This window comes from Arachis ipaensis, chromosome B6 (genome assembly GCF_059453495.1).
Source record: "Arachis ipaensis isolate K30076 ecotype BB chromosome B6, ASM5945349v1, whole genome shotgun sequence".
Taxonomy (NCBI): Eukaryota; Viridiplantae; Streptophyta; class Magnoliopsida; order Fabales; family Fabaceae; genus Arachis; species Arachis ipaensis.
Window position 1 is genome coordinate 143,055,389 of NC_142441.1, and position 107,269 is coordinate 143,162,657.

At 33.8% G+C, this 107,269-nt stretch overlaps 5 protein-coding genes across 7 annotated transcripts; 3 read left to right on the forward strand and 2 right to left on the reverse strand.

Moving 5' to 3' along the window:
* Positions 1-17,957: 17,957 nt before the first annotated feature.
* Positions 17,958-26,171, forward strand: LOC107605206 (amino acid permease 6). 2 transcript variants are annotated; one of them, XM_088491392.1, is made up of 7 exons: positions 17,958-18,264; positions 18,851-19,084; positions 19,992-20,085; positions 20,198-20,412; positions 21,132-21,277; positions 24,019-24,246; positions 25,176-26,171. In XM_088491392.1, the coding sequence occupies exons 1-7, from the start codon at positions 18,162-18,164 to the stop codon at positions 25,599-25,601; spliced, it is 1,446 nt and encodes a 481-aa protein (XP_088347518.1). In that variant the 5' UTR covers positions 17,958-18,161; the 3' UTR covers positions 25,602-26,171. The 2 variants fall into 2 exon arrangements, with proteins under 2 accessions (XP_088347518.1, XP_088347517.1); XM_088491391.1 differs by having other exon boundaries at positions 17,959-18,264; positions 20,198-20,416; positions 21,139-21,277.
* Positions 26,172-38,863: 12,692 nt separating this feature from the next.
* On the forward strand, positions 38,864-46,067 carry LOC107605205 (uncharacterized). Its single transcript, XM_021105080.2, has 3 exons — positions 38,864-39,131; positions 40,529-40,589; positions 45,690-46,067. The coding sequence occupies exons 1-3, from the start codon at positions 39,061-39,063 to the stop codon at positions 46,065-46,067; spliced, it is 510 nt and encodes a 169-aa protein (XP_020960739.1). The 5' UTR covers positions 38,864-39,060.
* Positions 46,068-68,972: 22,905 nt separating this feature from the next.
* On the forward strand, positions 68,973-73,012 carry LOC107605204 (early nodulin-93). Its single transcript, XM_016306989.3, has 4 exons — positions 68,973-69,231; positions 69,911-69,972; positions 70,402-70,477; positions 72,613-73,012. Exons 1-4 carry the CDS (start codon positions 69,120-69,122, stop codon positions 72,711-72,713), a joined length of 351 nt encoding a protein of 116 aa, XP_016162475.1. The 5' UTR covers positions 68,973-69,119; the 3' UTR covers positions 72,714-73,012.
* A 385-nt stretch (positions 73,013-73,397) lies between these two features.
* On the reverse strand, positions 73,398-79,866 carry LOC107605203 (haloacid dehalogenase-like hydrolase family protein). Of its 2 annotated transcripts, none has more exons than XM_016306987.3 (12): positions 79,352-79,866; positions 78,444-78,695; positions 78,235-78,330; positions 77,570-77,747; positions 77,350-77,433; positions 77,169-77,269; positions 76,952-77,044; positions 75,392-75,463; positions 75,045-75,164; positions 74,912-74,962; positions 74,547-74,735; positions 73,398-73,973 (listed from the first exon to the last, which is right to left on the reverse strand). In XM_016306987.3, the coding sequence occupies exons 1-12, from the start codon at positions 79,748-79,750 to the stop codon at positions 73,806-73,808; spliced, it is 1,803 nt and encodes a 600-aa protein (XP_016162473.1). In that variant the 5' UTR covers positions 79,751-79,866; the 3' UTR covers positions 73,398-73,805. The 2 variants fall into 2 exon arrangements, with proteins under 2 accessions (XP_016162473.1, XP_016162474.1); XM_016306988.3 differs by having other exon boundaries at positions 77,350-77,418; positions 79,352-79,839.
* A 15,054-nt stretch (positions 79,867-94,920) lies between these two features.
* Positions 94,921-105,102, reverse strand: LOC107647548 (amino acid permease 8-like). The gene is made up of 7 exons (XM_021105690.2): positions 105,024-105,102; positions 102,567-102,800; positions 102,377-102,470; positions 101,360-101,580; positions 100,686-100,816; positions 97,587-97,814; positions 94,921-95,343 (listed from the first exon to the last, which is right to left on the reverse strand). The coding sequence occupies exons 1-7, from the start codon at positions 105,094-105,096 to the stop codon at positions 94,921-94,923; spliced, it is 1,404 nt and encodes a 467-aa protein (XP_020961349.2). The 5' UTR covers positions 105,097-105,102.
* Positions 105,103-107,269: the final 2,167 nt, after the last annotated feature.

Sequence of the window (107,269 nt, forward strand, 5' to 3'; positions counted from 1 at the left end):
CACCACGGATGAATGCGTGGTGGCTAAGGACACATTAGAAAGGCTGGCACGACAAGGTTTGCTGGATAAATACATTGGCAGGCAAGTGCGGAAAGATCCGTCAACTTTGAACGAGGTAGAACACCTGAAGACAAACAATGAAAAGTCTCAATGGCAGAATAGTCAACCACCAAAGAAAGTCATCAATTACATTTTAGGAGGGTTCGCGTGCGGGGGAGAAACAAGCTCGGCCAGAAAAAGAAGTTACAGAACCATGTTAACAGTATAGGACGAAACACCATCTGATACACTCATACCCAGAATCCCTGATATAACGTTCACAAGCAAAGACTTCGAGACCAAGACTCCTAACCTCGACGACCCTGTCGTAATCTTGGTAACAACCAGAGACCTTCTAATCTGGAAAGTCCTGTTAGACTAGGGAAGTAGCGCTGACATCATGTTTCTATCAACCTTCAGGAAGATACAACTGAATGAAAAAGTGTTACAACCATCCTCTGGTGAACTAGTCGCATTCTCAGGGGAGAGAGTCCCCGTAACAGGTTATGTTTGGGTGAGGACGACCTTAGGGGAACTTTCTCACTCAAAAAATTTGGACATACAATATTTAATTTTTGACTACTTTATTCCTTATAATATCATTTTAGGCAGACCATCTTTAAATGCTTTTGGAGCTATAGTCTCCGCTATTCACTTGTGTTTTAAGTTCTGTTCAGAGAAAGGAGCTATAGCAATAATACATTTAGACAGGAAAGAAGCAAGACAATGCTACAACGCAAGTCTCAAAGTCTAGCAGACACCAACAACGAGAATAAACTCAGTATACAACGCTAGTGATATACCAGACCTTGCCAAGCTAGATCCACGGATCAACCATGAACAAAGGCCCACACCTGAAGATGATTTAAACAAGGTAAGATTGATAGAAGATAAGGATCAATACACTAACATCGGTTCTACTTTGCCTGCAGGATACACACAGCAGGTAACAGACCTTTTCCGAGCCAATGCCGACCTATTCACATGGACTCCGGCTGACATGCCAGGGATACACCCGGATGTCATATGTCATAGGCTGGCCTTGGACCCCAAAGCTCGGCTAGTAAAATAGCAGGGAAGACAACTCGGGAAGGAAAGAACCGAAGCAACAACAAAGGAAACATAAAAACTGATAAGTGCATGGTTTATCTGGGAAATACAATTCACATCATGGCTGGCAAACGTAGTGATGGTAAAGAAGAACTCAGAAAAATAGCGAATGTGCGTGGACTTCACCGACTTAAACCGAGCATGCCCAAAAGACTTGTATCCCTTGCCATGTATTGACAAGCTTGTCGACAACACTTCTGACTATCAAATACTAAGCTTCATGGATGCATATTCAGCCTACAATCAGATACTCATGCACCCCGCCGACAAAGAGAAGACAACCTTCATAACTGATCAAGGCAACTTTTGTTACAAGGTCATGTTGTTCGGCCTAAAAAACGCAGGTGCCACCTGCCAGCGTTTAATGGACAAAGTATTCCAAAAGCAAATCGGGAAAAATATGGAGGTGTACGTAGACGACATGGTAGTTAAATCAAACACCGAAAAAGAACACCTGACCGACCTCAAAGAAGTATTTGATCAATTAAGAAAATACAATATGCGGTTCAACTCAGAAAAGTGTGCATTTGGAGTACATGGAGGAAAATTTTTAGGGTTTATGCTCACTCAAAGGGGAATAGAGGCAAACCCCGACAAGTGTGAGGCAATCCTGAACTTGAAGTCGCCATCAACAGTCAAAGAGGTACAACAACTCACAGAAAGGCTAGCCGCTCTATCTGTAACACCCTACCACACACAGAGTCTTATGCTTAAGTCATAAAACAGAGGTGGCGAGGTATTACGACCTCTAAGAACAAAATTTAGTACATATAGTATTGCAAAAATTTTTATAACTAGGAGCCTTTGAAGAAAAAGGGGTAAATCAAAACCGTTAAATAAAAAATGCGCAACACTCCAATCGATAACGTAAACGAATAGATAGAGAGAAAGCTGACGCTAAGAGATATATAAAAGAGTGCCAAAATATATATATCAAGACTCGGGACTCGGCTTGCGAAGATAACTGGTCCGATATATATATATAAGGGAATTACCCAAAAACAACCCCAAAGGACAAAATACAAAACCTGCTTCTCCAAAATAACCTCTAAGAGGAGTTAATACAAAATACATATTCAGTGGAGAATATAGTATCTAAACAAGTATATAGTGATCAAAATAAAATCCCAAGAGTCAAGGATCTCTGCCAAAAGGAAGTCTCCAGCATGTCTCAGCGAGGAGCCTCACGTCCTGCATCTGAAAACCACAAAATCCGCATGGGTGAGAACCGAAGGTTCTCAGCATGGTAACAGTGCCCAAATATCTAACATGTAATGTCCTGGGAAAGCCGAAGGCAATCCTAGAACTTCCAGATTATAATCAAAGCATATAAACATAACTAAACCATAACAAATGTAAATAGGCGACTAACTTAAGGATCTTTAGACTAACTAGATATCCCCTTTCCAAATCCTACAAACCTCCCAACCACCTACAGTAATAGAAATGCAAACATAAGTATATCAAACAAAGAGCGCAAGTAGGAAGCAGGTAAGACAAATAGGCAATTTGCAAGTAATGATGTAGTCAATTAGGCAATCCAGACAAATCACATATAATGCATATGATGCATGCCTGTCCTAGTGGCTAATGAGTCTCATCTGTCGGTTATAAAGCCAACCCGACAAGTCCTGGTAGCTAACCATTGGACTGTCCCTCTATCGTGCATCCCCAACTCGAGTTATACTCAAAATAAATCATAATTCATATATATCCAACACCCTCACTGGTGTATATTTACGGGGGCGAGCTCATCCAGAACTTTCACAGTGTCCGGCCACACTTACGACATAGGGTCAACAAAGTATTGAGTCTCTACCTGGAGAACGTGGTGGCTAACCACTGCTTTCACCAAGGGAAACTCGTATCTCAGATAGGTGGAGTGCAACATTCACAAAAATAAAAAATTCAGCATATATGCATATAAATCACAGCCATATATTAACATTCATCTCAGCCATCCGGCTTACAAATCATAATCCGTAATCAGCCATGATCATCATTACACACCGCCATTCGGCTCATATCATATCCAGCCATTCGGCTCATATCATATACAGCACTCCACCATCCTCCTCAATAACATCCCCTTCTTCCTCCACAAGTCACCCTCTTCCCTAGCTTACTTTCATTCACTAGGCATTTTACATCAATTTAAGATTTAGGGGATAAAATTGGGGGTTTATAAGTGAGAAACAACATCTCGAAAGGTTACAAGCTTGTTGGGAATGTGCAAGACTTAAAAACAGTAGCTTTAAAAAAGAACTGGGTTGCGTGCGTACGCACAGGGGTGTGCGTGTGCACGCCCAGAAGCAGTTTCAGAAAGTGTGCGTGCGCACAGGCTTGTGCATTCGCACAAAAAGTTAAATTTTCAGGGTTGAGTGCGCGTACAAGATGTGCTAGCGCCACCAACAGCATACCATTTCCAACCTGTGCGTGCGCACAGGGCTGTGCGTAGGCACAGCTCGAAATCCTTTGTTGGTTATGTGTGCGCACAGTGCGTGCTAGCGCTCCCATCAGCAGCCCTATCCCCGCGTGTGCGTGCGCACAAGGCTGTGCGTGCACACATATTCAAAATTCCGCGGGGTGTGCATGCGCACAGGCTGTGCATGCGCACACAAATCAGAAATCACAAATTCTGCAGAAGTTGCAGAATTCAGATTTTTGGCCCGAACTTCCAACGATCATATCTCCTTCCACAAAATTCAGATTTCTACCAAATTTAAACCATCTTAAAGCTTATTAAATTATCTTTTAATTGATGTAAAGATCATCAAATTCTAAAAACAATAGCTCGAGATATGATCCGTTGAAATTCGTCAAAATCCCATTTTTACCAAAACTCATAAACTCCCAAATTTCAAAACATACATTCCAAATTCATCCAAAAACCAACCAAACTCAGTCATCCAAAATCAAACACTTCTATTCACTCATTCAAACACCAACCCACCAATTGTTCCTCATTTAACCCAATCTCACATCAACATCAACGTTTCATATATCAACCTCCAAATAAATAATCAATTTATCCATCACCATATACATATACATATCTATTCACAAATCAATTTTATACATCAAATCATGTTCATTAACAAGAGTCTCAACTCTATCATCAATCCAACATATTAATCCATATCTCATACAACATTACATGAATTACCAACCAATACAACCACTCACAATCATTTTCACCATCATTCATATATATATATATATATATATATATATAACTCAATCCAATTTATCTAACAACTACATCAACATTCCAAAGCCCTATTATCCTAGGTTCACTAGCCTACGTTTTCACAATCACATTACATTTTAGATACAGGAAACCGAAACCATACCTTGGTCGATTCCCGTTCCACCCGGAACACTCTCAAATTCAACTTCCAAGATTTCCAAACCCCACCAACAGATTTCCAAGCTTGGTGCTCAACTCCAAAGCTTTTCAAAACCACTAATCAAGCTCCAATACTCATATACACAAGGCCTAAGCCACAATATCACACCAAAACACAACAACTCAATACCCAATACCTTAAATTCAACATTTTACTAGGGTTTTGAGGTCTCTTATCTTACCCAAGGATCAAGGAAGCAAGAGCAACCCTTCCCTTCAAGTTAATTTGAGCCTACAATATCCAAACTCAAAAATCTCAACACTTTACCCACTAAAATTCGAAAATGAGGGCTGAGGATTCGAGAAAGAAAATGTGGCTTACCTCAAGAATAATGATATGGGTTTTGTAGAGCTCGACGTCACGGTTGCATGGCTGCAAACGGTGCGTCAATCGAAGCTCCGAATCAAAAGTTATGATCAATTGAATTTGGGACAAGGGTTTTGGAACTTCTCCCCTTCCCCTTTGCCAATTTTCAGCGTGTGTGTGTTCTTGGAGAAGAGAGTGCTGAGCTCTCTCATTAAATGAGAGCTTGGCTGGGCCCTTGGGCCCAACGTGGGTCCGGTTTGTCCCGTTCGGCTCAATCTTGGGCCGATTTTTTTAAAATTGGTGTCAAAATTCTTGTTTTAATTCGCTCTATCATATTAAACCATAAAAACTTTATTTCTCACTTTCTATAATATATTTTAATTTATGGGTTAATTATCCGTTAATTAACCGGATTTTACACTATCGAAATTTCTACCAACAATGGCAGCAAGATCGGATCACTTCTTCAACACACTATGAAAATCAAAGAAGTTTGAGTGGACAGAGCAATGTGAAAACGCATTTGCCAAGTTCAAACGGATACTATCATCACCTCCCATATTGGCAAAATTAAAACCTGGTAACCCATTATATTTGTATCTTTCGGTATCTGTTAATTGAATTTCATCTGTGCTTGTAACAGAAATAGGTCGACAACAAAACCCAGTATACTATGTTAGCAAAATCCTGCAGAATGTAGAAATGCGATATCCAGCCATCGAAAAACTGGCCTATGCCCTAGTAATCACCGCGAGACGCCTAATGCACTATTTTTAGAGCCACAAGGTCATAGTACGAACAAATCAACCACTGGGACAAGTGCTGACTAGGCCCGACCTTGCAGGAATATTGACCAAATAGTCCATCGAGCTCTCCAAACATGACATAGAATACCAAGCTCGGGGGGCATTAAAATCGCAATCTTTGGCCGACTTTGTAGCAGAGTTCACTTCCACACCCGATGTTTACCCCCAAATGGGAACTATAAGTGGATAGAGCTTCCGATGAGGGCGGGGGAGGAGCTAGAATCGTACTCCGAGATAACAACGGACTGACAACCGAGCAATCAATAAAGTACATGTTCCCTGTCAGCAACAACCAGTCCGAATACGAAGCACTTTTGGCCGGTTTACGTTTGGCAAAAGAATGCGGAATACAAAAGATCAAGGTCTATTGCGACTCCCTGCTGGTGGTCCAACAGGTAAACGACGTTTTCCAGGTATGCGAACCTTCATTAGAACAATATCATACGCGGGTAAAATAGCTAATCACACAATTCCAGAATTTTCAAATAACACATTGACGAATGGATTTTTGATGGTATAGAATTTCACAAATGAATTCTCGTTGCAAGTATAGTTTCTAAACCAATCACTAATCCTTTCATACAAAAAGTTGTTTGTCACTAGTACAAACCCCTAAAATTTATAAACCGAAGTATTGGACCTCGGGTCGTTCTCCCTAGGAATTGTAATGAAGTGTCTTGTTATCGGTTGTGAGTTATATTTGGGGTTTTGATATGAAGCATGAAAGATAAATGGTAAGAAAGTAAACTAATGGCTAAAAAGGTCTTGGCAAGGGTTGGTGGTCAAAGATCTCTATCCTAATCACTAACCACAATATGAGAATTGGCAAGGATTAATCTCATTACATCATCCTCTAACTAGTAGTAAAGGAAAGTCAAATGAGCTATATCAATCCTAGTCCATAAGTCCTAACTCTCCACTAATTCAATTAGTGAGAACTAGAGTCAATGAATCCCAATCATCAATTACTTGGACATTAGTAACTCAAGAGTTCCTAAGTTACCTTTCCAAGCCAAGAACATAAAACTCTACTCTAAAATCCAACCAAGCATTTCATCAAACACTTGGAAGGCACAAAAGAAAAACATAGTAAATCAACAACAAGAATTAATTCTAACTACAATCAAATGTAAAGAATTAACAACAACAATTAAAGGAAACAAGATCTACATGAATTACCTCTTATTGAATTGAAAGAAAATGGAATGAACAATAGTAGATCTACAACAAAACATAAGAACAACATAAAGGAAATTACAACAAAAGAATGGAAGAAGAATGAATGTAACAACAAGAATTGAGAGGTAGAAGGAGATGAAAGCATGAATTAAAATCTAGATCTAAGATTATTGAACTAAACCTAATCCTAATTCTAGAGAGAAGTGAGAGCTTCTCTCTCTAGAAACTAATTCTCACTACTAAACTAAGCTAAAACTAAACTAATGATAACTAACATCTAAAGTATGAAAAGTATGTAAAAGTATGTTGATTCCCCTTCAATCCTTGGCTTAAATAGCATTAGAAATGAGTTGGATTGGGCCCACAAGGCTTCTAAAATCGCTGGCCACGTTTGCATTAAGTGGGTCATGTGCCACCATCGGCGCGTCCGCGTACCATGCGCGTGCGCGCCCCTATGCGCGATGCAACTATGGAAAATCTTATATCGTTTCGAAGCCCCGGATGTTAGCTTTCCAACCCAACTAGAACCGCATCATTTGGACCTCTGTAGCTCAAGTTATGGTCGATTAAGTGCGAAGAGGTCGGCTTGACAGCTTTCCGGTTCTTCCATTTCTTTATGAGTTCTCCAACTTTTCATGCTTTCTTTCTTCATTCCCTTGATCCAATCTTTGCCTCCTAAACCTTAAATCACTTAACAAACATATCAAGGCATCTAATAGAATCAAGGTGAATTAAATTTAGCTATTTTGAGTCCTAAAAAGCATGTTTTCACATTCAAGCACAATTAAAGGAGAATATACAAAACCATGCTATTTCTTGAATAAATATGGGTAAAAGGTGATAAAATCCCCAAAAATCAATACAAGATAAACCCTACAAATGGGGTTTGTCACACATATTAACAGAAACGAAAATCATAGGGCAGACGTCTTATCGAAACTAGCTACAACGAGAAAACCAGAAGATAAGACCACACTGTCACAAATAACACTAGAATATCCCAGTACTTGGAACAACCTCATTTTAAGCTTGTCACAGGCAAAAGACTGGAGGACCCCATACTTCACCTTCTTGAAGCTCGGAGAAGTACCTCAGGAAGAGTCAAACCAAAGACTCTTCAGGAGAAAGGCTAGTTCCTTCACCATTATCGGTGACGACCTATATTGTAGAGGATTTTCACGACCTCTACTCAAATGCCTAGGGGAAGAAGAAGATGACCTTGCCATGGCCGAGGCTCACGAGGGGATCTGTGGCACACATGTAGGAGGCAGAAGTCTCACAGCAAAGATACTAAGAGCTGGGTACTATTGGCCGTCGTTAAAGAAAGATTGCCTAGAGAAAGTACGCAAATGTGACTGCTACCAAAAGTTTGCCCTGATCATACATAATCCGGCCAAGATGTTACACACAACAGAGGTCGGATAGCCATTTCACAGATGGGGGATGGATATACTCGGGCCCTTCCCAATTTCGAAGGGTCAGGTGAAATTCCTTCTAGTAGCAATAGACTACTTTACTAAATGGATAGAGGCTCAACCTTTGGCTAAGATAACAGCGGACAAGGTAAAACATTTCATTTGGATGTTTATTATATGCCGATATGGATTACCTATGGATATTGTTACTGATAATGGTAGGCAGTTCACAGATAGGAAAATAGCCTCTTTCTTATCCAATTTAAACATAAAATACCACTTTTCCTCGGTTGAGCACCCGCAAACTAATGGGCTCACCGAAGAAGCTAACAAGGTCATTTTGTAGGCACTTAAGAAAAAGGTAACATTAGCAAAGGGAGAATGGGCCGAACTGGTACCTGAGATACTTTGGGGATACAACACTACCCCCACAAAGCTCGACCTACGAAACACCTTTCAAGTTGGTCTTCGGATCCGATGCCATGACCCCAGTAGAAATATCTCAATGATAAATAAGGACAAACTACTTCGAGGACGGCGTGAACAACCAAACAAGAAAGGCCGAGTTGGACACGCTAGAAAAAGTAAGAAATGAAGCAAGGATTAGAAGCGAAGCAATGCAACAAATAATACGGAACAAATATAACAAAAAGGTAAGACCACGGACATTACAACAAGGAGACCTAGTCTTCAGACGCTTAGAAGATGTTCGGAAACCACCAGGACAAGGAAAGCTCGCTGCTAACTGGGAGGTCCATTTCCGAATTACCAAAGTACATGGCTGAGGAGCATACTCGCTGCAAACTCTAGAAGGAGTCGATTTACCAAACACATGGAACATTTCTTCATTACGACTTTATTATACCTAGTTGCTTATCAAAGTCTGAAGTTCAGAAGGTACTCTTTTTCCTACCACCGAGGTTTTATCCCTAAGGAGGGTTTTACTCGGGGAGGTTTTAATGAGGCCGACCACTTCAAGCATGTCAAATGTCATTCAACCTTATGAATTACCATTCCAAGTTATCAAAATCATACATTCTATTTCATGCATTCTAAACGACTACGTGCTCAACAACAAAACAGGAGGCAAAAAACGTATCCGCAATAGGCGGCGCAAAGTAAGTTGCATATAATGTCAATTGAAACAAACTCCAAATACATTTCGATCACAGAGTTTTTGAAACACTCAGAATAAAGTCAAAAGTCAATTACAAATCAACAACACAGTCAATCATCTTTAAACAACTGCATCAGCGGTCTCAACCTGGACTTCTCCTTCAGGCTCATCATCTACTTAGTTTCCCGTTGACAACTATCTTTGTAAACACGGAACTGTCCGGCATCAAACATTCGAGGCAAGAAAATATCAATAACAAATATCCATGTCAAATCCTACTTTTCTTAAATTTGCTTGTCAAGCACAAATTAATACAAAATGTCAAACAAGTTTTTCAAAATACCACCAAAATAAACAGTCACAATAACGGATTGAAAAACTACAAATCCCAAAGTCACTATACAATAAATACATAATTAACAAGGCCACCTAGATAAATCACTATTTGCTAGCTTCGGCCGCATTTTCCCCCTTGGCCTCATCAGGGTCATCATCAACAAGTTTCCCTCCGACTACAATCTTTGTCACATCCAATTTTGAAACATCAAATTTTGGAGAGAAAATAGAGACTTGGCTATGAACCGGTCAAAACCCACTGCAAACATCTCCATAACTTCAACCTCGAGCTCACGAACTCGGGCCACCATCTTACCTTTTTCTATATCAGCTTGCGACATCTGACTCTGCAAATCCCAAATTTGCCCACGAAAGGTCTCTACCTCTTCCTCCTGATCCTTCATTTTCTTTGTGTTCTCGGCAATAAGAGTATCTCTCCCAGTAAGCTCTTTCTCTTTCTGAGCAGCAATTTTCTCTAACAAAACAATCTTACCAACATACTCCTTCTCACCAGCACCCAACAGCTTCGTGGTGCAACCTATACACAACATCCTAGTAGCAATGACCTACAAAAAACATTTCATAAAAATGTGACAAACCAATAAGCAATACAAAGAAAAACAACAATACCAAATTATACCTGCATATATTGACCAACAGCCTCCATACTAGCACCATTAAGCAAATCCACGTCACCAGGGAACTGACCAACCTTGTCGGCCAGCTCGGATACAGAAAACTGATCACTCTATACAGACCTTGAATCTGAACCACGAGCAAATCCATGTAGTCGCATCTGTTTAGGCCTTTCAAGCTGAACAATAGCTCCCTGAGCGGCCTCAGCAGATACCACCTCCAAGGACTTATGAGACTCAGTGTTCCTCCTCTTCACAGCATGAGAACTAGATTGAGCAACTTCAGGAGACAAACAAAAAGTGCTACCTATGTATCTCGACAAAGAATCTCTGTTATCCTCAAACTTCAAAAGATCAGGAATAGATAACAGTTTCCCAGAGGCAAAGCACTCAACAAGGTAATCTAAAATTAGGTCCTTCTCGGGAGTCCTTCCAACAGCCTCAAGCACTTGCATAGGCTCTGAACACCAGTATAAAGGAAACCTCAGCCAATTCATCATCCAAGTAAAACGGGTACCCAGTCTCCTTCGAGCAAACTTTCACAAACACCTCTTTAAAATTTTTGAAAGAAGATTTATACAAAACAAACAATGAACATCCAGGGTAACTACTAAGGTTCACCCATAAGCCTTTCTTCACACCTTTCGATTGAAAAAGGGAGAAGAACATGTTTAAAGAAGGTTCAAATTTTAGAAAACTAAACAAATACTGAAACGCGCAAAGAAATGCCCATGAATTAGTGTGTGACTGTGACAGAGCATAGTTAAGCTGTGTCAACACACTACATTCAAAATTTGTAAAAGGGAACTTCACCTGGAGCTCATTCAGAATAGAGCTATAGAAATAGAAATACGACCAGTTACCTCTCCTCTCACAAACTCTTTCCTCGCTATTACAAGGGAGAAAGTCAACACCCACACGGGCACCCTTCTTAACACAATTAACACTGTCTAAAACAGACAAAGACTCGACATTATGAAATAGAGAGGCACAACATTTCACATCTGCATGTACCCAATGCCCAAAGGTACTAATCATCTTTTACTTCCACCACTTTATCTTTTTTCATGATGAACAGGAAAGCAGTAAAAACAAAGGAAAAGAGGGGAAGAGGGTGTACCTCTGGAAGACATCTTCAACAGTAAATAGGAGAAGAGACAAGTTAGTGTTTTTTCGAAATAGTAAGGGAAGGTAATAACTACACACACCCACTACCACACGATCAAATAAGACAAAATGCACAGTCAGAAAGGCTTTTCATCTGCATCAACGGGACAAATGCACCATGGGGAACTTAACAGATAGGAATTATTGCAAACAACAGTTTTCAAGACACGCAATTATTAATGATGCCACATAAGCAAGTTAAGCCTGGGGGCTTAAGAGGCGCAAACCGAGCTATAACATTCATGAAGCTACTTTCCAAAAGCTTAACTCACTTCCGTAACATTCGAAGTAAGTCAAACTTGGGGGCTGTGATCCGTCCCTATAAGTGGTGCGGAATTTATAACCACAAACTAATCGGCAAGTACACTGGGTCGTACCAAGTAGTACCTCAAGTGAATGAGGGTCGATCCCACGAGGATTGATGGACTAAGCAACAATGGTTAAGTGATTTACTTAGTTAGGCAAATAGAAAATGGTGTTTGAAGGTTCAAAAGCATTAACAGTAAATTCAGAATATCAGAAAGCAAACAGTAAACAATTAGTGAGTAATATATGGAGAAACAGTTAAGTCTTCAGAGTTATCTATTTTTCGGATTGATTTTTCTTACTAACTATTTTAATCATGTAAAATTTAATTCATGGCAAACTATATGTGACTAAACCCTAATTCCTTAGACCTTTTTAGTCTCCTCTAAAATTCATCAACCGCCAATTCTTTGGTCACTTAATTCCAATTAGAGGGTGAAGTTCAATTCTAGTTTATATGCCACAGAAATCCTAATTACCCAAATATAAGAGGATTATATGTCACGTATCCCGTTAAGTCCAGATAATTAGAAATTTAGGAGAAATTATTTTCAAGTTGTTGTTCAAGTAAAGAGCTTTTCCAAGTTATACAAGAACTCAATTAGAACAAGGGTCATACTTCCGTTCCACCCAAATTCATAAGATAAAGAACGAAAATAATTCTTGAATTATAAATCAGTATATGAATTAAAATAGAAAAATAATATTATCAATCCATACAATAGACAGAGCTCCTAACCTTAACAGTGGAGGTTTAGTTGCTCATGGTTCAGAGAGAAAACTAGGATTCTCAAAAACTGTAAATTGCGGAATGAGGTAGAAGAGAAGAGAATCCGAAGGGTTTATTCTTTTTCCTTTTATATCTAATCCTAATTAATGTAAAATATATTTCCTAAAACTAAAATAATATCTTTTCCTAATTATAAATAAAATCAAAACTAAATCAAAATTAATTAACTTGAGCGCAGCTTTGTATGAGTGCATAGGGACCATTGGGCTCATTATGGTCCACGCTGAACTTGAGAATTCTCAAGTTCATTGTGGGTGAGAGCAATACGCGTCCTTTGGAGCTTGAATCCAAGCCGAACTTGGATTAACCTAAGTTCAGCGTGGGATGATACGTGATTCTTCCTCTGTGCGTTAGATTCCACGCTGAACTTGAGAAAGCTCAAGTTCAGCGTGGAGGAGGTAGAGTGAAATGGAAGAAAAGGGTATACTATTATATATCGTTGGAAAGTTCTGGAAGTTAGATTTCCAATGCCGCTAAAATCACGTCAATTGGATCTCTATAGCTCAGGTTATTTCTGTTTGAGTGCAAAGAGGTCGGGGTTGACAGCATCATTCGCTTTCTTCCTTTTCTGCTACAAAACTCCGTCAAATCCATCCGAATGCTACCTAAAATAAATAGAAATGCACACAACTCAAAGTAGCATCCACATTGGCTAAAAGATATTTAAATTTTGATTAAACTCAACAATTTGAATGTAAATTCACTAGGAAAAGATAGAGAAGATGCTCACGCATCAATAAGCTCGGAACCTAACGTCATAACTCGGTTTGACCAAATGCATAAAGCAAAGCACAGAATCAGCGAACCAAATCTCGGAATCAACGAACCACTAAGCCAGGATTCTTATGATACAGATTCACAGTGCGGTTACACTACTTCGTTAAATAGAAATCAAGTCCGAGTAACAAAAACACAGTCAGAATTCACTACTCACGATAATCATTGTTAAGATATTATTCTGCGCATAAACTAACTTAAGCATCGGAGTCCTTTTTGCAAGTACTCCTCACTACTCAGACAAGACTCGCATTGGTGTCACGATCTTTGAGCGAGAGCAGCCATGCAAGCATCCTTGTAGCTGCCACCGACCTATACCTTGGCCGGAGCCCTAGGCAGGAACAACTCATATATTTCAATTTTCAAACATTACTAAGATTTACTTTTATGTTAATTTATGTATTTTTTTAGATCATTATTTTGATAGAAATGGATTATATTATACCATATATCTCAATACGTGTATTAATTTGTTTTGAGAAATTTTGATTTATTTTAAAAAAAATCTGTATATTTATCTTACAAATTTCTATGTTTATGTTATTGTCATGTTCATTAATCTAATGCAGGAAGGGACATGGAGTTACTAATTCATCTTCCTCTAAATTGTATAAATTAAACAATTCCTACTCAATAATATGAATTCCAAATACAACATATAAACAAACTTAGCTAAAAGTAATAACATTTATAGGGAAGTCAAAACTCTCTGAGATGCGGAAATTTCTGCGGAGACTGTTCCGAATGGGGATTCGATTGTGGAGAATTTTTTCCATGGAGATGGGGATGGGGACAAAATTCCCCTAAAGCAGGCGCGGAGACTCGAGCGGGGATCCCCGCCCCGTCCCCGCTATTCTCCGAAATGTATGAATTTCTTGAATTATCCTTAATAGTTTATTTCTCATATATGTTTTTTAGTCATTTGTCACACACACATATATATAGAAACCTACAACTCCTAATCTTTATTTACATAACCCTTCTTCAATTTAGAGATCCCTAACGCTGTTCATACTCCATCCAACCTCTCTGCAGCCAGCCGGCCACCCCCTCGCCACCCTTCTCACCGCATCGTTACACCTCACCGTGCCATCACCCTTACCGCGTCGTAATTTCTATTTGCAGTGTTCCTTTTCGTAACTCTGCCGTCGTGTCCATTCTTCTCTCTGTTGTCGCGTCTCCCACCTCGTCCACTATTTTGTCTTTTGCCTCGTCGTTGCGTCCCCCCATTGCGTCATTTCGAAAGAAGTCACCATCGTGTCATTTAGACTTTTTGTATAAAATCTTGCAGTTTTTGTATAAGATAGATACTTGCAACTATATTCATATAGAAACCAATAATTAGTTAGAACTATTATCTAGATGGAGAATTGGGTCCCCGCAAAGAATTGGGCCCCGTAGAAAATAGGGATGGGGAACAATATTCCCCCACGACGGAGAATGAAGATAGAGATGGGGAGCAAATCTGAGGGCGAAAATGGAGAACAGGGAGGCATCCCCTGTCTCCGCCCCCGCCCTGCCCTGTTGACATCGCTAAACATTTCCCTACTAAAACAGGATAACGACAATAGACAAAGTGATTAACTTAGATTAACGAGGACATTTTAGAAATAATAACAACAAAACGCGAGTAGCATTAGCCACATAGCCTCCTCCACAGATAAAAATATAGAAGATAAAAAAAATCTATATTTAGTATATATACTATATATTCAAAGTGTTTGAATATTACAGTATACACATTTTTCTACTTGAGATGTGAAATTAAATTTTTATTTTATAAAAAAATACAATAATATGAATTAAATTACATGTTTTATATTTGATAGTACATAAAAACTTTAAATAGTATATTAGGTCATCATTTCTTTCAAATTTTTAAAATATGGACGGAATACAAAAATTTTAGGCAAAAAAGTACAAGTTAATATGTACGTATAAAAATATATAAAGTAAATGTGATTATTTTCAATTGATAGAGTATATTTTATGTCAAATTTAATATTAAAATAATTTAAATAACTAATCTTAAATTAAAAGATATTTAAACAGCGTAAATAATTAACTTTATCCAAAATGTACATCTAGATCATTTTAGAATAAAAATTAAAAAAAAAAATGAAACTTACTAATTAAAAAAAAAATGTATTCAACCTTATCCAATACATACGACTTACCAACATAGACAATTAGTGAAGAAAAAGATTCTCTTAAAATCCATCTAATTTTGTAGCTAAATGGATAGCAAGAAAACGTTACTTGTTCACATGTTCCATGCATCATTAATGAGCAATATATATATATATATAAACTGTTTAAAATGAGATTAGCCAAAGGGATATTATTGTTGGTTCCTATCCTAAAAATTTGACATGTACTTAATCAGAGACCTATTCCTTGCAATGTGATGGCCAATAATGTGACAACTTGCTTAGTCTCTTGTGACAGTAGAAAACAAAGGTTGTTGGTTTTTGTATGTCAGAAGTTGATTAACACTTGATCATCCAATTTCCTTTCTTACTATCCTAGGTGCTCCTCAAAGGGCTCTCAAGAAAAATACAAAATAGAAAAGTGTTGTAGGCTTGTAGCTAGTAATAAATAGTTTTGCTTTCATTTGGAAGTGATGAGGCATGCTTTGTCATTACTTGAAACTGTTAATGTTAGATACAAATCTTGAGTTCTTGTCAAAGGAAAGAGATGTCATGACATTCTTGGCAGAACAAATCTTAAATGTAATTTAAAATTTATAAAATTTACATGGACTATGCTATATGTCTCTGTGGGGAGACTTATAAATATTCAATACAATTTAAATATCCAACATAGTAATTTATAACTACTATAAATAAGAAAATTTTAATATTTTTTTTTCGGAAATTTCGCAAGAGATGATGGTGAAAAAGAAAATGTTGATGCATGAAAGTGTCGCATGAAAAACAATATAACAATGAAGTTTATTTATTTTTTATTTGAAAGATGAGGCTAAGTTGAGAAATACTAGCGTGTTAATAGAATTTATTATTTTTAACTAGTAGTTAATTAGTAATATTTAAAATGAGTAAACTGTTATTTCTAAAAAATCTTCCTTAACACAGCTACTCTTAGATATTTAAATGAAGTTATTATTCTTTTTATCCAATATAAGGGAATCAAGGTAGAAAGGCAGGGCCATTTGCGTAGTGGATTTCTGGCACTTTGAAAAATAAAACCCATAATCAATCAGTAGCTAAAATAGAATCAATTTTCCAAATGGATGGAGTTAAACCAAAATTCACAAAGAAGTAAGTGTGGGGTCCACACCCACACCAGAATTATTTGCCACCTTCAATGGTTCATAACCATACTAAGAAATCCCACGCCTTCAACCCTCCAATTATCTGAATTTTAGCTCCTAACTCTGCCCATTATCAGCTTTTCAATTTTCTTTTTGTACCCAACTATGGAGCATGTACATTTCGGTGGAAATTTCGGTGCAGTCGACTTTACATAAAGTTGATAACTGAAAATTGTTAGATATAAATTTAGTCAAATTAATTAAATTATCTAATCGTTTTTAGCCATCAACTTCACGTGAAGTCAACTGTGCCTGAGTTTTCATCTTCACTAAAATATATGCATTTTTTACAAGACACTTTTTTTTACTATATTTTTGAAAAAAATAAAAAATACTTTTTGATATATTTAAATAAATTTAAATATTATCATATAACAGTATATTCAACTTTATTTTTAATACGTATTTTTGAAATAAATTTAAAAATAATATGTTATTATTTATTAAAATAAAAAATTATTTTAAATATTTTATATAATTAAAATGATTAAAACTTACCTAATATATATATATATATATGTGTCTTTTAATATGTCCAATTCTGTAGATTAAGATTTTTTAAAATAAAAAAGTTGATAAAATGATAAAATAAAAAATTAATTGATACGTATTTGAAACTAATCCATCCTAGATCAGAATTGTTTGTTACAAGACGAAAATTTAAACCTAAATTAATTAATAGAGTGTAAATTTGTATTTTGTATTTATATTAGGGGTAAGTTTGAAAAGTTTCAAAAAAAATTTTTTTGAGCTTTGAGTTACAAAAAATTATATAATGGTGTTTGGTACCATTTTTAAGATATGTTTTAACTTTTCAAAAATTATCTAAGAGCTTTTGAAAAAAATTAAAAAATTTGACTTTATTCTCTCATTCTCAAAAATTATTTTATCATTTCTATTTATTACACAACTTTAAAATAAATACTTCTATAATAATTTTTTAAACACAAAATAATTTATTTATAAATTATTTTTAATATAAATCCTTATATTTTAATTTTTTTTCAAAAGAATTTAATTAAATTATTTACCCAATCTTACCCTTAGTTTCCATACTTCGCAACTATTGAATATTAGCCATTTATAATCTAATGAAAAATTAATCACATGCAATTTGATAATAAATGTTTGGATTGTGTAAAAAAACTTTTTCAGTAAATTCTGAATTACATGTGCCGCCCAAGCGACGCATCATTTTCCGCCCACTTTGACTGTATATTCTCTTATTCTCTCATTTTTCTCTATTTAAGAAGTGACTCTCTTTTCTACTTCTCAAACTATCATAGTTTTCCTTTTCTCATTTTTACACTATATTTTCAGAATATATCTGTTCCTCCATATACCAAACACCAACAAATACAAAATAGAGTTCTTTCTGCCCCTCATCTTTTCCATTGCGATACTAAGAAACAAGAGAGAGGAAAGGAATTGAAGATGGCAACTGCATCTGAGAAGAACAGCATGTATATAGAAACACCGGAAGCTTTTGGAGATGCAGGCAAAAACTTTGATGACGACGGACGAATTAAAAGATCAGGTAGGTATTTATGGATTATCAATTAATCTTACATAACCTTTGCAATAATTTGACATACAAGAATTAGAGCATATACATGTACTAGATTTCAAAGCGGTAGAATGGTTCATATATACTAAAATAGATTGAATTATTAAAAATAAGTTTTTTATAACATGATATTAAAACTTTTTTGATAAAAAAATTTAGAATTCAATTCTGATTGAATCCAACAAAATGCAAACAAAATAAAAAAGAAGGCCTATAAAAAAAATTCTAACAAACTCAAAAAGAGATACTATTGCTAGAGAAGACATGGCCGAGCTAAGTTAAATTTTAGGGAGGTGTCAAAAATTAATTTTATAATAGAAAGAGAATAAAATTAATGTTTTTAAAAGAGGTTAAACTAAAATTTGTATACCATTTATAAAAGAAACATTAAAGTTTAGGGTCATTATCCCTTTTGTTGCATGAGACTCTGCCCTTTTAAATGTATTTTTTTATTAATTTAAATTTTTAGAAGAACTAATTTCATAATATTATTCAGTTTCGTTTTTTAATTATCCTTTGAAACGATTCAATTTCTATAATTTCTATTTAATTTCAGGGACATGGATAACGGCGAGCGCGCACATAATAACAGCAGTGATTGGATCTGGAGTTCTGTCGCTTGCATGGGCGATAGCGCAGATGGGTTGGATAGCCGGTCCGGCGGTGCTGTTTGCGTTTTCTTTCATAACATATTTTACTTCCACTCTTCTTGCTGATTGCTATCGCACCCCAGACCCTGTTCATGGCAAACGCAACTACACTTACTCTCATGTTGTCAAAGCTTCCTTAGGTATCAACTAACAACCACCACAAGGGAAAAATATAAAAGAAACACATGATACATAATATATATTATTAAATGTAAAAAGTATTATTTCTTTTACTAAAAGTCTTTCCAGTCATCCTGTTAAAGTTAAATATTATTAATAATTTAAAATTTTTAATTTAAGAGAAAGTATAAAAAAGTTAACTTTTAATTAAAAAATGCTGGAATATTGTTAAAATTTATTATTTTTTACTATCATCTTTGGCTATTAACTTAGTTCTTTTAATTTAGTAATCTAATAACATACTTTAACTCATATTTTTTAAATATTAATAATAAAAAATAATAAATTCTGATAATATTTTTTATTTTTAATTAGTCAATATTAATTAATTTTTTAAAATTTAATACATTTTTATTTTTTTAGAGAATTTAAAATAAAAAAAAAACAAATTTAAAAAAATTGACTTATGTTGATCGGAAAAAATTAACTTTCTAGTACTTTTTTAAATTTAAATAGTACTTGCTTCTGCTTAAATATTTTTCTTAGGAGCGAATGAAGATTACAAACAAATTACTAAAGAAAGAATCCAAATAAAATTATTCATGAAATATATTATTTTGTTGTGATCAAAGTTTTTTTTTGTTGTTGGAGGTATTCAACAAAGCAGCTCTTTTGAGTATAGTTGAGAAGTTTTAGAACTTTTTCTCGAATATATGAAATATTATTTTATTTTGATAAAAATATTCATCTTTTCAGAAAATGCTTTAATCACTTTACTTTATTATTTAGTAGAAAAAATGAAAACAAATTTTTTTAATCCAACAATCAATTAATATTTCTCTCTTCTTAATCTGTTGAACAATCAAAATCCTAACTACTAGCTAGTGATGCATCTTTAATTTGTTAAATTATGTGTATCCTTCACAGGAGGAAGGAAATTTCAGTTATGTGGATTGGCTCAATACATAAACCTTGTAGGCGTAACCATTGGCTACACTATAACTGCATCAATTAGTATGGTGTAAGTTTCATCAACAACTTTCTGACTTTATTATTAATTTAAAGAAGAAATTAAGCGCTTAAATTATATACTTTACATGCGTATCATGTGACGTCATACATTATTATTTCAGGGCGGTAAAAAGATCGAATTGCTTTCACAAACATGGACATGAAGACAAGTGCTACATATCAAACAACCCTTTTATGATAATTTTTGCGTGCATACAAATTGTTCTTAGCCAAATACCGAACTTCCATAAGCTCTCATGGCTCTCCATCGTTGCAGCAGTTATGTCCTTCGCTTATTCTTCAATCGGCCTCGGCCTCTCTATAGCCAAAGTCGCAGGCAAGCATAATAATATTGTACTTTTCTTTTGTTATTATATTAGAGATATAATTAATATGTTTTTCTTATCGGCTTAATTTTTTGAAAAAAAAAGTAATTTTCTTATTGAAACGTTTAGATTGTGTTTGGAATAGAGACTGAGGTTGAAAGACAAATATTAGGAGATTGAAACTAAATTAAGTCTCTCTATTATGTTTACTATAAAATATATTAGACTGAATTATGTTTAAGTATTATGTTCGGTTTAAAATAAATATAAAAATTGAGATATAGATTTAAAATGTTAAATGAGAGTATTTTTTTAAAGAAATGCTATTAAAATTTTAATTTCTAATTTCAAAAATTATAGTCTCTTCTATCTCTACTTTTTAAAAGTATTGAAATTAAAGAACTGAAATTTTGTTTCCAGTTTTTAATTACCAAACACAATACTAAGTTATAATAAGCTCCTAATTTCAGTTTTAGTCTTGAAAAACAAATATTACCCTAACGTTGGATCCTTGTTAGATCCCAAAAAAAAAAAAAATTTAGCATACACAAATTTTAAAAAAATCAAATAAACTGAAAAAGACTTTTATTTTTACATAGACATATTAAAAATATAATTATTTATGTATTTTTTTTATTAGTGTAAATTTTGAAAGAAGTAATTTCATGATCTTATAAAAAAAATCATTAAATATGTATTTGGATGAATGTAATTTTGGAATGTGTTTCAGGTGGTAGTAATCATGTACGGACATCGCTAACAGGGGTGGAAGTTGGGGTGGATGTTACAGCAACAGAGAAGGTTTGGAGGATGTTTCAGGCTATCGGTGACATTGCCTTCGCTTATGCTTTTTCCAATGTGCTTATTGAGATACAGGCAAGCAACAATATTTATTTCTTTTATTTATTTATTTATTTATGAGTTTAATTTTAATTCACTGATAACATTTTTAGACCATTCAATTAGATTTATTAGTTTAATTTTTTTTAAGTCATTTTTGAAAATTAATTATTTTTACTAATATCACACTGCAATACACAATTTATTATATATGTACATTAACCTGTATAAAAATTAAATTATTTATTATTATTATTATTATTATTATTATTATTATTATTATTATTATTAGATCACTTTAATAATATGTTAATATTAAAATAAAGTGAAAATATATTGGAAAATTGTCCATGAAGGTCATATATATTTGTTATTATTGGATAAATTTGGAAAAACAATAATAAAATCATTCAATAATTAATTAGTAGTTAACATGAAGTTTAGATATATAATTTATAAATCTTTTGAATATGCAAATTTTCATTGATTAATTATTAATTGATTTTTTATTCGATCGTATGCTTGTTAATGTATAGATTTATATTATCTGTATTGTATTAAAGCGTGTTGGATAGTTGGAAACCTTACGTTACGTGTATTTATGGAAAAAGCTATACCCGAATACTACACATAGCGCTACACTGCTAGTGATAATGAGATTATGTAATTCAATATTTTTTTATAGTATTTTGTAATTCAATATTGTGACAAAGGTGAGAAATTAAAAATGGGCCCAAGTTTTTCTTCAGGAGAATCTAATTCAACGTAACGTGATGCATGCTAGAACTTAAACAAAGGACAAATAATATTATTAGTTAAGACAACATTGATTGAAATTAAATGCATGATGACCTAGTTAATTAAAATTGGATTCAACAAGCAACTAACTACTGATTTTGACCACTGTTCTTTTGTTGTAATATTATTATATTTTATATTTTCTTTTTCTTTTAATATTATTATAGTCTATAGATTCCGTTTTCTCCTGCATGATTATTTCATGAGAAGTGTGAAGTGTGAACTAATGTTGTCCATTGACCCCACGTTGTCCACCCGGTCAAAAATTTGGTCTAATTTATTTTTAAAATAAGACAATAATATTCATTATATATAATATAACATTATTTTAATTTTTTAACTTAAAATAAATCCACTAAAACAAGTCTTATGATCCTATTGCAAGGAGTATATAGAGATAACGTAGAATCTTAGACGTTTCTAATAATAAAGAATTTATCCACCTAAATGAGTAGGAAAACGACATTTCTATATTTTTGTGTTAGAGTTGTTGGAACATTTGAACTGATCATGTAGAGGACAAATAATTGCTTTGTTGGTATTGAGATATATATTTTGTTAAACAAAAATATTAAGTATAAATATATGTATAATTTATTTTATTTAGATATATATTTTATATTAGTAATTAATTTTAATATGTATTTTGCATGATTGTTATTAAATATAATGTCCATATATATATATATATATATATATATACTTTCGTTGATTATAATGAGGCTAGAGTTAAATGAACCTTATCGAAGTAGTGATGATGAAGTGATGATGAACTTCTCCAGTTCTCATCCATCAAAATCAAATAAAGACAATTGGTATATATTCTTATCAGATCAAAACCTAGGATTCTTTGTAATCTTCACTCTTTTATCTATCTCTAGTTTATTTTCCTTGGGTACTGGAAAGATAATAGTTATCTATAGGAAAGATGCCAAAGGCAAATTTTGTCCCAACACAGTGATCCTTATTATAATTAAAAAAATGCTAAAAAAATCATTAAAATTTATTATTTTAACCATTATTTTTAATTATAAATCTAATTTTTAAATTTAATAATTTAATAATATATTTTATTTTACATTTTTAAATATTAATAATTTATTAGTAATAAAAAATAATAAATTTTAATAGTCTTCTAATATTTCTCATAATTATTTACTAGCGATTAACGTGTTTCTTTAGTTGTTTTTTGGTTTTTATTTAACAAATAAACATAAAAAAAAATTATAGTTCAGTGTTAAAAAATTTGAAAAAGAAATATAATTTGAGAGAATTAGGTTCCATTCTCTATAAATCATCATTTTAAAATTAGTTTTATAAAATTGTGTAAGAAAAAAATAAATGTGAGAGTGACAAAAAAAAATTTTCAGAGAATTAGGTTCCATTCTCTATAACTAATAGACCATATAGACCAAGAATTTATTATAAGCCACGATGCTGAAGCGTGGCCTTTCCGTAGAAAGTGTAGCATTTTCTTCAAAAGTCACACTTTTAAGAATAAAATGCCGCATTGTTTATTAATGGTAGCGGAATAACTCATTTATAGTGATTTGACAGTAAACGAAAATTATATAAAGAACTAATTTTTAATAAATTAACATTAGTTAATTTTTTATTATAAAACTATTTTTTAATCTTATAATTTAGAATTTAAAATTTAGAAAAAATAATAATTTTAAAAGATCAATTTATTTGTTGAATTCAAACATTTTATTCATCAATAGTTACATACTTATTACGGTGGAGAGCCTCCAAAAGAAGACGAATCTAATGATTTATTTGATTTGAGAAAATGTCTTTTAATTTTATTTTCAGTACTTTTAATTTTTTTTTTATTTTACAAAAACAATAAAATTTTGTTTTTTATTTTTATTCCTCAATTTTTATTTTATGCAATTTTAAAAATTAAAAATACTAAAAATAAAAACACAAACTAACCAAGTTCTAACAATGATCAATTTAATTAATTACTGTTGCAGGATACCCTGAAATCAAGTCCTCCGGAGAACAGAGTAATGAAGAGAGCAAGTTTGATTGGCATTTTAACAACAACACTATTCTATGTGCTATGTGGGACCTTAGGTTATGCAGCATTTGGAAATGATGCTCCAGGAAATTTCCTCACTGGCTTCGGTTTCTATGAGCCCTTTTGGCTAATTGACTTTGCCAATATCTGCATAGCTATTCATCTAATTGGGGCATACCAGGTAATTTAACAAATCAAAATCATGCTATACTTACTTAATTATATAATGTTAAAAATAATTATTTTTATTATTATATTTATAATTTTTAATAAGATGAAAATATAGTCATTCTTCATTGACCACTTTTAATACCAAAGATAAAGAGATATATAAAATTATAAATTAGGTAGTGTATATATCTTCTTTTGTATCTATATACTTATTATTAATTTAGAAAAATATTTACTTTTATTTATTTTTATGCAAAGTTAATACGTAAATATTATTAACTAATTTAATATATTTGACTAAATTATTATTTAACGATTTTTAATTATTAATTTTATATACAAATAACTACATATAAATTTTTCCATACATGGTATTTAATTATTGATAGTTTGGCACTTATTTTGATAAAAATATCAAAAATATTTTTTCATAAAAATATTTAGGATTTATCTATATTGTACTCTAAAGATACATGTTAATTTTACAAATAAAAAAAGTTTTTGTTAAAAATATAAAAAATTTAAATTTTTAATGCATTTATTTTATATTCATTAAATAAAAATATTTAAATTTTTTTACTAATAATAAGTTTATCATGTATTCTTAGAATATATATTAGTTAAACCCAAATATTTGTTTACTCACAGCAATTTAAAATCGTGACTTATAAAAAAGAAATCGTTTAAAAAGATTAACATGTTTTATATAAATTAATGTGAAAACTCAGGTGTAGTCGGCTTCACGTGAAATTGATAACTGAGAGTGGTTAAATAATTTGATTGATTTGACTAAATTTTCATCTAACGGCTCTCAACTATCAACTTCACCTGAAGTCGACTATACCTGAATTTCGACCATAAATTAATGCTTTTAGCCACATTTTTAAAAGTGACTTATAGAGCGTTGTATCCATGATAATGATTATTTTGCATGGGCAGGTGTTCGTGCAACCCATATTCGGATTCGTAGAGAACTCAAGCAAATCAAGATGGCCAGAAAGCAAAATCATAAACACAGAGCATTCTTTGAACGTTCCCGTTTTGGGAAGCTTAAACGTGAACTTGTTCAGAGTTGTATGGAGAACAACCTACGTCATAATCACAGCAGTGGTAGCTATGATGTTCCCATTCTTCAATGACTTCTTGGGCCTCATTGGATCACTCTCTTTCTGGCCATTAACCGTTTACTTTCCAATTGAGATGTACATTAAGCAGTCAAAGATGGAGAGGTTTTCCTTCACTTGGGTTTGGCTCAAGATCCTGAGTTGGGTTTGCTTGATTGTTTCTATTATCTCCGCTGTTGGTTCCATCCAAGGCCTTGCTCAAGATCTCAAGAAATACCAGCCATTCAAACCACAGCAATAATACTTCTTGCTGCTTCCTCTTTTTATTTTGAGTATATACATAAATAGGTCGATATTTTCGTTCCCAAAAATTTTTTATTACATTAAGATTCTTAAACTTTATAAAAGTAAAATATATAATAAATACTTTCGTCACATTTTAAGAACTTATTTGTTTAAGAAAAAATATGTCTGAATAACGTAAGAATTTATATGTCTTACTTTTTTTTAAGTTCAGAAATCTAAAAGTAATAAAATCTTTTTGAGGACGAAAATTTTTTTAAGAACCTATTTGAGTATATACTCTTTTATTTGAATGTTCTTTTAATCCATGCAAAAGTAATACTTAGTTTCAGGCTAAGTTTTACCCTCCTCCCTTTTCTCAACTTTTTCAATCTATATGAATGTACTGTTATCTAATGAGTGTGGTTTTGGATATAGAGATACAACACCTAAGGGGAGAGTGTATGCCATGAATAATCCCCAAAATGGCCGTAAGAGGAAAGTGTATGCCATGAATAATCCCTCAAAATGGCTGTAAAATTATATACAGATACCCTATGAAATAAGAAAAAGTTGATTGTCGCCGTTATGATTTCTTTTTTTATTTGCAAAAGATAGATATATTCATTTTTTTGAGAGAAAAATATCAAAAGTTTTTTTTTTTTTTATATATGTGATTTGAGAGAAAAATTTAACTTAAGAAAACTTATGAAACGAATATTAAAATATCTTATATCAATATATCTGAGTTTAGAGAGTTTGAGTTTAGGGAGTTTGAAAAAAATATTTTAAATATTTTATAACACGGTTTGATATAGTAACAATTTTAATAGTTATTGACACTAAATGTAGACAAATATAAGCCAAATTGGCATATATTACTGTGTGATTGCTTTTGAAATTTTATCTTTTATTTTTTATATTTATATTTTTTTTAAATTAAAAGTTAACTTTTATATAATCAATAACTAATGTCTATCCGCTCTTACAAATCTAAACTCTAAACACTTGATAAGCTTTCCAAGTTCATTATTATGATGTTAAAAAAAGGTTTTAGGTATGATTCAAATTATTTCTCATGTTTTTAACCATTTCTTTTTCTCCTCTGGATTCTTCCATTTTTTAAGAAATAAAAATCCTCTTTAAAGGTAACGTTTGGTTATTTGAGATTTTTTTTCATTTTGTTTGTTTAACATAAAACAATCTTCTACTTTTGTTATTTGATATTTTTTTCCTTTTGTTCTTCCTTTTTTTTTTAAACATAAAACAAGGTTTTGATTCGTTCAATTCACTAATTTTCGACCAATTTTTTAAATCCAAATCCAATTTTTTAGCTACGACAATTTTATTTGTCTGAATAAGATTAGACTTGTGTTCGATAGTTCGTTGAACCAGTGGAGGAGAAATTGTTAAAAGTGAAGATTAGGACCTGAATGCAGGAGTTGAGGTGAGGAATCAAGCTATAGTATGTCATTGGCTAGTCGGCGGGTGGGGCCACCTGTAAGGACACTCCGATATCAAAGTAAGAATTCGTACGATAAAGCGGTTAATTAGGGTTGTAGTGACATACTTTAGGAGAGAGGTAGGTTCCTCTCCTTTATTCCTATCTTTTCGGGTGGGCCCTCCTCGTGTCAAGGCCCAACTCTTTAAAAGCTTTCGCCAAATAGCAAGATCCGTTGAGAAGATCAGAGTACGTGCAGCGCGTCACACCGTATGGATGAGGAGCGGGTTCGCTCGGTGGACCTTCAGCTGTTGGGTTGAGCCAAAACAGTGCCTCCAATACGCAAGTCGTGAGGTTCACGACTGGCGCATTCGTCTTGCTCCTGTCCTCACAGGGGGTGATCTCAGTCCAATGCGTCTTCGTCGGCAGGGGTTCCCCCTTCAGATGCCTTTCTCGTGCAAGAGGCATTAAATGCACTTTAAGTAATTTGAAAGATTACAAAAAAGTCCATTACACTCCTAACTATTTGCGCTTCTTTTCTCTTAGCAACAATTACCACCTTCATTTCTTGCCACTCCCTCATTTTCTCCCTGTCTTCTTTGCTTTTGCAACCGCTTATTACTTATTCATTTTCCATAACTGTCACCTCCGTTCGTCTTGTTTGTGCCATTATCCTCTGTGTTCTTTCTCGTAGATTCTTCTCTGCACCTACAATCGCCATTCTCTGCTTCTTGCAACCATCTTCATTCATTTTTGCTAGTAAGTGTTTACTTGTTTGCATTATTTTGCTTTACTTCTGCCATTGTCATGCTAGTTTTCTTGTTGTTGTTACCTTTTGGATTAAACTGGTTGGTTTTGTTAGATAGCCTATAGGGGGTACCATAGGTGTGTTTTTCATGATTTAGGCTAGAATGGTTTAGTGTAGGATAATTTAGTTTTGACCTAGGACCTACCTCCGACCTCACGATTTAATCTAAGTGGTGCTCCCACTGTACGTATGGCAATGCGACCTCCTGTGAACCGTTATACATGGTGCACGACCGATGTCACAAGTACCTCCTCTAGGGTAACCGGATAACCGCAGAGGACCTGCAGGAGCTTCACGATTCGGGGGTACTATGTGGAGGAGGTCCGAGGAGGCAAACTTTGAATCTTGGTCTCGGGTCCCCGAGAATGCGTTTGTCAACTTAACCTTGACGCTCCCCGCGTTCCTGACTGGATGTGGGTGTACAAGCCCATGTTTACTACCTTGGGTGTCCGGATCTCCTTCTCCTCCTTTATTATATCCCTTTTGAATAGGTGCGATGTCGCCCCTTCGCAACTCTACTCGAACAGTTGGGCCACCAACCGTTGCTTCGAGATGGTTTGCGAATACTTAGAACTTCCGGCCACTGTAGAGATTTTTCTCTTCTTCTTTTTTCTCACAAATCCCTCTCGAGAGGGTAAACACAAAAAAGGTTACTTCTCCTTCCAGGCCATGCAAAATTGAAGGATATTCGGCCTCTTTAAAGACTCCTTTCACGATTTAAAAAAAACCTTCGTCAAGGTGAGACTAGCTCGAAGTCGCCACCCCTTCTATCTCACACTTGAAGGAGAAAGGTACATTTTGACCTATTAGAGTTTTGGCGCCGGCTCCAATTACATGATTAAGGTGATTTATGAGGGCATAAATCGGCAGAATCAGTAGATTGCCGATGTCCTACTGGCGATATTTAGCTCTAACCCCCTTAATCCTCATCTCTTAATGGGTGACTGAAAAACCGATCAAGATTGTGTAGATAAACACATTCTTTCTATTGTCATTCTCCCGTTTTCCTGGTTTTTCGTATCACTGTTTAATTAGCGACTTCATAACTTGGTTTTATTTTTTATCTGTAGTTGGAATGGCTGCTGGAAACACCTTCCTAAGTCATTTGATGGCTCACTTCTTCCCCTGAGGGGGATGATGACGGCTCCGATTCCCCCAGCCCTCAGGCCAAGATCCCCCAACTCGACGAACCGGAGGTTGAATCTCAGCCTCAATCCAGCCCCGTCCTTGGGCACAGTGCTGTCAACGGGGTTGACCATGGCAAATTAGTGATGGCGGAGCATTCTTCGGGTGCTCGGGTTGAGGAGGAAGAGGTGGTCGTAGTCCCTAACTCCAAGAAAAGGAAATCCAATTCTAGCCCAGGGCATATCCTCACTGTGATAGAGAAAAATTTTGATGCAGGCTTCTTCATCGATTCTCAATTGTTGTCAGGCACGGAGAACTTCTTCCGAGAAGAAGACCTAGCCACCCAAGCGAGGTGGACGTATCAGAGCCTTCTCTAAGCTGCTGCCATTGCGAGAAAGGTGGAGCCGGTCTTAGCCCAGGACTAGGTTCTTGAGGGAAAGTACCGATGGCCTAGTGTGAAGCCAAGAAGAAAAATTTCTTGAGTTCCGAGAAAAGCTTGGAGTTCTTGAGTTCTTTAACAGATGTCTTTCGAGATCTCTTGAATCGTCGTATGTACTTGACTACCCTGGACGACAGCATGGAAGAGTTGAAGAGCATAAGAAAAGCCACAAAGTAAATGACTACATTGGTAAAGTTGTTGTGCACTCTAGCAAGAAAATGGAAAAGAAAACGAGAACAAAAAAAGCAAGTGTTGCTAAGGAAGGTTCCTCTCACTCATCGGACTCAAAAGCTAATAAGGAAGATCGATTATGTTTCTCAAATTCGCTTCTAAAAAGAGCATCAATTACTACAAATAGAAAACTAATGGTAGCTAGAAGGGGAGACAGAAATGTCAAAAGCTGTAAAGGTTTGTCTGTTGTCAAGAAAATGGAGTGATTCTCTGCCAAATTTCAAATTATATAGACGTTAAAATTTCCTTTCTACTTGTTGGGAATAAGACACCATTCCCCCTTGAGAAAACACCTTTGACAGAGAAATAAAATAGACACAATCACAACACAAGAATTTAATGTGGAAACTCCAATTACCGGAGAAAAAACCACGGCCGTTGTCAAATGACAACCAGAGAATATCACTATGTGAAAATTATTACAACACATAGACTTCTTTCTCTCTAACACCGACACCCCAGTACACCCACACTCTCTCAAAGCAAATATCTAACTACACCTCACAACACTCTCTAATCAAAGAGTACAGAGGAAAAGAAAAATCAGATACAAGCTTAAAGTGTTTCTGACTGGTGCAAAAACAAATGGAGAACTTAGCCTCATATTTATAGCCTAGGCCACCCACTCCATTTGCTATCCTAAGCAATGTGGGACTAATTCAACCAAATCCTAACAATCTCCACCTTGATTGAAATAGTCACACATCTACAGCTTCCATAGTCAACACCGACAATTCTTTGCTGCCATTGTCTATACCGACAATCATAGTTCAGAGAACTATCATACTCCACCATGAAAGTATACTCACTTGAAATTAGACCACTCCAAGCATTTCGCCTTGGTACAGATCGAAACATTGCTGAAAATTCATGGTGCAACTTCCAAATTGGCTTTTCCTGGAAGTTCTTCAGCCATCGACCTAACTCCGCCACACACCTTGCATCTCAACGCCAACTAATGCCCGTGTGCAATTGTGGACCTGCTTGCCACAACTTATCCTTATCCATGGCAGTGCGGCAATACCATGAGGATACTTCTTATCTTCTAGAGAACATCATCTTCTCTCATAGAGAGAGCAATATTGCAAGTATCAGATTGAGAGCCTTTTTCTGAAACTACATTACCTGGACAATTTCTCTTTACATGCCTAGGCTTTCCATATTTCCAGCATGTTACACTCCTTCCACGATTTTCTTTTCCATAATTGTCACTTCTAGCTACAAGCGCCAAATCTGATGAAGTGCTACCCTCATTTTTCATTCTTCTTTCTTCAATAATGAGCTTACTGGCAACTTCTTCAAAATTCAGAGTTTCCTTTCCATACATTAAAACAGGTTTGATATACTCATAGGAAGAGGAAAGAGACAATATGAGCCTCAGTGCCTTATCTTCATCATCAATTTTCACTCCAATTGCCTCTAATTCAGAGACAATACCATTGATAGCACTAAGATGGTCGGAGATTTTCACATTGTGATCCATGCGTAGATTATGGAACTGCTCCTTCAATAACAACCGATTTGAGATGCCCTTTGCCTGATACAACCCTTCGAGTTTATCCCAAAGTTCCTTGGCTGTTTTCATTCCTTGCATATTTGCAAGAACATTCTTAGCCAAACACAGGCGAATAGCACTTGCAGCTCTCAAATCTAGTTCCTCCCATTCTTCATCCTTCATACCAGAGATCTTCTCTTTCAACGCCTTGTGCAAACCTGATTGTATCAACACATCCTTGACTTGTATTTGCCACAAGCCAAAATTGATTCTTCCATCAAATTTCTCTATTTCAAGCTTCACAGCACTTGAATATCCTGATGTTGTTGCAACCGTATACTGGAATAGTATAACTCAACCGTGCACTAGGAAGGGTCCCCAGGAAAGAGAGGTGGGTCACAATAGACACACTTAAATACCAAGTCTTTCCTTAGCCAGAATTTTTCCAAACTGCACTCTCACAGTATCACACTGCCTTCCAGCAACAACAACAGCAACCAAAAATCAACCTCAAGCCACAAGACAAAATTCTTTTCTGATGTGGAAGGTCAGACTAGGCTGCAATCACAGAGCATACTAAGAATAAATCCCACCGAACCGAAGCTCTGATACCACTTGTTGGGAATAAAACACCATTCCCCCTTGAGAAAATACCTTTGACAGAGAAATAAAATAGACACAATCACAACACAAGAATTTAACGTGGAAACTCCAATTATCGGAGAAAAAACCACGGCCGTTGTCAAATGACAACCAGAGAATATCACTATGTAAAAATTATTACAACACATAGACTTCTTTCTCTCTAACACCGGCACCCCAGTACACCCACACTCTCTCAAAGCAAATATCTAACTACACCTCACAACACTCTCTAATCAAAGAGTACAGAGGAAAAGAAAAATCAGATACAAGCTTAAAGTGTTTTTGACTGGTGCAAAAACAAATGGAGAACTTAGCCTCATATTTATAGCCTAGGCCACCCACTCCATTTGCTATCCTAAGCAATGTGGGACTAATTCAACCAAATCCTAACACTACTCTAGGTGCTAGCAGAGTTAGAGAGAACTAGAAAAGCAATAGAAAAGGAACAATAATATAAAAACTAGAATAAATTACGTAGATCTTCTCTAAGGATAGGTGACATGTTTATAAAAAGGATAATATTTTACAAACTATCAGGATGTTGAGTTTTATATAACCCATAGCTTAGGGCGTTTAATGTCTATTTTATATATGGAGCCATGGATAATTTACCCTAACAAGTAAATCAACTTGTTCTTGACAGTGGGGAAAGGATATTGTTGGGTTGGTGGTATGAGTTATGGATTATACTTATGCTTGAATTATATTCCAGTATATAAATTACTTGTTGAGTTCAATACATCAATAAATTCTTAAAATTTGATCCTCAATCAAAGTATATAAATTATGCTCTCTTATAATCATTGTATTGTCTATGAAGAATGCATTTTATTTTTCATCACACCATTTTGTTGTCCATGCATGTTACTATATATGTATTCCCTTATTAACTTATGACAGTCTCCATCTACAGTTATACACAATCAATTACATAAATTATAAATTTATAATATGAAAAAATATCTATGAATACCATAACAAGGTCTAAGCTGTTTTATGAAAAAATATCCATGATCATCGGACAAGGTCCCTTGCAGAGGTAGGGAGGCAAGTCAGATTTACCAAAGAATGGATAAGGAAGATAGAAAAGAAAGCGTTAACAAAGTTACAGAACAAAGCAATCGCCACAGATATAAATTATTATTTGCAAATGTAAGTGTGCCATCATTGGTTTCTTGGAAAGCTTCAATGGAACCTTTGTTGGTAAGGGTTGAAGGATGTATCAAAGTTCTTTAATGGCTACCATGATGGTAACTAATGCCGTAATTTATCAATATAATAAACATGAGAGGCCATTATTGGTTTATGTTTCTATTTTTAAGATTTTGTAAAAGCAAACGTGAAATAGTTATCATGCACAGACACGGGACACGTAGGACTGACAATAGATAGAGTAGGATAGGATTTAGACTCTACTCTAATCCTACCAAAAGGTTAAAAATTTTCTTAAAACTTTATCCTACCTTACCCGCGGTTGAAAATCCTAACCCTATCTGCACCCTAAAGTTCTAAACCCTACCCTACCCAACCCTACTCACAGAAACAAAAAAAGAAAATTAAATAAATATAAAATTCAACCATTCCAAATTTCATACATATTAATAAAATAGAAAATAAAAAACTAAGTTCAAATTAAAATTAAAAACAATAAAATCTTAAAGAAATCCAACATAAAATTACAAATAATATGATCATCAACTATCTTAGTGATTATTTCAAGTTTTTGTAAGAAGAAGATTGAGTACAAGACTCACTTTCTTCACTACATATATAAGTTTTACATATATATTATATAATATATTAAGGACGTGAGTAGGATAGGGTAGGATAGGATATACCCTATACCCTAAACCCGTACCCTACCCTACCTTACCATACCCTACCCACAGTGGGTAGGGTAGACAACCCTATCCGAACGGGTTAGTCCGGGTTGGATACCCGCGGGTAGGGTATATATTGCCAGCCCTAGGGATACGCGGACACGCGAATTTAAAATTTTTATAAGATATGGAGACACGATAGATATATATATATATATATATATATATATATATATATATATATATATATATATATTTTGTAATAATATTTTGGTATTTTATTGATATTAAAATATAAATTAATTTTTAATTATTTTTAATATTTTTTTAATTATATAAAGTATTTAAAATATTTTTGTTTTAATAATTAATAATATATACTATCTCTAAACTCATTTCAGGAAAATATATTAAAAATAAGGGTGGACACGCTAATACATGATGATATTTAAGTTGTCTAAGCGTATACGAAAAAAAATTATTTTTTATTAAGATATGATTCGACACAAAAAACAGACGAGTCGGACAAATGTCAAAAATTATCGTATTTAAAATGTATCTGACACGTGAACACGACAAATTAAAGAAGTGTTCGTGCTTCATAGTAAAATAGAAAATAAAAAAGAAAAATAATATGTAATAATCAAAAGAAAGAAAGAAAAAATGAAGAAGAGAGGAGCACGTGGGAGCACATACCCCCACTTAAATCTCTTTTTCTCTCCTTACAACCCCGAGTTCTCTCTACTCTGTCTCTATCCCTCATTTTCTTTTCTTTTTTTCTCATTCTTTCACAAGGAAAAAAACACTCAAACCCTCACCTTTTCTTCCTCTCCTCTTCCAGCCTACTTTATTCCAAAATGTTTACCCAACCACAGTATACTAGATTTCATTTTATCTTTCTATTTTATTTCTAGTTTAATACACCACTTATACCCAAAGAAAAAATTTATTTTCTCACAATCTCAAATCATGGAGTTCATCTTAATGAGTGAACGAAACATTCAAGTTTAGAGTTTCGGTTATTATTGAAGATTCAATATATCTCTTTGACTCAATAATTAACTATATTTCTAATTTTTGTCATCCTTATACTTGTGGGTATAGCAAAATCTAAAATTAAGGTTATTAGGTTAAAAAATTTGGGACTTTTGTCAAAGTGAGTAATATTATGTTAATTGACTATATTAGTAACTCACAAATATCATTATTGTCATATTTCTAGAATTGTAGAGTTATTGGACATCATTTGGTAGCTTGTTGACGCGCTCAGAGTTGTTTCTGATTCCTTGGAATCAAATTGTGAGTGAATATTATATCTGTAATTATTTTTAAATGTATTACCATTGATATTTAACTTGGATTTTGACTTTTTGCATATGAAATTAGTTGATTTCTATCAATTTTGAATTATTAGAATGGATATTTATTTTTAAAAACTCATAACTTTATAAAAATATACACGAGAAGATATTTATATATTTTATAAAGCATAAATATTTTTTTTATTAAACTTTGTTAAATTTTAATTAAATTTTTAGTATGCATTCTTATATATATTGTATTTATTATGAAATTTAGTAATATGTTACGAGTATTAGAGATTTGTTATAAGTGATTTGGCTTGAATTGATTTGGGAGATTCTAACTAGAAAATCGTAGTTAATGGCAGTTATGACATTAACTTAGATATATCTAACTCATACCTCAGCTAGCAGGGGCGTTGCTAGCCTAACATGTAGGCCACACGTTGGATCTGTTATACCGTATAGGCACATTGGAGAAAAGGGCTACCCTTAGAGGTAGAGCCACCCTAAATGTGTAATATTTGATTTAATTTGACTTCTGAAATAAGAATTCCCATTTCAATTCATCCGTTTAATTACTTGTCTAATTATTAGCATAGTTACTTAATATGAATTTCTTAACTCCAAAAAGAAATAGGACTTTTAAGGTAAAGTTTATATCATCTTGTGTGGGTTATAGATATAATGTTTGCTCACTGAGTTGCAAAATTTGCTCTATTATATTTTCATATTTTTCAGATACAAGTGTCATTTCAGATTCTATTCCACCTGCCCTTCAGTAGATCTTAGTCATTTCGGTAAGCCCTTCTTCTTTCCAATGGCTATGTGTTTACGTAATAGAACCTTTGCTCAAAACTCTAGATTATGTCAATGTTCCATATATTGCAGGCAGCGCTCTCGTGTGAGTTATATTATTTTGAATCTCGAACTGTTTAGATAATAATTATAACTTGATTATGTAGAACGTATGAATTTAACTATATACTTTAGTTATCAACTTAATATATATAATGCGACTTTTGACATGTTTTGTTGTGAATATGATTGGAATATGTTGTTGTTGTTGTTGTCTTTGAAAATAGATGCTTATTATTGATATAGAAAAATAATATTTATGTTGGTAAGGTTCTAGGAATAGAGGAGATTTTGTCCATTTTTCTAAAAATTTGGTCGTTTGGCTTGTTGAGGGACTTGTCCCTTGAGCACCAGTCATAACTTGGTTCGGGCCATAACATTATAATTACTCGTGTATGAAAAAAATAGCACTATAAACATATACTCTAAATCCAGAAAAGACGAATCTACATAAAGTTCGATATGAAAAACAAGATACCTCATAGTGGCTAGATAAATTGTATAGTTGAAACTCTCTAGACAATAAAATATTGAAAAGGAAAATTAATTATACAATTAGTATATCAATTTAAGATTCCAAGTAATCCACTAACATACATATGTATATCTCTCAAATGGTATATCTATTTAAACTTATATAATTTGACCAACTTACAAACCTAACTGGAGGTTTTGCATCATAAACCTACTATCTACAAGCACATTTTCTAGAATAGCAGGTTGTACATCTTTAATTGCAAACTATAAACATAATCAACACACAAATTATAATTAAATAAATAAATCAAAGTTTATAAATTGCAACAAACTTAGTAAAATTAACAACAATCAACAGCAAAATTAATTTAGAAAATTAATTAACTTAGACAACAATAAACTTAGAAAATTAACAATAATCAACAATAAATCAATAATTAACTTAAAAAATTAATAAGCTAAAATTAACTCAGAGAATTAACAATAATCAATACTAATTAATATTCAAAAAATAATTAACTCAGAAAATTACCAATCATAAAAAACACCATCAAATCAAAACAAATCCTAAATTACACCTACCTAACTTAACATTATTTAATTTCTAATTACACTAAATTAATATAACAAACCCTGATCACACACTTTATTAAAAAAATTAATCAATAATTTAATAAAATACCTAAAAAAATCCTAAACAAACAAACAAAAATTTTGAAAAAATACGAAATCTATAGAAAAATTTATCTGATGGTGGCTGTAGAATGGTGGAAGCATGATGGTGTCAGGGAGGCAGTAGTAGAACCTACCATGGTGGACTTAGGGTTTAGTAACATAACAAACAACCAAAAGAAAAAATGACAACCACCTTACCTTGGTGCGGTGGACCTCAACTACGGTGATAGCGACAGGGCGACGACCTCCGATCAATAGCAATGAACACCAGTAGCGGTGGCACGGTAGATGCTTTCCACGGAGATTCCAGCAGCAGTGACGATGGCATGCTGATCTACAATGATAATGTGGCTTACCGGCAGCGATGACAGCTCCAAGTGGTGACGGTGCAACCTTTTTTAATGGATCAGAGGGAAAGAGATGAAAGAGAGAAGAGAAGAGAGAGAGAGAGAGAGAGAGAGAGAGAGAGAGAGAGAGAGAGAGAGAGAGAGAGAGTTTGCAGAAGTGAGGGAGAATGGTTTTACGTTTGAATTTTATCCCAAATTTACCGTCGAATTTACTGGCAGAAAAATCTGACAGTAAGGTATCGTCGTTGCCTAAACGACGCATTTCACTAAATCTTGTTACTGTTAGAATTTTTCGATAGTAAATTCGATGGTAAACTCAGCGCTAATAAAATCAATTTTCGCACTTCTATTTACCGTCGGATTTAGCGGCAAAATTTTTAAATCAGACAGTAATTGATTCGAGGGACGAATTTTTACTCGTAACTGTTGGAAAATCTGCCGCTGAATTCATCGGTAATGTCCGTCGCTAAATCCGACAGTAAATTCGATGGTATTCGTTGTATTTCTTGTAGTGACTATTTTTTTAATAGTGACTACAAAGGAGAAAATTTCTATTTATCTATTCAACATATTTTATGAAAGTTTACTTCTATTTTTCACAGGGTTTTAAATATAGTTAGTATCATTTTCATGTCTATTGGTACTTTGGTAGCATTTAGAAGAGCGACAGAGAATAATGAGAGACAGAGATTGAGAGATAGAGATTAAATTGAATTTTTTTTATTGTGTTTGGTGTAAAATGTTAAGACTGAATTATGTTTCAATATCTTATTTGACTTAAGATAAAATAAAAGACTTAAATAAGTGAAATTACTAAAATGTCTTTACTAATTAAAAAAATAAAAACAAAACCCTACCTAACCACCCATCCCCTTTTTCCCTTTTTCCATTTCTGTTCTCTCTCTTTTTCTCTCTCATCTCAATCTCTCCCCTGAGCTTGAAGAAGCCGCAATTTCACTCCAATCCGCGAGCTTTGCCGTTACTGTTAGGCTCGCCTTTCAGTTGCATCCGTTGTTGAATGTTTTCCATAATTTGGCACCCATCTATTGAATGTTTTTCACCTACATAATAAAAATAAATCAAATAAACTCTCAAAAATTAATTTAAAGTGAAAGTAAATTAGTCGATTATTAATTAAAGAAAGAACAAATTTTAACGGTGAGAGAATAGATTACAATATCATCGTTACTTCATAGTGGTAGTAACATTAAAGTGCCAGATTGTGATTTTGTGGGACGCATAGCTTGTGGTAGGCTGAAGAACCCGAAAAAAGGCATTACTGAGGGACGAGAATTGCGGCGTGACTGAGACGAGAGGAGGACACGACGTGACGGTAACGAGAATTCTACAACAGGAACGGAGAATAGCGGCAAAAATTTGGGGGCCTTTCACCTTGCCGCTGCAAAACAAGGCTGCGGAAGAAGGATCCCTTCATGTGCCGCAACATCAGCGGCAATTGCTTAGTGAAACGCCGCTAGGTGAGGATCTACTCATAACTCAATTTCTCTTTTACCCCTTTTTATCTTATAAATTTTAATTGATTCCTCCCCAAATTTGCAGAAAGCCGCGAACAGTCCTTATAAGTGCGCGAACACTGCCGTCGCTGCTCTACTGCGTCATTGCTGCCAATCCATCGTCCTCTAGCCGCCGTCGAGCCTTTGCGTCATCCACAGTTCCTGAAACCCATACTCCCTCGTGCAGGGTATGCGAAATCCCTAAGATCTGCTCCACCCTGCACCTCTGTTTGGGTTGTCAAGTCGCGTAGCTGCCATCCGTGCTTCTCCCTCCGGCGTCGAAGTCTCACATCACCTTGGTTATGCGTGAAACTGTTACACCATCCTCCACCGTGTGCCATTCTGAGCTATCACGGCCTCTCCCTTGTCACTGGTTAGTTCTGACACTTTGATCTTTCCTTTTTATTTTCATTCTTAGTTCAGAATTTTGAAAAAGATTTTGTCTATATCTTCTGTTAAATATGGTTAATTGATGTTGTTTATTCTTTAATTTGTACTACTTTTAAGGTTATCGGCTGTTTCCATGTTTACTTTATTTGTTATCTTTTTCGATGTTTATAATTTCATAAGATTGTAGTATTTGCAGTTCCAACCCTTTAGTCTTATATGATAAATTAGTGTAGAAGTGGATATCTAGAGTTTCAGTGTAACTGGTAAACATGCTTGTATGCACTATGCAATGACCCAAAAGACTCTTATTATAATATTATGGGACCTTCAACTCTGCTTTGTCAATTTCATATAGGAAAATTCTACGGTGTTGACAGTGAAAATCACAATGTGATGCTATCACTAGGTGTCGCACAATAAGGTGGTAATTAATAATGACGAGAATATGAGATTATAATTTGAATGAATAAATCAGCAAAATATTTAATTTGTCAAAACCCATTCTAGCTTATTAGTCTAAGATTTCATGATTGAAATTAATTAAAAAAAATTTGAGTGCACAGAGAAAGTGAAAGTTGAACACTAAAACTAAGTTGGGACTCGGGAGTGTAAGATTTTAATCAACTGAATTAATTTTATTCTTTTAGTGCCGATTCTTTTATAAAACATGTTAGGAATAGCCCCATTGACAAAGAAAAGATCCGCCACCGAGCAATAATTTATCTTGAACCATCAAGCTCGTTTACAGCTATCTTGGGTTGTATGCTTTGCCACTCTCCATGTTGAATGTTTGTGACTTTATTTTGACAACGTAAGACACAAGTCTTATTAATTACATGCCTAGCTTACACATATTACTTTTGAAATATCTAAGTCTAAGGCATTCCTTGTCTTTAATTAATTCTTTATATATCCACACACATTATCATAAAGTATATATTTCATTAAACAAAAGGGACTTAGGACCTATGTTTGGTTGCTACTATGCTTACTGTGACAATGGACTGATTGATCATGATTCTCTTGATGTCATTCATGCTACTTTAGTATGCATTACATGTCAAAAGTAATAAATGTATTTTTAATTAAGCCATTGCTAGCTTCTGGTATGCATCATCATCATCATGTTCATTTTTATCTTGCAATTTATTTCAACTTAATTGTATGGGGTAGTTGCCGAATTATATTATGAATTATATATAGGAATCTGAGCTCAAGCAGACTGAGAGGGAAGATAAATACATCATTCTCATATGTCACCGAACTAGAATACTTCTAAGCAGTGATAATATATGATTGTGGCTAATTAATTATGTGCTATTGTGTTAATAAGTTGAAGTATGTCATTTTTACCAATAAATTTATTCTCACATGTTTCAGGGATTTATCTAATAACGAGTTGGAAGGACCTCTGCCTGAATTTTTGGTAGACTTGTCAAAGGTAAAAGTTCTGTAAGTTCAATTAAAATCTTAATTGCATATTTAACTTTGCCATTTTTATGGTGACTATGCTTTTATATTAACAATCAGTTAATAATACTCGTTTAAATTAAAATCAATGACCATGATGATATCAAGCATTTTGGTTGCCATTTTCTGGTCATTGTGTTAGGGGAATTACTTGCTCATTCTGATGCTAATTGTTGCTATTTTCTGGTCATTGTGCTTATTCTCCTACTGCTTATTTGCTATTGCTATTGGACCACTTTCTCATGATGCTGATTTCTTATCTTTGGTGTTCATTTATTAATTGCACACTTATGTTCCTCACAATGCTGAGTTGTTACTGATGTGTTGCTTACCAATTGTTATGCTGCTACCATTGTGGTGCTATTCTACTCCTAACCAATTTGGTTCATTTTATGCTAAGTACTGTTGTTTGGTTGTTACTATGCTTACTGTGACAATGGACTGATTGGTCATGATTCTCTTGATGTCATTCATGCTACTCTAGTGCTGAATTGCTATTTGCTTTTTTCAGTCCCTTTTTTTGCGTCTCACTCTTCGTGAGCTGCTTTTTTTATTCTTATTTTTTATGTTCTCTTTTGTTGAACCAATTATTTATACCTCTATGATAGAGGACATGACAGGGAAACTACATTCAAATATTTTATATAAGCATATCTAAAATATTATATATATCTATAATTTCAGGATTATATTCTCTATCCATTATGATTATTTAGTTATATTTTTTATTAATTATTTTTTAAATCTAACTTTCACTCCTATTTTCTTTTTCATTTTTTAAAGAATCTTTTTCTTTATCTTTTCATTTTTTGGACTTGGACCCAGCAATTCTTTCTCCTAGTAATTTTTTAGAAAGCACAGAATTCTACAATGAGTAAGCAACCACCCAATACCTTTCATGTGCTACATGTTATCCGGGATGCAAGTAACTTTGTTTATGTTTCTGTTTTAAGTTATTCTGTTGCCCCCTACATGGTTTTGCTTGCAATAAATCGTCGAATATTACTCGTATATTACTCTCCCATCTCATAATTGTGATAAAATGTTATTAGTTCTCCTGACACATAGCCCATTTTTTTTAGTTTTTTTAGGTTTATGTCTTTGTTTACTGTTATTTATTTGTTTGTGCTATTTCATTAAATTAGACATCGATAAGAGCTAGATTACAAAGCTACGAGATAATGCAGAATATAGGGATGGTTTGAATAGATTCCTTGATTTTGCATTTGCCAATGCATCATCCGATGGGATGATACACATGTATGAGGTGTGGGTTCCGATTTTTCCAAACTAGAGAGGATGCATATGATCATCTTTTGATGAAACCCTTTCCCCCTAACTATACTTTTTGGTTACATCACGGTGAGAGGATTGTAGATGAGAGCTCCAGCGGTAGAGAAGAACTAGAACCCACTGGAATCTCAGGATATCAAATGCGTGACATGGTCTACGAGGCATTCAACTTCTCAGGACTGTAGGGTGATGATGAAGACTCAATGAATGAGCATGTCGGAGACGTTGCAGAGGGACTGCCGTACTTATCTGACGAACCTAGCCGCGAGGCTCATGCCTTTCATGACTTGCTTAAGGATGGCGAGTAGGAATTATATCTGGGATGCTCAAGATTCTCGAACCTATCTTTCTTGGGGAGGCTGTACCGTATAAAGTGCATGTGCGGAGTGAGCGACAAGGCTTTCAATTTGATTCTAGAGCTATTGAGGGATGCCTTTGAGCATGCAAAGATTCTGCAGACCTTGCACGATGCCAAGAGAATTATAGGAAAGCTCGGTATTGAGTACAAGAAGATAAATGTATGTCTAAATGACTGCATGCTATACCTGAGTGAGGACCAAGACCTGTCTAGATGCAAATGGTGTGGAGCATCCAGGTGGAAGCAAAAGACCCAGAAGAATTTTTTGGTAATGATCAACATCGTCGTCAAGAAGAATGGGAAACCTCAAGCGGCGAAGGTTCTCCGTTACTTTCCTCTGATTCCACAGTTGCAGCAAATTTTCATGTCTAGCAAGACATCCATGGACATGTTGTGGCACAAAAGATGAACTAACCCTGACGGTCCTTTGAGGCATCCCAGGGATGGCAAGGCCTGGAATCATTTGACAGGAGATATACTGACTTTTCTGGCAATCCGCGCAGTGTTCGCTTAGCCTTGGCCAGTGATTGCTTCAATTCTTTTGGAAACATGAGTTCAAAGTACTCAATATGGCCAGTGATTCTTATTCCATACAACTTACCCCCTGGATTTGCATGAAACAAACCAACTATATTCTCTCCATGATTATTCCCGGTCCTAAAATGCCTGGCAATGACATAGATGTCTACCTACAGCCCCTGATCGATGAGTTGAAACAGTTGTGTGCCGGTGTTGATACATACGATGCTAGTGAGAAGAAAACCTTCAAGATGCATGCTGCGTTGCTGTGGACTATCAGCAATTTTCCTGGCTTGGGCAATTTATCTGGCTGGAATACGTGTGGTGGGAGAGCTTTCCCCACGTGAAATCTAGACGCTGAGACTAAGCGACCCACCTTCAATCAGAAATGGTGTTTCATGGGTCATCGTCGCTTCATGAATCATGATCACAGATATAGATAGGACCGGAGTAGATTTGATGGCCATGTAGAGGATAGACCCCCACTTGTCACATTGACTGGCTGGGATATCTTGAAGCAGTTGGAGGGTGTGCACGTCTCACATGACAAGGTGCAAGCGGTGGGCGGTAAAAGAAAGTGCGGACAGCAGACCGTGGTGCAAGACGAGTCTCCCTGGAAAAGAGGAGTATATTCTTTGATCTCCCATACTGGGAGAACAACGAATTACGTCACAACCTGGACGTAATGCACATTGAGAAGAATGTGTGCGACAACATTGTTTTCACCATGTTGAACGACAGTGGTAAATCTAAAGACCACCTAAAAGCTCGAAAACATCTCTAGTTGATGGGAATCAGGCATGATATGTGGCCACTTGAAGGTGGAAAGTATCCCTCTGCAGTCTTTACCTTGTCCAATCCATAGAAGGATGTCTTTCTGAGGACCATCAATAATGTGGTCTTTTCAGACGGGTACTCTAGCAACATCTCTCACTGTGTTGATTTAAAACAGTGCAAGCTGTTAGGCTTAAACAGTCATGACTGCCACATTCTAATGGAACATCTATTGCCAATTGCTTGAAAACATGTATTGCCCACTCCGGGTCGTTACACAAAAAAGGCAAAATTGGGACCAGGAGTTCAGCAACCTCAAACGGGAGCGAATGCGGCTTTGGCTTCCCACCACGATGACTCTCGAATTCCCCCGGCCACTGGTGATAGTGTACCTGCAACTTCATGCCCGTTCCGTCCACCGCACAGCGAACGAAGGCCTGCTCCACAGATGAGCACAGATAGTACCCAGAACTCGCTGCCAGGCCACGTAAACTTGGGTGCTAATACAAATGAGGTAGATTCTCTTGAGGAAGAAGTTGATGACCTCATTGATGCTTCTGGAGCTCAGAGTCGCAAAGGACGAAAGACTACAGAGTTTTGGACGGTTAAGATCATCGGTGACATATTTAATTATTTTTCTTTGTTCAACATGATTTAGACTCCATTATATATTAATCTTCTAAGTTCCAACTATGAGAAGAGCATCAAACCCATTCTTAATCTGAGTCATGTTTTTTATTTCTTGTTTTCTATTTTTTAATTGGCTAAAGTGTATTCTAAAAAAATCAAAATATTTTAAAAACTTCTGAATTGTTAAATTAATTTAATTTTGTCTCCGACATTTGAAATAAATTTCAGATTTATACTTATTATTTCCTTTACATATTAGAAGTCAGTTCCTTATGTTTTTAATTTTTTTTAAGTATTCCAATTCTATTCCAATATATGCATGTTTTATGCTCGTGTGATCCATCATGCTTCTTTTGTTAAGCGTATTATAAGGTATTCTGTTAATATTATGATGTTATATATTAATTTTCTTGCATGCTGTCCACAACGGATACAAGAATAAGGTAGTATTTTTTTTTTCAGATTCTGACGGCACAATCAAGCCGGCAAAACTAAGCGTGAGGGAGGCGATGGAACGGCCTAACGGTAGAAGGATTCAACAACACAAAGCAAGCAATCAGAGACGAAGCTGGATTGTTGAGTGTCGTGCTTGGTCTGCTGGGATTTGACTATGAAAATTTTCCTATATGTGAGAAAAGTTGACGTAATATTACCACTAAAGGCAATGTTTATAACGAATGTGTCAAGGTAAAAGTATATATCCTTGTTAAACTAAATTTACTTATTTTTTCCATTATTAACAAATTGTATTATCTGTATAGCAAATTTTTCACTTTGATGAAGATAGTGAAGGAACTATCAAGAAAATTCTAAAAAGTATGGGGAAGTCTTGGAAGGAAATAAGGATGAGGTTGTATAGTGATTTTTACGATCCAACATTCACGACTGAACAAAATATTGATTACCGTCCACCAGGAATTGATCGAGAGCATTGGAGATGGTTCCTTGACTATCGCGCCAAAGCTGAGACAAAGGTAATCTAGTATATCATTGGTACACAATAGAAAAAGTGCAGGAAAAACGCGATTAATCGATCAAAACAACCATATACCCATACTGGCGGTTCGAAAAGCTTCGCGCGGTGGATGGAAGAAGAGGTACTTTACTTCTTTAGTCACTCTTTGGACTATATCTGTTTCTTAAGTTTCCTTGATTGTGTGGAATACGGTAATGGCATAAACTTTGTTGTCACAGTCGGAACAACAAGGGAGGAGAGTCGGTAGAGGAGAGTTATGGATCACAGTGCACAAAAAAGACATGGCTCCTATATCAATGATAAAGCAAGAGCAATTGTTGTAAGTACTACTTTTAAAAATTGATCGATAATCTATTTTGGTTGTTTTATATAAATAACTTTTGAGACCAATTTTTTCATTCATATTTGTGTGTTATTTTACTGTGATGAAAGTGATACAGTTAATTATCCTGTTTGGCGTGTTCTTGACATGAGATGGACCCATGATCAAAATGATTGTATTTGCTAATTTGTGTCTGTAGGAAAGAATTGAGGAGATAGGGCAACAGGATGAGTCTTCTAAAGTGTTGTCTCCAAATGATTCCATTGCTCAGGTTTTCGGAAAAGAAAGACCGGGTAGAGTACGTGGTGTGGGTTCCGGGCCGACTCCTAGTCAACTCTTCGGTCTGAATTCACATGTGACGGTCAACGGAGTCCAAGTAGAGGAGACCCAGAGGAAGCTGCTAGAACTGCAGGCAGAGCTGGAAGGCGAGAAGTTGAAGAGGAAGGTGATGGAGGATGAGGCAGCAGTAGAGAAGAAAAAGAGGCAGGCGATGAAGAGTGCTCTGATTTATCTGTATCAACAGCAGGGTGAGGAGCTCCCACCAGAAATCGCTGTAGGGATAAGTTCCGTCGATTGATAGAGTGAAGAATAGTGTATTAGGATTGGAGATATTTTGGTTTGAAGCACACTTTTTTTTTAATTAGACTATGCAACTCTTTGCAAGAGATTTGTTTTCTTCATACTTTCAAGAATATATTATTTTGTTTTGTAGATAATTTTTTTGGTTTTGATACAAGTTTAGATTCTAAGGTTGAAAATATTAACTCTTAAAATAATAAAAAATAAAAAACGCAAAAAAATAGTTCTTTAATATTCTAAAAAAATTGTACAATTTTTTTTAGAAAAACCCAAATTTTCTTTTATTTTAATTTTTCTTAATTTAGCGGCGGTTTTAAACCGCCGAAAAGTGTCTCGAAGTTTGCATAATCTGTACCATATTGCAGCGGTTTGCAACTGCCGGTAACTGTGCTCAAATCCTTACTCCCGTTTTGTGGCGGTGTTAAAACCGTCACAAAACACACGTCCAGTTGAAAACGTGTAAGTAAATAGCGGCGGTTTTAGAACCGTCAGTAAACATGCCGAAAATCGTGTCACTTGCATTTGGCGGTGGTTTTTTCAATGATTGCTGCGAAATGTTGATTTAACAGCAGTTATACCGGCGGTTGCTGAAAACCGCCGCCAAACCTAATGCCGACGCCCATAACCATGGCGGTTCGGTGAACCGACGGCCTTTGATTTTGTGGCGGCCGCTAATCAAGAAAAAAACTGCTAGTATTTTGCGCCTCCCTTGTAGTGGAAGAAGACAACAACGCACCTGAGAAGCGGACGACGGTTTGACTGAGAAGAGGAGGAAACAGAGGCATTACTGTGTCGTTATCGGAGAAGGAGAGCTTGCTGACTGTCTTGCCCAGTCCAGCTTTGTTTTGTTTTGTTCTGTGTGTTTGGAAAAGGGAAAGCCATTCAGTTGGATATTAAAAAGTTAAAAGAGGATATTTTGAAAATAAAATATTATTAAAATTTCAGTCACCGTTTTCTAAATTTTCAATCTCCTGTGTTTTTAGTTTTTTAGAGGCATTAAAGAGATTGATATTTTATATATCAAAACTAAAATTTTAGTTTTAGTCTCTAATTACTAAACACAATACTAAATCTCAATCTCACGTTCTCAATCCTAATACTCCAAAACAAAAGGCTGGAGGAATTTTTGGACTACATTTACTAATTAATTACTCCATTAGATTATTTCATTTTCACTCTCATGTGTAATTAGGGAGTTAATAATTTCTAACTCCTTTTATTTGAAATTAAATTTTGAGCCGGGTAATTAAATTGTGTTGACCTAATATTTGAAAATAATTGAATGCAGCTTTATTATCTTTTTCAAATCTTTTATTATTAATTATAAAAATATTATGTATATATAAAAAATTAATTATTAAATATTTGTGTATAAGTATATATATTATTTAATTTGTTTTTAATATATAATTTATATTTTAATATATATTTTATATAAATAATTAATTTAATAATTAATTTTTGATATACACCTAATATGAATTATGTTAGATTTATGTCAAAATCAGTAATTAAAATTATTTGTTAGTATAAAATATATATTAAAAATAAATTAAATAATATATATTTATATATAAATATATAATATCTAATTTTAAATTTTAAGTGATTGATTTTTATGTATAGATAATATTTTTTATTGTTTAATGTGTTTGTCACGTGATACCAAATACCGATGTATGGTTGACTCATTAATGTCACTTAATTGTAACATCACTAATATGGTAACAGATTTATCACTCTCACAAAGTATCACATTATTATACGTGTTACATTATTCCCACGGTCAACATCGATTTGAACCATTTATTTATATGTTCTTTAATTTAATATATTTTCAAAATTAAAAATATTATTTATACACTAAAATTAAATATTATGTATTTATATATAAATATAAATATTATTTAACTCATTTTTAATGTATATTTTATATTAATAACTTATTTTTATAATTGATTTTAGTATATACTTAATATAGTTGTTCCAACATTATAATTCTAATTTTTTTTTGTTACCAAAGATAAAGAAACTCGACCGATAACTCGCGATCTCTACACGAGTATAAAAAGCAGGGGCGGAGCTAGATGAAAGATTAGAGGGAGCCAAAAATATTTATATAATAAAATAAGACTAAAATAAAATTTTAAGGAGTTAAACTGAAATTTACATATAATTTACATGTAAAAAATTAAATTAGGGAGCATTATCCCCTTTTGCTATAATGTAACTCCGTCCTGATGAAAAGATTATGCTATTTGAGTTATAATTCATTAGTATTCTAATTTATTTTTTTTATAAATTAGATCTCGAATATTTTTTATTTGAATAAAATTTGTATGCTTTTGAAAGTGCATCTTCTAGAACATATTACTCCACTATATAATCCCGATTGGTTGTGTATTTTAACACGAAAAAAAAAAAAAAAAGAGAATGATTAACTTTGTATCCAGAAAGATGATCATTCAAGAGCCCTTCCAATATTATGTTGTGTTTCGTGGAAGAGTTCCAGGGATGTATAATTCATGGGAAGAAGCTAGTAACCAGGTGATTGAGTATCCTGGTTATTCATACAAAGGATTCAATAACTGGTTTGACGCTCATAATGAATGGATGAATTACTTAATTAGGAAAATGCGTGAGAGATCCCACCATGGAAGTCCTATTAGTGTGGTTGCTGTACCATCTATGCATTCCAATGGCGGTGGTAAGAAGAGGATTGTTTTGAAACTAGTACAAATGGAGTGTGAACTGTGTTTGCTTGAGAAACAAAATGAAGCTCTTCACCAACTTGTTGATGGTCTCAGGGATTGTCTTGTGAAGCACAATTTAGCGTACAAGTTGGATGATTAGTAGTAGGATGATGGTGGGGTTTAGTTTATGTCATTTATTTGTCTGTCTTTGTTTTTTCTTTTAATTTGAATTACTTTTCATGTTTTGTGTTTGTGATCTTGTTTTCTTGTCAAAAGCCATGTCTTCTTAGTGAGTTTTGGGTCATTTATGTCATATCTCTTGTTTGGGTATTTGCATTTGATCATGAATTTGGATTTAGAAGAATTTACTCTCTAATAATTATTATAACAATTGATACGATAGTTATAAAATTTTGAGAGGATTTAAAAAATATAACTAAAAGAAAAATCATATTATTTGACAATTTTTTTAATTTAATAACATTGTTTATTATCATCTCATATTTTCACTCTTCTTTGTTTTATCTTATCTTCAATGAGATCCGCAACAATTTTTATCACAACACTCCACCTTCATCTACGGATATTTATGGATCAGATAATTTCAATTCGCAAATTTGCAGTATTTATCTATATTTGATTTGCAATTTGCAAATATAATCTTATTCGCATGATAATCAAATTCGATCTAATTTATACTCTAATAATATTGAATTGCGAATATTACAGTTATATTTATAGATCCAATCCTCAAAGTTGTACTTAATAAATAATATATATGTTAGTTTACAAACCTTAATTTCTCTCTTCTTTCTCATATAATGATGCTTTTCATTCTCACCCAAACAAAGTCACGCCACTCCTACCCTTGGATAAACATTGATATTTAATTTTGGAGTAAGCTACAGTCTTTATTCATTTTTTAGAATGATAATGCGATTTCTCAAAATAAACGTTTCACTTTGGTCTCTATCTTTTATTTTCGTGACACAACACGGTCTATGTAGGTATTTTTTCGTTAAGTCCTGACAGAAAACAATGATGTGTCAGATTACATGGCCGAGCTATCACGTTATGTTTGCTGAGGCGGTCCTTATGTTGTCAAGGTGGACAATCAGAAATGAACACAAACCTAATTGTCTCTAAATAAATTCAAATTGGTTAGAGATTTATTTGTTATTATTCTTTAAACAATATCTTTTTTTAAATTATTTTTATATTCGTTATATTAATATTCTTTTTTTCAATAAAGTATTCAATATATGGTATAATAAGTACAAACTAATTAATAAATTATTTGAATTTAAAAATATCATTTATTATAAAACTAAATAAATAATTCTTAAATATAATTTTTAAATATATAAATAATAAATATTAAAGTACAGTTAATACATTAATAATAATAATTCTATAATATATTATTAGTATTATGATCTAAATAATTTTCATAATAAAATAGAAACTAATAAACACATTATTGATATATAGTAAAATTTTTTGAATAATAACAAACTTAATTTTTTATCTCTTTAAACTATATTAATAATTTCATTTGATATCTTTGCACTAAAATACACAATCAGTAGGCTACTAATACTAAATGAAAAAAACATAATATATATATATATATATATATATATATATATATATATATATATATATAGAACATTTATAAACTCAACAAACTCAAAACATCAAATAATATTATTAATCTATTAATAATACATATTGTCATAAGGTTATAGATCCATGAAAATTTATCAATATAAGAATAATGTAAATTAATTAAAATTTTGCGTATATTAAAATTCAATTACTTACATAGTATAATTAATAATTAAAATTATTTATTTAGTTTCATAATAAATACTATTTTTAAATTTGAATAATTAGTTTGTACTTATTATACCTTATATTTAATAATTTATTGAAAAAATATTAATATAATGAATAAAAAATAATTGAAAAAAGATATCGTTTAAAGAATAAGGACGAATAAATCCCTAACTAATTTTAATCTAGAGACAATTAGGCCTCTGTCCATTTTTTATTATCCACGTTGGTACTTAAGGACCACCTCAACAAGCATGACATGACAGCTCAACCATGCAACCTAACACGTCATCGTTTTCTGTCAGGACTTAACGGAAAAATACTCACAGGAACCGCGTTGTGTTACGGAAATAGGAGACAGGAGCCGAAGTGAAATGTTTTTATTTTAAAGGATCGTGTTGTCATTCTAAAAAATGAATAGAGTCGAGTTGGTAATTCACTCTTTAATTTTGTTTGAGAGTTCTAATTTTGGGATTTTTTTTCCAATTTTATTGATTTATTTTTCATCATTTTTAATTTATTTCCGATCCAATTCGAAAATTGTCAGATCGTATTGAATCCTAAGATAAAAAAAAACTTCAATATCCGATGTTATCTGATTTATAAATTTAAATGCAGATCAAATTGCGAATTTACCCAAATCCGACCTAATTCGATCCATGAAAACCCATTCCTCCATCATCAACATAATCTTCATCTTCCTCTCGTTTCAATGTGTATCATTACACGTTCACACCACCTTTACTCTACCATCACCACTGTCATCGCCACCACCACCTTTCTCACCTCTGCCTCCACTCTTTACCCTCACCGTCACTTTACTATACCCTTATTCACCCTACTTCCACCATCTCGTTGTCACAACCTACCTTAGCCTTTACCTCCATTAATGTCTTTGTAATTGCACGCCTTTGTCCTCATTATTGCTCAACTAATGGAGCATGAACAAGCAAGGCCTACACCCTTTCAATATTTGGGTTTACCCATTTATTTATATTCCCCTCCAAACTATGTCATTCATCTTCTCTTCCATTGTCATCGTTGGAGCCATCTCCCATTGAATCGAAATTCTGAGTCACTATTGTCGTTAGTGATGCAATGGCTAATGTGGCTGTAACTCTAACTATGGTTGTGGTTCTAGTTTGCAAGTTGGGTAATCGAATCAGATTTATTAGCTATGGTGGCAAAAGAGTGGAGGTCATGGGTTTGACAAAGGGTGGATTTATTTTTTTCATTTTTATGTGTATTTTATGAATATGAGGGAGTACATTATTGTGGAGATTGGTAAATTCGAGGATTGCAAAGGGAAGCAATGCAAATGATAGTGGTGATTGTAATTTCGGTTTTGTAATTGTTATGAATGATGGATTGTTATTGAGAGTGAGGGTGAGGAGGAGAAAGTGGAGGTAGAGGTGAAGGAGAGGCCGAGTTGGGGGCAAGGGTGGTTGTTGTGGACAGTATATGCTCGTATCAAGATCTAGCAAGGAAGTCCAAGGCTTTTTTCGTCACTAAAGGCTGTGTTTCTTTATAAGTACGAGATTTTGAGATAAGGATAGGTACAAATTTGTGTCTAGTAGATGAGATATGGATAGAAATATTATATATGTTCAGAAACATGAATTAGTATATTTTGTACGTGTCTATTCTAACAAGAAAAATACAAAGACACTAACAAGAGACACAATTTATTTTTTATTTTTTCTTTTATTAAAAAAATAAGAATAAATTGAACTTTCACAATTTATTTTATTTTATCACAAAACAAAATATAAGACTACTAATTTTTGTATTTCTATCTTTTATGTCTTGTTTTCAGTATTTTGTCTTATCTTATTCTTAAAACCAAATGCAACCTAGGACCTATTGCTTCTTTTGAGAGAATTTTGACATGGAGAGGCTCAATAAAAATCCAAGAGGTGTTTGGACAATTTAGACTCAGATAGTCCTAGTGGCCCAATCCACATGAACCAGGTATGCTCCTAAAGCTATTATCCTATTACCTGACCCTATTTGAAAAGCATATTAGAGGTTGATAGGGTGGAACTCAGAGATAATAAGAAGAGGAAGAAATGTGGTATGTATTTATGTTTAATTGAAGAAATTTATAAGTAATTGATAAGTGAAGAGCATATACGAGAGTTGTGAGTAGAAATGAGAAATAAAAGAAATAGTGATGCAGAAGGGTATAGTAATTCCTCAATTACTCCAAGCATATGCAGTACCTGAAGAATTGGAAAAGAACTATAGATGAGAAATGGAACAGAAAAAAAAGAAAAAGAACAGGAAACAAAAATTGTACCAGCAATCACTGCCTCTCAACCAACCAGCCTCTTGCTATTAATTCTCTCTCTAGTGCTCCTTCTTGGGTCCATATCATGCTGATTGAGTGCCAACTGTCCTGCTGTAACAATATTTCCTTCTGAAGTTGCAAGTTTTTCAATTATGTGCTCTTCTTCATTCAGTGCCTTTACTTTCCCCATCAAGAGCAACTTTGTCCCCAAGGTTGAATTCGGGAAAGAGCTTGAGGAATTGATCAACATCTCTCTAACTTGTTTCTGTGATAGCACCGTAGCCCCACTAAATTTTTCACTGTAAAAATTCCTTGTCACCACGCAAGATGGAGTGTTGGGACAAAATTCGAGAAGGCTCCAAGATTGGTCTGAGCTTCGGTGTAGTTAAAGGTAGTGGTAGATATTGAAATTCGTGGTCACCACGAAATTACTTGAGTGCCGATATATGAAAAACATTACAGATACGAGCTTCTGCTGGTAATTTCAACGGATAGGCTACCTTATTGAATTTTCTTCCAATTCTAAAAGGGCCAAAATAACGCAACCCAAGTTCTGATGCTTTCACAATGCCACCGAATGTTGGCGATATGGCTGCAATTTGACTAGCACTAAATCATTCAAGCTGCTAAGACAGGAGACTCTCTTTGCCAATATTTCTAAGTTCCTCTTTGGAACTAATGAGGTGGATTACTTAGGCCACACGATTACAGGTGGTGGTGTTCTCATGGAATCGGCTAAGGTGCAAGCAATTCAAGATTGGCCTGAACTTAGTAGTGTTAAGCAGCTTCGTGGCTTTTTAGGCCTCACGAGATATTATCGCCGTTTCATCCTTTTCGGGTGGGGGCTTTTGCTGCTCCTTAGCCTAATTTAATGCTGCTACAACTCCAGTATTCATCACCTTAACCAACTCGTCTACCAATATTAGGCTTTCTTGAGATTTTTCCATGTTAGCTGGTGGTTCACCCTCTTGAGTAAGTGTAGCTTTCTCACTTGATTGAGTAAAGTCAAGGCTAAATGATAGTGCAGCAAAGTCATTCTTCAATGCAGTATTGACAACCATCATTCACGGCTTGAGCAGGTGGATGACTGTATGGTGCACATAAAATAGTTTAAGAATACACAGAAAATATTAAAAAAGAATTTTATTAAGTAGAACTTACACATTAGGAGGAACTACTTCCTCATGAGGTTCTTGTTGAGGTTATTGAGGTTGTTCTTCGGTATATTCCTCTGTGGGAGATTTTGCAGCAGGTTGTTGAGGTTGTGGAAGACTGCAGGATTACATAAAAAGAATTAAGCAGCGAAACTATTAGAAAAGGAATTTAATTAATACAACCAAAATAAGTGAGCCCAATTCACGTGAAATACAAATCAAGTACACCATTATTTATTTTTTTATTGCAACACGGAATGTTAGTTAAAAAGATATGTAACTCAATAAAACATGCACAAAATAACATCTGAAGAACTACAACAAATTTCTATGAATTAAGTACAACAAATGTATGAATAAAGTCCCTCAAAATGGACAAAATCACTCAAACATGCAAAAAAAAAATCATAAGCACTACAACATTTTTTTTTGTCTAGTTACAACAAAAAGAGGACAACAACATCAAGTGCACCTCAAATTACATGCAATACACCGAAACCAAACACCGAAACTATTAGAAAAGAAATTTAATTAATGCTTATGCATTAATAGATTCTTCTTCTATATATTCCTCTGTGGGAGACTTTGCAACAGTTTGTTGAGTTTACAGAGAGCTTGAGACAAGTGTTTCTGAAGGAGGAGCAAATACTTGAATTGGAACTCTAATAAAGACAAAAATAAAAAAGTTAATATGGAGTAAATATTCAAGTGTAAATGATTAACTCGCTGATTATAACATTGAAAGTGAATTGGAAAACTCATATGTCCAGTAGTTCAGATTGAGAATGAGTTTATTTTCAAAGAACAATTATTTATTCTTTAGGATTATTATCTATATTGCTTTCTGAACAGGGGTTGGTTCATTCAATGATTCTTCTGGTTCCTTAAATCTGAAATGCACTGAAATCACATCACTATTACATCTCAAGCATTTAATAAAAACACAACTTCTTTTGTATTAAAACTTACATAGGTGCAGTTTTTTCTTTTTTTGTTGTCTTTTTTCTTGAATAAAATCTTAAAGGGCTTTGTCTTCTAAAACAATATATAAAATCAGAAGTAGATTATGGTAGCACAAGAAATAAAAAAATGGTAAGAGAAATAGAAATTACATGTTATCACTTGGTTATTTTACAGAGTTCTGATAGTTTGTCTGTGTTTGAAACGCATGATCATTTTCACTCGCCAAATTTACATGTAACATTCTAAAGACAAAATAAACATTATTCAATAAAACTAGAGTAATTATATTAGGTTTTAGAAAATTTTAGCAAAGAAAGAATTTCAGATATTGAATCTTACGTTTGCGAAGAATCATAGTGAGCTTCTGTGGAGTGGAGCCCACTTTCTGAAATATCTATGATTTTTTCCTGCATCCTCTAAAAGCAAACAATCATCAGACAAAAAACACAATAAAATTAGCAAAATACACTGAAAATTAACACATGCTTTTGTGCAGGCATATTATTTATTTTCTTCAATCTTGTTTTTTATTTTTTGCATTTTTTCACTTTTGACAATGCATGCAAAAAAAATTCTATTAATAAATAAAATTATGATGAAAAAAAACATAACATTACAATGATAGTTTCTGAATCTTACTCATTATTAGATTCAGTTTCTTTTTGCGAAGATGAATTCTCGATAACATGCTTTCTTTTTTTAGATTCCATCCTAGAAAAGCAAATAATCATCAAATAAATAAACACAATAAGATTGATAAAATACACCGAAAAGTAATACTTACTTTTTTGCAGGCTTGTGAATTTTTTCTTCAATCTTCTTTTTGTTATTTCCTCCATTTCTTCACTTCTGATAATACATGCAAAAAATTCTATTAATAAGTAAAATTTTGATGAAAAATAAAACATAGCATTACACTGATAGTTTCTGAATCTTACTTGTCATCAGATTCAGTTATTTTTTTTGGAAGATGAATCCTCAATAATGTGCTTCCTTTTTTTTGGATTGCATTCTATAAAAGCAAACAATCATCAGGCAAATAAACACAATATAATTAACAAAATACACCAAAAAATAATACTTCTTTTCCATTCTCTGAGATTGTTTTCTTCTCTTCAATGTCTCCTCCGAGTCATGTTTAGAATCAGACTCAGACTAAAAAATACTTGCTTTCACTTTTCAAAGTTGAGTAAGATATAACAGTCTTCTTTTTTGTGGATTCTTTTGTTCTTTCTTTTCTTCGTTTCTTTTTCCCTTATTTTTGTCTTTTGATTGATCTCTCAGCTGTGCTCTTCTCATAATGCCCTAAAATAGAAAAACATTAGTTTGTGTTAGAAACAAGAGACTGAGAAAGTAATCTGAAGAGTGTATTATTCAGTGTGTTGAAAGGTACAATATACAAGGGGTATTTATAGGTGCTAAATGAATCAGAGTAATAAAGGTATAGAATCCTACAATTAATATACAGATATACTATATAAATATAGACGATACTAATTGGTCTAAATTGATGCTAATGATTCTCTAACATCCCCCTCAAACTCGAGTGGGAGCTAAGGATACCAACTTGAGTTTGGATAACAAAGTCCGGAAACGAGTCGGGTGATGAGCTTTCGTGAAGATATCAGCAGTCTGATCTAGGGTTCTAACAGCAATGAGACGAACAACATCAATAAGGATACGTTACCGAACAAAGTGACAATCAATCTCAATGTGTTTGGTGCGTTCATGGAACACATCATTATGGGCGATCTGAATAGCACTGCGGTTATCACAAAAAACGTCAGTAGGGGACGACAGAGGAGCACCCAAATCTTCGAGAAGCCAACGAACCGAGATAACTTCAGCAGTGGTGTCAGCGAGGGCACGGTACTCAGCTTCTGTGCTTGAGCGAGCAGTGAATGTTTGCTTCTTAGCACGTCAAGAAATGAGAGCGTCGCCAAGAAACAAACAGTAACCAGTAGTAGAACGACGATCAGTGGGATCACCAGCCCAATCAGCATCGGAGTAAGCCTGAAGAGACAAAGAAGAATGGGCAAAAAAATAAAGGTCATGAAATAGAGTGCCTTTGATGTAGCGAAGAATGCGAAGAACCGCCGCATAGTGAGTAGTACGAGGAGCTAACAAGAACTGGCTAAGTACATGAACCGGATAGGCGATGTCTGGTCGGGTGATAGTCAAGTAGATGAGACCGCCAACTAACTGTCGATAGAGAGTCGGATTATCCAAAACAATGCCATCCATAGGGGTAAATCGAACATTAGGCTCAAGAGGAGTAGACTCAGTGCGACTATCTATAATCCCAGCGCAAGCAAGAAGATCTGAAGCATACTTAGCCTGAGAGAGATAGATGCCATTATCGGTGGAGATGACCTCGAGACCAAGAAAATAGCTGAGAGAACCAAGATCTTTCATCTCAAAGGTACGGTGAAGTGAGGCCTTGAGATCATAGATACCATCAACATCATCCCCAGTAATGATCATGTCATCAACATACAAAAGTAGAAGAACAACTCCACGTTCGCTTTTACGAATGAAGAGGGCATTCTCATGAGGGCTAGAAGTAAAACCAAGACTGCATATGGTAGTACTAAACCTGTCAAACCATTCACGAGGAGCTTGCTTAAGTCCATAAAGTGCCTTGCGAAGGAGACAAACCTTATTAGAAGGACAAGGATATCCCGGAGGTGGTTTCATATAGACTTTATTTTTCAAATCCCATTAAGAAATGCATTCTTCATATCCATCTGACTGAGAGACCATTTTTTAACCGCAGTAATGGCAAGAAGAGCTCTAACAAACGTAAGACGAGCGACAGGAGCAAAAGTCTCTTCATAATCAATACCATACTCTTGCGTACAACCTTGAGCAACCAAGCGGGCCTTAAAACGGTCAATAGAGCCATCAGAGCGAGTCTTGATCTTGTATACCCATCTACTGCCCACAACTTCCTGATCAGAAGGAGGATCAACCAAATCCCAAGTGTGTGCTTTTTCAAGTGCATGTATTTCTTCCTGTATTGCTTGTTGCCAATTTGGGTTTGAAGAGGCTTCTCTGAATGACTTAGGTTCATGTTGATGAAGGATAGTAGAAAAGCAATGATAATCAAGAAGATGAGGAGGTGGATTCCTTACCCTAGAAGAACGAGCGGGAGGAGGAGGCATGACGGTAGGAGCAGGATCATCATACGGTCTGGAATCATCGAGAGATGGAGAAGGCAGAAGAACAGGAGGCTGTGGAGGGTCACTCGAGATAGAATCTGGAGAATCATCACTAGGAAAAAGATCAACATTGGGGTTAGTAAACAAAGGTGACTGAGTAGTAGGAATGGACTCAAAGGATGAGAACTGAGAAAACATGTGGTGCTCCCAGAAGACAACATGACAAGATATACGAATACGTTTAGAGAGAGGATTCCAACAATGATAACCCTTGTGTTTAGTGCCATAACCAAAGAAATAATACATACGAGCCCGAGGTTCAAGTTTACTATGTTCATGAGGCTGAAGAAGAACAAAACATACACAACCGAAAACTTGAAGAGAACTATAATCTGGGGGGTATGATAAAGACGCTCAAAGGGAGTAACATTACGAAGAATAGAAGAAGGGAGTCTATTGATAACATGAACAGCAGTAAGAACAGCTTCACCCCAAGCACGCTCAGGACACGAAAAAGAAAGGAGCATTGCACGGACGGAGTCAAGAATGTGACGGTGTTTGCGTTTAGCTCTACCATTTTGTTGAGATGTACCAGGACAAGAAAACTCAGGCAAAGTACCCTGTTCTGCAAGAAAGGCTAAGAGTTTGGAATCACAGTATTTCATAGCATTATCACGTCGAAAAACCTTAATGACCTTAAAAAACTGAGTTTTAATCATAGTAGCAAAGTTGATATAGATCTGAGGTAACTCATGGCGATTAGTCATCAAATAAACCCAAGTAAAATGGGAATAATCATCAATGAAAACGACAAAGTATCGAGCTCCGCCCATAGAGGCAGTGGGAGCGGGGCCCCAAACATCAGAGTAAATGAGATCAAAAGGAGAGCAAGCAAGAGATGAATTATTGTGAAAAGATAAAGCAGGTTGTTTGGCAGTTTGGCAAGAAATGTAATCAAAAAATTTATTTGGAACCTGACCTAAAACACCTTGAGACACAAGAGGACGCAGTTTTCCTAAGGAGGTGTGGGCAAGACGTTGATGCCATAAGTGAAGGGTAGAGGGAGAAGAAGCAGCACATAGATTTGGTACATGAGAAATATGAAGATTCTCGAGTTCAAACAACCTTCCGACCTTACGTCCAGTCCCGATGATTTATCCCGTCCGAGGATCCTGTACACGACAACCAGAAATGGAAAAAGTGACTTCAAAACCCAGATCAACAAGTTGACCAACAGAAATAAGATTGAAATTTAATTTGGGAATATATAAAGTATCAGGAAGATTAAGAGTTGACTGTGATATAGAACCCTTGTGTGTTGCGTGCAAGAGGGAGCCATTTGCAGTATTAACAAAAGGTCCATTTGTAGTGGTAGACATGGACGAGAAAATATTACGCAGCGGAGACATGTGATTAAAGCAACCCGAGTCAAAGTACCATTTAGAATTACCTGGAGGGGTCGATAAAGCAACAGGGGTATTACCAGAAACAGAGAGAAGACGCTGAAGAAGAGATGCAATATCAGATAGAGAGACAGGAGACGAGTTGAGTGGATCAGGACGTGGTGGGCGAGTAGGACAGGCAGTAATTAAATGTCCCGAGATCTTGCAGTAATGGCAGAACAGCTGTGAACAATGGTAGCTAATATGACCTGTCTGGTGGCATGTGCAACATTCAACAGAAGGACAGTCGGGGAAGAGGTGCCCAGAATGGTTACAGTTTTGACAGAATTTACCCTTTCTGTCAGTGGCAGCAAAAACATCTGGCTTTGCCATGATAGTGGTCACAAAGATCAAAGAGAGGAGAGAAAACGGCAATTTCGGAGCAGAAAATGAGAAATCGGAGTGCAAAATCGGAAAGATCTCACCAAAAAACCTTAGGAAGGGTCCCGCTTGTCTGCCACGTCAGTGCCATGTCAGCGGAACGGTGATACATGGCAGCCCGTGAGAGGACGGAGAGGACAGGCTGGCGGTGAGGTGGCGAGCGGGTCAACCAGCTGGCCGGGTCGGGTCAATCGCGGGTGCGCGGGTCGCAGGAAAAGCTAGCGGCGTGACACGTGGGCGCTCCAGGATCGTCTGATCAGCAGCAAGATCCAACGGCTACTAAAGCATCTGGGTTGAGGAAGATTGAAGGTGGGTAGGGAGGTTCCGACGGCACGTCCGGTGGCCTCAGGCGACGATTCCGGCGGCGTTGGAATCCTGACAGAGAGACGAACACAATGATGGTAGAGGTGACGAACCCAAGCGTCGGAAATAGAACAAAAAACCAGAGCAAAGAAGCACTGTCGGAAGAGAAAGATAAGGAGGCTATGAACAAATGTTCATTGAAAAAAAAAACTTTTAAGCTCTTGATACCATGTTAGAAACAAGAGACTGAGAGAGTAATCTAAAGAGTGTATTATTCAGTGTGTTGAAAGGTACAATATACAAGGGGTATTTATAGGTGCTAAATGAATCAGAGTAATAAAGGTATAGAATCCTATAATTAATATACAGATATACTATATAAATATAGACGATACTAATTGGTCTAAATTGATGCTAATGATTCTCTAACATCGCCCTCAAACTCAAGTGGGAGCTAAGGATACCAACTTGAGTTTGGATAACAAAGTCCGGAAACGAGTCGGGTGATGAGCTTTCGTGAAGATATCAGCAGTCTGATCTAGGGTTCTAACAGCAATGAGACGAACAGCATCAATAAGGATACATTACCGAACAAAGTGACAATCAATCTCAATGTATTTGGTGCGTTCATGGAACACATCATTATGGGCGATCTGAATAGCACTGCGGTTATCACAAAAAACATCAGTAGGGGACGACAGAGGAGCACCCAGATCTTCGAGAAGCCAATGAACCGAGATAACTTCAGCAGTGGTGTCAGCGAGGGCACGGTACTCAGCTTCTGTGCTTGAGCGAGCAGTAAATGTTTGCTTCTTAGCACGTCAAGAAATGAGAGCGTCGCCAAGAAACAAACAGTAACCAGTAGTAGAACGACGATCAGTGGGATCACCAGCCCAATCAGCATCGGAGTAAGCCTGAAGAGACAAAGAAGAATGGACAGAAAAATAAAGGTCATGAAATAGAGTGCCTTTGATGTAGCGAAGAATGCGAAGAACCGCCGCATAGTGAGTAGTACGAGGAGCTGACAAGAACTGGCTAAGTACATGAACCGGATAGGCGATGTCTGGTCGGGTGATAATCAAGTAGATGAGACCGCCAACTAACTGTCGATAGAGAGTCGGATTATCCAAAACAATGCCATCCATAGGGGTAAATCGAACATTAGGCTCAAGAGGAGTAGACTCAGTACGACTATCTATAATCCCAGCGCAAGCAAGAAGATCTGAAGCATACTTAGCCTGAGAGAGATAGATGCCATTATCGGTGGAGATGACCTCGAGACCAAGAAAATAGCTGAGAGAACCAAGATCTTTCATCTCAAAGGTACGGTGAAGTGAGGCCTTGAGATCATAGATACCATCAACATCATCCCCAGTAATGATCATGTCATCAACATACAAAAGTAGAAGAACAACTCCACGTTCGCTTTTACGAATGAAGAGGGCATTCTCATGAGGGCTAGAAGTAAAACCAAGACTGCATATGGTAGTACTAAACCTGTCAAACCATTCACGAGGAGCTTGCTTAAGTCCATAAAGTGCCTTGCGAAGGAGACAAACCTTATTAGAAGGACAAGGATATCCCGGAGGTGGTTTCATATAGACTTTATTTTTCAAATCCCCATTAAGAAATGCATTCTTCATATCCATCTGACTGAGAGACCATTTTTTAACCGCAGTAATGGCAAGAAGAGCTCTAACAGACGTAAGACGAGCGACAGGAGCAAAAGTCTCTTCATAATCAATACCATACTCTTGCGTACAATCTTGAGCAACCAAGCGGGCCTTAAAACGGTCAATAGAGCCATCAGAGCGAGTCTTGATCTTGTATACCCATCTACTGCCCACAACTTCCTGATCAGAAGGAGGATCAACCAAATCCCAAGTGTGTGCTTTTTCAAGTGCCTGTATTTCTTCCTGTATTGCTTGTTGCCAATTTGGGTTTGAAGAGGCTTCTCTGAATGACTTAGGTTCATGTTGATGAAGGATAGTAGAAAAGCAATGATAATCAAGAAGATGAGGAGGTGGATTTATTACCCTAGAAGAACGAGCGGGAGGAGGAGGCATGACGGTAGGAGCAGGATCATCGTACGGTCTGGAATCATCGAGAGATGGAGAAGGCAGAAGAACAGGAGGCTGTGGAGGGTCACTCGAGATAGAATCTGGAGAATCATCACTAGGAAAAAGATCAACATTGGGGTTAGTAAACAAAGGTGACTGAGTAGTAGGAATGAACTCAAAGGATGAGAACTGAGAAAACATGTGGTGCTCCCAGAAGACAACATGACAAGATATACGAATACGTTTAGAGAGAGGATTCCAACAACGATAACCCTTTGTGTTTAGTGCCATAACCAAAGAAATAATACATACGAGCCCGAGGTTCAAGTTTACTATGTTCATGAGGCTGAAGAAGAACAAAACATACACAACCGAAAACTTGAAGAGAACTATAATCTGGGGGGTATGATAAAGACGCTCAAAGGGAGTAACATTACCAAGAATAGAAGAAGGGAGTCTATTGATAACATGAACAGCAGTAAGAACAGCTTCACCCCAAGCACGCTCAGGACACGAAAAAGAAAGGAGCATTGCACGGACGGAGTCAAGAATGTGACGGTGTTTGCGTTTAGCTCTACCATTTTGTTGAGATGTACCAGGACAAGAAAACTCAGGCAAAGTACCCTGTTCTGCAAGAAAGGCTAAGAGTTTGGAATCACAGTATTTCATAGCATTATCACGTCGAAAAACCTTAATGACCTTAAAAAACTGAGTTTTAATCATAGTAGCAAAGTTGATATAGATCTGAGGTAACTCATGGCGATTAGTCATCAAATAAACCCAAGTAAAATGGGAATAATCATCAATGAAAACGACAAAGTATCGAGCTCCGCCCATAGAGGCAGTGGGAGCGGGGCCCCAAACATCAGAGTAAATGAGATCAAAAGGAGAGCAAGCAAGAGATGAATTATTGTGAAAAGATAAAGCAGGTTGTTTGGCAGTTTGGCAAGAAATGTAATCAAAAGATTTATTTGGAACCTGACCTAAAACACCTTGAGACACAAGAGGACGCAGTTTTCCTAAGGAGGTGTGGGCAAGACGTTGATGCCAGAAGTGAAGGGTAGAGGGAGAAGAAGCAGCACATAGATTTGGTACATGAGGAATATGAAGATTCTCGAGTTCAAACAACCTTCCGACCTTACGTCCAGTCCCGATGATTTATCCCGTCCGAGGATCCTGTACACGACAACCAGAAATGGAAAAAGTGACTTCAAAACCCAGATCAACAAGTTGACCAACAGAAATAAGATTGAAATTTAATTTGGGAATATATAAAGTATCAGGAAGATTAAGAGTTGACTGTGATATAGAACCCTTGTGTGTTGCGTGCAAGAGGGAGCCATTTGCAGTATTAACAAAAGGTCCATTTGTAGTGGTAGACATGGACGAGAAAATATTACGCAGCGGAGACATGTGATTAAAGCAACCCGAGTCAAAGTACCATTTAGAATTACCTGGAGGGGTCGATAAAGCAACAGGGGTATTACCAGAAACAGAGAGAAGACGCTGAAGAAGAGATGCAATATCAGATAGAGAGACAGGAGACGAGTTGAGTGGATCAGGACGTGGTGGGCGAGTAGGACAGGCAGTAATTAAATGTCCTGAGATCTTGCAGTAATGGCAGAACAGCTGTGAACAATGGTAGCTAATATGACCTGTCTGGTGGCATGTGCAACATTCAACAGAAGGACAGTCGGGGAAGAGGTGCCCAGAATGGTTACAGTTTTGACAGAATTTACCCTTTCTGTCAGTGGCAGCAAAAACATCTGGCTTTGCCATGATAGTGGTCACAAAGATCAAAGAGAGGAGAGAAAACGGCAATTTCGGAGCAGAAAATGAGAAATCGGAGTGCAAAATCGGAAAGATCTCACCAAAAAACCTTAGGAAGGGTCCCGCTTGTCTGCCACGTCAGTGCCATGTCAGCGGAACGGTGACACATGGCAGCCCGTGAGAGGACGGAGAGGACAGGCTGGCGGTGAGGTGGCGAGCGGGTCAACCAGCTGGCCGGGTCGGGTCAATCGCGGGTGCGCAGGTCGCAGGAAAAGCTAGCGGCGTGACACGTGGGCGCTCCAGGATCGTCTGATCAGCAGCAAGATCCAACGGCTACTAAAGCATCTGGGTTGAGGAAGATTGAAGGTGGGTAGGGAGGTTCCGACGGCACGACCGGTGGCCTCAGGCGACGATTCCGGCGGCGTTGGAATCCTGACAGAGAGACGAACACAATGATGGCAGATGTGACGAACCCAAACGTCGGAAATAGAACAAAAAACCAGAGCAAAGAAGCACTGTCGGAAGAGAAAGATAAGGAGGCTATGAACAAATGTTCATTGAAAAAAAAACTTTTAAGCTCTTGATACCATGTTAGAAACAAGAGACTGAGAGAGTAATCTGAAGAGTGTATTATTCAGTGTGTTGAAAGGTACAATATACAAGGGGTATTTATAGGTGCTAAATGAATCAGAGTAATAAAGGTATAGAATCCTACAATTAATATATAGATATACTATATAAATATAGACGATACTAATTGGTCTAAATTGATGCTAATGATTCTCTAACAGTTTGCATAATATATTGAAAAGAAATACACTAAAATTAAAGAAAAACTTCTGTTGAGTTATCATTTCATCCTTTATCTTAGCTTCTACTCTTTCAATCAACATCTCCCTAATCCAGTGTTGCACCTATGGTGGTCCAAAAATTGTATCCACGGGCTTATTCTTGTGTGTGGATTCATGATATATAATCATCAGAGCAAAGATGCAGCTATCAACTGCATATTTCCTTTTCAATGTGTGCTATCTGATACCCTTGATGAGGAAGTTGAGCACATGAACCACCCCAATTCCATTCTCGTATTGTGTCCACATGAAGAATAGGCGACATGTGAATTGGAAAAATTTTGTTTATCGTTGACGGCAACAAGAAGCACTTCTGAATGTAGAAGATGAATGTCCTCTTGAATTTCAACTGATTTTCCTCCCTATCAACACTCATCTCTATCATAAAGTTTGTCAATTGCGACAAAGTCAAATCTTGGAAGTTTCTAATAACTTCCTTCTACTCCTCACTAATATTTTTATATTTAATTTTTCTTGGATAGCGTGCCCCTACAAAAGCAGTAAAAATATTTCAATGATACAGAAATAATTTGAAAAAATATCAAAATTTGATTTACAGAATAGATTACAAAATGAATTTTTATAAGATGCATTCAAGTTAAGTACATCTCATATATTTTCTTGGGTGATGTCGATTATACCGTACCGTGTGTGCAGTCTGCTATTGTACTAATCAAATGAATATGCTAATTCTTTCAAGAACTTATACGACACATTCATGGCAGGGACATGCGTCATAGCACCAAATTCTAATTCTTCAACAATTGCTTTCTTCTCATTGCTCATGTTGTGGAATATATCATGAATGGATCTTGTGGAGCATCTCAAATAATGAATTTTCTGTAAATAAATGAGAATCATATAAATAAACTATATTTATACAAAAAATGTGAACAATGAGAATCATATAAATAAATGTGAAGCTTACATTATATTTTGGTGCTTCCTTTTTGCGGTGCTCCCCCAGTAATTTTTTTAATTGTCTTTTTTTTTTTTTTGTAAGGAATAAAAAATAGAAAAGTATAGGTAGACACTGAAAATATTAAACAATGTGAACAATGGATATATTGGATGTTCAATTCACTATGTGTGTGGATCGTTATTCTAATATTAAGATTTAGGTGAGTAATTTGGAGTGTAGTATGTTTTACTTGAATTGGGTCAATTTTAGAACCCGTTATTCCTATTGTTCAAGAAAGTCATTGGTTACCTAACATAACCCATAAAAAATAAGGTTAATAGGCAACAACAGCACTAAATACACCTCAATTTAGACAAAATACACCAAAAGACAAACTAAATACACCTCTATTTCTTGATTATATCACACAATGTGAGTTCAAAAAGATATGTAACTCAATCAACATGCATAAAATGACACTAGAAGCACTACAACAAAATTTTATGGCTAGTTACAATAAATCCATGAACAAAATTCTTGAAAAATGGACAAAAACACATGTAAATCACTCAAATATGTACAAAATAATACTAAAAGTATAAGAACAATATTCTGTTGTCTAGTTATAGCAAAAAGAAGACAACAAGACCAAAGGTACCTAAATTCAGACAAAATACACCAAAAGTTATTACTAGTTGCTAAATACGAATTCAATTCAAAATATGTAAACGCTCAAACATGTACAAATATATATTCAAATCTCTCAAACAAATGTAAATATAAGTTAAACTATACGAGAAACACTGTAAGATTTTTACACCGACCTAACACAGTTATCACCAAATGAACAGTATAATGAGAAGAATAATATGTACTTTAATGTAAGAACACAAAATGAATCTACGAATTAAACAGAAATATAACTATTTAGTGTTTCGCGATCAAAATGAGAAAGACAAAAGTGAAAAAAATGGTTTCAGTGAGTGAGCAGTACCTTGAATAATCTTTCGCTTTCTGTTTCTGTGTTTCCTGGTGAAAATTCGAACGTAACTTTGAGATTTTTTTGAGTTTTTATGACGAATTTGAGAGATTTTGAGTATCGTTTAAATTTTGATCGAGGGAGAAGAAACATTTTTCATTTTAAGTTCGTGCTATATATTGATGAACAGGAGTGCGTATTTCCACACACTCTAATCTAAAGTTGATTTTTGTTGGATTTGGATCAATTTAGTTAGACTTAATTGACAAAAAAACTTGTATGTACAACGGAATTATAAAACTAAAAATGAGATCAAAATATAAATTAAGATAAAAAAATTCATTATTTAAAATTGTCCATTTATTTTATTTTAGCATTTAACATTATTTTAATTTATTGTCAAAAATAATACTTTTTTAAATTTATTTATGAAAAATTCCTTTTTCTTTACGTAGCAAGTAGGGCTCATCCTTAAACGCTCCTTGCTAAGTAGGGAGTGCTGCACACCTTGTTAGTTGGTTAAATCTGAACTCTTCATTTATTATATTTTATTTGAATAGTCTGAATTTAAAAGGGCAACCTGTTAATCAGATTAACCACCTTTTTTTTTAATTTGAATTTTTTTTGTAAGTTTTACATATTGGGCTGAAGTCCAAAAAAAAAGCATATGAATATTAATTATAACATGTCTGTACAAAAAATAAATTTTTGGGCTTTAGAATTAAAATAAATAATACATAAGAAATAAGTTAAGAATTCATACACCAAATTCAAAAAAAAAAGATATATTAGAATCTTAAAAAAATTAATATTAAATGTATAATACGTATATAATATTAAAATTTAAATAAATTTTATTTTATGTAAAAAATTATAATTTTAAATATAAATACAATGATAAAATATTTTGTATTATATAAATTTAATATATATATATATATATATATATATATATATATATATATATATATATATATCGTAAAAAGCAAACAAATATATAATAATTTTATTTTGTGCAAAAAAAAATTATAACATTAAATATGAAAACAATGATAAAAGATTTTTTTATTATATAAATTTAATTTAAAAAATATATATACTCACTTAAAAGTATAATTTGTTTTTCTTATTTACACTTTAAATAGAAATAATATTTTTATAATATACTAAAATTAAATTTTATAATTTATTGTCTAATAATAAAAAAAATTCATACCAAGATGACTATAAAATCTTTGTTAAAGTATTTACTTTTTTCATAAAAAAAATTGAACAATAAGTTGTGTAATGATGTTTTTTAGCTTTACGAGGTAAGAGGATTAACTTACAATGATTTCAAGAAGGCAATGACGGTCATCAGACCAAGCTTAAAGAAAAGCAAGTGGAAAGAGCTGGAGTGCTGGAATGAAGAGTTTGGCTCTAATTGAACTTGCTTTTAACTCATCCTCTGGTGCATCATCATGTATGAATGTGCATATAAACCTCTGTTTACTTTAACCGAATCAAATATGACAAGGATATCAATTATCATGGTTGGTAGCTAAAATCATGATCAAATTAGGATGCTGCTAATTTATAAATGGCAACCCTAAAATGGAATAGATACCATTATTATTTCAAGCTTCATTTGTACATTTATACAATTTGTACATCTTTCTAAGGACAATAAATTTAATTTTTAGGACTCCAAGGTTGCCCATTCGAGCATATGAACTTTGAAACGATTATAGTTGATTTTATTGTAAACGAAGCCAAATTATATTAAGCGTGTTTTCTTTTGACAATAAACAATTTTAATACTCGTTGATTTTTTATCTTTAGCATGTGCCTTTTTTTTCATTCTTTTTTTGAGAAGTAAGTGTCCATTTAACAAAATTGATCATAAATATTTATTTATGTTACAAGATAAAGGAAGAAATTTACATGCAATATGTCTTTACATAAAATTAATATTTAAAAACGATTAAATAATTTAATAAATCTAACTAAATAATAATCTAATAATTTTCAACCCTCAATGAACATGAGCCTTCACCTGAATTAAAATTAAAATTTAAGAATGATTAGATTCCATTCAAGAAAATAATAATGAGATACTTCAAAATAATAACGCTTTGCCAGCCTAAGTTGTAAAGCTGTAATTCAATTTTGCTTTGTCGACCGTTGGCGGCGAGTGGCGAGCCACCACCTATAAAATAATAAGGCTTCTTACATTCAAAGAATCGAAGGAATCCTTCCTTATTGCTTCAAAATTCAAATAATAACAATGGGAATTCCGTCTGAACTGCGAGACATGTGGGTGTCCCGCAGAGAATCCTTCCTTATTGCTTCTCCCGCCGAAGAAAGGAAGATTGTTAGGACTAAGAAATGCACCCATGGTATGATTTCTCTTTTCTTTTCTTTATTATGTTGTTAGTAAACTGGATGCTTGAAAATCATGTAAAGTAGTTACTTTAGTTTTTGAAGATCTTGAGGGGGGCAAAAAATTGCTATTGCGTACTCAGATCAAATTTATGGCATCTTTGTTGATTATGTGATAAATTGTATTTGTGTTGAATCCAGATGTGTCTCTACCACTATGCCAACACCCTTGTTGGTTGTCACTGGTGATTTTGAAATTTGTTAATTTAATTATTTTATTTTATTATGGGGTAAGAACTTTTGTCCCTTCATTTCTTCTCTGGAAAAAATGCTTTCTGGTTATTGTATAGTCTACTTAGTTCTTTGTTAAAAAATTTCCAAACATAGCAGAGTAGGGGATGGCTATCTTTGATGCACAATGCATTAATAGTTAAAATGCAGGCTGGGTTTTGCTTGGTGAAATTGTTATGCACTAGTTGCAAACTTTCTTTTGATTGAAAAAAAATTAGTAAAATAACTGTTAAACTTGATCGGAGGTACTTCAGGTAATTGATGTTTGCTTTGCCATACAACAAAAGAAATCTACGCAGCATCCGTTGTCTTTGGGGCTTTTATCAACATAGTAACATTTTTATGATATCTTTCTAAATGTTGGTAGGGGCAATCGGAATTTGATAACAATTTTCTGATATGCAGAGGGTGTAATTGCTGGATTCAAAGCAGCTTCCGTTGCATGTGTTGCCAGTGCCGTGCCTACAGTATGTAATTTCATTTTGTTCAGGACTTGCTGATAAAGTTACTATCCTACATCTTTCTTTTTAATAATAAAGAAAACTTTTCAGTTAAAACAATACTTTTTCTTTTGATAAAAGCCTTGTATTTCTCTAGTTTGTAGGCATTTATGTTTGATTGCTTTCATGAATTTGTGGAAAAGAAACATGTTCTAATGTCTATATAGTGCTCTCTCCACCATTTAATACCCCACTAGTTGGCATTTGTTAATGTGTTCCATGACACCATGACTTAAAGGTCTTTATTGGTTTTCCTACCCTTACTGAGTGCATTGGCCTCGGCATGAATTGTGGTATCAGCCACTCAATGATAGGGGTTTATTCCACTAATTTACGAATGATAGGTTAGCCTACTAAAGTTTCTTTTGATTTAATGTTGCATTTTTCAAATTGCAGCTGGCTGCAGTTCGCATGGTTCCATGGGCAAAGGCAAACCTCAATTATGTTGCGCAGGCACTTATCATATCTGCTGGTAGGTTCTCAACTCTCAAGTTACATTTAAAGTTAAAGCTTATGTAGGAACTTCTGTCGTGGAATATTAAGGGAGACATTTTATTATGTTTTGTACTAACGGAAAAGCTTTTCATTCTTCCTGCATGGTTATGTGTAACTGATTATTTTATCGTTAACTTATATATTTTGATATTCTTTTGTCGAAATTTAACCTTAAAATTAATTGGCTGAAAGTAGTCTGTCAAGGGGTTGAATGTTGATGGTCAAATTTTGGTCACCTAGGTGCCTATGCTATGTTGTCTTGTTAATTTCTTCAATAGTCTCCAAATCCAATTGATTTGGATGTTCCTTTCGAAGATGATTGTTAGCTTTTCCCTTTCGGAATTCAATGGTCTGCTAAATTCTTAGCATTGTAGTTGGAAGGATCCTCTATTTTCAATTGGGAGGTTGGACTTTTCTTTTGTCTTGGCTTTCTAGCATTCCTTATCTGTTCTACCTCTTTTTTTGTATTTCGGTCGTTGTTGCCCAAGATATTGAAAGAAATATGCAGAACGTTGGACTACTGAGTACTGACTATCCTTATAAGTAACATGACATGCTCAAAACTGCAGATTTGTAATTGCTTCCTCCGCTGATCTGTTTTGTTTTGTTTGGATTTGTGATTCATCTATTTCTATATTTCTGGATTATATTGTCCTAAGGTCTTCCATTAGTTTCTCCATAGTTCTTGTTAACTCCAGACGTTTTTGCTTTTGTAAACATGACAAGGTTCTGTATCAATGCGTTAGGATCCTAGATATTGATATTGATGCTAAGAATGTCATATCTCATTTTTTGCCAATCCCCTAATAATGTTAACTCCATGTGTGTGTGAGAGAGAGAGAGAGAAAGAGGAATTTTAAAAAATGGAGAGTTTTAGAGGGGTTAACTTCACAGGCTGATTCTCTTTGCCTTGGTTCTGTTTTTCATCAATACACGACATTGTTATTCTCTTTTACTACTCCATGGCCAGGGTTATTATACAATGCTCATTGTTTAGAAAGAAACTTTAGCCAGTCAATGTGTTATCTATAACATAAAAACATTCCGTGAACCATACTCACTTTTAAAATTCAGATAACACTGCTCTTTTCAAAATTAAAAGTAGAAGGTAGAGAGCAGATCTTCTACATATTTGACTAACCCACCAAAAATACCCATGAAAGATCAATTCGCTGACAAGAGTAACCATAGAAGATCATAACAACCCAGATGTCCACAATTGTTGAGTTCCGTTTGTCAAATGTGACCAAGCGTTAGAAGAGTTTGTTAACATGTTAAAACATATCCACGCCCATTCCAATGTGGCAAGAGGATTTTCTTAGGTGGAATATTTTATTTTTTTCATGGAAATTGTATTTATTTACTTAATTAAAAGGAAATTCCTTACTCCTTCAAATTTCAATTAAACAAAGAATAGGAAGTGTCACCTCCCCTATTGAGCACGAATCTCAACCATGCACTAATAGAGGAGCTTTTGTTCTTCTTCTTTAGCTTAACCTTACGCTTGTCTAACTGTCAAACTCATAACTAACGTTCCATACCTTTCAAAAGGGGAAGCAGATGAACCATCTTTTAGGGTTGGCAACTGTCGAAGATTCCAACAACACAGCATACTCACCACAGTGACATCTTCCATCCAGAATTTTCTCCTTGTTCATCTTTGAAGTTGAAGCTCCTGAAAAGCTGCAACTTTTGCTTGTGGTTATTTTTCTCCTTGACATTGCTAAAATTCTTCCAACTATATTAGCGTGAGTAGCTGGGAATGATGGATGGCTGTGTCGGGAACGGTTTCACTTTGTGAACATTGGGCTCCAACAAAGAGCGAAGAATTAGGGTTCATATTGTTCCCAATTAGTACTAAATACACGTCAGCTAGCAATACATGCCAATGTGAAAGAAAACTGCCCACGTAAAGTACTTTGGTTAGTTTTGTAACGGGATTAAACTTATGTGGGTATGTCATGGGTTATGATCTTCTATGGTTATCCTTGTCAGCGAATCAATCTTTCATGCGTACTTTTGATGGTTTAGTCACTTTTTTTTATTTAGTTTGATTCTGTGATTGAATAAATTTGAAGTTTGACATTTGTCTCTGGTGTGGTTGGCGAACAGCCTCCATTGCGGCATACTTCATCACCGCTGACAAAACTATCTTGGAATGTGCGAGACGAAATGCTCAGCTTGAAGATTCGTTAAGAAACACCAGACAATGACAATGCTACTTGCGATAAAGGATGAGCAGGCCTACTGCGAAGTTTCGAATCTACTGCTGTGCTTCTAATGTGTTGGAAGTTATATTTCTCAAATAAAGTTTAATGTATTGTGCAATAGACTGAATAGAGTAGTATAGCGGAATTGCATCTCCCTTTGTTTGGCTTCAGAAACATACAATTTTTAAGAACGTAGAGTTGGTGACTCATTTTGGTGGTAGCTTTGGTTGCCATTTCTACTCGGAAAAATGTTGTATTGTGTCTTACATGAAGAAAAATTCTTATTTCCTGTGTGGTATGAATCAATTTCTTATTGATATATGAAATAATGCCTCTTTCATTATTCCTACAACCATTATGGTGTATAATTTACCAGGAAACTATCGTATCGCCTTGGTATCTAAAGAAACTTTGTTAGCGATGCATGTTTGTATCTCTATATATTTCCTAATTTTAGTGTAGTGAGTGCATGTGAGTTAAAGAATTAATTAATTGATTCTAGTGTAGTTGAGCTTTTCAATGCAATGCATTTCTTAGGAGAAAAAATTTTAAAATTTCTATTAGTGGTAATCTTAACCGATTTCCTAATAATACTTGTTAGCAAAAACCTTAAATTAACAGGGATTTCAGTATCAATGAACAATCGCAATTATAAACTTAGAAAGATAAATTAAATAGATACATTGATTGTGGCTAAACTTTTGATAATGGGTACATTCATAAAATTTGACAATAGTCTATATTGCCCTTAGGGCCTTTCACTACAAATTTCAACAATCCACCTAAATTATTTATCATGCCAAATGCATATAGCCCTAAACAAAACTCATCAATCTGCTACAATTACAGCATGTGATTCCTTTCTTTAATAGATATTGTGAAAGAGAAAGCACAATTGACATGACATGCCTCTTGAGGCATAAAACCTTTGTTATACTCAAAGGAATGAATAGTTATAAAAATTCTTCCAATGATTAATACAAATAAAATGGTACAATTTCTTCATCTCTAACCTTTTCCTTTTAATTGGTGTTTATGTTGTAGACTCTTCTATTCTAGTATTGGTATAAAATGCCTAATATAGTTTCCAGCATCTCAGAATGCATACCGGTAGATAGCGTCTGCTACCCCATCTTCATCATTGCTGCAACCAATTATGTTGGCCACAGCTTTCGTCTTCTCTGCTCCATTGCTGAGTGCAATGCCTACAGAAGCTAACTCGAGCATCTCGACATCATTTTCTCCATCACCAATAGCCATTATCTACATTTGTATGATTTGGAGTTCAGAAAAGCTAAGATGGAGGTCAATATTGCCACATTGTAATCTATTAGAATTTAGAAATATAATAGTATTGACACCTCAAATCAGCAGTTGTACTATTTTGCCCCAAAAGGTATTAAACTCAATTTTTACGACAATTTTATGAGTAATCTTCTAGAGAACTATTGACTCCATGAGCATGATTCAAGTTCGCCAAAATTGTTCGACTTTAAGGAAAGTCGAGTTTGACTACATTGATTGCCATGTTTACCAAACAGAGAAGTTAATAACTTCATAGTTTAGGGGGCTCCATACATGATACTTTATGTCCATAACGATGTTATGACTATCTTCTCTCCAAAGCACAATAAACTAAAAAAAATAAACGACAGTTATATGCAGCAGCATGTGCAGTGTGCAGAAATAAGTTTGATTAGCAAAACTGTAAGCATTGTCATTCAGCTGCCTATACTATATTAGTTCTGGACTTCTGATAGTATCACTAATATCATATGTCTTTGTCTCTCCTAAACAATGACAAGAATACTTTTGACATATAGATATTTGTGGTACCTCCTTAGGAGTCACCCCAAGATGATCTAGCAACATTTTCACCCCATTCCCTTTGCATGTTCCCAATGGAACAATCTCCAGCATATCTGGCACAGCTTGAACAACAGTTGCACGATCTTTTGTTGCCTCTGACCAGTATGGCCGTATAGTACTAGCCACACTCTTCGCAGTGTCTAAGAAAATCATTTTCTGCAGAAACAAAAATAAGCTTTAGCAACGTACAAATGCATCTGCACGCTTCCATGCATGTGTGCTTGTGTGTGTCTGCAGGTGTATTAATGAATTGCAAACTTTTCTATTCAGAATCCATGCACATGGTGATCAGACACTGAAACAAGGGAGTAGGGATGTATCCTAGTGGATACCTGTATGTCAGCGGAAGCCAGAAGATGTTCGATGGAAGGCATGATCTCAGCCTGCAAAGATTTTTTGCCTAAGACACAAAGTGATGGGAACATTTAATGAAAGGGATCATACAGGATTCTGAAAATGAGGTACCTTTGGTTCATGGTATGTTGTATGCAGTGAATCAACAAGTGGGTCATGAAAAAGGGTGAGGCAGCGGCCTTCACAGAATGCAATAAGTGGAATCTTATTCTCCAATGAGTAAATACATGCCTGCAAGATAAAGGGGCCAATTATTTCATGCATACAACACCAAGAATTTTCCAGCAACGCAAATAAATATTTTAACTAAATTTTAGATTTGAAACTTGAAGCCATCAACTATCAAAAATCTTAAGTATCTTCAGGGTCCTAGAATAACATACATATGTAACATGCTTGATGTGGGTAACAAAAATACACATTCAAGTGGAAGATAAAAAGGAGAACTAATAAATTACCTCTCGACAAACGCTCAGATCTAAGTTGCTCCTAAATATTTCCTTCCCTTGTCTACCATAAACAAGCAACCCCTGGAATCATTGGTGCAAGGAATTTTAAGGAACAAAATATGCCCACAATTCAAGACAAACTACAATCTAAAATAAAGAAACTATGGAAGAATGAAAACCACATACAAACTAAAATTCAAACATTTCATACCGTTTGTCAGTTATTCAACTAAATATGAGGTTAAATTAATCAAATAATTGATTTGCATATTATATAGTTAACTACATAACCTTGTAGTTCCTGTCATGCTTGTAACACCTATAATAGAAGAAGAAAAAAATAACCAATGATACACATTCGATGGCTGAAACTTTTTCTCCACCAGATGCAGTGCATTATCATGACCTTATGGGCTTTGTTAACATGTTCACCACTAGGTCGGTGAAAACAAAGGGAATAGAATGAAAAGGGAAGGAAAGTGGACAGATTCCCACATTAAGATCTTTTTTCTTTTTCAGAAAATATAGATGGAATGGAATTGAAGGGGCCAAAATAGATTCTTTCTCATGTTATATATCAATTCTTTATGAATACTTTATTTATAAAACTCACTAGTTTATCTCTATGACTACACCTAAAATTGAATAACATTTAGGAGACCATAATTCTTGCACCTCTAATAACTAACATTTGGGAGAGAAGCCCTGAGTAGGGTTAGGTGCATTGCGTCTACTTGGTGAAAGGTGCATTTTTTGAGGTGTATATCTATCAAAGATGTTGAGATTGGAAAGTATTTCTCTTTGGATGGTTTTTATTTTTCTAATCCTAATCTTTTGTATCAAGAATCTTTGGTCCACCATGCTTGCTGTAATATCCTCCTTGTTGATATAATATCTCTTTTATCGGGGAAAAAAAAAGGGAATAAGAATACTATGTCATACAAGGGTAACAAAGAGGGTAAAGAAAATAGAAAAATAAAATAAAAAAAATGAGTGGAGTCTAACTCAACCACAGAATCCAGTCCATTAAAAAGGGGTTTTCTAAGTACTTATAAAGGCAGCCATCACTCTAGCCAATCAGAACATCTGTGTCTCTACTGTTCTCATGCCTAACAATGAACTTTGTGAAATTTGTAAAAGTATACATTTAATGGTGGCCAAATATAATGTGTAGCATAGTCTTTTATACTATCTCGGAGTTGAGTGAGACTTAAAACGAAACTAAACTAAACCCAAAAGTTACCTCTATGGAATAGGGCTGTCCATAGAAATTGACTGCAATGGAGTGACGATTTCTCTCTTATCCATCCTTGAATATCAAGTAAGAGTGAATTATCATAACTATATACAGTTTCCACCAAAAAACATAAATAGGTAACTAGATACAGTAATAATATGCAGTAAACTTTGTCGGATTATTTTATGGCAGCTTCTACATGCCTCTACTCCTGTATACAAAATTCTTACACACACACGAGTTCAAAATACTGAATCATGCTTTCAACCACACATATGGACTTCCTTCCCAAACCAAGCAATATAATTATCAAAAGGGGATATAGAAGTAACCTGTAAGAAAACCCCAGGAGAAAATTCTGAAACAATCCCATCTTTTCCAGCTAAATCCACCATCTTAAAAACATCTATCACAGCTGGACGAGCCTATTTACCAAATGTCCCGAAATAATGATGAGAAGATTATTAAACCATCTCCATAACATCTATATTAGAAAGTAAATCATTCTAACACAATACCCTAAGAAACCATTGATCAATTTCATCTTACTTTTCCAGTAGCTATCACAATTTTCACACCCCTTGAAGTGGCCTCTCTCAAGGCCTGGGCAGTTGCAGGACTGATTTGACTTTTGCTGTTAAGCAGTGTTCCTTAATGTGAAATAGGAATGTATTAAAGCTAAGAAAAATGATGAGAAATATCAAATAAGTATGTTTGCTTATGATCTTACCATCCATATCGCAGAAGATATAGCTGAACTTTGGTTTGTAAAATCTAAGACTGCCATCTTTCTTCCTGTCTTTTGACAGTTGATCTGTAAGATTATTTCCCCACATACTTTTATATATGCAAATGACACTTATTTGGATTAGAGGGAAGCATATAAAACAAATAAATAAATAAATAGAAGTTGAGAAATGCTGAAAGTACTACTAAGATAGTACAATTACCATCAGAACTGTGATGGTGGGAAGTTGAATTTATTTCAGCTTCATGTGTGCTCTTTATTAGCCCTTTTCCTTTCCATCCAAGACTCTTTAAAAGAAGCTCCTCCTCTTTCTCCATTTCTACTTCAGCCTCTTCACTTAATTCATGATCAAATCCCAAAAGATGTAACAAGCCATGAACCTGAAAAGTTATTTAATCACTATTCTCAAGTCACTGTTCAGCATATACACATCATACCAGCTTATTTAATTTCCTTTTTTTCCCTTTCAATTTCACTAAAAAATAAAAATGTAGACATCATGTTTGTCTTTTCCATTTTGATTTGATATGAAACTGAGCTGCCATTTCTGAAAATACTGAAAACCACAAATTCTCAGTTTTAGCATCTTACTTTTGACTGTTGCCATCTTTTAAATTCCAACCAAATCTCAAATGTTTTTTTTCCCCATGCTTTTTATTTATACCGATTTCCTTCTCGGTGTACAGCTAAAATAGTAGAACCCAGTTGTTGAAGAACACTGGGAACTTGGTCATGATTTTTTCTTGCTTGAATTTAAGACCAGGGAGGGTATGAATTAAATGAAAAAACATGGCAGAAACACAAATGGAAGAAAATTAAATGAGATATTTTTCATGAAACCAAGTAATATCATCAAACCAAACCAACCATGAGGATACGGATCTCATCAACAAGAGTGTGCCCTCTTTCCTCTGCTTGTCTTGCAGCTGTCTCAACAGAAATTACAATATCACCCAACATTAGCTGCAAATATCACAATTATCAAGCACTTAGCATTCCGGGTAAGTTGTACAACTTTTATTAATTGGCATCAACACTGTCACTATTTGTAATCAGCTAGAGAATGCAGTTCTTACAATTGGCAGCTTAAGACCAGGAATATGTTGTGACATTGATAGAACATCAGTAGCACGATCCTCATCTCTCCATTCCTTATTAAGTTTTCGAATAAACTCATCATTGCAAAGAAGCAATGATAATTCTACGCTTTCAAACCCACCAACATCATCTATAGCAGCATCTCTAGTTTTATACCGTGAATCTTTCAAACCATCAAATGCAAGCTTCATTGCCATTGGAGCATTCAGACGAAGCAGTTCCGCAATGCTCTGCACTCAGATAAAACATTTGCACAGGATTTCAATCAACCACAGAAATAACTAACCTACTTCAAGGCATCACATTATTAATTTTTTTCTTGTTTTTATATTTTTTCATGTCAATACTCTCTGCTCAACATCATACAATCTCCTTATTTCTTGGGATTGCAAAAGTAGAGTGCAACAATTTAGCTCATCAAAATAGAAACCCAAAAACTTACATGTACCAGTCAATTAGTAGGTAACTTTCAGCAAGTGAAATTGTAATTCATAAGAGACATGCAAATAGTTTTTATTTAGAGTTTGATTTCTATGCTATGTCAATTTAAAATTCTCTTCCATTGTCGTCCAATCAATGATGTTACTGAGACAAAAGCAGTAAAGTTTCCACAGCTAGCTATCTTAAAATTAAACCACTCTTATCTATGCTAACAACACTTGAATGGAGGTCAGTGTGCAAAGAAATTAAACTCATTTTCCTCATTTTTTTTTTCTTCAAGACACTGCCACTAAGAGTGTGTTTGATTCGAGCCAAAATATCACTTTTTTAAACAGAAAAGTAATTTTTCAATTCACAAAATTACATTTCCTTTTCAAACTCCAAAGCAATAGCACCCTAAATAAATAAATTTTCTGAAAAACATAAAAATTGGAGTATTCAGTACCAAGACTTCAGGATCATCAGGCAAATCTTCTTCGATGCAAATATCAACGCAGAGTTCTAACTCCTTTGGTTTCGCTTTCGCCTTCGGCGCTCGCCTCCTCAGCTTCCGATACTCCCTCTGCCCCGCGCGTACCGCGCCAACCAATCCCAACCGCTTCTTCTTGGCTTCGTTTCTTTCGCACAGAGCGTGGAACCCACGAGCGAAGAGCGAAGAGCATTTCGAAGGCAGAGAAAGGGAAGAACGGCGAGAGTTAGATGGAGTAGCGAAACGGGAATAATGCAAAGAGGAAGAAGAGGTATAATGGCATTGGGTGGAGCACGTGATGGCACGTGGCATGATTCTTTGTAGATGAGATTGAGAGTGAGGGCGGAGAAGGAGTTGAGAGAAGCGGGGAAGCATGTCATGAACAAGGTATGGTTCGGAGGTAACGTTGAGTACGTGACACTCACCCCGGACACCAATATCCTATCGATGACCTTGAGGGTACCTAGAGGAATTCAGAACAAGTTTGGGGCGGGATTGTAAATATAAGCGTTTTGCATAAAACCCTAATGTACTCAGATTTTTTATTTTAATAAATAAATTAATTATAATAATTATTGAAATAAATAATTTAAAAAATATTTATCGAAGTAAATATTCCTCTCTTGCAGATAATTTTGCATGTATAAGACGGATAGACACAAAATGTATATATCTCGTTTATAGTGTAAACGAGATATATGTATTTTTTTTTTAATTTTGAAAATAATAAAAAAATATTAACATTATCAATAATCCAACTAGTAGTAGTACATAAAAAAGTTGGTAGAAGAGATTAAAATAGATATATTTAATCAATTAGTACTCAAAAAGGTTGATGGGATAGTGGAAAGAAAATTGAAATGCTTATCTCTCACGTTATCTGTCACTTTCAATTTTCTTTTTACTATCCCATCAATCTCTCTTAACAATTAGTAAATTATTTTTATTTTTTAAATTTAAATCAATTCAATTGAATTATAATTTAATTTAAAAATTTTTAAAATTGATATGTTTGATGATTTGATCAATTAATACTGAAAAATAATACATAATAAATTTTAGTTGTTAAAAACTCATATATGTTGTTAGGAGAGAGCGGGAACGAGTGTTTGAGGGCGAAACACAGTGAGGATGACGGCCATGCCGTCGGAAGAGATAAGGGGGAGAGTGTGGGTGGGGTGCATCCTACAAAGATCTCCTTTAGAGATAAAGTCATTGGTCCAGAGAAATCGAAAGCGTTTACACTTGCAGGATCTCTATCTGGGGATAGTATAGCCCACGGTGGTGGGTAAGCAGGGCGATTCCCAACCTCCGTGTGTAAACTTCACTGAAGAAGCCAAGCTTTGTTTGGCAGAGCCTTATCGAGAAGCTTTAGTGATCAAGGTTCTTGATAAAAATTATAGTTACACAGCTCTTTCACACAAGTTTCGGATGGTTTGGCGCATCAAAGGTGGCTTTGATCTGCTTGATGTGGGATTTGGGTACTTCATGGTAAAATTCGATGCATGTGAAGATCGTGAGAAGGTCATGCTTGGTGGCCCGTGGTTGATTGAGGGGCACTATGTTACTGTAAAACCGTGGGATATAGATTTTCGGCTTCGGGTCTACGCTTGTATGGGTTCGGATTTCGGGGCTCCCAATCTGGTGCTATCAGGAACAGGTCATGATGCGCATTGCTTCTGCAATAGGAGTTCCCATCAAAGTGGACTTAGCCACTAAGTTGACTGAGAGAGGACGATATGCCCGAGTATGTGTTCAAATAAATTTAGGACTGCCAGTGATCAAACATATCATTGTGGAAGGCGTAACTCATGTAGTGGAGTATGAAAGTTTAAATTTAATTTGTAACTCTTGTGCACGTTATGGTCACGATATGGCACAGTGCTTAGGTAGAGACTTTAGAGAAGGAAAGAGTGCTGATTCCGATGCCACCAAGCCACGGGACGGTACAAAGGCAGTGCCACATTCTGAGACCAAAATTCACAATTCAAATGAAGTAGAACCTAATGTGGTAGGTGGCGTTACTGGCGAGAATCCTGCATCGAATTTGCAAGAGGATTTGGAGGCTAATAATTTGGAAGAAAATAATGTTGAGGAGGCTTGCATGCATGATGAACCAGGCTGTAGGGGTGTGCATGGGCCGGGTGAAACCGGGTTTGATGTGACCCAGACCCGATCCGAAATATATATCGGGCCTATTTGTTAGACCCGAACCCGACCCTAGACCCGATGAAACCTATACACTTTCGGGCCACGATTATACCGGGTAAAAATCGGGTGAAAACCGGGCCGTTAACATTATATTACCTTGATACATTCTTGTAAGTTAGCATGTAAAATATCCAAATTTCCAAGACTCCAACCATTATTTGACATGGTAAAATTCACTTAGAAAAATATAATAAGAAGTAACTCTTCTCTAAAATTAAAGTATAACCATAATCAATACTAATATTGTCTAATAATACCAAATATTTAAATCAATACAAATAATACAAAATTATGCATTAGTCTAAAGTCTTATGCATTTTAAACATAAAACATTAACTTATAGTCTTATATATAATGACTAATAACACAAAATATTAAGGTTTACAATACTTAAATTTCACATAATAATAGCCATCATCCATCACTAATAACACAAAATATTAATTGTGTATGATGACCGGGCCACCGGGCCGATTTCGGGTGACCCGAGCTATGGCCCGGACCCGACCCGAAATAATGACTGGGTCTACTTTTGAGACCCATACCCGGCCCTAGACCCGATGAAATCACATCAAATTAGCCCCTAAAGTGTTCGGGACCGGGCCAGGTCTTCGGGCCGGGCCGGGCCATGCACACCCCTACCAGGCTGGGAGCAAGTTGTGAGGAAAGGTAAAATCAAGCTGGGTCAGAAGTAATCTAATAAGGTCCAAAGAGGCATTCAATCAAGAACCAATTCGGGTAGAGTAATCAGGCCCACCATTCACTTCTCTCACACGAATGGATCCAGCTCCTATCGAGTTAGGGTCGGGTCACGAGTCAAGGTCGGACACAGCGCTTTCCGTGTTGGTGAGATCTCGATTGTAAGACCCAGAACTTTTGAAAAGTCATTACGAACTAATTTCAAATTATATATTTATTTATTTACAGTTTTAAGTTCATAAATTATTTTATAGAAGATAATTAAAGGTAGTTTTGATTAATTGGATTTGAAATTAATTAAGATTTCTATCCAACTCTAATTTTGGATTATTTTCCTATTTACTATTTAAAGTCTTAGAAATTCAATAATAATGATGTTTGAAAAATTAAATTAGAGTTTTATCTAATTTTTTAATTATTGAATTAATTCTTATATTTATATTATAAAATTAGTAGTTGTAGAATAATAAGATTTTTATATAATACCTTTATAATTAAATACTTTGAGTCTTGTTAATAAAGAAAATTAATTTTATTATCTTATAATTTCAATTAGAGTACTTGATTTCAAGCCAAATAGTATTTTGATACAATTAAAGTAATTTTAGAGATTCAATTAGCTTCCAAATTAAACCTCAAAATCCTTAGTTCTATATACAAACCCTAACCTAATTAATCTATAATTTTTTCCTTTACCCCCAAGAAAACCCAGCAGCTTCAGACAAATAAAGAAAAGAGAGTCAGAGGGGGGGGTGGAAGAAGGGAAGAAAGGGAGGTGAAGAAGAGGAGCGAACCGAGGGAGAAGAGGAGGAGAAGAGAGAGGCTGCGCCGACGCCACTGGTTCTCGCCACCACCGCCGACGCCGCTGAAGTGAGGAGGCGCCGAACTGCTGCACGCGGGAAGCCGTGTTGTCGCCGCCATCGCCGCCATCGCGGAGCCCGACCCTGCGCCTCGCCGTCGTGTTGCTATTAAGGGAGAAGGGAGCGCGAACGACAGCCACGAACGGAGAAGAGAGCGCGCATGCAGAGGAGGTGAAGTCGTCACTGTCACCGTCGCGTGAGGAGTCGCCGCCGTGCCCAGCCGTCGTCGCCGCCGTTCCTCCACCGTCACCGAAGCTATTGGGCTCGCCGTCGATGCACCCATGTTGCTGCTGCGTCGCCGGAGAATGCAGATGAGGCCTCTGTCTTCTTGGGTTTTGATTGTTGCTAGTTACTCGACCGTACGCCAGTCAGAATCGGGCCAGATTTATCGGTAACCACTTCCTCCATTCTTGAATTTGTTTCATTTTTATTTTGCTCCGCTATTCTGATTTTGCTGGTATTTTTGCTGTCTTACTAATCAGAATGGTGTTATTGCCACTAGAACGGATGCACAGGTCCCTGATTCTCTTCCTTGTTGCTCCATCGTTCTGTTTTCTATAGCTGCAGTAAGTTATTCTAACCTTGATATCCTTACCGCTGTTATTCTGCTATAGATTTTTGAGAATTTTGTGATGTTGACGTTCTAGGGTGGAGTTCTAGTAATTGCATGGTTAGAATAGAAGCAGTTTCTGTTGTTGTGGAAGTGAACGGAGCGGCGAATGCAGCTGCCGTTGAATGCGAGTTGAGAGGAAAAGGTTTCTTGGACGTATTTGATTTATGGGTTTTGATTATTCGAGGTAGGGGCGCTTTTCTTAAACTTGATTTACCTTCCAGAGTTGTTATAAATCGATATTAATGCGTAAGATAGATTTTTGTGATTTCGTAAGTCTTATGAATTGAATTGAGTTGTTTTGGATGAATGAGATTATTAATTTGATTGATAAACTGATCGATTGAGAAAATTGGATATTTGGATTAGTTGATTGATGTTGTTAAAGTGGTTTTCTTTGAATTATTAGAAAAGATTTATTATTGCCTTTTAGGTTAATTTTGGAAACGGTTTGATTTTAGAAAAGATTTAATATTAAAATTTGATTTGATATTAAACCCAATTTGATATTGGAATTTGATTTTAAAATAAATTTGGGAAAAGACTTGACATTTGAAAACGGGTTATTTATTGAGAATGATTTGCTATTTTGGAAATGATTCGAAAAGTGTTTGAGGGATGGTTTGGTTTGAAACTGTTTGAGAAGACCGAGAATTCTTAACTATTAATTGATGCTGTTGGTTGAAGTCGGTTTAAATTGTGATTTATAGGATTGGTTGATTGAATTCTGGATTTTGTAATTTCCTTGGGTTGAGTGCTGTTGTTGTGATAATAGTTATTGAAAGTGATTTGACTGATTAACAGGTGTTTGGTTTGTTTTGGTTGGGACCCGAAAAGGGTGGCAGAATCCGAGTTTTAGAGGAGATGCTGCCGAAATTTTATAAAATTGGAAGTTTTGTTTGAAGTAATTGTTTAAAAAGATTTAGTTCTTAAACGTTATTTGTTTCAGATTTATTTATTTAGAAAAGAAAGAATTATGTTTTGAATTGAGATTGTTGATTAACGAAAAGAAGGATGTTGAATGAATTTGGAAATGGGATATGGATTGACGAATGATGATGATATTGAGAATGTTGATGAATGATGAATGAATTATTTATGTGGCTTATGAATTTGAAATATCTGAGATACGAGGTTCTCTGGATTAAGTTCCGTGGCTTGCCACCACGTGTACCAGGTTGAAAACTCGATACTCTGTTGACCCTGCGACGTAAGTGTAACCGAGCACTATATAAATTCCCGAGAATGTTACCCCCATTGAGAAATATTGATTATTTGAGAAAAAGCTATGCATAGACTCTTGGGGATGCACGTCGGGGGACAGTCTAAGGACAATTCAGACTTGTCGGGTTGGCTGGATAACCGACAGATGAGCCTCATCAGCCATAGGACAGGCATGCATCATGTGCATTTGTATGCTTTGCTTGGGTTTGAACTTATTTTGGTTTGCCTAATTGCTAAACTGTTCTTAACTGCTACTTGAACTATTTGCTGTAACTGCTACCTACTTGTGCTTTCCTTGTCTGTCTTGCCTGTGTTTGTCCTGACGTGCTACATTTGAGAATGAACTTTAGTGCTGATTAATAACTGTGTTGTTTGATTGCGTGGTTGGTTTCTGATTGAGATTTTCTTATATTAAAGGAAAGGTTTCGGATTCCTGAAAGATTAAACATTGTTTCTCTAAAAAGGTTTTGAACGATTACCTATTGGTTTTTAAAAGATTCATAAGGCAATGATAATCACTAAGCTTGAAAAAAGTTTTCTTATTAAATATCTTCTTATGACAACTTTGAAACTCCGTGGTGAGATCGTGTGGTTAGGTTCTCACCCCCCTACAGCTTTACCTTTTCAGGAACCGGAAGAAGAAGCATTAAGAAGAGTTATACTGCGTTTGGTTTATATGCTGTTGTATTAATTAGATTTATTTCTTCCCTCGTTTTTGTTACTACAAGTTTGTAAGAGGGATAGGAATTGTATGTTTTATATGTATAATATATTGAGTTATTATGTAAGAAGTCTTGTATATGAATCTATGCCTGCTTGTATTTTTCTTAAGATAAAGTATTTATTTCTGGTTTTCAAAGGATTCAGTGATACAGTGTCGAGTCACAGGCTCCTATTTTATTATTTAGTATGTAAAGTAGTCGTAATACTTCTTGCTATCAGAGTAGCGCAGCCGGAACCGTGACTTCTGATAGTGTGGGTGTTACATCGATCTCCTCAACCCGACATACCCCAGTGCCTTGCGGGTCCTCTCTCCGGAAACGACCAAGGCCGGGGTCCCTACAGAGCTCGCCAGTTGAGAAGAATGGAGGCACGGTGGTGGAAGCATCGTCATGTCTTCCTGCAACCGTGAAGGAGGGTGTTACCCTGGCGGTTCCATTGGAGAAGGAAGGCGCATTGCCGGCTGTTACTGCGTCGGTAGGCGGGATTAAGGAGATATTCCATGGAGATCCGGCAAACCTGAAGGTCACGGGAGTCACTTCCGCTAGGCAAGCCTTGGTTTGAGGTTGGTGAAGCACTTTGATTTCCTTGTTTTATATTTTTATATTTTATATGATGGATAGTTTAAATATAATAGCTTGGAATATTAGGGGTGCTTCTAATAAGTTAGCCCGGGTGAATTGTAAAGAGCTGGTTAGGAAATTTAAACCTGTAATTTTTATTGTGGTTGAAACTCACTGTCCTTTTCAACACTTGAAACTGTTCTGGGAAAGACTTGGTTATCACCCTATTGGTATAGTGGAGGCGTCAGGACATAAGGGGGTATCTGGTTCCTTTCTGCAATACAGGGTGTTCACTGCAAATGGATTGATGCTTTTGATCAGTGTGTTATAGTTGAGGTTCAGGTAAATAATGTGATTTGGAGGTGCAGTGGTATCTATGGTAGTCCTCAATTTAATACCAGAGTTCTGCTATGGGATTATCTTGTTACTCAGTCTTCGTCTTTCTGCGGGCCACGGATTGTTCTTGGTGATTTTAATGAAGTACTATTCTCTCATGAATCTAAGGGTTGCCTCTTCTCGAGTCGTCATGCAGATCGGCTTGCTGCCTCTCTAGGGGATAGTAATCTGTTTGACTTGAAGACTATTGGAAGATAGTTTTCTTGGTACAGAAGGGCTAAAAATTGTATTGAGGTGGCGAAAAAACTTGACCGGGTTTGTATCAATAGTGGCTGGCTATCTCTCTTTCCAGAGGCTTACGCAGAAATTTTAAATAGGCTTCATTCTGATCATTGTCATATCCTAGTACACTGTACAGGTCGTCCCCAACCGAAAAAGAATAAACCTTTTCGGTTTATTGCAGCTTGGGCAACTCATCCGGGGTACAGAGATATTGTGAACCAGTCATGGCAGGCTGGCTACAGAGAGATGCATGGCAAGCTTTCAGAAGTGCAGAAGAACTCTTTGGAGTTTAATTCTAAAGTGTTCGGCAACATTTTCGTTAGGAAATGCAAATTGGAGAGACAGATTAATTTCCTTCAGAAGCGACTTGAAGTAATGGAAGATTTGTCTATGCAGCAAAAAGAAAAATAGCTGATTGAGGAATTTAATAACACGCTTGTGCAGGAGGAACTTCTATGGTTTCAAAAATCTAGAGAGCAGTGGGTAAAATTTGGGGATAGAAATACCAAGTTCTTTCATGTCCAGACTCTTGTGCGGAGAAAGCATAATAAGATTCATGGTCTCTTTCTTCAAGATGGGGTGTGGGAAACGGACCCGGATGTCCTTAGAAGGGAAGTTGAATCCTTCTATAAATGCCTATTCTGCCAGTCGGAGGATGTAGACTTAGATTGTCTTGGTGATGTGCCGCTGCCTTCCCTGAATGATGAAGCCTGTTGTAGCCTTACAGTGCCAGTTACTCTGAAAGAAGTTAAGTCGGTTGTTTTCAGTATGCATTATTTTAAGGCGCCGGGCCCTGATGGGTTTCAGGCTTTCTTCTTTAAAGAATACTGGAAGATTGTTAGTTTTGATGTTTGGACTATGGTTCGTTATGCGTTCTTTGGTTTGGATATGGATCCAAGGATGATGGAAACTCTTGTGGTTCTTATTCCGAAGGTAGAAAACCCAGTTTCCATGAAGGATTTCCGACCAATTAGTCTCTGTAATGTGGTTTACAAAGTTATAACGAAGGTCCTGGTCAATAGACTTCATCCCCATCTCAAAGAGATTATTGGGCCCCTTCAAGGAGGGTTTATCCCAGGGAGAGGAACCCCAGACAACATCATTGTAGCACAAGAGGTTCTCCATTTCATGAAGAAGACAAAGTCAAAGAAAGGCACCCTGGCCTTTAAGATTGATTTGAAGAAAGCGTACGATAGAGTGGATTGGGGATTTCTGAAACAAACCCTGGTGAGTTTTGGCTTTCCTCCTCCGACAGTCAATCTGATTATGCGTTGTGTCACTGCTTCCTCACTGTTTATCCTCTGGAATGGGGATAGATTAAATAGCTTTACTCCGAGCAGGGGTCTTAGGCAAGGAGATCCTATATCACCGTATCTATTTGTGTTGTGTATGGAGAGATTGTCCTGTTCTATTAATCAGCAAGTTGATAAGGGCTTGTGGAAGCCGGTTGCGGTTTCTAGAGAAGGTCCAAGAATTTCTCATTTGATATTTGCCGATGATTTGCTTCTTTTCTGTAAAGCTAAAAAACAGCAAGTTCAAACTGTAATGGTAGCTTTGGAAAATTTCTGCAGAGCCTCTAGGATGAAGGTTAATGTGGAAAAATCTAAAGCGCTATGCTCCAAGAATGTTTCAGCGACAAGAAAAGAGATTTTCACTGGAGTCTCCTCCATCAGATTCGTCTAGAACTTGGGCAAGTATTTAGGGGTGAACCTTAATCACTCTCGGGTGACACGCACAACTTTCAACGATGTTTTGGACAAGATTTGGGGAAGGCTAGCCAGCTGGAAAGGGAGATTGCTTAATAAGGCAGGCAGACTCTGTTTGCTCAACTCGGTAGTGACTGCGATTCCTACTTATCGCATGCAAGTATCTCTCTTCCCTAAAGGGGTAACTAATAAGATAGAATCCATGATGCGAAACTTTCTATGGAAGGGTCAAGCTGATGGTAGAGGCCTGAATCTAGTTAACTGGAAAGTGTTGGTCACTCCTAAGAAGTTTGGAGGTCTGGGAATTAGAGATCCTTTTTGTGCCAATATTGCTCTTCTTGGAAAACTAGTTTGGCAACTTTTTCACCATCCCGACAAGCTATGGGTTCAACTGTTGACGGAGAAATACCATTCTTCTAAGGATGATTGTTTTAGTCGGTTTCGAGGAAGGGGATCTTATGTTTGGAAGAGTATATGTCGAGCTTGGGATATCCTGAAGGAAGGTTTTAGTTGGTGCATTGGGATTTGGAACAGAACTTTTGGTTTTCTAAATGGAGAAGAGAGGGGCGACTGTGTCAGGATATGGATTATGTTCACATTTCTGATTCGGATCTCAGGATCTTGGATCTTTGGTCATCTGGACAGTGGAACCTTGAGAATATCTATTCTCCTCTGAATCAGTCTCTGCAGAGCAACATTAACTCTTACAACCCAAATGTTCAAGTTGGTTCAGAGGTCGGTTGGTGTTGGACTGGTGCGGCCTCAAAGGTTTATGATGCTCATAGTGGTTATTTGTGGCTCAGTAAGAAGATGTTTAGTTGGGAGGATAGGGGTAATTGGCTTTGGCTTTGGCGTCAACATGTTCTGGAAAAGCACAAATTTTTGGCCTGGCTATGTCTTCGGGAGGCTCTTCCTACTACTGCATTTCGTTTTAGGAGGGGCATTTCGCACACGGATAGCTGTCCACGATGTTTCTCAGGTCAGGAATCGGTTTTACATTGTATTCGGGATTGTCCAAAAGCCCAACTTGTTTGGCAAGCTTTAGGGATCTCCGATCAACCAGTGGATTTGATGAGTTGGTTCTTACATAATAGCAAACAGCGGCCCTTTAGATTCTTTTCTGGTCTCTGGTGGATTTGGTGTTCGAGAAATAACGAGATCTTTCATCCTCACGAGCATTGGACTACAGACAAGGTGATTGGTATGACTTTGTTCTTAGAAAAGGAGCTCCGAAATATTTTTGAGTTGCAACGACTATCTATCCCCTCAACCATTAGTGGCTCTTGGATTCCCCCCTCAGTGGGTACCTTTAAGATTAATTGTGATGCTAGCTCTCCTGGCAGTGGTGCTCGAGTTGGTTTTGCTTGTGTTAGCAGAGATTGGAAGAGAATGTGGCAACGAGGCTGTCTGGGAACAATTGAGAGTCGTAGCATTTTGCAAGGAGAGTTGTTTGCTATTTGGAGAGGCTTTCTTTTAGCATGGGACTCGGGACAAAGAGACATTATATGTGAGACAGACTGTGTGGAGGCTTTTACTATTGTCAATAATTTACAAGATTGCTCTGGGTTTATTGATCCTTTGGTGTTAAAAATCCGAGATATCATGTCTTGGAAATGGCGTGCTGATCTTTGGTTGATCTTGAGAGATGCAAATACAGTAGCAGACATCATGGCAAAGACTGCAATGAGGACTATTTCTCCTCAAGTAGAGCTTCCATTGCCTTGGAAGGAGTTTGAGAGTAGTATTCAGTGAGACTGTCTTTCTTAAGCAGTTTCTTATTTTTTTTTCTTTCTTAGTTTTTGTTTATTTTCTTTTAAGTCACCAACAAAAATTGCACGTGCCTTTTTGCTAAATGGGTCGTTTCCATTATAAATAAATAAAAAAAAAAACTCTCATTCTTAATAAAACCTAATATTTTTTAAATAAATATTTTATGTTAAAATTTATTAAAAGATGTAATAAATTTAAACTAAAAGATTATCCTAATATATTTATTTTTCGATAAAACTAAAGTATAAAAGCTGTACTTATTTTAAAAATGATGGAGTATAAAAAATGCATGGTTAAGTATAATAGCTAATTGATCAAATATGTTCATTTTAAAAAATTTTAAATTAAATTATGATCCAATTAAATTAATTTAAATTTAAAAAATAAAAATAATTATTTGTGAATTGTTAGGAGAGATTGATGGGATAGTAGGGAGAGAATTGAAAAATATGAGAGATAACGGTTTTAATTCTCTTTCCAATATTTCATCAATCTTTTTGAGTACTAATTGATCAAACATATTCATTTTAATCTCTTCTACCAACTTTTTTATGTACTAATTGCATACTAAAAGTTTGGATTATTGATAATGTTAATATTTTTTATTATTTTCAAAATTTTTTAAAAAAGATACATGTATATATATCTCGTTTACAGTGTAAACGAGAAAACGAGATATGTGTATATCTTGTTTACACGAGATATACACGTTTCTCGTTTACACTATAAACGAGATACATGCAAAATTATCTCGTTTACAGTGTAAACAAGATAAGAGAGGAATATTTATTTCGGTAAATATTTTTTAAATTATTTATTTTAGTAATTATTATAATTTATTTATTTATTAAAATAAAAAATCCAATGTACTCTGATTCGAAGGTGATTTACAAAGAGGCGTGGTACATGTATAAGTCTTTTTGGTATACAAGTTCATATAAATTGGCCCAAATTCAACAAAAACAATTCTCAATTTAGATTGCGTATAAACATACGCTTCCCCAGCTCTTCAATAGTGCAAACGATTCTTCTCCCTTAATCAAAACCACAACGCTCAAAATTCAAACAAGAATCTAAATCTATCAAAAGTCTCTCAAAATCATCGCGAAAAGTGAAGGAAGTTGCAAAGCTGAATTCGAAAAGAATTATGAGAAAATGAAACAAGAAGATGAAGAAGAAGAAGAAGTAGCAGAAGATGAGAAGGAGGAAGATGAAGAGTTTTGAATTATGTAGAATTTATCAGTATACATACACCTAAAATTCATAAATAATGCATTTAAATATCTTTGTGTTACACTGAAATTTTCTGTAAATATATAAAAATATTTCCTCTAATGCTACATTTTTTTTTCTTCTTCTTTTCTTATTTCCTTTTTTCTTTTAGTTGAATGAATGTAAGTTCACACTCTTTCAAGTAATTTTGCAGTATTATGTATTTTTCTTTTTTTTTTGTTTGATTCTTTTGTTTTTATTTTTGTTAAGAGAGTAAAATAAGAAAAAACTTGAGAAGGTAAATCAAAAACAAAAAGATGAATAAGAAAAAAAGAAGAAGAAGATAGTGATGATGATATAAAAAAAAGAAGCAGCAGCAGAAGATGAGGAAGAGGGAGAAGAAGAATTTTGAATTATGTAGAACTTATCAGTACACATACACCGAAAATTCATAAACAATACACTTAAAGATCTTCGTGTTACATCGAAATTTGCTGCAAATACAGAGAAGTATTTCCTCTAATACTGCATTTTTTCTTCTTCTTTTTTCCTTATTTCTTTATTTCTTTTAGTTGAATGAATGTAAGTTCAGCCTCTTCCAAATAATTTTGTAGCATTACGTGTTTCTTTTTCTTCTTTGTTTGATTTTTTTTGTTTTTATTCTTGTTAAGAGGGTAAAATAATAAGAAATTGAGAAGGTAAAACAAAAAGAAAAAGATGAATAAGAAAAAAAAGAAGATAGCGATGATGATGAAAAAAAGAATAAGAAGCAGTAGAAGATGATAATGAGGGAGATGAAGAGTTTTGAATTATGCAAAACTTATCAGTACACATACACCAAAAATTCATAAATAATACACTTAAATATCTTCGTGTTACACCGAAATTTGCTGTAAATACAGAAAAATATTTTCTCTAATGCTGCATTTTTTTCTTCTTTTCCTTATTTCTTTCTTTCTTTTAGTTGAATAAATGTAAGCTCATCATCTTCCAATTAATTTTACATTATTATGTGTTTCTTCTTCTTTTTTGTTTGATTTTTTTGTTTTTATTCTTGTTAAGAGTAAAACAAGAAGAAATTTGAGAAATTAAAACAAAAAGAAAAAGATGAATAAGAAAAAAAGAAGATGGTAATGATGATAATGATGAAAAATAAGAAGAAGAAGCAGCAGAATATGAAAAGGAGTTAAATAAAGAGTTTTGAATTATGCAAAATTTATCAGTACACATACACCGAAAATTCTTAAATAATACACTTAAATATCTTCGTGTTACACCGAAATTTGCTACAAATACAGAAAAATATTTTTTTAATGCAGAATTCTTACATTACATTCAATTCAAACCATCAATAATAAACAACAATTTTCACAAACAAAAACAACATTATTCACTTACGGAATCATAAACTATTAACGAAAACATTAACTAGAATCGAGAACCACACATCAACCACTTGATTGGATTCAAAACAATAATCATCTTCGTTCTGGTTCAATTGACAATCTGAACTTGAATCATTCATTATTTTCAACAAGATAACTGTTTAAAACTAATTTTAGAGCTTGATTTAAAAAACATAGAGAATAAACGAAGAGAAACGCAAAAAACGCAAAAATGGAAGAGAACGTAGATCGAAAACGTTGAGAAAATTTGAAAATAAAAAACGAAATTTTTTCAAAAAAGGTAATTATATATTCGTGCCTTGATTGAAAAGTTGGTTTAGATAGTAACACGTGAGATGAATTAAGTTAAAGAAAGTTGCATGGAATAATAACTTGTACGTAGAGAATAATTCATCTATAAATTACAGAGCACTTAACATAATTCGTTAGTTATTTTAATGACCGGGATTAACCTATGTGGCATTTTGTGTGAGGTGAATGATGTGTTAGAGATATCATAAACGAGGAAGTTTATTATTGTAGGTGATCCATCTGTTATCACTCGAACTAATATTCGAGAAATAAAATATAGTTAATTTGAAATCACTATTTATACTTATAAATTTTACTAATACTAATAAAAATACCCATCAAACAAAGTTATATTTATAAAAAATAGATTCTGAACAATAAAAATATCCAATATATATATATATAGTCATTTTTTATATATAATTTTAATGTAGAACACGAATAAAAAAATTTATAATTGATAGAGAGTTAATATATAAAATTAATTTTTTTAAATATTTTTTTAATATATATAAATTATAATTTATTGATATAAAATTACAGATTATGTTCTATTATTTGAGTCAGCTCGTGAGATCGAGCTAGTTCGTGAATTTTCAATAAGTCAAGCTTAAGTTTAAGAAATAAGTTCGATTGTTAATGAATTGAGTTATAAGTCAAGCTCAATTTTCGTGAGCCGAACTTAAACTTAGTCTAACTTGACTCAACTTCACTCATTTCCAATTTTTTATCGACCTATTGAACAACAACAATAACGCACAATCTAATTTTATGGTCTTCCACCTCATTTCATCACCTACTTAAAAATAATGTCTTCAGCACCATAGCATTACCTTTATTTTATTAGATAAATAGTCAAATTTGTCCCTAAAGACCACTTGTTTTTTAAATTAGACTCCAAAAGATTTTTTTTCATTAAATTCGTCCTTCAAAGATTTTAAATTAATCGTATTAGTCCTTTTGTCAGTTTCTTTGTTGATGGCGCTAAAATTTATTAATGTGGTACGTTAAATGTATGAAATTATATCAAATCAAAACTTGATTGAAGAAAAAATTTGAGGCATTAGAATGTCACAAATTGGAGTTGATTTAATCTAATTTCATAAATTTAACATGTTAACCGTCAATAAAGACTACTAGATGTATGTTATAGACTTATAGTGTCACTTGTTACATCAACTAATTTTAATGCCATTAACAATGGAAGTAACATAAGGACTAAAATAACTAACTTAAAATATTTAAAAGATAAATTTAATTAAAATATCTTTTAAAAATTAATTTAAAAAATAAATAATCTTTCACAAACTAATTTCACTATTTACTCTCATCTTATTCTTTGACAAATACTTGCTTGCACCAATGTATAAAAGCTTATAGTTTCACAATTTTATTCTCTGTGTAACTAAATTTAAAACACAAATAATAACAGAGTATACATGTACATACAAAATTAGGTCTATCATGCGATAATACATGACAAACGGTAATTTATATCCTCTAGTTTTTTGGAGGATACCAAGCAACTACTGAAAAGTAACATATAATATTCAAATATAAAGTAAAAAAAAAAAAAAAAAGCATATATCATTAAGAATTGGAATTAAAATGGACAACAACATTTCATTGAATATCTTAAGCTGCTTGAATTCAAACTACCCTTTATACATAAATGGTTTGTATTTTCTGAGAGATTCATTCAAACCATGAATGGCTGCACATGCTACAGCTATTGCGAGTAGCATAAATATAGCATTCAAGGTTTGAAGTCCAATCCATTGAAATGTTCGTTTTTTCAATTTCTGTTTGGCAATGAACATCTCCACTGGAAAATAGATTCCCAAAGGCCAATATGCAGTTGCCCCTAGAAGTGCTAGAATTTCATTAAAGAAAGGCATTGCCATGGCTAGAATAGTCACTACCACAACAAATACTGTTCTCCAAACCAGCCTAAACAAATTAATATTCAACTTTACTTTTCCAATGCTCATTGAGAACTCTTCCATTATAAAAGTTGAGCTTGGCCATTGTTGCTTAGCTAATGTTTCAACAACACCATAAATTGGTTGGCAAAGTACCTGCATGTTCATAATTTATATTTAAATCATAAATTAATATTAGTATCAATATAAGTTAAGTGAATTCAAAATTATAATTTAATAATGGTTATCTTTTTATTAAGAGAAATAAAGAGAACTAACACTTTTTATTAATATTAGTTAGTATTTTAATCAATATCTTATTTTTATATTATTAGAATTTAAAATGCAAAGTTCAAGGATTTAGAATTTAGTTTATAATATTTAGAGTTGGCCAAAAATGACAAATTACTTAATTATCCATGTTGTATATATATGGTATATGGTACTGTTACACATACAAATATTTTTGATAACTAAATTCAACCAAGTTGGACCAAACTCAATAAAAAATTAAAAACCACTCACACAATGTGCGCGTGAATTACACCATTTTTCTTCACATTCTTTCTTACTTTTCAAATGTTTCCTCCTCGTCTTCCTTCTCTACAGTTGTTATTGTTGGTGCAATTTTTTTTATTTCCTTTTTTTCTCTTTTTCTTTTTGGTATTTTTGTAGTATTTTTTATTTCTTTTTCTTTTCATTCGATTTTTTTCTTTTTATTTTGTGGTTTTTATTATTTTTAGAGGATAAAACAAGAATAATCATGAGATCGTGAAAAAAAAGAAGAGGAGGAAGAATTATTTGAAAAAAATATAAAACAGAAAAATAGCACCAAAATTTCTTAACTATAATATAACAAATTCTTAACAAAGATACAAAATTTTTTAACCAATTAAAAGTTACGACAAATAAAAATAGTATCGAAATTTCTTAACCCTAACACAAAAAATTTCTTAACCAATTTGTAGTCATCAAAAATAAAAATAGTATCAAAATATTTTAGTTGTGATACTAGAATTTCTTAACTAAGAAAAAAAAAGTTTTTCAAACAATTAGAAGTTATATATCAAAAATAAAAATAGAACCAAAATTTCTTTACCGTAATATAATATGTATGACAAAATACATAAATATTTTTTTTCTCCTTAGTTTACATATCTATCTTTTATTTTATTGAATATCTGAATTGATAGTAGATATTTTATCCATAATAAAAACTTAAATATTATTGTATCATTAATTTTTTTTTTGCTTTTTTTTAAAGAGAGAGAAAAAATAGAAAAAAAAGAAAGATTCATGATGGTGATGAAAAGAAAAGAAAAAAAAAGACACAATGAAAAAAGAAAATTAAAAATGACGCAGATGAAGGTAAAACATAGAAGAAAAGCGTGCTCACATGCATAAATGCACAACTTAACTAAGTTTAGTTTAAAAAATATTTGGCCTCATGATCGTACTAATCTCTTTTGCATATTTGGTTCAGTTGAAAAACTCTTTGTTCTAACACATGGTTCTTAATTAGTCTAATGATTTCTCCTCTTCCTCTTTTCTAATCCAAACCACCCAAAGCCAAATAACATGTAACCAACAATCTAAGTAACATCTATAATTACCCGAAAATTTATTAGGATTAATAATTCAAAACAAAATAAGGGTTTATAGTTAATAAGTGAATTTTAAATATAATTAAATTAGGCAAAGTTCGAGTTTAATTTAGCTTACTAAACACACACATACATAGACACAAGTAAATTTCGGACATATAATACAAAGGTTTTAAGTTCAAAAGTAAAAATTATTAATTATTAGAAATCAAATGATGAGTTAAACCATTTAAGTTTTTTGTACAGCCAAAATATTCATTTAACAATAAGTCAATAACATCTCCAATGTCTATAGAGTACCTAAAGTGAATTAGTTCACATTCCTTAGTTAATTCTTTGGCTTAATCTAAATTAATTTTTAGGACTAAACTTAAACAAATGTCTAAGTATATGATAAGTTGATCATAATATTAAGAATAAATCCTCAAATTAATCTAGAAATTTTAGATCGGATATTTTGATCTTTAATATAATTTTTATTCTCTAAAAATTTTTAAGAATTATTTTTATTGAATTAAATGGTTCCTCAATTATTTTAAAAATAGACTAATTTATCTTATAGCTAGTGATATTTTCTAGAGTTTAATTATCTTATAATAAAAATTTTTAAAACTTATATATCCAGCATGCATATTAAAAATTAAATTAAAAATAACAGAAAAATCAATCTGCCTAACAAGAATAATTTTTGAAGACTTAGAAAATAAAAAAGTTGTTAAGAATCAAAGTGTATGATGTGAAATTAGTTGAGGAGTTGTCTAATGTTAAAAACATAGATACAAAGTTGATGAGTACCTGGTATGCTCCAAGAAGGTGTATGACAATGAAGACATTTGCTATGTTAATAAGCCAAAATGGCTCCTTGAAGCCAGAGCTCATGAGGATGCTGCCAGGAGTGTCTGAGCCAAATGCAGCATAACCAGAGCAGGCGCATAACAGAAAGATAACTGTCATTGTAACTATAGCTATCTTATTTGCCAACTTCATTACTGCATTTTCTGGTGTCGATGACTTCAACGAGTCCTATTTTAATAAATGCCACAAGAATATATTAGTTCCATAGTTATGCTAGAAACACATTCATGAGCAGAAAAAAAAAAGTTTAATTATTTTGTTAGCCTTTATAATTTTATTAAATTTATATATATTTTTTAATTAGATCTCTGTATTATTATTTTTAATTTTGTAATTAAATTTTTTTTATGTCAAAAACGTTAAAATTAACGAAATATTTTTATCGAAAATTATGTAGTCAAAGATGATTAAGTTTTTAATTATAGATACTTTCAATTTGTGAAAATATATTCTGTTAATTCTAATAGATAGAGTTGGTTACATGAATTAAACAAAGCTATTGAATTTTATCATATAACATGTTTACAGAAATATTGTTTACATGTAGATCTCGTTTGACCATCTCATGAATGATCTTCTATAAAAACTTTTATCTAAATAAATTAATTGAGATAGTGTGTTATTTGAATGTATATAAAAAGTATAATATAATAAATAGATAGAATATTCGGCTTTCAAGTAGGAGTGGCATGCAATTGGACGGATAGAAGCGGATTTTCGTCCTATCTAATTCTGTTTTGCTTTTTCTCAACTTAAATACTATTTGTCTCATTTTTATCCACAAATTTTAAATGATTATATCCTAATCCATTTGAGACCCATCCTGCTTTTACTCATTCTTATAATAATATTTTAAAATTTATATATTCATATATAAATTAAAATAAAAATATAAGATTCATTTTATATATTTTTTAAATTTATTAATTTTTATATATTTATATTATTATTATTATTGTTATTATTATTATTATACTTTAAAATGAGTAGAGACGAATTAACTCCAAATCCAATTCTATCTGTTCCGCTCAAACACCCATCTCGAAAAAAACTCGACTCGCTCCAATCAGATTATTACCTATTCTGATTGAGTAGGTGCAGGTCGACTACCCTTAAAATTTAGGTACCGGTGCCAAGTCTACTTTCAAGATGGGGTATGATAAATTTGAAGGATTCATATAGTGTAATTAGGGGTATGAATTTGGAGGAGTGTTATTTGATGAGAAAATGTGTTTAAACATAAAAAAAAATGTCCGAATTGAATGTTTATTTCACAACTATTAAATTTAAAAGGGTTAATACTTAAATTCGTCTCTTAAAGATCACTCATTCTTTGAATTAGTTCTCAAAATGATTTTTTTAGTTATATTAGTCTCTGAAAGATAAAATGTAAGTCAAATTAGTCCTTCCGTCAGTTGGATGATGATATGTCACGTTAAGTGTCACGTGGCATGATGACGTGTTACGCCACGTGGCAGGTCAGTGACACGTGGCACTTGACATATAAAAAAGTTTTTTATAATCAAAATAGTCCTTGAAAGTCCAGACGTATGTCATTTTCATCCCTAAAATTTTAAAAATTAATCAAACTAGTCTTTATATAATTTTTTTTCATAATATTAAATTTGAAATATTTTTTGATACTACTAATTTTAATAGAAATGCAATTGATAAACAAAACATTAGTAATTGTATCTTTTCTTCTTATTTTTTTTTTCAAAATCTCTCTGATTCTTTTCTATTCTAAAACATTTTTCTTACATTATTACATTTTGCTGGAATATATATATACTCAAAATTGAAATGTATGTATTTATTAACCTAAACAAAGTTATATGCTCAAAATCAAAATTTATGTATGTTGACCTAAACAAAGTTATACCACTATTTTTTTTCTACTACATCTTTTTTTTTCCATTACGGTATTACTTATATATAGGATGTAACGGTAGTGATACTTAGAGTCAAAATTTAAGAAGATCCACAAATTTTACTTCAATTCCAAGCCTTATAAAATATTGAAAATTTGTTGCTTTATTATTATTATTATATATGCTAAACGAATTGCTTCTTAAGCGTAATACGTGCAAAAATCATAATAAATTTTTGTGTGTTTCATATGTTTGAGATAGATTATATAATTTTTTTTAATTTCACAAATCAATGAGATAAAATGAAATAGAAAATATTATACATATGCATAACACACGCTACTCCGCACTAGTATATTATATAAATAGATATGCTTCATATTAAAATAAAATTCCTTGTGTTTTAAACAAAATATTTAAAAAATTATATTAGAATATTAAGATTCAAAAAGTGATTTCATAAATCAATTTTTCAATTATTGAGTTTTACTATATAAATTAAACAATAATAAAAATTATAATTTTAAAAAATTTAAAAGATTTAAAATTTAAAATAATTACTATATTATTTAGTAAAATTTAAAATATTAAATTTTTAAATATATAATCAACAATAATTTGATAAACTCATTTAAATAAAAAAATTCACATAAAAAAATTACAATTTGAAAATGTAAAATTTTAAAATACAAATGGCAAAATAACTTTATAAAAATTTAATTATTTTTATTATTTTATGTAAAGATAATTTTATTTATTAAGGTTTAAAAAATAATATTAAAATTAGTAGTATCAAAAAATATTTTAAATTTAATATTATAAAAAAATTATATAAGGACTAGTTTGATTAATTTTTAAAATTTTAGAGATGAAAATGACTTACGTCTAGACTTTTAATGACTATTTTGATTATAAAAAACTTTTTTACATGTCAAGTGACACGTGTCACTGACCCGCCACGTGGTGTGCCACGTCATCATCCAACTGACGGAAGGACTAATTTGACTTACATTTTATTTTTTAGGGACTAATATGACTAAAAAAATTATTTGAAGACTAATTTAAAGAATGAGTAATCTTTCAGGGACGAATTTGAGTATTAACCCAAATTTAAAATGAAGTGTAATTATAAATTTGAAACAAGGTATATGCTTCAATTTATTCATACCTGGATATCTATTGCAATTTGACAATAGCTACTTGCAACGGTAATATTTCCTAATGCGACGAGCATATTCCAAATTTTGTCTGGGGTAAATTGTCCCTTGCTTGCAATTAAATAAGTGCTTCTTCCTTTTCCTGTTTTAATACAACATTTCTATTATACATTTTTGTAAACACTAATAGAAGCAATTTAGAGAGAGAAAAATAAACGAATAAACTCTCAAATTGGTTGTTAAAAAATTTCATATCAGATATTTTAGTTTATAATAAATTTTTATTCTTTAAAAATTTTCAAAAATTAATTTTATCAGATAAACTGATTCTCTCATTATTTTAAAGTGGGAATAATTTGTTTCAGAGTAATATTTTTGGAACATAATTTTTTATAGTAATATTTATTAAAAATTTATTTATCAAAAAGACGATTAAAGGACTAATTTATCTAACAAAAACAACTCTCGAAGACTTTTAAAAAATAAAAAATTTTTAAGGACTAAAATGTTCGATCTTAAATTTTTTATGAATTAATTTGATTATTTATTGAAAATAAATTTATAAGACCGGATTTAATTTATTACTTTTATTATTTGACATTTCATAGATATCACGTATGAAAATATGGATAAAAGTATATTTCAAACACATGTAAAATATGAATAAGAAATAGGAAAAATATACCTTGTATTATTGTAGCAAGTGAAAGTCCTATGCCAATAAATGCATATCCAAAAGACATGATTGATGCTATGATTGAGAGCCAAGATATCTTGTGGAAATGTGGAATTTGGGACAAAAAGATTTCAACAATTCCTAAACCAATCATGTATGGATTATTTGAAAAACGACATTCATCAGATGCAACTCCTTTTTTATGGAAGCAATTGATCTTTCGTATTGCCCTGTAGTAGTATTCCACATTTTAAAACAAGTTTGGCTAAAATAATGCAAATATCATGATAACTAAAGTTTTAGAATTAGAGTTTAATTTTAATACATCTTATAATATAAAGTGTTTTACACAATTATTTAATTACATCTATTTCTTTAGAGGTTGTGGGTTCGAATCTCCTATCTTTGGTAAAAAATTAAAAAACTATTCCCCGCGATTAATGTATAACAAAACCTTGTCCACTAGGTGGAGTAGGTTACATGGATCAAACGATGTTATTGAACTCTATCATCTATCATGTTTCCAGAAAAATCGTGTAGATGTAGATCTCGTTTGACCACCTCATAGACTGTCTTCCTAAATTTTTCTCTACCTTTCGTATAAATGATAATTTTTATGCTGATGTGATGTCACATAATTAAACGATTATGTAAAACTATTTATATTCATAGTGTATCAAAATTAAATTTTTAGAATAAAATTATACTATTACTATCATTTTATGAGAAATGTTAGAAACAATAACCTTTTATCAATATTAGCCAATATTTTGAGCTAGCACTTTATTTTTAAACTATTAAAATTTAAATTTAAGATTTATATAATACTGTATATTTTGAAAATTATGTATAATATTGGTTAAGTGTTGATTTAAAATGATAAATTTTGTTGGTGGTTAGTAACATTATTCTAAATGATTTTTTTTTTCTTAATTTAACTAAATCTTATTTATTTATTTGCTTCTATACAAATACAAATTATGGTGTAATTGGAAATAATGTAATAATAATAAAAAAAAAACTTACACTATACTTATGGATGTAGTTATTGTGTATCCAATAGTAGCTCCAGTAAGGTTGGTATATTGGACTATTCCACATATCAAGTGCATTCTACCACCTAAAAAATTGGTAAAAAAAAATTAAAATTAAAATAAAAGTGAAATAAAGTCACATGTAGTGTTATAATGAAAAATCAAATTTATAATTTAGTTACCTAAGTTAGCTTTTACAGCCTCCATATAAGTGGAATTTCTTTGTCCAGTAACTGAGTCTGGTGATCTATAACAATCAGTTAAAAGATTGGAGGTATAGAGAATAACAGAAGAACAAATTAAGAAAGATAATATGCCAATTATCCATCCTAATTGAGCCATGGCCCATGGTAATGACAAAACTCCAGCACCAATCACTGCTGTTATTATATGTGCAGTTGCAGTCCAAACTGTCCCTGCATGTATAAATATATTCGAATAACGTTAGTTAGTGAGACAATAAGTTAATATGTAATATTTATAATTCTATATTTATTACATCTAATATTATGCATTTATTCTACTAGTAATTAATAAATTCAAACAAAAGTAAAAGAATTATTGCTGCCTTTGACGACCCCTTAATTACTATATATATTAAACCAAAGTAGGTGAATTTTTATTAATGTATATGGTAGAAATTAAGGTACAATTAATTTCATGTGAAGTTGATAACTAAAATTCGTTAAATAATTTAAGAGATTTGACTAAATTATTATCTAATGACTCTCAACTATTAACTTCACATGAAACTAACTGCATCTAAATTTTCACCAGATATATACATGTTTTTAATTCTTTGAGTTTTGAGGGCTTTGAACTTTATGGGAGAACCAAGGGTAGTGTTAGTTTTGAACCTATTTCTATTTTTTCTTGTTTTTAAGGTACTTTAAATTTGTTTCCATTACCCATATTTGGGCTCTTTGTGAGGCTCACGAAAGGGGAAAAGAGAGAAGTTAAATCAAAATACAACTCCTAGTTAATTTCATAGAATATAAAGAATTAAAGAAAAACAAATAAATAGACAATAACTTTGATCATTGTGTAATAATGGAGTACACCATTGCCTCCTTTTGTTTTCCAATAATTAATGAAACTCTCAACCTTCAAGATAAGAGAAAAGAGTGCAAAAAGAAAAAAAAATACATAATTGAATTACCACATACAAGAAACAAAATACCATAAATAAACATACAACAACACTAGAGGGACTAGGGAGTAAAACAAAGCTAATAGAAAGATACATTTATTATTGATGGAAAACATCATTGTTAGTTAGAGTCATATAGAGATAATCATCTTACTCGTTATTACTCATGCTAAGTCCCTCAATTTGAAACCGATTATGTTAATGTATACTAAAATTAATAATCAAAATTAATTATTAATATAAAAATATATTAAAATATATATACACATTAAAAATAAATTAAATCACACATGTATTTATGCATAAATACATTAATAGCTAATTTTTATAATTAATTTTAATATATAAATAATATTTTTAATTTAAAAAATATAAAAAATAGTGATTAACACTCCATTTAGATCTCAACAATAAAACATTTTCATGTCATAATTTTGTCACAAAACATATATATATCAAATGTATTTAACTGGATATAAAATCTTTAAAATTCTACAAATCTCAACAAGTTATTGATGATAAAAGTTGCATTGCACATCTAAACCTGTTCCAAGAACATTAATGGCCTCATATACTGTATATGAGAATATTATGCTATTTATTACTATCAATTCAGTCTAATTTTTTTTTTGTTATCTACGGCATTTCAGGTTAAAAATTAATTAGTTGTAGATCGAAAGTCTATTTAATAATTTACTGCACTGCTAGCCAATAGATTACTACATACATAAGATGAGATTCGAATCTCCAATACTTATTTAAGTAAACTAGTAAATTAATCACTAAACCAACCCAAATTAATTCTATCCAGTTATTTTTAGTATCACAAACCTATTTCATATGATATACAGGGGGTTCTAGTTTTGCATGATCATAATTTTTTTTTTCTTCGAAACATGTGTCGCCATGTCTTTTCAAGCTTTCAGTTAATTGTGAACATATCAATTCATAACTTGGTTGTCAAACAAAAGATAAAGACAATAGTGCATTAATTATAAAAACCTTAATATTTTTATAAAACTTTCAGCACTTCATGTCAAACTCATCCATGTGAAACATGGATTAGTGCTTAATTACAACCGCATTAATAAAGTGTTAATGTATTTCCTTTAGTATAAGAAGGCATTGTAAAAATGCTAAGATGGTCACTATTATGTTAATCAATTTCATTCCTTTTTCAATAAATCAACAGAAAATAGGAAAATGATGTTACAATGAAAAGTGAAACATCACTCTTTTCACAATAGAAAAAAATTTATTAGTTACAATTTTTAATTTTTATCTAATTTCATTCTTCACTAAAGAAATTCTGCAGTACGCCAAATGAAAGTAAGTGATAATGCCCCCATTATTATTATTATTTAAGGAGAGATCTAATAAAACTGCCAAAACAAGAAGAAACAAAAACTACAATATAACTGTCACACTCAGAAAGAAAGTGACAAAACGTTAAGATACTGATGAGTGAAAAAATTAAAGAAAATTATACCGGTTCTTTTAGGTTTGCCATCATCATCTACAAGAATATCCTCATTTGCAGTAATGCTTACTGATTCAACCATCTTCTTCTTTTTTTGCTGCTGCTGCTGCTGCTTTCTCTTTAATTAATGACCTTAAATAATACCTAATTTTAATACAATGAACCAAGACACTTTTCTAAATCTAAGTACATCTATGTAAACAAAGGTTAAACTATTTGAGTGAAGGAAAAGTAAAAAATCTAGTCACATAATTAAAGATGAATTACTAAGAAATCCTATATTGTGACACATGTTCTAATACAAATTTGACATTGTCTAATAACTTGAGTATTTATTGCACATGTTTAACACTTTGAAAAAATACTTCGGTTAGTGTTTTTTATATAATTTATTTAGTTTTTTACATAAGCAAAATATTATTTCAACACAATTGCATATATATTTGTGATGGAATAATTCCTTCTGTATTTTATATATTTCATTCACATTTCTTTTTTTTTTTTCTCTTGCCTTCTCTATTTTTAAGTAGTGGGGATTTTTTTAAGTCATTTTAATTTTTTTATAATATCTTTTAATTTAATAGATTAAAAACTAATTAATTTATTGTGTATGTGAACTTTATTTAAAGATTTGTCGCTGACCAATGAATTAATATATATAAAAAATAAAATTTAAATTCAACTTTTAACACTTACTTAAACGGACGGGTGAATTGATGATTACGCAACTAACTTAAGTTAATTAAGCCATTCTAATTATTCCTGTGAGTTGTCATATATATATATATATATATTACTTATTTCAAGTTTTAATTTAATTTATAATTTCCTAATACATTACTTATTTCAAGTTTTAATTTAATTTATAATTTCCTATAACATTATTTTCAGGCAAATTATATTCTCATATCAAGTGAATAAAACTTAGCTTCTAGAAACACAATAGTCCATACCAAGTGTTATATTGGCCAATTTTTTGGATATGAAATTTAGGTGCGTGTAACGCTACGTTATGGACGTTATGGGGATTATATACTATTGTGACGAGTTGACGGCAGTGGACTGATGAAAAAAAATTGGACGGTACAATTTTTTTGTAGAGGGAGAGGAACATAAATCGAACCGTTCAATTTGTGTGCAATAAAAATATTCTGGATATAGAAATCGGATCCACCGATTTTATGTGCATGCAAAATTTGTTACGTCAATGGAACTCTAATCGGACAGTCCAATTTAAGTTCTTTGAAAATTTGAAATAATAAAAAGGCGGCCGGACGGTCCGATTTCAATGTTTATATATACCCATACCGAACCGAACTCTCAACTTCAACTTCTTCTTCTCTTAATCTTCAAATCTTTTGAAACTCCTCTCCTCTCTCCTCTTCTTCTTCCTCTTCGGTGTTTCCAAAAAAATAATATCAAAGTTGAGAGTGTTTAATATGAGTATATTATGATGGATGATTATTAGAGTTATGTTAAAAGTATATTATCATGGATAGATTTTATTACAAACATCTGAAGGAGTGAAATTTGTATGAGAAATTCATTAGATATTATTATTCCATTCACATTGTCATTTGAAGAATTAAAAGATGTGATAAGATGGATTCTCAAATATCTAGGATAGTGTCGTGTGTTTTGTACATATATCCTATATCTGTATTTGGTGGGTTTGTTCAATTTCAAACCAAATACGTAACCGATGAAGCGAGCACTACAAGAAACATCGTTAAAATCGACAGCCAAATCCACGGCCAAACTGTCGATAATATGCAAAATCGACGGCAGAAGTGGTCGCTATTAAGCTTGTTGATTTTTTAAAATTCTATTAAAATCGACGGCTTGCCAAGATGTCGATAATAATCTAATAAAATCGACAGTATTTCCGTCTATAATATGAGTGTTAGAATTTTTCTTGCTTAATAAATTGACAACTTTGCCGTTGATTTAATTATTTAGATACTGACAAATGCTTAATAAAATGGACAACATTGCCGTCGATATTATTATATAAAATCGACAACATTTTTGTCGATATTTGATTCATTAAAATCGACAAAAGGGCCGTCAATTTAATTATTTAGATACCGACGGCTTCTTTGTCTGTATTTTTTTGTCTATTTTATATTTAAAAAGCGACAACGTTACCGTCGATTTTAATAGCTATATTTTTTATTTTTTTCTATTTAAAAAAATAGTAGACAATTAATACAAATAAACTTTTAAATATAGAAATAAAATTTATACAAAATATT

What these genes read in the sequence shown, in the direction of transcription:
- LOC107605206 (XM_088491392.1), top strand. Translation starts at nt 18,162, where the DNA reads ATGGCAACTGCATCTGAGAAGAACAGCATGTATATAGAAACACCGGAA. An exon ending in CGGACGAATTAAAAGATCAG is followed by an intron (nt 18,265 to 18,850) that starts GTAGGTATTTAT and finishes ATTTAATTTCAG; the next exon opens with GGACATGGATAACGGCGAGC. An exon ending in ATCTAATTGGGGCATACCAG is followed by an intron (nt 24,247 to 25,175) that starts GTAATTTAACAA and finishes TTGCATGGGCAG; the next exon opens with GTGTTCGTGCAACCCATATT.
- LOC107605205 (XM_021105080.2), top strand. Translation starts at nt 39,061, where the DNA reads ATGCGTGAAACTGTTACACCATCCTCCACCGTGTGCCATTCTGAGCTA. An exon ending in CGGCCTCTCCCTTGTCACTG is followed by an intron (nt 39,132 to 40,528) that starts GTTAGTTCTGAC and finishes CACATGTTTCAG; the next exon opens with GGATTTATCTAATAACGAGT. An exon ending in TTTTGGTAGACTTGTCAAAG is followed by an intron (nt 40,590 to 45,689) that starts GTAAAAGTTCTG and finishes TTGTGTCTGTAG; the next exon opens with GAAAGAATTGAGGAGATAGG.
- LOC107605204 (XM_016306989.3), top strand. Translation starts at nt 69,120, where the DNA reads ATGGGAATTCCGTCTGAACTGCGAGACATGTGGGTGTCCCGCAGAGAA. An exon ending in GACTAAGAAATGCACCCATG is followed by an intron (nt 69,232 to 69,910) that starts GTATGATTTCTC and finishes TCTGATATGCAG; the next exon opens with AGGGTGTAATTGCTGGATTC. An exon ending in GGCACTTATCATATCTGCTG is followed by an intron (nt 70,478 to 72,612) that starts GTAGGTTCTCAA and finishes GTTGGCGAACAG; the next exon opens with CCTCCATTGCGGCATACTTC.
- LOC107605203 (XM_016306987.3), bottom strand. Translation starts at nt 79,750, where the DNA reads ATGCTTCCCCGCTTCTCTCAACTCCTTCTCCGCCCTCACTCTCAATCT. An exon ending in TTGTGATAGCTACTGGAAAA is followed by an intron (nt 77,045 to 77,168) that starts GTAAGATGAAAT and finishes TTTGGTAAATAG; the next exon opens with GCTCGTCCAGCTGTGATAGA. An exon ending in CTCCTGGGGTTTTCTTACAG is followed by an intron (nt 75,464 to 76,951) that starts GTTACTTCTATA and finishes CAATGATTCCAG; the next exon opens with GGGTTGCTTGTTTATGGTAG.
- LOC107647548 (XM_021105690.2), bottom strand. Translation starts at nt 105,096, where the DNA reads ATGGTTGAATCAGTAAGCATTACTGCAAATGAGGATATTCTTGTAGAT. An exon ending in GGCTGTAAAAGCTAACTTAG is followed by an intron (nt 102,471 to 102,566) that starts GTAACTAAATTA and finishes CCAATTTTTTAG; the next exon opens with GTGGTAGAATGCACTTGATA. An exon ending in ACTTGCTACAATAATACAAG is followed by an intron (nt 100,817 to 101,359) that starts GTATATTTTTCC and finishes GTATTAAAACAG; the next exon opens with GAAAAGGAAGAAGCACTTAT.